General features: G+C 37.9%; 5 protein-coding genes across 5 annotated transcripts; 3 read left to right on the forward strand and 2 right to left on the reverse strand.

Annotated features, from left to right (window-relative positions):
- Nucleotides 1-11,881: 11,881 nt before the first annotated feature.
- LOC134679556 (uncharacterized) lies at nucleotides 11,882-12,751 on the forward strand. Its single transcript, XM_063538513.1, has one exon. It carries the CDS (start codon nucleotides 11,882-11,884, stop codon nucleotides 12,749-12,751), a length of 870 nt encoding a protein of 289 aa, XP_063394583.1.
- Nucleotides 12,752-19,340: 6,589 nt separating this feature from the next.
- LOC134679715 (myb/SANT-like DNA-binding domain-containing protein 4) lies at nucleotides 19,341-20,890 on the forward strand. Its single transcript, XM_063538657.1, has 5 exons — nucleotides 19,341-19,855; nucleotides 19,937-20,008; nucleotides 20,103-20,171; nucleotides 20,258-20,323; nucleotides 20,450-20,890. Exons 1-5 carry the CDS (start codon nucleotides 19,459-19,461, stop codon nucleotides 20,719-20,721), a joined length of 876 nt encoding a protein of 291 aa, XP_063394727.1. The 5' UTR covers nucleotides 19,341-19,458; the 3' UTR covers nucleotides 20,722-20,890.
- A 343-nt stretch (nucleotides 20,891-21,233) lies between these two features.
- LOC134679716 (putative nuclease HARBI1) lies at nucleotides 21,234-22,931 on the reverse strand. Its single transcript, XM_063538658.1, has 2 exons — nucleotides 22,484-22,931; nucleotides 21,234-22,388 (listed from the first exon to the last, which is right to left on the reverse strand). The coding sequence occupies exon 2, from the start codon at nucleotides 22,367-22,369 to the stop codon at nucleotides 21,518-21,520; it is 852 nt and encodes a 283-aa protein (XP_063394728.1). The 5' UTR covers nucleotides 22,370-22,388; nucleotides 22,484-22,931; the 3' UTR covers nucleotides 21,234-21,517.
- A 12,131-nt stretch (nucleotides 22,932-35,062) lies between these two features.
- On the forward strand, nucleotides 35,063-88,742 carry LOC134679464 (retinal homeobox protein Rx3-like). Its single transcript, XM_063538391.1, has 4 exons — nucleotides 35,063-35,647; nucleotides 49,119-49,348; nucleotides 85,687-85,852; nucleotides 86,400-88,742. Exons 1-4 carry the CDS (start codon nucleotides 35,155-35,157, stop codon nucleotides 86,558-86,560), a joined length of 1,050 nt encoding a protein of 349 aa, XP_063394461.1. The 5' UTR covers nucleotides 35,063-35,154; the 3' UTR covers nucleotides 86,561-88,742.
- A 31,079-nt stretch (nucleotides 88,743-119,821) lies between these two features.
- On the reverse strand, nucleotides 119,822-121,243 carry LOC134679549 (actin, muscle). Its single transcript, XM_063538505.1, has one exon. The coding sequence runs from the start codon at nucleotides 121,168-121,170 to the stop codon at nucleotides 120,040-120,042; it is 1,131 nt and encodes a 376-aa protein (XP_063394575.1). The 5' UTR covers nucleotides 121,171-121,243; the 3' UTR covers nucleotides 119,822-120,039.
- Nucleotides 121,244-144,179: the final 22,936 nt, after the last annotated feature.

Genomic DNA, 144,179 nt, shown 5'->3' on the forward strand with positions numbered 1-144,179 from the left:
AATATAGTACAATACTATATAATATAGTACGGTTGGCAACCCTACCTGTTAGGAATATAAAAAATATATACACGGTGTAACATGAGGGGGCCGAATAGTTTTAGCAGCGTATTCCTGATTATATTTAGAGACAAAGTCCTTTAAACCTTTTTGAAATTCGCCTAGTTTCAGAGTTCATTTAATACAAATACAGAAAAGAAAAAAAAAAATTAAAAAAAAAACTAGTTTTTATTGTTACGTAGTGCAAAACGCCTTAACTTTTTGATGACGATGTTACTACTATGGGACGTAGTCTAAATATCCTTAAAGTAACACTTTGCAACAACTATGATTTACAAAAAAAAAAAAGTTTTTAAAAATGTATTTTAGTGACATGTTTACCAATAACATATACTTTTTTATGTACAAGTACATTAAAAAAAAATTTTTTTTTTTTTGGGCGAAATTGACATATACACATATTACATTATTTTCTCTCTTTTGACCTCAGAAATGCGTGGTTAAGGTCTTTCGCATTCCTTGTGAACACCATGTATATACGATATTTTAAACTGTTATATACTTTACCAGTTCTCGTAGTAAACTCGCATAAGCCCTTGGGTATATGTACCACCATTTACCTGGTCTGGCGGTAATTAAATATGCTGCGGTAATAAAATGCCTATAACAATGGCAATTTTGTACCTATGATCTTCTGGTTCATTTTAATGTTTGTTTTAATTTTGGTACATACAAGAAAACATAAGACCACCGGAATACTGATAAAGCCAAGTGGAAGGTAGATAGGTGAATTAACCTTTTGGTGCCACTTGTTGCTATGAGTGAGCTGTTCAGGAATAAAACGAATCGTATAATCCTGATTCTATAGTATTTAGCAAACATCAATTTTTTATTTATTTATACCTAACCTATTGCCATAATGAAGCATGACTGATATAAATAATATGTCTTCGAATTAATTGTGTCCTACCCAGAAGCCCAAAACATCGTAGACCCATCCTAGAGAACGACTTTTGTAAGATGAATCCGCCTTTGTACGATAAGTTAAGATTCAACTAGAAGAATATCGCGTTATCTCCTGCGGTTTAAGGACAGTTACGATGGAAGCTCCAAAATACCATTTCATAAAAAGAAATACGTTGCCTATTATTTGTAACCACATTTTTATTTTGCCACCGAAGCTTCAGCTAAATAAAAGATAGATCTATACATATTGAATACATTATAGATAATACTGATCACTGACTTTTAAAATAGTTGTTTTGTGGGATGGCCGAACGGAGTTTAAAATTCTGTTACATTAGGTTTATATAATTCCTGGGAGTGACCAACGTAGGAAGTTCTAATGGAAAAAAAAAAAAAAACGAAAAAATAAATGAAAAATGTTTATTTCTGTTAAACGATTCAGGTTAATTTATAAAAGTTAAGAACTCCTAGTAGGTATAGACATTACCTGTGGCAGGAGAATAGTTTAGAAACATTCATTATTGTAAATTAATTTGAGACATAGGGTTCCCAGATTTATTTTCCATTTGTCGCGATCTTAAGCGGTTACTTCCAGCTATCAGTCGAGTCCAGTTGAGCCAGCCTCCTTCTTAACTGACCACCTCCATGATGCCTTCCCGACCGTCTACTGCCAGCTGAATGCCAAATTAATTTTGTATTAAACAGAAACGTTTGCGAATGATACTATAAAATTTAGCTTTTTTTTTTCTCTCTCTTTAAAATTCATTATTTATTGTGGCTGTAAACCTATAGTGCACAAGAACTTAGTAAGTTTACGAAGATTGGAGGTCTTGGATTAGTAAACTTCATGTGTTGGCGTTTTTATTTGTCAAAAAAAAAGAGAAATCTCTGCATACCAAACTGGAGGTCCCGGGTTCGATATCCAGTGGGTACATCTGTGTGTTCATCGGAAGGATTTGTTCCTTAACCGTGAATGATTTTTATGTATGTAAGTATGAATATGTAACATATTATTATGTACATATGCATAAATATATTTATACATGTCTATCATCTTCTAGTGTTCAAAACATAAGCTAGTTGGACTATGGGATTAAGAAGTTTTATATACTTAAGGTAATTTATGTATTAAAGAAAAAAAAAGAAAAAAAGAAAAGTTTATAAAGTTTACTTATGTGAATGAGACATGAGTTGATTATCGATCGATTGAGAACTTCCAGTGTACATCTTTCCAGTGTAGTTAAAAAGCTAATTTGACAAAATAATAACCGATTAATAATTGCTGCCGAGCCTGTGAGCTCTCACTTGATGTAAGTGAAAAAGTAGCAATATAGGGACCTGCTGCAGAGCCTGTGTGCCCCACTTGATGTTATAGGTGGACCAGTAGCCAACTCAGGGCGATACATGCTACCGAGGCTGACTTGATGTGATAAGTGCCCGTAGCATGGTGATTGTAAGTAGGATAATTGCTGCCGAGCCTGCGAGCTCTCGCTTGATGTAAGTGAAAAAGTAGCAATATAGGGACCTGCTGCAGAGCCTGTGTGCCCCACTTGATGTTATAGGTGGACCAGTAGCCAACTCAGGGCGATACATGCTACCGAGGCTGACTTGATGTGATAAGTGCCCGTAGCATGGTGATTGTAAGTAGGATAATTGCTGCCGAGCCTGCGAGCTCTCGCTTGATGTAAGTGAAAAAGTAGCAATATAGGGACCTGCTGCAGAGCCTGTGTGCCCCACTTGATGTTATAAGTGGACCAGTAGCCAACCTAGGGTGATATATGCTACTGAGGCTCACTTGATGTGATAAGTGAAACAGTAGTATGGTGATTGTAAGTAGGATAATTGCTGCCGAGCCTTCGAGCTCTCACTTGATTAATGTGATATGTGATATAGTATCTGACTAATAAAAAATAGTCATTGCATATACTAAGTTTAATATAATAAATAAATAATAATAAATATAGAAATAAGGTACTTCGAGAACGAAGCACCTGTCAGTATGGCCGTGTGAGATACGTAGTATAAAAACAAAGATCACACTTACATTTTTACGAGATGGTTCACTTTTGCTAAGCTAATACGTACTTATATCGAAATAATAAGTTAGAACTGCTGTTCAATAACACAACTACCCTCCATGTATATTTCTTGACCATAACTGTCAGAACATAAGTAAGGTAAATAAAGTATTTTATAATAATAAGCCATGATATTAAATTTGTATTAGTTTGCGTTAATTATTCTATAATAAATTAAACTAAATGCAGCAAATACATTTGTTGAATTGAATTATTATAATAACCGGATGTGCAGGAAACATCTTATTTGTTATTCCCACCAAGAAGTGGTAGAAGGGGTGAAGTCTAATCGAATATAAGCGGGTGTCTGACAGTTGTGGGTCACTTCTCAGTTGGAGAGCTACGACGACGAACGAAGTTAAGTGTCAATTTTATTTAATTGTGATTTTATGACTTGTTATAAATTTCTGTATGTTTTTTTTGTGTTATAGTCTGATGGTATGTACGTTACAATCTTTAATGTGAATATAACCCTTTGATGAGTTTTTAATAGTTACTATGTAACGTATATTCCAACTGATTACGGTGTAATACATCATGTGGCTTATTGCTCGATCTTTATTACTATTTTAAACTATGCCAAGTGTGTACGTTAAGGTAGCCAGTACTAACTATTAAGCCACCAATATTTATTACGCATAAAATAATATTTTTGTGAATGATGTGATAATAAAGCCGATTAATTGTTCCGTAAATCTACAATATACTTTTACTTACAATCTGCTTATATAAATATATTACTTAAATAATGTCTACCATTTTTCATATTCTAAACCTTGTAGTTGTCGCTATAATAAATACATTACTTTGAGCAATAATTAACTAGTCTTAATTAAATACTGCCTTACATCCTTATTTCCTATTTTATCAACTTAATACTAAAGTAAATCTGACACACTAAACGGTCGATTCTTTCAGAGATCGCTCGGATCTTTGATCCTTTAGGATTCCTTTCACCAGTGGTCTTTCTTGCGAAATATTTGATGCAGCTCTTGTGGTCTTCCGGGCTCCACTGGGATGAGGATGTTCCAGCACCTATCGCTGAGGAGTGGCTCAAATTAAAATCTCAGTTGTCGTGTTTGAGTTCACTCTCCATCCCTCGTCGAATGGTTTTGTCCCATGACATTCAAATTCATGGCTTTTGTGACGCCTCGGAGCGAGGATATTGCGCAATAGTTTTTTGTCGCATGGTTACTGATGACGAAGAAATTATTGTTCGTTTCTGTTGTGCAAAAAGTAAAGTCTCCCCCCTCCGTCGGCTGTCCATTCCTCGATTGGAGCTGTTGGCGGCAGTGTTGTTGGCGGATCTCGTAGCGTCCGTTCGTCATGCGTTAAAGGACTTCCATTATGATGCTAAAACATATGCCTGGTCAGACTCGACCGTGGTCTTGACATGGATTCGATCATGTCCGTCTCGTTGGAAAACATTCGTTGCTAACAGGACTGCAGCGATTCAAGAGCAAATTGCTCCTGATTGTTGGCACCATGTCTCCACTGGTGATAACCCAGCGGATCACGGATCCCGTGGATTACTTCCCGCTGATTTAGTGCAGTGTAAGTCATGGTGGGCGGGACCTGCATGGTTGTCGCGTCCTGAAAAGGATTGGCCAAGGCACCTCACCCAAAGTGACGGATCCGCATTCGAAGAGGAAAAGGTTTTGACACTGTTTAGTGCCATAAATTCAGATTTTGTCGATCAACTTTTGTTGAAATATTCATCATTTCGTCGTATCGTTAATATATTAGCATACTGTTTTCGTTATCTTCATAATTTGAAGAATCCCGCAGCGAGAACCTCGACACAGACCTTGTCGACGTGTGAAACCAATTCGGTGATACGATTTCTCGTAAGGCATGTCCAGGAGCATGTCTTTTCGACTGAAATTCGTCTCATCAAAAAGGGTTCAACTAACTCACTTCACAAGCCTCTTCGGAAATTGAACCCGTTCATTGACGAAGAGGGTTTGTTGAGGGTGGGCGGACGGTTAACTCATAACCACACGCTCGACTATGAAAGGAAGCACCCCATGTTGTTGCCTCGTGAACATCGGCTCACGGCGTTGGTGATCGAGGAATATCACCGCAGGTTTTCCCATCCAGGGTTACAAACCCTGCACAACCTCATTGCTCAGGATTTCTGGATTCTTTCGCCCAAGCGCGCAATTCATTCTGTTGTCTCGTCATGCCTCAGATGCTTTCGGGTGCGCCCGCAAATGGCCCCACCGCCTCTCATGGGAGACCTACCGTCATTTCGTATAAGCCAGTTGAAACCCTTTTCGTCTACCGCAGTAGATTATGCTGGACCTTTCACTATTTCGTTAGGTAGGGCAAGAGGCAGCAAATCGTACAAGGCATATATTTGTGTTTTCGTGTGTACTGCCACTAAGGCAGTTCATTTTGAACTCGTCTCTGAGCTCACATCAGAGGCCTACTTGGCAGCTCTGCGCCGGTTTATCTCGCGACGCGGTCGCTGCTCAAGAATTATATCGGACCAAGGCAGAAATTTTGTAGGTGCCTGCAACCTGCTTCAGGATTTAATGGCTGAAGCTTCCCAAAGGGAACAAATAGAATTTGTGTTCAACCCGCCTGGTAGTCCACATTTTTCTGGCTTAGCCGAAGCTGGAGTAAAATCGGTGAAAACTCATCTGTCGCGTGTAATAGGCTTACAACGTCTGACATATGAGGAATTTTACACGGTATTGACTCAACTTGAATCTATGCTGAACTCGAGGCCTCTGTCCCCAGTCAGTTCGGACCCTAATGACCTATCGGTGTTGACCCCTGGTCACTTCCTCACATTGGAGCCCCTCACGATATTGCCAGAAAACAATCTGACTGATGTTAAAATAGGTCCGCTCCAAAGGTGGAAATTACTCCAAAAAATCCATCAGGATTTTTGGCGTAAGTGGCACTTAGAATACTTACACACCTTACAACAACGCCATAAATGGTTTAATAAACAACCTGACATAAAAGTCGGGGATCTTGTCGTCATTGCTAACGAGCAATGTAGTCCACTCAATTGGGCCTTAGGCCGCATCGTACAACTGCATCCCGGTAACGACGGGATTTGTCGTGTCGCCACCATCCGCACAGCCACTGGACAGTATAAACGCCCAGTCGTGAAGCTGTGCCCTTTACCAATTTTGAACTAATCACCTAAACTAGTATCACCACTTAGCATAGTATGTTAGTTTTAAGTATTTTGTCGGATTCTAATGTTATTTACAGCGTAAATATTGCATATTTAGGTGAGCGGAATGTTCAACTTTCGTTTGAATATCGATTTAAGGTGACATCTCTATTAGCCTTTAACTTCCGGTAGGGTTAGTTACAGACAACACTAGCCGTTTCCGGCAGCCATTAACCTTCTTATCGGCCAACTAGAAGTACGTTGCTCCGAATTAAAATTGTGAAAGAATTATTGTAAAGCCAACTTTCGGTCAGATTCTGTGCTTTCGGACTAATTTAGAGAAGTGCCAATTACATTGTGCGCGTGGATGAGTGGCAGGCCTTGCAGAGAGGTATTCCAGGTTAAGGTAACGGTAAGCCGAGCTCGCACGTCCAACACCTTGGAATCCTCAGGGAGCGAGCCTGAACCTGCGCGAACCTTCACCATCATCAACGTAAAGGTATGTGATTGTGCACTGTTCTAAGTTGTTATTTCTCGTGAATTCGATATACTTAAATATTTAATAGCAAAAGAAAGTTTTCGTCTTAATGTAAAAATCATACAGTCCACTTCAAATTATTTTCGATTCATTTCGCGTTTAAACAGTTACTTTGTATGTTTTGTTGTTATTGGCAATTATTTAGATGTGAATATTAATGATCTAATTTAATTTTTGTATTATTCTTTATATTTGAATATTATAAGGATATGAGAGTGGTGAGTGGCCGATGGTCTTTTCTTATTTTTATGCAATAATTAATTAGTTAAGTAGTAGATTCGTGGCTTGAATAATATTGATATATAAATGTAAGTTAATGTAAGAATGTTATTTATTTACTTTAGGAAAAAAAAAATTACTCAGATTGGCTATACATTTTGATTGACGATAACCATGACATGTCATAGTAATAAGCTATACTGTTAATTTAAAAAAAAAATGATGTCAAATTTTTAAATTGAGTGGATAGTAATAATAATTTAAAAAGAAATAGATTATAAATCGCATTAAAGGTATTAAAATATATAAAATAAAATTATTTAAATATATGAAATTTTTATAATATATTGAAATTATTATAAGTTGAAATTATTAGTCCTAATATAATAATGATATTCTGTGTAAGCAATGTTTTTATGTATAAAATATTAATGTGTTTTGTATTTAGGAATAAATTGTTGACATGTAAAATACTTCTATTTTACCAATAAAAGTTTGTTTGGTTAATAAAATTGCAATAGTGAAATGATTTGATTAGGTTTTTTTTTTTAATTTTTTAAGAGGGCATTTGCAAAAATGTATTAAATATGTTACCTACTGAAAACCAAATGGTGTGAAAGCTAAATTTTTGAACGTTAAATTGGATAATAATTTGAATAGACCATAAGTGATGTTGTTTAATGTGTGGAATAGTAGATTCTAGTGTTTGTCAGTTAGTCAAAGTTACTGTTAGGTTTGTTTGTTAGTGGTTTTGTCTTTATGTTGGGAAATAGGTTTTGTTTTGAGATGTTAGGTTAGTTTGTTAGTGTTAGTGTTGGCTATTAGTGGGTTAGTGGGGTTTTGAAATGTTAGGTTAGTTTGTTAGGGTAAGTGGTGGGTAGTAGTGGGTTAGTAGGTTTTTGAAATGTTAGGTTAGTTTGTTAGTGTTAGTGGTGGGAGGTGGTTGGTTAGTGGGGTTAGTGGGTTGTTTTGTTTTTAACGAAGCTAAATAATGATATTATGATGTTAATGTTAGTGTTATTGTTAGTAACGGGTGTTTTTTTTTTATATTTCTTTTATAGTCTTTAAAATATATAATATACGTTAATTGCAAAGATGGGAATAATGGAATGCACCCCCGTGTTTGATATTTAATGTTGCTGATTGTGTAAAGTTTTTTGAGTTAACCATGCGACGCGTTATATGTGTATTGTTTGTTTAAATTTTTGTTTATTTGTTTTAATTAACGAATGATGCACTGGTTGAAATTATTGATGGATATCAGAAAATGTTTTGCGTTATTAATTGTTTTAGTTTAACAAGTTTTTGATATTTAATGTTATCTATACGTACATAATTATATATATTATTTTTTTTACTGGGTTTTTTTTTATGTTAAATATTGAGTAGGTATTATTTAAATTTATTATATTTCGGCAATTACTTGGACTCGTTCGGATGTACTTTAAAATTAATTACTTGTGGTCAACTGGTGAATATATATTTTTTTAACATATATTCATGTTTTGCTTTTCGTCATCAAGTAGTAATCGTAAATTAATTATAATTAATAAATTAATAGATAGTAGAATTTGAAATATCGCTCATAGACGTATCTGCAATATCTGCATGTTTAAAGAATAGTTTATACATTATTAAGATTATAGATTTGATGCATAGATTATATTTAATGATAATTTTCGAGGGAAAGAGAAAAAAAAAATGTTTAAAGAAGATTATTTAGTTTGATGTGGGTACCTTTGTCCAGTCTTCATCCTGATCTTCTATTGAAGTATTATTGGTGGTTATGGTCGCTTGGATGTGGCGTGTGGCTCGCCCTTTATTCTTCTTCCTTGACGTGTTGGCTTGGTGGTATTGCTGAGTACGCTGTACTGGCGGGGTTGGCGGTTGGGGTCGATGGCGGGTATGTGGCTGCTTCCTTGTCCATTGTGCTGTTCTTGTAGGCTGTCCATCAGTGTTTACCGTTATTGTTACTGTGATCTTATTGCCGCACTGGGCTGAAGCTGTGCTCGGTTCCATAGTTGTTCAGGGTCGTAGCTGCGTGACGCGGTCTAGTGCTGTGCTTAGTGGTGCTGGCTAGCTGGCTTGCTGGTTGACTGGGTGGCTGACTGGCTGGCTGAATGGCTGGGCGGCGCAACTTATAGTCCGTTTTTTTTAGCATTAGAAAGAACTTCGCAGAAGTAAGCTTGTGGTTCCAAATCCGGCACTTTTAGCGGTAATAATTTGAAGTAAATTGTATGTATTGACCATGCTACATTAGATAATTCAATAATTATTAACAATTGAAGAGCCTGATAAAAAATGCACGCTTCCTTCTGTGGAGTTCTTTCTAATGCTAAAAAAAACGAACTATAGACGATTCCGAAGGTGGTGATACCAGAACTGCTGAGCAGTTCCACTGACAGGGTCGCCATGTAATGTGGAGCGTTCGGGTAGCAAATAATACTATGAAAGTCTGCTGAATACTGAACTCCTTTATTGAGTAAATTGGTGCTTATATACTAGTGGCCTACGTGAGTGGCATTTAGGTGACCTTTATGAAATGTACTTAGAATTATTGTTTATTTTATTAAATATATTTTCTATTTATTAAATATCACCTAAATGTCACATGACGTGTTGACCCTAATACCCAACACGTCATGTGCCTACTCACCGTACATTATATTGACTCATCACACAAAGCAAAGGAATCAATTTACTGTTGGGCCAAATAGAGACGTAGGTATAAGTAAGTTGTTGAATAAAAAGATGTTTAATTTTATTGTAAAATCATATCTAAATTAAGTAATATTCAATTATTTATAGTTAAAAATGTATCGCAAATTTTCCATTTGGTACAAAAACCTAATTTAAATTTTTGATGGTATCAGTTCTCAGCGGGCATAACTAGTTTATTGAGAGTATAATGCGTTAGGAGTAATTTAAATTCGCAACGGCCCCCATACATTCGAGTTGAAAGTCGCGACATGGCCGGAGGACACGATCACAATAACAGTTAGGGCCGGGTTCGAACCGCCACCCGCAGCGAGCGAGACAAGGATATTACAAACTGCGTTTTTAAATATAGGTTTTAGTTTTATTCCATGTAATATATCTGATTTGGCAAATGAACTAAACCATAGATACCATTAATATGTGCGACTTGGTGAGTATTATTAATTGCATTTCACGTGGATAAAAGTACTATATTTACCTAACTGCACTTACATAACTGACCTAGTTTTGTGATTGATTGATTTCGTACATTAAAGATTCACAATTTTATGAAAATTATGAGTGTGTATGAAAATTATGAATACCTCCTTTGAAAAGTAACAATTATGTAAAGATAAACGAAACATATTACAAACCAAATAAAACATTTTTTGCGTCCAACTCATAGTGCATTAACGACCACCGTGCATAGAATTAGAAATTATTGAATATCATAAATTTGGTCTAGCTGTCAAAATTAAGAATGTAAGTAAATCTGTGTGTTGAGTACGTAATACTAGTAGTACTGTAAGACTTACCTACCTACACCCGCCATCGGTAGAAAATGGCGGCTAGTTTAAAAAATATAGGCTCCATTGTACACCCATACAACGTTTTAATTCTATTTTTCTACATAATGACAAAATTGTTTTGCTAAAGTATTATTAAATTTTGTAAAAAATTACAAATTAAAGTTTATTTTGTTAAATATATTATATTATGTAGGTATACATCAATAATATATTATGAATATAGCTCGGTTATATTAATAATTAACAACAGGATACGGTGCGCTGAAGCCCTCCCCGCCCCACCCCCCGCTGCGCGCGCGCCGCCTGCCTTGTAATCGCAGTATCGACGGCTGCGATCATTGTTGATAGGATCGAGAGTTTGCGATCAAAGCGCCAGTTTCATTCTAACTTTTATTTTATTGTTAACCTTCTAATTATGTTTTTTTTACATAGGTAAAGTAAAGTAAGTTGCAGAAGTTAATAAAATCAATGTGCTTGAAGTTTGGAAAGTCTGATTATTTTAAATACGTCAATTTATGAAATATCATCTGACTTGTATCATCAGGAAAAACATTTACCACGTTTTTGTATCAAGGGATTGGCTAAAGATTCCTACGTACAACAGGCCCCAATCAAGATTTGATTTTTTTGTACATTTACAGATTTAAATGTAAGCCAGCAAATTAAAAGTTAATTGGAAAATTAGTTATAAGTGAAATGTAGATGTAAGTAACTTAACAACTATAATTTATATCCGAAATAAAATTATTTTATTTATTTATTATTGATTACATTTCGCCCAGTCGTCAGGAGGTTATGATCATCGTATTAACAATCTGTGATAAAGGAGATTCACATTATTTCGAATTATCATTTAAATCACAACTCACTTTCAAGATCCTATATTGTTCATTTGTAAGAAGCAAACTCGAGAATGCTTCCCAGATATGGAACCCCTGTTACAACCTTTATATAGATAGTGTAGCAACACATTATATTATGTTTTAAATATTATTGTTAATATTAGTTGCCTGCGCGCCGCGTTCCCGCGGCCGAGCGATATAGTTAAAAGTAACGGTATTATCTTCGGGCGCATTCGGGCGCATTCGTGCGCGCTCGGTTTTCCTAGCCAGGTCAGTCGTATCCGCTATCCGACGCCGGAAGGCTGCGCGCAGGTCGATCGCTCTCGCTTGCATTTTTAAATACGATTTATGTTCTTTTCTGTATTTCTTCTTCTACAGTGTACTGTGCTACTTTCTTTCTTCCGTACTGTACTGACTATCTTCTGTGGACTGTGTTTAACCTATAATAAACTTTATAAATGTTAAACTGCGTATGTTATTTAATAGCTCCGTAGCTATAAATTTGGTGACTTTCCGACGTTAGAACTGAGTGCAGTGCAGTGTTATAGCGTCCGTGTGAACTTTGATCGCTATAATAAAGTGCGGAATAAATAATCATGGGAGAAACGACAGCTCCAAGTACTACTACCACTACTCCGCCGACTGTTAGTGTGCCGAGGACAATGGATTCGACCGTTAATGCAGTTGGCGTTAAAGTTCCGCCATTTTGGCCCGAGGAACCGGCTTTATGGTTTGCCCAGTTGGAGGGCCAGTTTAGTTTGGCGAATATTGTGGCCGACTCGACCAAGTTTTACCATGTCGTGAGCAATCTCGAGCATAAATATGCAGCGGAGGTTAAGGACATAATTACAAAGCCGCCGGCGACGGAAAAATACGACAAACTAAAAACTGAGCTAGTTTACCGATTGTCCGTGTCCAAGGACAAGCGAGTGGAGGAGTTGGTGTCTCAAGCCGAGCTGGGTAATCGTAAGCCCTCGCAGTTTTTGCGACATCTTCGCGACCTGGCCGGTACCGACTTATCGGACGACTTTCTGCGCAGCATATGGGCTAAACGTTTACCGCCGCATGTGCAGACCGTTATTGCCACGATGTCGGATGCCACTTTGGACAAGGTTGCTGCGTTGGCCGATCGGGTGAATGATATTGTGGTACACACACCTCACGTTGCGGAAGCTTCTGGGTCAGCTGTTCCTGTTCTCGTGCCGTCATCTGTACCTAGCACAATGGAAGAGCGTCTCAACCGCCGTATAGATGACCTTGTGCGGCAAGTAGCTGCTTTAGCGACTGGAAATTCCCGTGGGCGAGCTACCACGCGCTCGCGCTCCCGGGGACGTCACAGCTCTCGCTCAAGGAGTCGTGCGGGGAGCAGCGGACGATGCTGGTACCACGACAGATTCGGCCCCCGTGCAACCAAGTGTCGCGCGCCGTGCAGCTGGACCGAGGGAAATGCCAGCGGCGGTCACTAATGACGACGAGTGATTGCCAAGTTTCCTCAGGTTGTCTTTTTGTCACCGACAAGAACACTAAACTGACATTTTTGGTAGATAGTGGTTCCGATGTATGTGTTTTTCCTTTTACTTCTGTAAATCCTCAGAGCCGCACTAAAGATAAATATCTATTGTTTGCTGCTAATGGTACTCCTATACCTACTTATGGCTCAATTAGTCTTACGCTTGATTTTGGCTTACGCCGCGCTTTTCATTGGCGTTTTATCTTAGCCGAAGTAACAAAGCCTATCATTGGCGTAGATTTTTTAGCTTTCTATAATCTGTTAATAGATGTAAGGCATAAACAGCTTATAGATTATTGTACTATGCTTACCGCTCGTGCTTATTCAGCCTCTTCTTGCTCTGTGAGCAGCATTAAGTCGATTGCAGGTACAACGGCGTATCACGGATTACTGCAGCAGTTTCCTGAAATCACGAGGCCTGCGGGTGACCCCTCGGAGCGTACCGTGAAGCACAATACGGTGCACTACATCCGTACCACCCCTGGCCCGCCGGTGTACTGTCGTCCTAGACGGTTGGATGCAGAGCGGCTCAAAATAGCCAAGCAGGAGTTCGACGATATGGTGCGTACAGGTATAGCACGTCGCTCCGATAGCCCCTGGTCGTCGCCCCTTCACATGGTTCCCAAGAAGAGCAACGGCTGGCGACCTTGCGGCGACTATCGCGCGTTGAACGCCCGCACCATACCAGATAGGTATCCTGTTAGGCATCTTGCCGACTTCTCGCACAACCTACACGGCTGTCAGATTTTTAGCACATTGGACCTAGTTCGTGCCTACAACCAGATTCCAGTGTTTAAGGATGACATTGCTAAAACAGCCATCACGACGCCGTTTGGGTTGTTCGAGTTTAGCTTTATGGGGTTCGGGTTGCGCAATGCCGCGCAGACATTCCAGAGATTCATTGACGAAATCCTCGGTGACCTGGAATTCTGCTTCCCGTACTTAGACGACATTCTGGTAGCATCTACTTGCGCGACCGAGCATGAGAAGCACCTTCGGCAAGTGTTCGAACGACTGCGTGAGCATGGTGTCCTGATTAACACCGCGAAGTGCGTATTCGGTGAGGCTGAGGTTACATTCCTTGGCCATCGCATCTCCAGCTCAGGTACGTCACCCTTGCCTGAGAAAGTGAAGGCCGTCATGGACTTCCCTCGCCCCACCAACATCAAGGCACTCCGTCGTTTCTTGGGCATGCTGAATTTTTATCGGCGTTTCCTGCCACACGCAGCCCAGAAACAAGCACCGCTAAACGGTTTGTTAGTTGGTCATCATTGCAAGAGCTCTGCTAAGATCGAGTGGAATGCAGACCTCAACGCAGCTTTCGAAGCTTGCAAGGCGAGTCTAGGTGAGGCTACACTTCTTGTCCATCCACGTCCGAGTGCTGATTTGGCTCTGGTCAGTGATGCCTCGGATACAGCGATCGGTGGCGTGATACAGCAGTTGGTAGGTAACACGTGGGAACCACTGGGTTTTTTCTCACGTAAGCTGAACCCAGCCCATCGCAAGTACAGCCCGTACGACCGCGAGTTACTCGCAATTTACGAGTCGGTCAAGTACTTTCGGCATATGCTGGAGCTCAAGCCGTTCAGAATTTACACCGACCACAAACCCATCGTGTATGCCTTTACTAAACCCCTGGACAAATGCTCGCCTCGTCAGTTTCGGTACTTGGATTTCCTTGCTCAGTTTTCCACCGACATCCGCCACATAGCGGGTGAGGAAAACGTGGTCGCCGACGCACTCTCTCGTCCTATCGATGCAATCAGCGGCAAGGCCATTGACTACAACGCGTTAGCTTCGGCTCAGGAACGTGATGCTGAGTTCCAGCAGTTACTAAAGACCGGATCGTCATTGCAGTTCAAAAGGTTGGTTGTTCCTGGTACTGCCGGTGATGCTGCAGTTTATTGTGACACATCTGGACCAACGGCTCGTCCGTACCTGACTCCCGAGTTCCGTCGACAAGCTTTCGACTCGGTACATGGACTTAGTCATCCCAGCGCTAAGGCTACGACAAAGCTTGTAACTCAGCGGTATGTCTGGCCTGGGGTAAATAGAGACTGTCGCAATTGGTCTAAAGCTTGTCAACACTGCCAGCGATGTAAAGTGTCAAGGCATGTGCACTCGCCTGTAATGTCATTTGCGACAGACACAGAGCGTTTTGCACACGTACACGTTGATCTGGTCGGTCCGCTGCCGTTTTCACAGGGTTTCCAGTACTGCCTGACGGCATTGGATCGCTTTACAAGGTGGCCTGAAGTGATGCCAATTTCTGACATTAAAGCAGAAACCGTCACTCAAGCATTTTTCTCCGGGTGGGTGTCGCGATTCGGATGCCCCAAGCGTATAACAACAGATAGGGGGAGGCAGTTTATTTCCGAGACTTTCCGGCGCTTGGCGAAGTCCATCGGAGCTGAGCACATACAGACGACTGCCTACCACCCGGCAGCAAACGGCATGGTGGAGCGTTTTCACAGGCAGATGAAGGCTGCCATTAAATGCCATGCGAGCGAGGATTGGGTTGAAGTCCTGCCTCTGGTTCTTTTAGGAATCAGGACGGCATGGAAAGACGACTTGTCCGCTTCCACCGCGGAATACGTGTACGGTCAGCAACTGCGCTTGCCAGGGGATTTCTTTGAATCCTCGGGTCAAGATGCGCCAGCTGACTACACGGACTTCCTCACTCGCTTGCAGCTTATAATGCGCAAGTTACAGCCTTCGCCAGTGGCTCGCCATGGTACGCATAAAGTGTTTGTGCATAAAGACCTGGCTACATTAACGCATGTGTTCCTACGCAACGATGCCGTGCGGAAGCCCCTGCAACCTACGTATACTGGGCCTTATAAGGTGGTTGAACGGGGAGACAAGTTTTTCAAGATCCTTATTAAAGGTAAGCCAAATAATGTCTCCATCGATCGGCTCAAGCCCGCGTACATGCTTGGCGAACCCGACCTTAGTCCAGTTTCTGATAAGCAGATCGCAACAGCGCCTCAACCAGCAAAGGCTGCACGCAGAACTCGCTCAGGACGTGTTGTACGTTTTCCTAGCTACTTGTAATCGACCTAAAGGTCTCCGAAGGGGCTGATGTAGCAACACATTATATTATGTTTTAAATATTATTGTTAATATTAGTTGCCTGCGCGCCGCGTTCCCGCGGCCGAGCGATATAGTTAAAAGTAACGGTATTATCTTCGGGCGCATTCGGGCGCATTCGTGCGCGCTCGGTTTTCCTAGCCAGGTCAGTCGTATCCGCTATCCGACGCCGGAAGGCTGCGCGCAGGTCGATCGCTCTCGCTTGCATTTTTAAATACGATTTATGTTCTTTTCTGTATTTCTTCTTCTACAGTGTACTGTGCTACTTTCTTTCTTCCGTACTGTACTGACTATCTTCTGTGGACTGTGTTTAACCTATAATAAACTTTATAAATGTTAAACTGCGTATGTTATTTAATAGCTCCGTAGCTATAATAGGATCGAGCGGATTCAGCGAAAATTCATAGTTTCTCTGCTATAAATTACGTACCCCATATAACTCATCTAATTATATTAGCGTGTGCAAAAAACACCATTTGTTACCTTTGTCACAGCGACGTGAAATTGCTGACATTATATATTTCTTGAAAATTACGAATGGCACCATTGACTGTCCTGATCTTCTAGGTAGTATTCTGTTCAACACTCCTAATAGAGTTAAAAGGTATTATCCCCCTATTTCTGTTCCCTTTGCATCCTCGAATTACAGACGTAACAGTTTCCTTATTCGTGCGGGTAGAACACTTAACAGTCTGTGAAGAGAGCATGATATTGATGTGTTTAATATAAATACGCAGTCTATACGACGTATTTTAACGCTTAAATTCTTTGAGTGAGCTTGACCTTTCTATCTTGTCTGTAATGATTTTTGTCCTCAATAGTTTTTATTTTTAAATTATGTATGTACTTGCTTAGTCTACGCAGAATTGTAAACTATATATACTTACTTAGCGAAGTTATCTTCTATGTAATTTCTATCTGTGAAAACCTATAATTGGCCTCCGATTTTTATACATAGTGCTAATATGTTTCATGTGCTGTTGGTTTTCCAATAAATAAATAATAAATAAATAAATAATAATAATAAATTTACAAGAGCAGCGTAGTGCCTTTATTTAACTTACCTATTTGTATGTCAAAAATACATGTCACATTTGTGTCGCCACGTCACGTCAACGTTGGTAACACAGCACTCTAATGGCCCGCTAACTGATGTAAAACGGAAAAATTGCGCGCCAAATCACCGCCGTTTTTTAATAATTGTTTTATGCTCTAACAAATGAGTTTGAAATTGGATCTGGCTCGGAGCGCTTACAAAAATGGATGCTTAATGCATTTAGGGGGAACGGGACGGAGATATGGGGCAGAGCGGGATGGGGGGCGGATGTTGTTTTTGTTTCTTTTCGGCTGTGAGCGCAATTGTTGTTGTATTGACTTGTCAAGGGTTGTTACCATGACGTTTGGAATTGATTGTAGCATCAACTTTGACTCACATGATATCTATGTCAAATGGCTACATTTTTGATAAAAAATGTTTTGTTTTCTAGTTATAATTAAAACCGGTAACGATTAACGGCTGACTTCGTTCCATTAGTTTATAATAACGAAGAAAGTAAATATAATGATGATAACGTTAACGTTATTTATTTAGCGCCGCGATAATGAGCGCCGAGATGAACCAAGAGGCGAACTTAACGCAATTTGCGTGGCGCTGGACACTGCACACTGGGGTGAATAGCTACAGAATCGGACAAAATTATTTTTTATGGTTATATTGGTCATATGGCCACAATGGGAAACGGTTTCGAAAAGCTTTGAAAATTTAAGGACAATTTGCGTGTTGCTAGATCCTGTATGGTGTTTTAAATATGACAACGATTGGACAGAAATATTTTAAAGATAAGTAGGTATTTCAGTCCTTTAGTCAGATTGGCTAATCGTTTTTCAGACCCGTCTATGTAACGTAATTTGTACGTCCTGCTGTTGATTTGGTGCACAATGCAATTCAAAATCTTTAATGTCTAAATCAATCAACACGTGTCAAACATTATAATAAAAAACAAAATTTAAATAAACTACTAACAAGTAACAACACAATATAATAAAACAAATAGTTTAATTTAGATTTTTGTTCACTTATATTGTTGCAATAGACTCACTGTGTGGAAGGCCAAAGGAGAAAAGGGGGTTTTCGCGACACCTGCGCACCTAATAACGACTCGGACTTCTAATTAATAGAGAAAAGCGAAAATTATACGGTGTTTTATTAAGGCTTTGCAGCATACAAAAAAACGTAAGAATTTACACAATTTCAATACTAACTATCCAAATCCAGCAACAGCGACCATTATTTACAAATAAGATTGTGTGTTCAATACATGTATTACCATAATTATTATGATATACATATTATAATATACCTTATAACACCTACTGAAATTAAGTGTACTGCATTGACCTCTTACTTTTATGACCAGAAATGGGCATAGAGAACCAAAGTGAATTTAATTTCAGTATCATTTCGATCGTATCTTGTCACAGAGACAATAGTATGGGGTCCCTCGCGACTTTCATATTGACTGTCACTGTGACAAGATACGAAATAGTACTGAAATTAAATTCCTTGACTGTATTTTACATGTTAATGTGTCTATTTTATACGAAACTAAAATACCCACCGTGAAAAATAAACTAAATTTATATAATAGAGTCGTTAGCGAGTGCAGTGTATTTTTTCCTAAAGTATTTTTTTCGGAACACAGCCTCATCTGTATCAACATAATAAACGTGAAATGGCCAAACTTGTCAGATGTAATCCTTTTTGAAATCGGTTCATAACCTAGCCGTATAAGATATTAGAAGAAGCTTTATTGTATGGAAAGTGAATGAATGAAGAATAATCCTTTCGTTCCACGAATAGTCATTCAGTGAATGTTTAAATGGTAATAGCGATATTATTTGGTATTATAACGTGGTTTATTACAATAGAATAGAGTTGCTTTCTATCATAAAGCACGCCTAGTTTTTTTATACAATAATTAATAACTATTTTTTTTATTGCAATAATGTTGGTGTCAATTTTACAACTTTAATTTACTATTTGGTTATCTAAACATCTTTCGTATTTGACAATATTTTATTTAGAAGAATTTTAATATAAGAAATATAAATCAGTTTTATTCTGAAACTGATAGCCAAGAGACTGATTGAAACAAGATTTCCTAATATTATTTCTACTCGGGGTCACATTCACATTATAACACACATTTTCAACTAACGTCGGAACGGTCAACTTACTAACCCTTTAGGGCCGATTTTTCAGTTACCATTTAACTTGTCCGATAACTATCCAACGAATTAAGTTATCTGATTGTTTAACTGTGGTATATGGAATTGTCAATTTTTCAGTAGCATTTTATCCGGTGGATAGTTATCTGTGGTATACGTCATTTGAAGCGGGTGCAACGGGTGCAAACGAGATGCACAGATACAAAATTCGGTATGTTAGACTGAAATAGGAATAATGCAACTTTTGCATTTGACGTCTGTCAACAAATAAAATATAACCTATTACCTTGTTGTTTGTTGGCTTGGCTTGTGGTTCGTGTTTAGTGTTATTTCAATTTAATTAAAATGTGTGATAAGAAACGTGAACGTAGTTCCAACTTTGCTATTTCCGAAATTTCATTACTAACGGAATTAGTGTCCAAGTATAAGTTAATCATAGAAAATAAAAAAACCGACGCCGTCACTAACAAAGACAAAGAAGCGGCATGGAATTCTATTGCGCAGACTTTTAATGCTGCCTCTAGTGCTTCGACGGTTAGGACCGCAAAAACCTTGAAGCTAAAGTATGAGGGAATTAAAAAATCCGCCAAGAAAAAAATGACCGCACACAGGCAGGAGTTGTACCGAACAGGCGGCGGGCCTTCTACAGCTCCAAAGATTGGTGTGATAGAGGACAAAGTCCTGTCAATATGTGCCAATATATCTGGGTTAGATGCTCGGAATGACAGCGATAACTTTACAGGTAACATACCGTTATTATTTGTTGCAAGCCCTGTTGCATTATTTCAACCCTATAAATTATAAATTAGTATTGTCTTTTCAGATAAACCTGATGAAACTGTTGAGGAGATATTAAATGCAAATGGTGTGGCTGATTTGACATTTGAAACAACAGGTATTTATTCTTACCATTGCAGTAAAAGATATATAATGATGCTGTTCTTAATCTATGTATGTACACTTTCTTAACCATTGTTCTTATATTTTAGCTACTCTACCAGATCATGAAGCAGTTGAGACACCCATCATGATGGAGTTAGAGTTTACCGATGGGGATGGTATGTTTTAATATATTTTATACAAAGTTAAATTTCTTTTTGGTAGCTTTTTCTGGTCTTAATATTTATTTTATTGTTACTTGCAGATAACCATGACAAAGAAAACATCACAGATGATTTAAACAGCACTTTTAAAAGTGAAACTTTAAAAGGTATTTATTTTAACGTATATGGTGTGCATATCTAGAATTCTAGATAGTTTTCAGTGTATCATAACTGAGTACATCTATGGCTTTCATAGGCAAGTTTAATTTATGGGTGTTAATTTTTTTTTGTAGATTCACAAAACAAATGGGCATCGTGGAACCCTAAGGCGCTGAAAACAAAAGTTTCACAGGCCCTGAAACCGTCTAAAGGCAGTGTCACAACTAAATTGGACCAACTAAGTGCAGAACGGCTAGAGCTGGTGCAATTACAAAAGGAGGTTGTGAGAAACCAACTCCGTTATGAATTAGAGGAACATCAATTAAAGATGCAAAATCTAAGAGCCGAAGAAGAAAGAAAGCTAGAATTGCATCAACTAATGGTTGATACTATGAAAAGGAAATAAATATATAAGTTAATAATGTCAATTGCAGTCAATTGCTTTAATTTAGTTTAGGTCTAGTTCTACTTATAGTTAATGTCTTAGTTCTTAGGATTTTTAGTTATTGTATTTTTTTTTTATCTTTTACGTGGAAACTTGCTAGGTACTAAATAAATAAATATGTTTTGAGGATTTACATTTTTATTTACCCTGTTGTTTAAAAAAATAATAAAATAAATATAATAGACATTATTACACAAATTGACTAAAGACCCTCAGTAAGCTCAATAAGGATTGTGTTGTGGGTACAGACGGCATGTGTAATACATATATAAATGATTTTGAATACTTTAATATGTAGAAAACATCTACAACTCATCAAAGAACAAATGCCCTTACCAGGATTTGAACCCGGGACCATGGGCTTCATAGGCAGGGTTACTATGACAGACAGGTAATCAAATTAAATTAAATGCATATGTACCTATATATATATATATATTTATTTTGTCCTGTCAATTGTACCTATATTTCAATTCCATAATACATGTCAAATATTAAAACAAACTAAATTAAAAGATAAATTATACACCTTAAAATTAAATTAGAATTAAAAACTTTTACAATTAAAAATGCTAATAATCTTTATATAAAACAATAACATCACCTGCCTTTTTCCAATCCGACTTATTTTAAATGTCCTATGTATGGTACCATAATAGCTAAGAATATTAAACTATTTAAAATAACGCATTTTTACAGAGAAAATTATACAAAAACCCAACAATTGATTGTGAGGTTCTTTGGCAAGCACTGTATCTCAATTGCCTGCTAGAGATCCAAAATATGTAATCATGGCATCCCTAGTCCTGGAGTTTCTGCCTCTTTCATCTCCGGCAAGTTCAGACACTGGAATCACTAACTGCGGTGGAACTTGAACCTCAAGGTCTGTCGGTGGTTCTCCTTCATTTTGTGTGCGAGCTAAATTGTGCAATATTGCAGTAGCAACAATGATGTCTTGGGCTAAAGGTATTTTGCACCTTAATCCAATACTCAAAACTGGGAATCTTCTTTTCCATATGCCAAATGTTCTCTCAATCACATTTCTCGTTCTGATGTGAGATTCATTGTATAACTGTTCGGCTCGAGTCAAAGGATTGCTAAGTGGAGTTAATAAATAGTTATTTAAAAAATATCCACTATCACCCAAGACAATGCCATTGCCAAAAGTATGATTGTCACACTGATATTTAGCAGCAGAATTTGCGAATATCAAACTGTCATGAGTTGACCCTGGCCATCGTGTAACAATGTCCAAAAATTGCAAATTGGCATTGCACATTGCTTGCACATTTAAAGAAAAGTAGCCTTTTCTGTTCCTGTAAATTTCTGCATTATCGCCACCTGGTGAAATTGTTTTTACCTGCGAACAATCCAGAGCGGCAATAACTCTTGGAAACCTAGCTATTTTATAAAAATCTTGTTGTACGGCAAGTATTTCCTCGCGGGACTTTGGTAGTGAAATGAAGTCTGGTCTCAGTGCAGCAATGGCTTCAGTCACTCTTTTTATAATTTTGCACATTGTTGAGTTGTGAATACCGCCAAAATCTCCAACCGTTATATAAAAACTCCCTGTTGCATAAAACCTTAAGGTCAGGAGCAGTTGTTGCATCGGAGAAACACATTGATTCCTGAAAATAAGAAACATTTTGCATTTAAGTATTGTTTTTTAAATCACAAATGTTCTTCTAACTATAAGTAGGCTATATAATTACACAATACTAACCAGTTCGTTTTGTGTTTGATTTTTTCTTCAATTAGAGAATGTATAAGCGAAACTGTTTCTTTCTTCAGTCGAAATCTTTTCCAAAATTCATTATCATCCCATACATTTAAATTGTCAGGCCTGGCTTTTACTTCTCTGGGCTTCCTGTGTTCTGGATGTATATAATCCAATATTTCTAAATCTTGTGCAATATCTAAATCGTCGACAATATCAAATACTTAGATCCATCTTGGTTATGAACAATATCAAAATAATCACTAGTAACCACACTATTACTTGATAAAACGACGAAGTATAAAATAATGCCACTTTAAAATAACCTAAAAACGTCAAAGTTATCAGACTGACAGCTCTTAACTGGCCCTTGAAGGGACAGATAACTTTATCCCTCAGTTAGGGGTTTTATTCGGCCGTTAACTCCTTTCTGACCACTGAAAAATTGAGAATTGTGCTATCAATGGAATAAATCCTATCTGTCTGTTTAACTGGAGACTGAAAAATCGGCCCTTAGAGGCACAGTGGCTCAAACAATATTTACCTATATCCATATCATCTACATCTATTTGGTTCTAAAACTCTTTAAAAGCATTCCAACAAGACGCCATTTTAAAAACAGCAGCAAATCGCCGACATCCCGCCAAATTACAATAATTACACCTCCTTACTAAAACCAAGAGTTTGCCCGTAAATATATCGATACCACAGCACTCTAAATACCATTTGTACTTATTTTTTTCCAAAATAACTTAAAAATTAACATTGGTAATAAGTCCATATTAAAACCCTCCAGAATATCTTGACCTCCCAACTCTTATATTAGTCAGTAAGACAAAAGTCTTTAAAAACTGGTTGTGTTTCTTTCAAATCGGTCATATGGAGGCAGGTATTAATTTGGAGTTGAGTTATAATGATCCCTGTGATGGATTGGGTGAGTCGGCAGTATTGACGCTTTTAGACCGTCCCGTCGTGAGGTTTGGCGATTACGCTGATAGCCGCTAATTTGGTGGAGTGGTAAATTGATGCACTTTAACGCGGCTACTGAGCACGGGTTTGATTCCTTGGAGAGTTCTTGGATGTCAATGTTTATTGTTATGGAAAGTCGTACCAATAAGTAGCATGGCGCTTAATAAAATGACTCGATGAAACTTCCTGCCTTGCCCAGCTAGCTAAACAGTCGTTATCGACGTTATTATTACGACATTAACATTTTTACAGATAATAAATTTGCTCCAACAAAACAGTATCTTTATGACCTACTCGACGTAAAGTCCTATGTCCCTTAGGTGGAACAGAGGGCGTCCACAGAGCGCCAATCATCTTTAAGCTGGTTGTAATTTGCGGTTTTTCAACGCATCATAGAGGCTTTATGATATGTGTGTAGATAAAATAAATTATATGTTCGTTACTGATGGAATGTTATCTTGCCCAATTCGCGGTGTTGTCAAATTAGAGGTTTTCATTGTTTTTTGTCATTTTAAGGCACGAGCCCTTTTAAGAGCCATTTAGTGACTTTGCTAAAATATCGATGTTATCTGCAAATTAACAATGAAACTAGTTTAAACTTAAAGTAGTTTTTATGTTTGTCAAACATAGATTTTAAAGTAACTTCTTAGGTATTTTAGTTTTCATCAGTTTTGTCATAGGTACATAAAATACGCGTATTAATTAAATATTGTAGATATAAATTGAAACGGTGTATTTGGATTCAACTCAACTGTTTATATTCAAGTAGCTACTATAAAAAAGTTGATAGCTGTTGAGTATAGCATAACTGTAGGTAGCACAAATCGAAAACTATGCTGGCGACACAGTTTTCTGTTGCGGTACTTATAGGATTTGGCAAAAATACCTCACCCTTCGGACCAATAAGCACCGCAATGTCGCAGCGACAAGTCGCCGTAACGACGCCGTAATGACTGGCGAGCCCACGACGAGTCCACGACACAATGGCGCAATTACACCGTTCCGAAATATAGTTACCACTGGTCACTTTCACAGAGTAATGGAAGAACCAGACACAGACGGTACAAATATATTACAGCCAAGGATCTTTGTATTAGGTTTTTGCTCCTATGCTATTGGACCTATCGATTTACGAGTAGCAAACTATCGCCACAATGTCACAGCAGTGTCGCCGACAAGCTGCGCCGCCGTAATGAGTGGCTAGTCTACGACAATTACACCAGTCCGGAATAAAGTTACCACTGGTCACTTCCATAAAAAAAAAATAGATGATAAATAAAATTAAATCGCTAATTTTAGATCATTGATCCATAACGTTGTCAGTAGAAAAATCTTAAAAAGGCGAGAAGAAAAATCTTAAGACCGGAAAGTCCAGGCACAGAGGGAATAAATAAAATATAACGTATCGCTCGCGCTACTACAATACATCTACCGACGACGCGAATGATAACTAACTGACATCATGAAGATATCGTTGTCGTATTTTTGTAAAAAAAAAACAAAAGATTTATCACGTCACGTATGAAATAAATGCAGGGACGGACTAAGCGGCTCGTCATGAGCGAAAATCATATCCATACAATGTGCCATCATGTGATAAATGATTGTCGTGGCCACTGAAGATGCATCTGTGTCCATCGCGTACTCTGTGAACCAAGCAAGTCTTAACTTGGTACAGGTAAGTGATCGCAGTACAGATAAAACGGTACAGCATCTAAAATATTCAAACTGAGTAAAAAAATAACAAAGGCGCTTATTAGTTGTTATGTTGAGTGGACTCAATAGAAAGCTTGATTAGCCGATCTGATGAAGTACTATATTTTCAACATTGCATACGGCTAAGCATTGTCTAAGGACACCATTATATTCCAATCGATTCGATTTAGACAGCTGCTTGGTAGATATTCATAATTTTTTGAAGACCGGTAATATGTATTTGGCTCCACAAGCAATTTAGGGCTTCCAAGGTAGGCTCTGAGGGAGCATATACCTCGGTTTTGTCGGTCCCTCATTAATTACTAAAGATTGTGACCACTTGGTTTTGCAGTTCGTTTGGTTTGTCTCCATCGGTCTCGATTTCCCGTAGCTCTCACCTCTCACCGCTTGATAAAGTTTGCCCGAGGTGGCCTTCTTAACTTGGTCAGGTCTAGTATCTGAGGTATTTCGCCTGTATATGTGTTGAAGATTCAGGGTTCAAGGAAGTGAGTGTGCGCTAAGTACATCACGGGAATTGTGTACAAACTGAGTATTTATTTAGCTTCCAAGGTGCACGAAGTCTGCCTTACTGCGTCGCTAGTGTTGTGTGGTCATCACAAGACACCACAAGCGCTCTAACTACTGTAACTACTGGCCGTCCGTAGGATTGGTTATTATGTGTCCTATCTGTGTTTACTCTACAGTGATTAAATATCAAAGCATCTATCCTTGTCTCAGGTCCGTAAAGAAGATGCAGAGTGATTTCCTAATGTATGTTGTATTTGTTTTTTTTTTAACTAGTATTCAAGTACCCTATCTAAAACATCAGAAAAGTAATCGCTTCGCGTATCAATTAGAAATAATTGACGCTCGTATTCAACTTACTTAATTAAAAAACTCAATCCAGTTGATCGAATAACCAACCGGTTAAGCCCGAATTAACGGCCCGTTAATTACCCATTGATCAGCAAATGAACGTTAACGAGGTCCCGATTGGGATTAGGGAGCCATTCAAACTTACGTTGTGACACCAAAACGATATCTAAATAAAATCAGTCGTCCGTGTTATGCTTGCGCCAATACTTGTAACGACAAGACAAGTAGGTACGAGGACAATTTCTACATAATAATATAATATGGTACCCTAACTTGTATTTTAAATGTTTACTTATGTTTTTTTTTCCACCCAGAATCATTTACACTTTCGATGCTAATAATACGAGAATAAAAGTGTTCCCCAATTTCACATTTTTCCATTTCCGTTTCGTTACGATCTTACGGTCATAGAAGGTTGTATTGAAAATGAAACAGAATGGACCAAAAACTTGGGAACATTTTTATTCTCAGTAAAAATGGAAAAACTTTCGTGAAACATTTTAGTGTACATGTACCTATAAAAAGAAATGCCCATATAAAATACATACAAATACCTACTAAAATATGTACATAAACATCTCCCATGACTCACAAGGAAGGGTACCCAACTGTCCGACTCCGATTTGATTTATTTTGATATATGTTATAGAGCAGTCTAAAATAACGGACACGTATTTTTTTTAGCTGCCCAAACTCAACCTGTTAGGAGAAAATGGCCTTCAAAGTACTGAAAATTGACCAAACCTTCTAATTTCTATTACGGCCCCGACACTATCATTAGCAATGACATGAAATTTCATGACGCTCCAGCGTTTGGTCCAGTCAGGTCATGACATTCCTAAATCTCCCCACACACTTATCAGTATTTCTATCAGTATTTTCATCATTACCTTTCACGGGGAATTTTAAGTTATTATTTTCATAACCGTTCTTAGTTAGGTATGTTGTAGTGTACGTTTTGAAGAACACAAAACCAAGACATTATTCAATCATCGATTCAAATATTTCTAACCTGTCGTAATTATACTATGTACTGTGGCAACTCTATGCCCGATGAGCCAGAAAAATGCAGAAAAAGAAATAGTTAATTAAAAAGAATATTTATTTGTTTCAACCTTTTCGTGCGTGCGTGCGCCACGACTGTGTGAAAGATTGGTAGTTAAAAATGTATCCAAATATATTTTTTTATTCTTACCACGAACCGGGAATCAAACTATTCTTAAAGTACAATCAGCATCATATAGTAGGTAGCATCCAAAGTACCTATTCAAATAGATTGGTACGCCATATGTCGAGGACTAATTTGAGGTTTTTTATATTATTTATACTTTTTATAAATTGTCTATGTTTTTGTGCTCTTTTGTTTTACCTTTTGTTTTAGATCTAGTTGTCATTAAATGCTCATGTCTGAAAGCCCAGCTTTTTGGTTTTCTCCCAATTTAGCTATCGAAGTAGTAATTGTCCTGGATTCCGGGACACCATACATACCTATTATATGGTGTACCGAACTATTTGAATACTTTGGATGCTACCTACTATACGACGCTGACTGTACCTACTGGATTCTTATGTTATGTAAGAATGTATACGTATTTGGTTAAGAAAAAAGGTACCTGATATGTAGGGATTGCAATCCGGTCCGGCGGATCCGGTAATCCGGCCGGATCCGGCACATTTTTCAAGATACCGGATCCGGCAAAATTCACCGGATCCGGTCTCGGATCCGGTAAAGTAAATCAAAGCGATAAAATATAAAATAACAGCTTAAAACACTGCTAAAATTTAAAAGTTCTCGCCAATATTCGAATTTTCTCGCTCGCAAACAGCAACACAACAACTTGTTTGTTAGTTGACGCCAGTCTTCTAGCCGACGAAATATGTGTAGTCGTAGCGTTGAGATTTCCGTGCACCGTAAGTACTGGATTGGTTTATATTCAATTTATTGTGTTATTTCATTGTAATTTAATGTACATGTTCTTTAGTTTCATTTTGTACAAACCATTATAGCCCACTTTAAGACACAGGTTTTTGGGGTATCCGAAATACTAATAAAAAAATAAAATAAAAATAAAAATAAAAATAATTTATTTCAGACTTTAGGTCCATTGGGGTTAGTATCATTATTACTAAACTTAAAATTAGGGTTAATATCATATAAAACTAAACAATACTTGTACATAATTATGTTATATATTAAAAAAGTGGTTAGGATTTTGCTGATTAAAACTAGTCGGGGTTTCTGCGGTTGACCTGACGTTTAGTAAAAACAATATCTGTGGAGGTTCGAAGAAAGGAGGTATAAAAAAAGAGTCCGTCATAAGGCAAGTTCGAACGGGATAGTCTGGAACATTCAACCATAAACACTAACTATTCATTCTCAATTAGTCATAAAACTTTTTAAGCTTTACATGCCTGATTTAGTTAATATGTTTTATCCTTCTTACAAATACATAAGTCAAAATGAGAGATAAAGACCAAAACGAGAAGATCAAAACTATTCATAGCTAATTCAGGCCAGTAACGCGTTTATAAATAATGCCATAAACCAGAGAGTTTACTTATAGGATAGATGCATACTTACAACATATTATTATATAAGGCCATATACAGAATATACAAAATAGGGATGTTGACCATATTTTAAAAAATATATTGAACTCCATGCACGAAATAAAACGCAAAAGGGAATATTACGCAGTGTCTACTTCGAAATGCGAAAATCGAAATTTCGTTATCAGTCTCTAACGCTCGAATACGCAAGAGTGATAAAGAGGCAGAAAACGAAATTACGCGTTAAGCCCTCAGTATGTGCTAGAGGCGCCCCCTACGCAGAGTATTGCGTAATATTATTCTATTTCCCTGAATAGGGAATATTAGTCGAAACTCTGCGTAGGGGGCGCCAGCACTACCACAATCCATCACAATCGGGGGGTCTACCGCGAAACACGAAATTTCGTTATCTAACCTCTCTATCACTTTTCATCATCATCATCCTCACTTTTGCATATTCGAACGATAAAGAGGCAGATAACTAAATTTAGATTTTCGCGTTTCCCGTTAAAAATATAATTAAATTGTTGTAAACAACATAAAATAAAAGGTATTTAATTTTTATTTCATGTATGGAAACTTTTAGAAAGGGACAGAGATTTTCTTTGTGCAACGTATTCTGCATGTTTTCCTTTTTTCTTAAGAGTCAAGTGAAAATAAACTTTAGAGCAATGATAATAGAGTAGGTATACTTCACTTATTGATTTAAATGCCAGTAATGACTCTTGTTAGTATAAAACCTTCTTCTAAAGTACTTTAAATGACGGAATGAGGGATTAGAGTGATGCGCTCCACTCACTGTCAATATAATGTCATTATTTTGACATTTCTTCAAAAATATTAAAAATGTTTAATAACTTCATTATCGTCCATCATTCTTTCTGTCATTTCTGATTCCATCATTCTAACCAATTCACTGTCAGTATAATGTCATTTCTAGTATCATTACTTTGACATAACTCCAATACTGACGGAAATTATTAAAATAAACTTCATTACTTGCCTTCATTCCTTCATGACACTCCCTACACTATCACTAAAAACGTCATTCCGTCAAAGTAATGTCAGTATCCATGATAGTGTCGGGGCCGTATTATGAAAAACTTTTTTCAAAAAAATTGATAATTAATTACTGGTTTCGTTATATGTTGGAGAACATGAATAAAGAATGGGGACGTGTTTTGTCATTTCACCACAAACTCATAATAACGGAACCAGTAAGTAATTAATTATTAAATACGTGTCCGTTATTTTAGACTACTCTATAAGATATATCAAAATAAATCAAATCGGAGTCGGACAGTTGGGTACCCTTCCTTGTCAGGAACAAATATCTGTCCTCATGCCCTTACCGAGATTCGGACCCAGTACTGTCGATTCGGCTGTATAGTCAGGGTTAAGTACTACCAACTAGGCCAGACCGGTCATCAATATATGTCCGTACATTTATTGGTGACCGGTCTGACCTAGGTTGCCCGGGCAAGTACGAGCGAGATGCACGCGCGACTGACATCATTTAGGTATCATTTTGATGTAAGTAAGTTTGAATTGTCCTCGCGCTCGGGTGCGGCGCGCGGCGCGGCGCGGCGCGGAGCGCGCGCTCTAATACGCGCCGACCAACAATTTGCGGGTAGTGGTGGGACGTGGCGTGTCGATGCAGATTTGTTTTGGTTTTTGATTCTAACTGGGTTTAAGCCAATAAGTATTACCAAATCCAGATAATTCGGAATTCAATTAAAAAGAATATGTAGAAAGAAGATAGTAGTTACTTGTTACTTAAACCATCACACAGGTTCACTGTTAAAATTTGCATGAAATCCTAGGCCTGGTCATTTTAATTATTGGCCATGGGTATTTTTCCTTTGTGACAATGTATTAAGACTGATTTTTTTATTAAACAAAGTAATCCTTAGTTCAAAAGACGATTTAATTCTCTACACGTGGATTTTAAAACAAAGCAGAGAAATTGTGGGCATTACTATCGATATCTCTCTAATCTTTCATTCTCACCTAAGTTATTGTACTAAATTGTCATAAATATAAATTTTAATTAGTTATATCGATCTGGGCCCGCTCACCGCCGGCAGTTGACGTCCCATAATTGCTGAATAGGCGCATTAAAGCCCGTACTTGATTGGACTGGTCCACGTGGCAGCCAAAGTGGCCAAATATGTATATCGGAATTTGCCATCCTTAGCTCACTGTAGAACCGACAAAGAGCGATGGGTATGCTTTCTTTGCAAGTGACAGAGACGGGTCAGTGTAAATTGGTTTTAGAAATGTAGTTAATAACTCGACAATCATCATGGATAGGTTGCCGAAATGTATTACTTTAAATTAAGTGTTTTTATTTGAACTGTATGGTAAGTACAATTTAAGATTCGTTCAAGCGGGCAGATGTTAAGTTAAGACGCCGCACGGTCTCTGCACGCAAATTGCGCAAAATGTAACAATTCTGGACAAACATTATGGCTATTAAAAAAAGTTTCCACGTATTCTTGGTCGCACAATTGTTTTACGGGCACCAGATGTGTAATCTTTCTAACATAGAATGCCCTTTAAAATGCAACTGATAACGATGGTCAACACATGTTTGGGTTGGTCAGGTAAGAACCCAAAAACAATATCGATGCAATATACTTAAGGCACGACTGTGATTGGTTGTAATACTTGTAATATAAGAAGGCGTGACGTTTTAAAGTTTTGGGTGCAAGCGATTTTCGTTGAGAAATGCTCAACCGTCGCTGCACCCGATAGTACGTATGAGCGAGACTCGGACTGCCACTTTACTAAGTCGGCTATGAACGGAGATGAGAGATGAAAGGAGACGTGCGGGAATCAATCAAATCGCATTGATTGTAATCCAGCGGAGAGGAGAAGAGATGTGGATGTGGACCAATGCTCATTGCTCAACTGCTCAATACTATTGGTTGATTCCCGCACGGCTCATCTATTCTCCTCCTCAACGGAAAGGCAAATCAGGAGTTTTGACTTCCATTAAAGTATCAGGGCCTACTTTTTAGTAGGTACTTGAAACTCAAATAAAAAAAAACGCGGTAAGTATAAATGTGCCTATTTATTGTACTGTCTACAGAACAGAGCTTTTTCTGAAGTACGTTTTTCTGACCTATTATGGAATTGAATGGACGGTTCCAAGCAAATATCTCTGTAATACTTTCAGCGACAGAAATAAATCGGTAATTTATCAATTGTCTTTATAGTGGTCGCCAATGTCTATTATGTGCATTATGTGCATTTGGTACCATAAATACTTATTTTTAAAAAATCCGAATGTCCCACCATGGACGAATTTTATACTAAAGTACTACGTGGGAAAAATCTGCGAGTATGAGATATTTAATAGAAGAATCAGGGAATTTGTCAGAAGTTTATCAGGTAACCCTCCTGGGCCAATTATGAGCATGTCTGACCTTGTCAGCTTTGATCATTCGCCGCAGCGGGCCGCTAATTATGATTGCCGGCAAAAGAGTTGCTTTGAACGTTATTGTCGCCAGATTGGGGCTGCTGGTGGCACACCGTAATTGATTTAGGGGTTTTTTTGTGATGGGACTAATATACAAGATATAAAACTGTTAATACCTTATCTTTTGGAAAGGAACAAAGTTTTTTAAGGAATTTAGTGAGTTTTAAATATAAGATATAAACATTTACGTACTTTGGTAAGAAATAACTTAAAATCCGCAGATATCCTGATTTGCAATCAATTTCAAACAATTCTCATGATCAATAAATAAAAAAACATGTATTATTTTTTATAATCTCTGTTCAATAACCCTACCTATATGAAATAAGTAAATTTAAAAATATTAGCGCAATCAATCAACATGCAAAATAATCTTTAATGACTAGCAAATCGCCGTGATACAAAACGTCAATTAGTTTTAATGGAATTGTTGAGCAACGAAGCTATCTGCACACAATTAAATTAAAAGTGCCACACATAGAGCTTGTATTCATAAATATGTACATACATGCTATGGATGACCAGAATAACTAGAACCGGTCAAAATATCTTACTTCCCGTGTGCTTCTAATACTTCAAATAGGGTCTTTTCCGAACGCAGCTCGCTGATTATTATTTATAGCACTAGCGGACGGCCGCGGCCGTGCGTGCACGGGTTGGCGGTTATCATTGTTATTTCTATTTACGTATCTTACAAAAAAAAAATCGATGAGTTCGATCAAAAATAGTATTACACATTTTTAGAAGAAATTATCATGTATATCCTACTTACCATAATAATTTTATCTATTAACTAAATGAATGTTAACCTAATGCCTATGGTGTAGTAAATGTGAAAAAGTGTCACAGTGGGTCATGAATCAAGTTGTTCGATAGTGATTGTAGTCTCAAGTTATACTAGCTCAAATAAAAAAATGTATACGAATTCACATGCGGCACACACACTGACAGCCACTGATAGGATCTGCTCGTAACGCCTGTATGGCGCAGTAATTAAATGACCGCCAATAATGAACGATGCAGTGGTATTAGCTCACTGTCGCGATGTAGGGTTCCGCGGGTACGGAACTTTTTGTCTGAAAACTGAATTTAAATATGTATGAGGTGTATAGGATAGAGCCTAGCCACTAAAACTATTAAGAGGGAGGGAGCTAACGCTAAATCGTAGATAGTCTTTATATTGAATTTTACAAGTTTTAATGAAAAATGACAAATTGGCATGTAAAAAATCATACGGAAACTAGATTATCTGATCAAATTTTTGTATGTGATTTACCTTTTAGTAGTCGGCAATATGTATACCGTAAATAACATGCAAGTTCTTGCTAATTTTAATTTTTAACAAGCAGAAACGTCTGCTAACGATGCTACTAAGCTTAGAATAAATTTAAAAGTGGAAAAAATTACTGTCTTGGGTGAGGCTTGAACTCACGGCCTCTGGATCTGAAGTTCTTGCTAGTTTACGCCTTGCTTAGTAGGTACTTGCTTACGAGTACCTAGATCAAAAGTAGGTCCAATAGAAAAATAATATTTGTCTAAGGACCACTTGCACCATCCCACTAACCACAGGTTAACCGGTTAAACTGTTAACCTGTCTCAAACTGTACTGGTAACCATGGTAACTCCGGGTTTGGCCGGTTAACCCTGGTTTAGTGAATGGTGCAGGTGGCCCTAAGTAGACTGAACCCTTAGCTAAAAGCTCGCGTCGCACCGTGCGCGTCGCGAGCGCATGAAATATGCAGACCAATCACCGAAGTGCCCATCAAGGTCGCTAATCTTTACGGGCCTATCACGTATGGTGATGCATCACTAAATTGCCCAAAAAAGTTATTATGGGTATCTATGATTTTGGTGGGAAATTAATTCCCACCAAATCATAACAATGCATAACAGTGCACAAAACTAATTACGTTAACACAAAATTATGTTGCCAAATATTAACCTAATAGGTATGAAAATAATATACATAGGTACTCTAGGATCTAGGTAGTAGTAGCAAAATATATTAGGTACATTACGACACACACGAAAGGGTTAGAATTAATTAATAAAATTGCTTATAACTTTACTTGAATATTTGTATAGCCTAGATTCAAAATCCATGTAAATAACTACATAAAGAACAAATCACAACACGACAGCAACCAATCGTATAAAAGTTATCAAAAAGTTTAACTTCGTCAACTCCCAACTTCCAGTGAAGTCAACTAGTTAACTAACAAACAGACAAACATGGCGGCAACAATAGTGCGTCGATAAGTCATTAGCGCGTAATCCGCTTACGGCTGTTACGGCTACCGGCACAAAAGAAACGCACGAAGATCGCGCAAAAAACGCGCGCGCGCCATTGGCCCGCGCCCGTGACGTCAGCGCCCCGCCCCTAGCAACCGTCTCCACACCTGAGATGAGAGCGAGACGACGTTGCCTACATGTGACAGGGATGGGTAGATATTGATGCGAGACATTCCAAATTCAAACGGTATATATTACTGTTACGGTTAATTGAAAGTAGACTCTTTTGAGTGGTAATAGGATAAATTTTGGATTGACTTGAGGTTGGCTTTAAGTTGCAAGCAGTAGTGGATGTGGTCAGTTGGAAAAGCTGTTATTGTTTGGTTACGGGTTAACCGATTTGGTTAAATTTGTGTGTTAACAGCAGATGTCCGGTGCTGCGTCTCGCTCTCCCGAGAGCGGTACGAGCGAGACGGAGCAAACTAATTAGTGGAGTATTGATTAGTATGATTGTTTGAATTGAGTTAATTAACATTATGCCCGACTAATTACATTCAAAAACAGTTACTGCGAACGATTGCTTGATGAATTAAGGCTTCGATTTTGTAATTAATTTAAATTATTGCCTATTTCAATTACTTATGTAACGTACTTGTAAATTATTAGGTATAGGTACTTATCTACTTACAACATCATACAAAGTGATGGTCGAAGTTAGTTTCAAGTTTTGAATTTTTACATGTAATTCCCAAGGTACCAAACAATTACCTTACCTACTGTAAAAACTTCAAAATAAAATTTATTTTACATCATATTGACAATAAAAGTAATATTTAACTCTATAAGCAAGAATGTAAGTTAACAAACCGCTATGAAAGGCTGCACCGCGACACCTCGCACAATCAACCCAATCAGAGGAAAAAACTATTCAGGCGAGGGGGCTAATGCCAAACAAATCTCGACCCCAAAATTCGCACTTTCCCCCACCCGAGGCCACGCCCCGAGCCTCCGCGCCTCAGTGCTCGCTGCGCCGCGCGCGAAGATGGACGCGCCCCGCTATGGGAGCGAGGAACGCGACACGAGCAGTCCCGCGTCCCGCGTCAGCACACCATGTTCCAACTCCTCCATAAACGTGACAGAGCCCATGAGCTTAACGCAGCACCAACAGAACTTAGAGACTTTAAACAGGATGGGGATGTTTTTCCACGCGCAGCAGATGCAGCTGAGTCAGTTGGACGCGGTGAAGAGCAGGCTGCTGTCGCCGCCGGGGCCGCGGCACACCATCGACGCCATCCTGGGGCTGAGCGGGCGGCCGCTGCACGAGGAGCCGGTGCCGGTGTCGCCGGACCCGGACCAGAGTGCCGGTGAGTGATCTGTGGCTCGTGTCGTGTGTGTAGTCAGGACAGATAGGTAGGTTTGAGACAGCTGGAGGTGAAGAGCTGGCTGCTGCCGCCGCCGCGGCACACCATACACGCTGTCTTGGGGCTCAGTGGACGGACGGGCGCTGCATGGGGAAGAGTGCCGGTGTGTCCGGATGATCAAAGCACTGGTGGTGAGTGCATTGTGTTGTGATGAGCAATCAGGGGGACAAATAGGTAGGTCTTTTTTGGTGGTTGTTCAGTAGGAGCTTATGGACCTTCGATTTGCAGTATACGGCTATACGCGTGAAGTGCGATCAGTTAAAGCATAAATAAATAAGTAAGTAAGCTTAGATTGCTCACTCTATGTATACAATGTAGATTAAAAATAAATTATAAACTTTAAAAAGTTCACCAAACGAAAACTTTTTTAAGGAGAGGTATAAAATTAAGAATTCCATAAACTTCATCGTTTTTGTTTAGCGTACCACCATTATAAACAAGAAGATAAAGTGGGAAATTATTTCCCAGTTTACTAAATTAGGGTTAAAATCGTTTTTCAATCAAGATACTTAGATATCTAACCAAGAATGCGCTGTCACCAAATAATTAAGTAAGTATGAAGATATTGTTTTACAACATTTACCAGATAAAAATAATCCGCTAATTTTATTTATTGGTGTAAGTGCAAGGCGCGTCGATGTCTTTCGCGAGATGCGACGCCGCGCCGCGCCGACGGCGCGCGCTTATCTAAAACGGTGTCATTTTATATGTATAATAATATTTCCTGTAAAATATAATACATTGATTATCTTATTACGTTAATAAGACATTATATTTAATGTTTGTTTGTATAGGTAATATATTGGTTAAAACTTTATTAATACTTAATACTTCCCAATTACCGCAACTGTTTGGTGAATTACCAAATGTCATTCATACGTATACGTAGGTAAGTACCAAATTACCAATGTTTCGAATATGTATCGTAATTTAATATTTTAATTTTAAAATTATTAGTAACTAACTAACTAGCCTATCCTAACATACGACAAATTTTCATTTACTGTAATTGTTGTTTATTGTTTATTTTACAAATTTATTTCAAAGGTCAGCTAACAGCTAAAGCCAACACACTAACAAGGAATTTTAAAATATTATATCACAATTAAATCATACCGGCTAATTGGAACTTACACTGATATCAGACTGATGTCTATAGGTAACTGATGTCATTCAAATATCGTGCATTTCGCTCGTAACTGTCCGGACATGTATGTTTAGGCGCGGGCAAGACACACGATAACTAAATAATATTTTTGATTCAAATATCATTCTAATTTCAGTGTATGGGGGTACACTTATTTATGGAGAAATTTAGAGGAACGCAAAAAAGTATAATTACTGCTTTTGAAATTACATAGGTGTTACAAAGTAATTAAACCCTATTTTTGAAATTACTTAGGTGATACACAGTAATCAAACCCTATTTTTGAAATTACTTAGGTGTTACACAGTAATTAAACCCTATTTTTGAAATTACATAGGTGTTACACAGTAATTAAACCCTATTTTTGAAATTACTTAGGTGTTACACAGTAATTAAACCCTATTTTTGAAATTACTTAGGTGTTACACAATAAATAAACCCTATTTTTGAAATTACTTAGGTGTTACACAATAAACAAACCCTATTTTTGAAATTACTTAAGTGTTACACAGTAACTAAACCCTATTTTTTGCGTTCCTCTAAATTTGTCCATGAGTATTACATATTATTGTGGGTTTTTAAATGTTGGTTTTTTAACTATAAGTTCTGAAATTAATCATCATCATTTTAGCCTCCTGTCGCGTACAGCTAAGCATAGGACTCTCTCCTCACGTGTGGGTACGCCACATAACGACTGTCCCAAAAAGAATGCAAGGTTTTTATTTGCCGCCATTTTTGCATATTCGTGCTGGCAACCCTAAAAAAAACTACTTGAAAAGTGAATGTTTGAAATGAAACAACTCTTAAATAAAATTTACTGCATGAGAAATTACCAGAGATGTGACTTATTTGAAATACTTGTATTTAAAATGCAAATACAAAATGCAAAATACCTATTTTGTATTTTGTATTTAAATACCTTTTGAAGAAAACTATTTTGTATTTTATTTGAAATAGTTTTTGGGACCTATTTTCTATTTTCAAAATACAAAATACTTTATAGTAGGTAGGAGTTACAATCTCTTCTCATGTTACAATCCTGGCAACTCTCTCATTCTTTTAACATGGACCTGTTGAATCTGTTTAGTATAGTAACGTCGCACATGACCACAAGCGTAGCGAGTGGTTAAAAAAGTGGAATATTGAGTGTTGCGAGGGTTTCAAAGCACGAGAGGAGAACAAACTTTTCTGCCCTGGTGAAACACAAACGAGACGTTTTCATCACACTAACGAAAGGCATTATACTAGCTGGAAAACATTACAAATTAATGCTTTTAAAGTTGGCCGTTAAAAACCATCATCCATACCTACATCCTACCGGTTAATATGAGCAAACAACTAGAAATTTGCACTCTAGATAGAGGATTGATTTCAAAGAATAAAGAGTAAGTCTTTTCAACTCGGAAATTTCGAGTAATACTTTTTAATTCAGACTAGGTATTCACTACTCAGAGTACCTCTTATCGCAAAGTATTTGTATTTTTAAAAAGTATTTTGAAAATACCTATTTCGTATTTTGTATTTAAATACAAATTCAAAAACTATTTTGTATTTTGCATTTGAAATAGTATTATCAAGGAAGTATTTGTATTTTGTATTTAAATACTTTTTATAAAGTATTTTTCGCATCTCTGGAAATTACGGTCGTGTACTGTCTCGTTTTGGTTATCAGAATTGGCCCCCTAGATTTTGCGATTTAACACCTTTACGGCACGATTCGGAAATGATTTAGAGACTCACTAGATATGAAATAGTAAAGATATGTAACGTTCCACGGCAAAAGGTACCTTATGGCGGCGGGCGCTTACGCTATTATTGACGCCGCTCTAATATTCAGCCAGGGCAATGGTACCTTTTGCCGTGGAACGTCACATATCTTTACTATTTCATATCTGGTAAATCTCTAATTCATTTCCCGAATCGCGCCCTTAGGTAGACTTCTTTTTATGGGTTTATTCAAAGTCAAAAGTGTACAAACCAACAAGCCCACAACCACCCTTGCTTTGAGGAGGTCATTCGACGCTGCATCGGTGAAATGTAGCCGAATTTATGCAAAATCACGGAATTTTATGGCAAAACATTGCGTATGTGTTGCGTATTTGACCGATGTGTTATTGCACACATAACCCTATTTAGTGTATTTTATGATTTTATAAACAAATAATATTACATATAACGAAAAAAAAACGTGTTTTCAATTAAATTCAAATCTTACGTTATTTTTGGGACACGCTTTATCTCAGCTAAGTTGAAGCTAGGTGCAAGAACGCTGTCAAAATGATATAATAACATCATTTTTTTTTGTTTGTGTAGAAAGTGTAGCAACGGCTACGCTACTTGGTTACGCCGTAGCAAGTGCTACGCGTAATACGCGAGTATTGGGTGGATAGGTATATTTAGCCTAATATTAGTAATATTAGCTTCCGCGACGTAGGTCGCGTAAAAGTGGTAAAAAACTTTCAACTCTTTTTCACGCCTTTTGCACAACTTGTTTTGACTTTTTATTAATTATTGCATTTTATTTGAACCGTTTTTATATGTTTGCGCGCTTCCACTAGGTATGTGCAAGATATTATTAGTCTGATTTTCTATTATTCTCTTTATTTATTTTTCTTCTTAAGTTAGGTTAATTATATTCTATTATTCTTTATTCATCATTTTTCTTAGGCTAGGTTTTTATAATATGTATATAAAAGTAAAATATAAAAATCTATTATTTATTATTAGTGTATTTATTAATATCCATATTTTTATAGGTGATAATTCATATCTAAATATAAAGAATAAAATTGTATGTTTCATTCGAATCTCGTTCGTTTTTTTGGCATTTATATAAAACCGCAAAATATGTTATAACGTCAAATTAAAACATAATCAAATTAATAATATATCTATTCATTTATGTTCTGATGATCCGTCACTTGATTTACCAAAATTAAAGCGGGTATTAAGTACCTAAAGTGTCATTCTATGGAACTTCCTAACTAAATATGTAAGGTGTACTCGGGTAATTTCATATGTCGGATAATTCCGAAAATCAGATGAAAATTACCCAAAATCCTATCATAATAAGAGTCCGTTTTCGAAATTTTACAACGGTTTTCGACATTCGTAATAACCCGAATATACCTTAAACAAAAGTCACTAGTAAATTCATCATTCTTTGCCAATTTCAACATGGCGGTTTGTTTACATAGTTAGCAAGTTCCATAGACTGACACAATCTTGTTTAAAGTCAAGGATGTCGCCATTTTCAGAAAACACCAAAAGAGTAGCGTTTTCAAATAACATTTCCCTGAAACACTCCAAGATTAGGCTGTAAATATGGCACTTCCTGTACGGGCTGGTAATGTCTATCCTTACGGCGGTGATCGGCCGCTTCCCGCCGGCAATCACTTTGCCTGCCTGCTCGGAGAACGGGAAACCGCCATGGAAATATACCTCATTTCCTGTCACACTTGCTGTAATATAATGTATTTACAGTCTGTGGGTTGTTTCAATGACCTTCGGAGGTTTCAAAGGCCTTCAGGCAGAATCAATAGCGGATAAGAATACCAGTCAAAAATAAACGGCGTAAACGGCCTATCACATTGACGGACCTTGATTGGAAACATGATCTTCAAATGCTGTAGAGCTCTACTAAAAAAATTATTGAAATTCAACCCCTAAGGAGGTGGGAAAGGATAAAGTTCTTGTTGAAAACCTCGTGCTCCACTCATTCAAGAAATTAGTCACGCTTACCTACATGGGTCTCATGTCATGTTATATGTAACTATACTTTTGATTCACTTCATTCGGTTCTTGTCTGTTGTCTTTGAATTACTTGTCTTAATTATTTAAGGATAATTTGATGATCGTCGATGATGATTTTATCATTAATAATCATCATTTAAAATCAATTCTACCAGTCTTAAAGAAAAAACTCAGACATCAATTTACTTAGCCGCTCTTGTGGATACAATGCAAATTTTTCATCAGATTTGAAGAACTGGTCAGGTGAAAAAGTACACAATGATTCCTACACAGACAAAATCACGGGCAGAGGCTAAAGCTATACAGTGGTACACTCGTATTAGACTCTGAAGCCGCCGTCTGTCGCAACACCGGATCCGAGATCGATAATGTTGCAACTGCGCTATTACGGCCGGCGCCGGCGCTGACAGCCGTTTCCTGCGCACACGCATGTTTGGATACTTTGGCTACATTAGGTTGCGAAGTATAATTTATTGTTTTAAATTGCGTTTTAAAGCTGTTATCGTAATGAGGCGGTCTTGAAATAGAAAGGAATGCGTTTTGTTTCAAGTTAATTGAGATACATTCGATTTGATTAGCCTTTTCTTCTTTCTTTTGCTTAATTGTGTGTAAATTTATGGAATGAACCAATACCTTTCTTCAAATAAGTTTTTACTTTTTGCAATAGATTTCATTCTAAATTTAGTTTGAGAGTAGCATTTCATTAATGTAATATTTTATAAGGCTTCAAAAATAATGTAATCTTGTCAGGATTAAGACATAACAGCCAGAGAAAAAAAAGTCAAATTGTAGATAACTATAATGTATTTGTGAAACATACGACAAAACTTTGTCATCTTTTTTATAATTGATAAATTCTTCACAAATCAAAAGTCATGTTTGTGTAGCTGTAGCCTGTTGTAAGTACAAAATGTACATTTATTTGATTTTTGTTCTCTTTTGACTACACATTGAACAAAGATGTTTTTGAACAAAGGAAACTGGTAGCCGCGGGAGTCGTGCGTCGTATCAAGATCGGGCCCATCGACGCCATCTTGTAATTAATACACAGCCATCGGTATCCTCTCAAGATACCTATTTTGACCAATATCGAATAGAATCAATATTATATAGAAGGTTCTCTATTCGTTGGAGCTTTTTTGAATCATGTTTCCCGGTTTCCCAGACTCTATTACTAACAGCAACTTGAATTATTTTTTGGCTGAAATGGTATTACAATAACTATAGCCTATATCAATGACTTATAATAGGATTAGGGTCGATTTGAGTTTCATTTCTTAAAAATTAAATACCAATAAGAAAATTAACCTTCAAACCATTGATCGCCCAAGCGGGGTCACTCTCGGTATAATTTGTGTGAAATTATTAATTAGCCCATTAATTCAATATTATCGCCGATCTACAACCAGCATGCAGTTGACTGAGCGAATGTAGACCCTATGTCATGGGAATAGGAGTTGTGAGTGGTCAGGTGAAGGTGACACGCGATCTGGTCGCGGCTAATTCTGGTTGTTATTCTTTTATTTCCGACCCAGATTACCTATTTACTAGATGGCGCACTCGCCACACACATTAAAAAATTTTGCCTAACACATTGAGTAATAAATAAATTTAGATCAATATCAATGTTGTTACAAACCGACACCTGTTAACCGGTGGTGTACTTAACACGTTAAGTAGTCCGCATGTCCCAATTTAAAATCACAATATCCCAAATCAACAGTTAAAAATATTTTATGCAATTTAAATGATGTATATTTTAACTACGGTTATGCCCCTCCGATTTTTTCCAAACTTGTATTTATTATAAGAGTTGGAAGCTTTTCAAAATCAATATTATAGGGACACTCTTACCCACATTGACTAGGACCCCACGGTAAGCTCAAGAAGGCATGTGTTGTGGGTACTCAGACAACGATATGTATAATATACAAATACTTAAATAAGTACCTACATAGAAAACATCCATGACTCAGGAACAAATATTGGTGTTCATCACACAAATAAATGCCCTTACCGGGATTCGAACCCAGGATCATCGGCTTCATAGGCAGGGTCACTACCCATTAGGCCACACCGGTCGTCAAAAATATATAGAGAATTAGTTTTTCGCTCCTAACCCTTATAATTATTGTATATTTGTAGCTTTAAGTATTTAGTGAGTAAGTTCTATTTTGTAACTGGAGTGGTGCTGTATGTAGAAGGTATTAACAATAAATGTCTTCCATTCTTTCCTAATTATTAAAAAATTTACAATAAATTGTGTAGAAATATTTTCCATAATGTCAATATCCAGGGAGAAAATTGGGGCCTACGTTTGAATGGAGGCGCGGTCGTCTACTATCATCTTAAAAACGTAGTGTCTATGGGAGGCAGTCTTTGAGTTCCCCGTTCCTGATTACGAAGCTTATTTGTTTGTAACAAAGTTAATTGGGGAAACTTTAACCTGAAAAGGTTATGCTTATAACGGAATAAGTGTAGGTAGACGTGTGTTACGAATGTGTACGTATAATTGGGTAACCATTATAATTCGTTCCACTTAAATTATAAATTGCTTTATTCAGCATCACATAATTTAAAAAAATTAATACACAATATCGAATTAGATCGAGAATTAGAATGCCCAATCCGCATTGGGCTAGCGTGGGGACTATAGCCCAAGCCCTCTCGCGCATGACAGGAGGCCTGTGCTCAGCAGTGGGACGTATATAGGCTGAAATGATGATGATGATGATCGAATTAGCTGTTGTGATTTAATAGGATGATTAAATTGATTAAACACTGCATGGTGCGTAGGTTTAAGTGGCGACTTAAACATCTACTTTTACATCGTGTATTTTAATGTCAGTTACTCGTATATTATAAAATGTAATGTGTAAAGGCGAAGTAATTTTAAGTAGGTTAGAGTTAGACTACCAAATTTGTTTTACCGACGTACTTTGAAGAAGTTTATTTAAATACATATTATTTGTTCCTGTTACACGCCGTCCTGTATACTATACAGGGTGGCTTGATCTATTGGGTCTTATACAGTGCAGTGGCTGCTGTCCCATAGAAATAATCAGCGTCATCACATAAGCCGGAATGTATGAATAAATCAAAACTTTTTTCCCGATTTGAGCAATGGTCCCATAGTAAAAGTGGTCCAGTATGGCCTATAAAGTCACTGCGCAGAATAGGCCTGGTGGTTAAAATTTCAACCTGTATACCAAAGATATTGCTTTTGTTACGGATATATACCTATATTAGTTTATACAGTGAACAGTATATAATATATGCAACTTGTTTACCCAAGACATACACGAGAGCACTCACAAGTAGTATTTGTCCAGTACTTGACCCCAACCCCACCAATCCATCCCCAATCAAATTAGGTTAGGTTAGGTATTAGGCACAGACCATAGATTGAATAGATGTAGCAAGCACAGTACCTACTCACCACGCATTTTTTATAGTTCCATATTATTACAATGTCGTATTATTGTTTTTACGTGTTTTAACGTCCTGTCAAATGTTGTGTGATATACTTTTTCAACTTACTGTTGTAAAACATATCAATATTCGTTTAAGATTGCTTTTCTTTCTACGCTTGTACCGCATATATGTATCTAATTCAGAACTGGTAAACATAACAAAAACTTCAATGCAAGTTTTAATTTAAAAAAAAATACAAATGTAACATCTTTCAGGATTTGTTTAATGAATTATGTTATGTCATGGCGCACTGAGCGTGTTCTATTTTAGTGACAAAAAGTTCCGTGACTAAGCGGTTTTTGTGCCAATGCACTTTTTGCAATTACCAGACCTGTAAGAATGACACACACGATCATACTTCAGAGTACAAGCATTATTAGCTCCGTCTAGTTCAGTACATATTAGATAAGATTTGTTTTCATAATATAGTATTACATTATAAATTGTTAAAGTTTGCCAATTTACAATACATGTCTATGGTCTGTGATACTTACCTCCGGCTTACAGCCTATGGGCATCGGTTGTCAATGTTGTGACATGTAAGACGTATTCATGTATGCGTAATTCACGTGTGTGTGTGTTGATTAAGGCTGCGTCGCTGACTCGATTGCAGCGTATTACCACGTCCGATAAGGCTTCGGCCAGGGTAAGGGATCTGGTGAGCGCGGGAGCGGTAAGCGGAATTAAGCACTGGTATTGGTACTGGTTTGACATTATAAATTGACGCCCTTGCAAGCAGAAAAATCGCCATTGGAGTTAGGTAAGTAATATGTAAGGATTTTTTTGTGTATTTACAATTTGTCATATTGTACTGTGAAATGTCTACCTATGTCGGTAACTCTACATTTATATCTATATCATACGTATCATATTTATCTCTATAACACAGCCTTGACATATAAATATTTATTTGCAATAATAAATACAAACATAATAAAAAGGCAAAAACCCTCTCTTCAGGTATTGTCAATTGCCAAGGCAAGTCTCAATCAGATACGAAACAAAAATTTTAATGTAAAAGAAACAATGTTTCAGCTTTTTAAACGAAACTCAAGTTCTTTATCAGATTTATCAATATAAACCATAAACATCCGATGACTTGCAAGCAATATTATTGCCTGGAATAAATGAAGTCACGTAATAGTTACCGATGCAATAATGGCCATGGTATCTCTATAACACGTTTAATATATACAATATGCTATCAGCAACTACCTTAACAATGTGTGCAATTACATTTCCAAGTTCCCTGAAGCTACATGAAGACCATCAAAGTTGTGCGATCAAAGTTCCCGCCGCCCGACGCCGCTACACCGGCCGCAGCCTTATCCCATTCTATTATAGTCCGAGCGCCTCCATTATAGTCCGGCAGCCGATGATTCCTCATTCGCCTCGGTTTTCGATCATGATTGGCTGCCATCATTCGAATCAAGTCTGTAATGAAGTCAATCCCAATTCGGTTTGATGGAATCGAATGGTTACCCAGTGGTTTCAATTATGGGGACAGGCAGACAAACAATATCAAAGTCTGTTTACATGTTACTGTATAATCTCTGAACCTTACTTGTAAACGACTGAGGTCATCTATATAGAAGTACTCTAGAATTTTCAACTACATATGTTTAAAAAAAAAGAGTTGGCTCTTAAGTACTTCTTTTCAAGTAGTACGAGTATTTTTTTTGTTAATCAGTGATAGTTGAAAAACATATTAAGTATATAATTATTATTTAAGTGCTGTGTTACGCCCTGTCAATAGAAAATTAAGTATTTAATACTTAAACAACAAAAACTAGTTTTAATATGACTTACGAAATTATTTGATTGTCAATTTCTTAACGCTGTCACTTGTTCGCCAAATCATTACCCAACTGAAACTAATTAAAATTATATTCAGTACTCTCAATTAGCCGACGGACAGACAATCAAATTACGATTAACATGTCCAGTCATTAATCTGTCAATAAGCATAAGCTAAGATACACTTTAAGACGATGTGATATGGTTTAAATTAGAATGGGAAGATTGATGTGAATAATCATTAAAGCCGAAGAGCTTTAATATGTAGCAAAACGACAAATCTGACACGTGATTAGGGTTGGCCGTAAAAACGGCCATTATGCCGAGTGTTGCCAGATTACCGATAATTATTACAAAAAATAGATCCTATCATGATAATGCACGTCTTAATGCGTTGCCCATAATATTTTTATTTGTTTTGTCGGCCGAACAGTTGTAATCGGGACGATCTTAATGCGTGAGGCTGTCTTGCTCGCACAGTGGGTTTGATTATACGAGCGAGTGGGACAAAATATAATCAAGTTTGATCGCTCAATTTGTTAGTAGTTGTCGCTTTTTCTTAATCGGGCTCGTAAGTGACAGTTGACATATAAATACATGTGTTTGTGAAACACGGTTTTGTTGTTGGTTTGTTGTAATTGCCGACGCGATGCTGCGGCCACTCAAGTGTGGGAGTGAGATTTGATTAGCGATAATAAATGAAATTATAGTTACAGGTGCTCAAGATACAATTAAACTACCGCGCACTTTGTGGTTATATGTTTAAAAAACTCATTACGACATATTTGGTATTGGCTTTCTATCATAAAATTAGCCAAGAGTAATTTTGTATCAGTCTGAATTGTTACTTTCTAAAATAATACTGATATTCGGTATACAATCTCTATCTTATTTTGTTCGCCATATGAGAATTTTCACTTTCGTAATTTTTTCTGTTTTAATTATAGTACAGTCAAATAATTTCCGACCCATTTCATACCTTTTCGTACCTTGTCACAGTGACAGTCAATATGAAAGTCGCTACTACCTCATTAAGTACTTACAAAATGAGAAGGAAATTAAATTCTTCGACTGTTCTGAGAAATAGGAATAGAATATATAAACATGTAGGTACTCGTGTCTGCTCACTGGATGTGTCTGTGTAATATAACTGTGGGCAGTACGAGCGTAGACAAAATGATTGAATCAATGATCAAATGATTGATTGTTTCATTCTAATTTAAGATCACATCAATGTACATATTCTGACAAATAAATACATTTCATTCATTCATTCAATGATAAATGCACCATTTCCGCTTACCACCCACGTCAACAACTAACTGATTTACACATAAACTTTGCGTGATTAGGTGCTGCTTAATATTTATTTTATTTCTACTAAAATTTTTGAAAGATGATTATTCATCTGATCATTACAAGAACGAAAACTCGCAAAAATATCTAATTCAACCCTATTTATCAAAGTCTTAGTTGCAAAGTTTAAATTTGTGTGATCTTTTGTGAGTAGGTTCGTTTAGATTTAGAATCAGTAGGGGAATCACCTACCTATATAGTTATTTATACTTGGTTAACGTAGTGTGCTCATAAGATGATTGCAGGAATTTCAATGGCAGGAACTGTCAATGTATGTAATCTGTATTAAATATGTTTCCGTATTAAATAATACATAGTTACCTACTCAGACGTAGACAATTGAATAAACGTTCTAAACAACAAGCTAGGTTATCATTTGGAAAGATAACTACAGTCATGAATCCACAGGAAATCATGCGTATTTTACTTCACAACCAGCTTACCATAATTTCATACAAACTAGTTAAATTTTCACCGAATACATTCATAACAATTAAAGTTGGGCACGGAAGGCGATGGCGCGATACGCGATGACGAATGATACTCCGCGCGATGGTATCACTGTTTGTTTAAGTTTTGTGATGATAGCGCGGCGCGGCGCGGGGAACCACTGTGCAGTGTGCGTAGTGTAGTGGAAGTGCTCGATTGATTTGCATAATTGGCTGTTTATTCTAGTACAGAAAACTGTCTCATTTATTTTAAAAATAATTTATTGAATATTTGATTCTATACTGCTTGCTGTCAAGTCACTAAAACTAAATTCTTAGTTTTCTTATTTTGCACAAATAGAACCAGGAATGACAAAGTAAGGACCAGTTGCATAAAACCGTCTGTCACTCTCATAGTAGTTCTTTGAAGTTTACTTATTATACATAATATGAAACGTTTGATAGTCATTTGACAGTTGATACAAGTCAAGGGTCAAATATGTAGTAAGATAATTTTAAGAAGCAATGAAAATTTATATTTTTAAGTCACCTCGAGCGCGAAAATAGCTTTTAGATCCTACTCCACTGCATACTTAGCACAAAGCGAATAATCATCAAAGCATATACTGAGATTTGTTAACTGTATTATAGTCAAATAACTATGGTTTTACTACTTGTTCACCTAAATACAATCTCGTTCTGAATCATGAATCACCCAGGCCAGGATACACATCCATTTGCTCGAACACGTGTGTTGATTTACCGCGCACCGCACGTTGCTAACTTATAGTTAGTAACTCGTACATGCATGTACCTACTTACTCGCAACTCGCACATGTGCTTGTACTGCAAGTGTAATGCAGGCGGGTGATGTACGAGCATGGTATGGTAATTATAAAGTATGCAAGCTTTTACTAGTTGTTTACGACTGTTATTGCGCTTTTCCATGAAAACAAATTATTAATAGTTATAGTCATGTATTGTAAAGTGGACTAGTTTTAAATCATAGGTTTAACTGCTATATTACTTACAGAATTACCTAATTTAGTCTAGTACTTTATTCAATATTAAATAAATATAAATGTTGTATAAAAACTTATAAACTAAAATTATACTAAATTAATAAAAATAAGACCTAAACTACAATAAAAAATCGCAGTCTAGTACTTTAAGTCATAATTTGCTTTAATTTCTATAGAGAGAGGCCAATTCAAACGTAGAGTTGACATCAAAACGCTAGCAGTTATCATTCAATCGCGTTCATTCCGCTCGGACTTGTCTAATTCATGTAAATGTACTTACATATTAGTGATAGCGAGAAATGAAACTAATTAATTGTCATTATTTAGATGTCCATTTTATGTCAAGTGTACGTTTAAATTGGCCTCAACGTTTCTCTGTTAACATTTGTCAAATGTTTAAGCAAAACTCCCTCTTACCCTTCTCTTCCGTATTCCAGGGGAAGGTTCCTGCAACAGCAACGACGGCTTCCACCCCGACAAGTCCCCCGCGGCCTCTGACGACGACCCGGCGGCCGACGGCAAGAAGAAGCACCGCCGGAACCGGACCACCTTCACCACCTACCAGCTCCACGAGCTTGAACGGGCCTTCGAGAAGAGCCACTACCCTGATGTGTATTCGAGAGAAGAACTGGCGATGAAGGTCAACTTGCCTGAAGTCAGAGTACAGGTATGTATATGTATTTGCTATCCCACCATAAGTAGGAAACGCAGTGGCAAGAGCATCGCGCACCGGACAACCTACACAACACATCAGATCCATGAGATAGAATGGGCCTTCGAGAAAAGTTCTGATGTGTATTCGAGGGGGGTTAACGTGCAGGTATAACTAAACCTACCCCCTTATTCATAAAACTTTACGGGCCTGATTTAGTTAAACTATGTTTTATCCCTTTCTTACAAATACATAAGTCAAAATGATAGATAAGGACAAACGATTATTAGCTAATTGTAGCACGTTTATCAATAAGGGGGCTACAAATAGCCTTTCTGAAGCGCTCTAAGTTATTGTGTAACGTGTGACAATATTTTCCAAGTTGCGCCCCCGTCCCCGTCCGTGACGAACGAGCGTGAATGAGCTCCCAAACTCAGTATAAAGGTAATTCATCCGGCCCACAATGCTAATCCAACAATTTCTATAAAACTTGGAGCTTACTCTATCCGCGACCCTTTGCACGAGATTACTGACAACCGCATTATTTAACAAACGCCGCCGCCACGGTGGGGCTTCGCAACTTTTGTGTTTTATGTTTTATGGAATAAAAACGAAATTAGCTTGCACGCACGCACTTTTATCTTGGCGTAAGAAAGCAATTACTTGGTGGCCAATTTAGGAAGGTCTTTCGGTTTAGTTCGGGAGCCCCCGCTTTCCCTTTTTCAAGTCTTATCAAAGAGGGGAAGGACGGGTCTCTATTGGCTGGCTCTCGGAGTACGCTTGACATATGTTAGTCTCGAAGGGTACGAGCCCCCGTTATTGCCCTCGATGTTTGCCGAGTGTCGTTTAGCTTAATACACTCAGTTTTCAATTTGATATTAAATGGGGTTTAATTTGATAGTTGGCGGGGGTTGCGGATTCTGCTTGTCTTTTGTTTGATGTTTGATTGGGTAAGTTTGGGGATAATACGCGAAATTTAATGGTAATCATGTGAGAAATATGGTTCAGTTATGTAAATACAGTAGTTTATATTATTATCGAGCTCATATGATCTAAAAAATTGGTTCAAATCATCCACCACGGCAACCTAGAAAATGACGACATTTAAAAAATCTGATACGATCGTTTCCAGACCGATACGACCTTCAACCCTTAAGGCGATATGATTCGACTCATCAACGAATCTGAGGGGGTGAGGTGCGCGGCAAACCGTGAAGCCCCGCCCGCGCGTCCCGACCCGTTTGACGAGCTCGTGAGCGCGCGCTGTGCGCGGCGGCGATAGCAAACGGGTCACAGTATAAGGATCTTATGATGGCAGTATTTTAACCATACCGTGCAAGGGTCACGTTTTTATAGTTTTTATTGTATATGTATATATTTTTTGCATTACGTGTTTCTGATCATTATATTTAGAATTATTATTTTTACAGAGCCATGTGTACTTATTATTTAGTGATCGGTAACAACGTTTTAATTTAATGGCAGCGTAGTAGAATTAAAGTACCGAAAGGAAATAAACATTTTAAGGTGACGGTCAATTAAGGTAAGGTATTGTTCATATAAAGGTAAGGTATAGGTAGGTAGGTAGGTAGGTAGGTAAGGTAGGTAGGTAAGGTAGGTAGGTAAGGTAGGTAGGTAGGTAGGTAGGTAGTTAGGTAGGTAGGTAGGTAGGTAGGTAGGTAGGTAGGTAGGTAGGTAGGTAGGTAGGTAAGGTAGGTAGGTAGGTAGGTAGGTAGGTAGGTAGGTAAGTAGGTAGGTAGGTAGGTAGGTAGGTAGGTAAGGTAGGTAGGTAAGTAGGTAGGTAGGTAGGTAGATAGGTAGGTAGGTAGGTAGGTAGGTAGGTAGGTAAGGTAGGTAGGTAGGTAGAACCTTAATCAATCGGGGTGAGAGATTAGCATTTTACTCTTAAATACGACAACCTGATAAGAAAACGCAAACATAATCGAAGAGTTTGTATACTACATTGTAAAACACCGGTTGAGTAGAGAGTAATTTTTTTTTATATGACAAATGGTATTCGGTTTTTGAGTATCAAGGCATACCTAAATAAAGAACACTATTCAATAAATTTCAGCAAATCGCTTGAATACATTCCGAAAAACAATACATTAAAGAAAAATAATAATAAAATCATAAGTCAAAAACTGTCACTAGTAGGATGTTGATACTCAGCAAAAATATCCTTCATTATAAGAGGTACTCACAAAAAAAAATTTTTTTTTTTATCGGGTTTAGGGAAAACTCAGTTAAAGGTCAGATGGAGGAGCGGATGATGGAATTGAATTGATTGGCAGAGCTAGACAAAGATAAGTCTGCAACGATTTTGATTTGGTCTAACTTTTAACTTTTTTCATATTATGAGAAAGCCACATAGTGCTTTCGGTGGGTGGTGTTTAGTATTAATCCTTAATACCTACTGCTATACTGATTTACTTGAGGTAGCGAGGCTACTGGCCGGCGACACACAAGCAATGGTCTAAAAAGTAATAACTAACGGTGTCAGTGTCACCAAAACATCGCGACAGAAAGGATATCTGAATTCGCAAAATATACCATAAAACAGTGCCTTGAAATAACGAGGAAGCCAGCAGCGAGCAATCCACCCGCCGAGGCCTCTGCCAGCTGCAGACCACAAAATCCCGGTAAGCCCTTCTACAATCTGGTAAAGCAGTATAGTGTAGCGAAGGAACTAACTTAAAAAACTACAGTCCACTGGCTTTACGCCACACGTACATACCGTAATGTAACAAATTATTTTCAATATTATGTTTTGTTTCTTCCAAATATCTATTAAATAATTAACTGATTGTTGTTGAAAACCTGTTCAAGGACGCCGAATTAATATCTACTATTCCACGTCCTTGAACAGGTTTAAAACATCAATCATTTTCTTTTTCTACCAGATATGGTTCAGTCAAATTAATTTCTTCTACCTTTCTTAGCTAAACTCTAGTTCTACCTAAATTAGCCAGACTCTAAAACCAGTACAGGCAGCAGCAGATATAGATAAGCAGAATAACATGTTCAAAATGATCGACACAGACCTTATTATCTTGACATTTCCGTGTCATCATTTTGATTACTAGGCCCCGTAGCTATTTCTGCTGCTGACTGTACAATCCAGTAAATTTTAGTGAAACGTTTATATTTTTATTCAGTCTAGCGTATGCTTTATGTTTATTTATTACTATCGACCCGCCCCGGCCTCGCGCGGGTTAACAAATCGCTTAATAATCCTATAAACTTTTGTATAGTATTTTGCTTTGTTCGTCATTCCCGCAGCTCGACTTTCGGCCTCGCCCAAAATTACTGGGGGTGGAGCATGCTTGGACATTCGAGATAAAGCTCCGGGCCTGACGACCCTCCGCGGGGTCGGCCTTCAGCCTCCTTCGGGCTCGCCTAACCTACTTGGAAATTTGAATTTGGCCTGTGTCCGCCGCCATTTTGGATTTTTCCAATTTTTTTTTCACATAGTAATCTTGGGCCTCCAAGCTCGCCGCATGCCAAATCTCAGCGCACTCGGACCAACATGAAAAAAATTAAAAAAAAAAGTCGCCCTGTGTGAATTTTTTTAAATGCAGTTTGTTTTGTCTTGGGGCCCTCTACGACATTTGGTCGAGCACCCCCCACCCATCTCGCACCGTTTAAAAGTTGCCATACAAAATTAAAATGACCATTATTTCCGCCATCTTGGATTTTTTCCAAAAAATTTTTTTCATAGGAATTTAGGGGCCTCTATCTTCCGCCATGCCAAATCTCAGCGCGCTCGGACCAACTTGAAAAAAAATAAAAAAAGTCGGCCATTTTGAAAAAATTTAAATGTATTTTGTTTTGTCTTGGGACCCTCTATGACATTTGGTCGAGCACCCCCCACACATCTCGCACCGTAATATGAATACTTTTTGAGATATTGGGGAAATTAAAGATCTCTACTTTTCCCCCTTTTTTTGCTTATAACTTTTGATATTTTGTGTGTGCTACTACACGCTTCGAATACATTTTTCTAGGCATTATGACGAATCTAATGAGGTATCACATGTATTTTTAGGAGTATTATCTCTATTTTTCACCGTGTTCAGTTTCTCGAACAAGACTAATACAACCAAGCACAAGATGAACTGCCTGTAGGCACTTGGAACTCTCAATTATATTTAATTCATGTCGACCGTGGTCAAATATTAAAATTAGTGATATGTATTTAGTTCTTAAATAATTGTATTGCGATATGCTTATTATGGTAATTTTTTCAATTAATTCAATTTGACATTTTATATTTATATAAATTTATGATTATGATGATGAATTTGCACGCTTGACGGGCCTGGCACGTTGCATGCGATCCAAAGCCGGGCGCCTTCAGCATCCTCATACTAAAAGCGTAACACTATACATATATTGTAACATCCCCATACTGTGTCAATCCAAATAAATAATTTCTGATTTTCAAAGGAGTCAAAGAGCACGAAGGAATATAATCATTTTGCAGATCGGACGTAGGTATATCAGTAAAGGTGAAATACTGTAAATATATCATACTTACATACTCACAATTATATTATCTAGGAATATAATATTATTTACCTACATTGAAATTGGTTGCTGACCTAGTGAAAATACTGAAATATTTTAACTGTTGATGTAGTATAGCTAGGCGCTTTCAACCACCTCGTAAAGTATTAGATGCTTCTGTTATCAGAAAGTGTGTTTTTATAGCACTTAGTGACTTTTTCTTACGTTTCATATGCTTTGTTTCCCATTGTTTGTAAATAGTAAAATCACGTGACCGCGCGGAACACACTGACACAGGTCCGTCCTCTACAAGCGCTGCCGCGCGACTGAAGAGGGTGTAAGTGCGTTCGCGAGTGATTGCGCTTGCGGATTTAGTAGGTATTGAAACAGAAATTATTTTAATGATGTTACCGAGACAAAGTGATCCAAAACGTCTAGATTATCTTATTACCTATACATTTGTGTAAAAAACAAGTCAAAAAAGTTTGTATTGTAGATATGGTTTGGATTTATTGTTAAAAAAAGGCGTAACTTTGGAATTTTTTTCTATCGAGCAAAGTTTATCTAATCATGTTTTTGAGATCCAAAACGTATCTGCCAGATCCTTAAGTATAAGATATATTTTTTTCACAATTTTAAAACATTGTTTCTTATATTTCTAATGGATTCAAAAAACTGGTTCGCTTAGCTCCTACGGAAAAAGCACGCCTTAAAGAAAAGAGCGCACTCCCATCTTAAATTCCAGAACTCACCTCTAGTGTTACACAGGTATCCATGGCGATGGTAATTGCTTGCAATCAGACCAACGAGCACATGCGTTTTCCTCCTATATCCATAAGGATATGTAAATATTTCCTTTTTAATAACTAATTACTGTCAAAAATAGTGCCACCACGTGGACATGAGAATAAGAGCAAACATTCGAGCCAAGACGAATGTAGTTTAATTGCATTGTGTTTGCCGACTGCCGCCACTGCCGACTGCCGGAACCCTTTGTAATTAACTGAGGGGTTCAATGTTTCTCGAAGCTAGGACTTTTCAAAACAATTAGTTAGATATATCTCCTTAGCCAAAAGAACGATTGGTCCGGTGTTCCAAAAGATCACTAATTATATATAATCGGGTCTTGCCCGAAGTGATGAATCCTTCTTAGCCACTGTGAAAGTCTAAGGTAATATATTAAACACGACTGAATGATTTATGCTCGTAGAAACTAATCGTAGCAACATTCTTTGTTATATTATAATTAGCTATGCAGGTACCTAAGGATTAACGCCGTTGTTTAGAAACATGATTCACAAATGTCACTGCGCGATAAAATTCTTGGGGCTCGTTGAAAACAAGCTTCGGTTTCGGTATCGGCAGGATTCAGCATAAAAATCATATTTTGTACTTAAATCAAAAGTTTCGGCAACTAACCCGGTTTCGGTCAGACACTAGTGGGGATCCGTCTCGCACGTGTAGTGGCGGAAACGAACGTAACAGGGTAACGGCGCCGGTAACTGACACCGCGCCGGTACCGACACATCATAACGAGCTCACCTGATCTAGAAAGTTATGTAACTTATAGCTTTTATACAACACACAACTTATGATTTCGCTTTGGACACTGTATCTGTAACTCATATCATTTTTAACTAATGTATAAAGAGACAATTGCCAAAGAGACAATTTTACAATGTATGTATTTTTGTATATTTTTATGAGTGTGTTTTTCAGTCCATTACGTTTTAGTATATTACATTCCAGCGGCCTTTACTGGCCGGCATGTATATAGCTCAAAAGTGGTCACATTTTCTCTTTTGCAGTTTGCCCCTTTCGCACACATGAAATGGTCATTTACATGAATTACATGATGGCTTCCCTTTTGAACACTTCAATTTTATCTTTAAGCATAAGCGTCATTGTAGATTTGTATTAGGCTCGGTAGTTGTTTCTCGAAGTAAAAAGTAAATTAACTTTGCACATTTTTAGCGACTTTAATGAAAACAGTTTAATCAGTGATACCCGCACGAAACTAGTACCGCTGCGGGGCGATCCTTATCACTCATACAGTGATACTTATCAGGCTATCTGCAATCTCCACCTATTAGCGGGCATTCGGCCGAGAAACTATTGTGATGCTAGCGATACCGTTCTTTAAATGGACCCTTGATATGTAATTGAGTCACTCGAGTCATTTTACTCATGAGAAATATGTGTCGAGATTAAAAAAAAATCTTAAATAATTTATTATTAGGTAACATAGGCTCATATTTAAGCCCTTATAGACTAACATACCTACTACATACAATATCGGGGGAGTACAGATTGAGGTGAGGAGTGAGGCAGGGTGGGTTATCAACTCCTCGACTCTTCAATGTATGTGAACGCCTTGATAGGGGATCTCAGCAGCACCAGGGTTGGCTGTTGTGTGGCAGGAAAATGGTGAACAATATTAGCTATGCTGACGAAGTTAAAATTACTTTGTTATAGGCGTTTTGCCAGTCTTTTTATTCGTGCTACCTGTGGGTGAACTATACTCAGCGGGCAGTCAGTGCCTTAAGGGTGCAATATAATAACACGCTCAGGATGCTGTTGGGACTGCCCAGGTACTGCAGCCGGCTTCCATGCCATTGTTCGGAAGCGGGTCGCCTCCATCATGCGCCGTGTGCGTGGGAGTAACAACGGCATTCTGAGTGTGATCGCTAGCAGTCTGGACTCTCCCATAGCGAGACACTGGAATAGTTTGCATGTAAATAGTTGACTGAATTTTAACTAATTATTATTAGTTATGTTGTGTTTGTAATTCTAAAATATACCTTTTTTAGGGTTCCGTACCCAAAAGGTAAAACGGGATCCTATTACTAAGACTCTGCTGTCTGTCCGTCCGTCCGTCCGTCTGTCACCAGGCTGTATCTCACGAACCGTGATAGCTAGACAGTTGAAATGTTCACAGGTGATGTGATGTATTTCTGTTGCCGCTATAACAACAAATACTAAAAACAGAATAAAATAAAGATTTAAGTGGGGCTCCCATACAACAAACGTGATTTTTGACCGAAGTTAAACAACACCGGGCGGGGTCAGTACTTAGATGGGTGACCGTTTTTTTTTTGCCTTTTTTTGCATTATGGTACGGAACCCTTCATGCGCGAGTCCAACTCGCACTTGCCCGGTTTTTTTTATTATTTTGTGTAAGACTGAATATTTTAATTTTTAATTTTTTTATTTTAATCTTTTTTAAGTGTTCCTATTTATTGTTTTTTTTTTTAATTTATTGTGTACCTACGTATTTTTAATTATTTTAATTTAATATGGATCATTTGTTATCTGCAATAAAGAATTGAATTGAATTGAATAATTAAAATCTTACAAAACTAAAAATCATTTAGGTTACAATTGTTAAATTCGGTTCTGCGCATTTGTTATATTATGTTATATAGGTACCTAACTTATAAATTTTAATTGTATAAATGCACTCGTAACGTGACGCAGACGAAGTCGCGGGCAGAAGCCAGTAACTATATAATTCGAACACAGCTTCAAATAAACTGCTACATTTCATTTAACCGTTATTCGATGTAACAGTGTAATTGCACCAGACAAAACAACGAAAACACCATTTTATTCGCAACAGAAACTCCATCGACAACAAAATACACTCAATAGGGTTGATGGTTATCCCGCACGCTCGACTTGCACCCAACGCGCTAATAAACGTTTCTACCCTTTGCGACAACCCTAGTCTCACCCTCTGCGATCTAAAAACAACCTTATATCTATACAGTTAAGGTTGAGTTTAGTTTGTTAATTGTGGGAAGTGCTCTCGAGAAGTGAGTAAGTGTCCAAAATGCTTTTAAGTGACAATGATGTGTTGTGCTGTAAAAAGGATAATGTTTTTTGTCCTTTTAGGCAACAATTATGTTCGCACATTGTTGCAACGGCTTTTGTGACAGTTCGATTAAAGGTTAAGTGTGTCTCGGTATAATTCCCATTAGTAAAATGTAGCACATATTAGTTTTTTTAACATGTTGCAAAGAGTTGTAAGGATTACAGTAAATGACTGTAAGTAATAATGTCAAGTAAAATTGACGTTTAAACTCATTTAATCCCTATACCTACATAATATTATAAATCCGAAAGAAACTCTGTCTGTCTGTCTATTACTATTACATCATCATCATTCAACAAAGTTGCGGGCAGAAGCTTATTGTAAGATAAATCCAGTCAAAGTGTTAAAATACAGTCACGCGCAATAACAACATACATTACTAGTAGGTTCCTAGAGGTTATATTAATTTATGTATTTACTCGCGTACAAGTACATAGATGGTGCTGCGGCTATTTTTGTAATCTTTTTAAATTAATTAGATAAAATCTTAAAAAAAATAGCCGTATAAAAATCGTTTATAAACAACGTATAAAAATCGAATAGGTATCCCAGAAAAACGGTAGTTTACATGCGCAACTACAGAATCAAGAGCTATCAATAAAATGATATCTACTTAGGTTACTTGCAATACTGTTCCTACGTCTAGTCTACTCGCAGTTGTAAATACTGACTCTTTTAACAATTACACTTGTTAACTTCGACTTGTTCGACAGACAAGACTAAATTCCTTCCACTGTTGTTCCTGTGGCACACTGATGTGCCACAGGAACAACACACACACACACACACACACACACATCACACATCACACATCACACATGTGAATGTGCAGACGTTTCCAACAGGGATCTGTGGTCCGTGGTCTATTAGTAACAGTTTGTGTTGTGAAACTCCCTCGAGCTCTTTTTACAAGCTTTTAGAGTTAAACCAAGGTAAGTCTGCATTATTCAACGCATTTAATCATCAAAATGTAAAATTATAAAAGAGTAAGCAACAACAAAATAAGCAACAACAAAGACGTGGCGCTAGTGCAGAGTGGAGGTAGACAGGTTAGTCAGGGCTGCAACAATTTTGATAGCACACGCAGTGATAGTCTTAATTATTCGTCATAAATTCATTCTAGACGTTTGAAGTTTAAAGTTCAATGCATGCAGAGAGCAGAGATGCATCCATGCAGAGAGCTTGATCCGACTCTATCAAGAACAGTTTTCCTACTAGTTTCTCGTTCCGACACCATTGGTCCATTAAATAGAGGTCTGGTAATTAGCCGCGCTACTGTTGGTTTAGTTTGTTTGTGGCCACAGTTAACTGAGAACTGAAACACTTCCGTGACTCGCGGAATGTAAGCTGCCAGTTACGATGGACCATTATTTTTTCACCACGCCAGCTCTGAAAAACTCTATAATTATATTGTGAACTGATGAGAAAGTTGGGTTTTATCCACAAGAGATGCAAAAATTTGTGTTGTTCCCTCATGTTGGCTGGTATTAGAATTTACTTTTATGTAATGATTTTGAATTATAAATTTAATAGCGTTTATTTGGATTTCATTTGTTGTTTTGCAGTTAGCAGTTCAATTTTGGAATGTTTTGCTGCTCGAGTACCTGTCAATTTTAGTACGAAGAGTTAAACAATAACTTTGAAGGTGTCCACGGACGACGGTTATTGCTTACAATCATCAGGTAATCCGTCTGCTCGTTTGGCTCCTATATCATAAAAATGCATGCGAATATACCTAGTCCCAGCTGCAACGTCCCACGCCGTAACATTCGCCACGGGCCGTGCAGGGCGTGATGACAGCAGGCCGCGGGACCAACAACGCCGTATGGCACAGTGCTCACTGTAGGCACATAGGCCCTCGTTCTACCTACGTGGAGTTGATCCCCGAAAATTGCGATATTATAGCTAATTATGATCTTATTGTGCGTGTAATGGCTCTATTTATTGTTAAGAGGTACAGTTATTATTATAATCATAAACTTATATTTAGTTTTCCATCGAAAATAATTATATTGAAAAAAGTGAATTGATTGTTGTAATTCGGAAAATCGCGGGGCACTTTTAGATGAGACTAGCCCAGGACCGGGATAAGTGGCGTATACGACGCAGTGGGCGATTGAAGGCCAGAATGATGAATGATGATGATGATTCTTACGTCCTAAAACAGTGTTACGCCTTGCTTGGAGTGTAGATGATACATAACACAGAGGTGGTAAGTGCATTAGCGTGCGTCGGCACTTACCGCGCAATCACAAACTACTCTAACTCGATCATTTGCACACTGTTGTAAACCACTGGAATCGCCAGGTCGGCTGCCTTTCCGCACTGAGGCGGAGGGCGGAGATGAGCGAAGATGATGGGAGATGTGCGGGGATAACCAAAAGCATTGGTAGTATAGTAATCTACATCTCTTCTACACTCTGCTTACAACCGATGCTATGATTGGTTCCGATCACTTGGAGCAGCGTTTGGCAAACTTTTGAGATTGTGCAATTACAAAAATCGTAAAGAGCCACATACAAATTGGTGTTGGTAATTTCAGTGACTTAAAGACGACTCACGCAAAAACGGCGCGGGCCCGAGCCGAGGCAAACGACATTTCGTTTTCTATTACAGGTGACCGGTGATCACGTGATGGTTTCTATAGAAAACGAGTGTCGGATCGATGTGTGTCATTCGTTATAATATAGAAGTATACCTAATTCTGGCTATTGCATTAAATATATCTAGCTGCACAGTTCGTTTGGAAATGCGTGATGCGTGCGTGCTTGGAATCCTTATATTATATCCTTGCATATCTCTGATTCCATCCATGCATAGGTACTGTACATGTTGGCACAATACGTCTCAAAATAAAACTTTATTGTACAAAATAACGCCGTAGAGACATATTTTTACACAAAACATTCGTACAAAGATGAATTTATGTAAGGGATCTCTTCCAATCATATCTAAGTCAAAGTCTCCCTTATTCATAAAATTTAACAAGCTTCAATCGGTTAATTTATGTTTTATCCCTTTATTTTCAATCTGTTTTCAATACACAATCACAGATCAAAACAACCGATTAATGTCTGATTAAGGCTTGTACATATCGCTTTTTTGAATACCTAATGCCTTAAGTCGCGAGGATCCAGAGTGCTTATGAATTCAATACTTACTATATATTTAATTCGTTAATAATAATCAACTTTAGTCGGTAGTCTCTTCCAGTGAACTAACGTAGTTTGGGCGGCGCTAACTCGGTTAGCCGCCCACTGGCGGTGTCAGCTTAACTTGTTACTACATGTGTGAGTGTGTGTGTATGTGTGTGTGCATGTGTGTGTCTCGGTCAGCTAGGTAACCATGCGGAGAAGTGGATAAGATCGTGTCAAGATGTCGAGCCTAGTTTTCGCGTTAACTTAATAATTTTGATAAGTAGGTAGTTTACTTAGATATACTCAATAATATTTCTATTTCTCATTCAAAATTCAAGCATTTATTTTGTGAATACGGTATTATGAATAAAGACATTATTGCGGCGTCGTTGATAAAAGCAGTGACGGATTCGTCATTAATCGTGGCAGTAATGTAGCGGCAAACGTCACTCATTTTATCAAGGAAATTGACAGATACAGCGGCGGCAACTGCGTATAGTAGGATTAGTACTATTAGTAGGTACACAGAACAGTAATGCACCCAAACGTCACCTTATGATGGGGGGGGGGGGTGCGTGGGATTGGACGGCTGCAACTATTATAGTCTCGGAAAATAGCCGCCATTCCGATGTCCCCCTCACGGGATATTATTCGCTTATTTCTGGGATGATGGCATCGTCCATGCCAAATTGCGATATAAACCGTGAAAATGCATCAGAAATACTTTACATCAACTTTTGCCCATTCAATAAAATTTAGGGGCCTAGATAAAATGACAATCGTACATTGACAACCGCCAAAAGAAAAGAAAAAATGTATCGGAACCAGATCGGGATGACAGATGTTACGAAAAGTCACGAAAATAGGTAGATTTTCACATTATCTAAGTTTCGATTGGCATCTTCCATAAAAGATTGTTACTTTGGCTAGGCCACTTGGTCCAGTAAGCAAGTAGTACTTACCATCGCCCACACTTTTAACAGTTATTGACAGTGCATAAACCTTATTACAAAAGGCATAAGGTCCACCGATGGACAGTTAAGAGTGTTGCCGTTTGTACCTACTCATCCAGAACAAAATTAGGTTATACGGTCTACCACTAGTCTACGGTATTGACCTATTTAAAAATCCTATAACGTACTTACTCATTTTACACGTTTTGTACAAGCATTTGATTAAAAAGAAAAGATTAAAAAATAAAAATATTTTTTTTCCTCCCTTTTGTCAGCTAATCAATAGCCTGATTTCAAACGAACCTAATCATAATTCGCTTTGTGCTATAATTTGATTAAAATTTGACGGCTCCTTCCTGTCTAAAAAACAGGAAACTATATGTAAGGGTAATTCAATTACTCATACTAACATGTCCAGTATATCCTGAGCTCTGATCAGCCTGGAGATTGATAAAGGTAATCGTTCAAGATAAGCTGGTAAATAACAATGGTTTATAATAATGATGATTGTGAGTATAATGACGGGTTCCGTGGCTACCGTCGGAACTGTGAACTCGATATTTCCGGCGTCTTTGAAGGGCGTTCGCGAAATCGACACCGAAAACATCTCGGGGTAGTTTGAGATGGACATGGGCGTTGTGCAACTTTATACCTGCGTAAGGGCAATGTGGCAAAGACCGGCATATGAAATTTATTGCAGGGAACACTGTCACAGAGCAAGAACTCTCGTATATACCAACGTCACTCAGACATATTCAGAAAGAAAGAGCCTGATTTCTTCTGCTGCACTGACCTTCCATAAGTGGAGTAGGTACCTATGTCGACAAATGCAATAGTTTAAAGTGACGAAAGAGCTTAGTAGATCCTATTTATAGAAGGTACTTCCCACATTGACCTTACTATTGCTTGCTAATTCGACTCAACAATTACATCTAACGTGCCGTCACAGCGAAAGTGCTGTTTCGTTGGTTCATATTTACTTATCTCATGAAAATTAAGCTATTCTCTATATTTATTCGCATAAGCACATCTTTGAATAACTTCTTAAATATACAGATACTAACTTCACTCTGATGATAAGCCAAATAATATTACATCTTTCTGTACCAATATCCGCTAGCACACAGAATAACTTAAGAAGTTGTGTCCACTTCTAAGTAAAAAGTATTCATCAAAGTTTGTCCAAATCCGGCCAAACTCTACACAGTCGGTTAATCTTTTACTCGCCTGAATCCCAGCGTATCACACACTTCCCAGAACTTTCGGCCGCTTTGAAAGACATCCCTCTCATGACCGTCTCAAATATCACCATCACAACCAGACCTGCACCAACCGAATACATAACCTTATCATCAAAGGTACAAAGTTTAATTTTGTTTGTTGTGAGACCAAGATACGATGGATGTTCAGTCATGCCGATTTGTAAGAGCTGAATGGATTGTGCTCAAATTGGTCGGATAAGCTGCGCTTGCGCTATTGTTGTTCCAAAATGGCGGCGCTAAATGCCTGTTACTCGATAGCCGATGAATAGGTGGAACACTAATCATTGTTCAATTAGCTTGCCTAATCTCTATTGAGGAGATCTTCTTAGTAATGAACCAAAGAGAAGTGTCCGCCGATGCTAAATTTTGTACTATGAGGGATAGATGAAGGATATTAATATTTATAATGAATTTTTCTATGAAAAGCGTCCCTTATATTATTAGAACGTAAGTATCCAAATAAAGTCAAGATTTCATTTTATCTGAATTTTTGCAAATGTTCTACAATTTGTGTTTATTGTATTCAACTATTCATACGTACTACGTAACTTTAGTAGAATAACTAGACAAGGTGGGTGTAAAAAATAGATAAAGAAGTGCCTGGCATCGCGTGACGAAATATCATTTTTAATACAGTTGCTCAAAAAGTGCTACTTTACGTAGCTGTTTAGCGTGCGGAAAGTTGGTTATCTCGAACTAGTGCTTTTTACTTTTCCAATTTTTTTAAATTTATATTTGTTCCAATTCACGACTACTTATTGATGAGTGTTAATATTATTTTCCTTTAAACGTCGTAATCAGCATAAAAACCTACCGTTAATGTAAGAATACGAAAAATATTACATATTTCATATTTAATTACTTACCTCTTCGTCATTATAACACGTTTATTTTTTAATATTCAATATTGAAAATTCCGTTCTTAACCCTTATCTTGGCAAGGCTCAAAATATCTTAAATATAAACATTTTTTTAGTTTTTTGTCACCTATTGAGCATACTAGACTATTAAAAAATAAGAAAAAAAATCCAGGATTTTCCAGTTTCGGAAAATCATATGTATCATATTTGATACAATGCCAATAACTCGACAAAATAGTTACCTACTTTTTAGAAGAAAAATGAAGATTTTAATAAAAATAAAACATGTAATGCAACAGAAATTAGCATTTACGGCTAATTAAACGCAATCTAAAGCATCAGATGACTATTAAACCTGTAAAAATAAATTATATCTACGAATACCTGATCACATGGGCGGAAAATTAGATCCCGTAAAGTTTCAAAAAAGTCGTCAGCAAAAAGTTGAGTAAAATATGAAAGTAAACAAATAATTAAAATTAAAAAAAATACATTTTTTTTTACTTTTGGGCCATTTTTTGCCATACACATATTTTTCCGTGCTACGGGCTACGGCGTAGCAATAATGCTACAGCCTACGAATATATAGTTAAATAACATCTAGTACTTAAAAAATCTAAGTATAATAACTAAATAATACGACAACTAATATTAAATAATTGAAGCATGTTTTGTAACCCCACAAAAATTAAAAAATCATGTAAAAATATTTTGACGATGACTTGGCAATGTATTAAATGTAATACAATCCTTTCGATATGTACATTTCTGAGTTCTTGGCAGTGTATCAAATATAATACATAACAGTTTCATGTAAAGTTCTGTGTATTAAATGTTTTTAAATTCGAAGGTATTGTAAATATGTATGCACTAAGAGACAGTTAAGATATCAATATGTAGATTATGGAAAAATATATACTAACATAAGAAATAAATGCAAAACTTCCAGTACGAACCGAAATCTATTGTTTCCGCGGCGCCATGTTGATTATTACTAATTAATTTACAATGACACTCGTGTCAATTATTTTTTTCTATAAGTAAGGAGGGTAGCTCGACATATTGATGGCAGAATTATTGTGTTAGGTAATAAAGTGAACCTGCTAGATTTTTTTAAGTTCCATGTATCACGGGTGTTACGATGCCAAGATAAGGGTTAATAAGTTGACTGAATGGAACGGAATAGCTGTCAAACGCCCATAGATATAATATACTTAAAGACGACGTCTAACCGAGCTGTCACTGTTACCACTTTTGTTTAGTGTACGATTAACAATGTTTTTCTTATTTTTTCGCAACTGTATTAAAAAACGTCGTTCGATACACGTGCGGAAATGTCATTCTTCACTCGTCCCGAGTCTTGCCACTCGCCTGCGGCTCGTGGCAAGATATCTCGGTACTCGTGAAGTAATGACATACCTTCCGCACTAGCATCGAAATGTACTATTTCGTAAACGTATTCCTTGGAAAAGTGTAACTAAGTCGTTTTACGCACACCATTGTCATAACTTTAGGGTGCTCACCTTACACGGCCGCTCTACCTTACTGGCTATAAATCACAAAAAAAATGTTTATTCCGTAAACTTAATGTACTTAGTATTTAATTCTCTGGAGATTTTAATAACAATAAATTAAATTGGCAGCCATTTTGATCAAAAACAAAAGAAATGCTGCGTTGCGGTAATAACGAATTAACAGCAAAGCAAATCGCTTAATTACATAATTGCCTAATTAGTCTCGAGCGCCCTCTCGCGCTTTATTAAAGACTTAATCATACTCAAGTAAATGAAAGATTCTGCACAGCTTGACACTTAGAATCACATCTTCATATTTCTCCACTCAAAAAGCAACTTTACACCATTCCTATAGAGACTGTTTTAAGATAGGTGAAGGTGTGAGTTGTGTCGTTTTGGGTGGCGTGTCACCGAGCTGACAAATACTAATTAAGCTCTTAGCTCGGCAAGTATGGCGGCGGCTTCAGATTGAATTAGTGGAGGCAGACTTTTGCGACTTTAGGTATTCGGTGTAGACATAACACAAACATTCTGGTAGAAACTGGGGGTTAGGTTAGCTTAAGATAATATTATCTGTTTCAACAAAGGCAGACGAAGAGAAGTCTACTATTACTAGATGTTAGTTTCAATTAACTTATTTAGTTGCTGCTTTATGTAAATTGCATTATGCCAGTGAATAAAATAATGATATACTTATAAGTGGTAAGGGCCATGAACGCCTTGACCACCTCGCCACATCCTGGCTCGCCTTGCTTCGAGTGGCGAAGTGGCCTGGGGGTTCATGGCGTTAGCCGCGATAGTAAAGGGGCCCACTGATTCACAGTCCGCCGCACGGTATCGGCCTGTTAGTTAGAACAAAATTTTGACAGTTCCGAGCAACTGACATGCCGATACCGTCCGGCGGACTGTTAATCGATGGGCCCCATAAAAGACGCCGGTGCGATTATATTAGCCTCCATCACTCTCCAGTGCCCTGGTATGGATTTTGGTAAATGCCCAATAAACTTAAAATATCGCTTATTGTTTTAGGTGCAAATAGAAAACAAGAGTTTATAAAAGGAAATACACACTTAGAAGCTGTCTCCACGTTATCCAACTGAATTAATTAGAGCGTCCGCCTGTCTGTGCGTTCGTAGTTATGTATACGAGTGTATATATACAGTTATATACTGCCACGTCTATGTATTGCTCCGGAAATTTTATATTGAACACCCCTTTAATTCTGAAGATTGGAAAGATTACAGTTCGGTTGAGCTCATGTCTGTTCTAGAATTGTAAGAATGTGTCATTTTAAGAAGTAACGTATCTGTTTTATTTTTATTAAACACAAGTTGACAATTAATGCTGCATACTAACAACTTAATTATTGAGATTTTTATTCAAAGTGGCCCGTTTTAATTGTTCGTACTTGTATGAAAGTATTCACATTTTTTTTAACATAATATTGAAGAGAGAGTATATAATAACTTGATGTGCCCTGTAATTATTAGATCTACGAAGATTATCGGCCGGAAAGTGAAAGTAGTCGAAATTTTAACAGCCTGAATGTTATGTTACCAACGTTGGTAAAAAACTTTTTTTGTGACAATTGTAAATGTGCAGATTTTTTTTTATTTTTAAACATTTATGAGTAAAATATGTGAGTATCGCGAATAACATTAATAAGAATGAATTAAGTGAAATAACCAAACAATTACTCTTGATCTTTAACCGAATATTTTAGATGTCTTACCCGATTCAAACCATTATGACCCTTAACCCCACACAATTAAGCATCAAAACATGATCAAAACAGCAGCAACTGTAAGTAAAGTTAATAAGCCCTCTCATTAGTAACCGGAGACGCAACGCCGACGCAAGCCTCATCAGGGCCACGCGCCGACACGTGCCCGCGACCAGCCTGGCTGGACCGTGGGGTGCTGGCGCGCTCACACCAAATAACTTTTAAACTGATATTTTGTTAAAAAAACACATGCTAGCATATTGATTTTTATATCAATGTAAAGCTAATAAAATTTTCCATAACGTGTATAATTTATTTTTAAAATCGGTCAAAATTTACTCAAGCAAAATGAAATTTAAAGTTTCGTGTAGATGGATCGCGGAACATCGAGGTTCAATTTAAGTTGGCAACTGTAATAAGCTATTTGTTTTTGACTGTTGAATGTTGGGCTTAGCTGCGATTGATCCGACTGTACCTTGTTTATCCGCCTTTTAGTTTCTTTGTGTAAACGTAATATAAAGTTAATGACTTTTTTCGTTGTGCAATATTTTAAAAGGTCGCAAATTGAAATTCACTAGTATAGCTTAATTTCAAATATAACATGGTCGGTTTTCACTGATTACGATATTTTTGATTAAGTTAATTAAGTTTCTGATACTAAGTAAGTATAGTACAAGTGTTTTCTTGGAAAAGGCATAATAAAATTAATAAATGGGACTCCTAACCTAACCTACTTAAATACTTATTTGAGATCTACGTGTGCATAGAACGGACAGTGTATATTGTATATTCTCAATTTCATAGTCTCAAACCTCATCCTCAATATGGATACATCGACAAGCCCTCCCTCCGAGCTCCGTCTTGTGACGTACAGACCGACAGCGTGCCCTAATTGCGTGTAACAGTAAGCTAAACGCGTGTCACGCTGCATTCGGCATCTCTCCCACGCTGCGCTGGGGATCATTAGTTAATAATTTAGAGCTCCCATTTTGTGGTAACATACTAATGGCAATATTTCTCTGGTACATTATCCAACTTAAATTCTAATATAAAGTATGTGTCCGACCATGGGGCTTTAATTCCAGGGCTTGATTTTACTCGCTAAATTGAGCTACGTTTACTATGCGACCAACCCTAAAATCGGTAAAAAAATTTTGGCTTTTCCATAGAAAACGTTGACATCAGACAAATTGTATGAAAACGTAAAAAAAAAATTCGGGATTTCGGGGTTGGTGCCATAATAAAAGTAGCTCAGTTTAGCGAGTAGAATCGAGCCCTGGATTTAAAACCCGATGGTCTGTAACACCCTGTATTAACAGCTTTTTTTTCTTAATTTCATTTAATCGCCAAAATTAAAAATACATACTTTAATGTCGCTAAAAGCAGCCATCAAAAATTCATCATCATCATCATCATTCTAGCCTTCAGTCGCCCACTGCTGAGCATAGGCCTCTCTTCAAAAATTACTACACTTTTAAGTAGACCGTTAGTCTTGAGCGTATCTCCGACAAAATATCTTAAAAAAAAGTCTGATATCGAAATCTGATATCCTATTATGATTCGAATATTAGTGAAATCCATTCTAGCTATTATATCTTATAAAAGAGGTAAGTATTAAAAATTTAATTTTGACATAAAGCTTATTTCTTTTCAGCCTTTGGATATCGTGTTATCCGTAGGTACCTAAGTATTATCTAACTAAGTAGTTATATACGCGAAAAAGATGTTCGAAAATTTGACGGGAACATTGGTGTGTTTCTACATTTAACGTTCATATATTTCTAAACACCTTTACCTGTTACGTTCGATGAGTTCATTAGGGATTTGGATTGTACTCACATTTTAAAAAGCCTACGCGCAACAAAGTCGCTAAGTAATTTGTTTTCGTTCGTAAGCCTTTGTACCGCGACGACTCTATTAGGGGGCTTCTAAATTGATTCGAATGCGTTTGAATGCCGACTTAGCCGACTCGACTGTCCTCTACATTGTATTGTTTGGAAATCGCCATGTCACGATGTAATTGATATTACACGGAATTGGTTTATTTGGGTTATTTAAAGTTTTGCTCTAATTATGATGTTACGTTAACGGGTTGATTTGATGATTTAACATTCGATTTGCTTTTAAAGTGTATTAGTTTTGTTAATCACCTGATTGAGTAATCATTCCATTTATATTAGGCATGTTCCATTTGAGTCGTCCGATACAAAAAGGGATGTACATTTCTATAGACACAGAGTTACGAAACATTTATTATCATAATTGATTGATTGATTTAAAAATCCCCTAGATATGTAGTTCATCAAAAACAAAACAACGTCTTGAAGTATAAAATATTAGTACCTACAGGGGAACTTTTTGATTCGGTGCCATCTTCGCGCTCCTTTAAGAATAAACTAGTGATGAGATCATTTTGAACCATCCAGCCGCTTAGCGAATTCTACAGCCTGTACTGGTGGGGCATTCTTCAATAAGAGTATGTTTGCGATCGCGCATGAGCGGCGCAATTACGACCCAGCAAATAAACACTCCATTAGGGGTCGCGCCGCTAGGGATGGGACACAAGATTCAAGTTTGAGTACGAGTATGCAAGTATGCTCGTATTCGTACTTAAACTGAAGTCGCACTCAAGATACCAATCTTTTATTGACAAACAAAAATTAAATAGTTCAAAGTTCGCGTCTGAATGAAAAGTCAAGTGATTATTTCGATAAATTTCGTTTGGCGTTTTTCTTTAAACTATTATCACTTTGCTATGCTATGAGAAGAAATACGAATCTTGTAATTAAGAGTGATAGAAGTACCTAACTAAAATGCTTGGTGTGCATATTGACGTACTTTTAAACTGGAAAGAAGATTCGAATTAAGTGAAATCGAAAGTTCACTCGGCTCAGCTTGTTACGCTCTTCGCTGCTTAAGGGATGAACATTGGAGCAACTGAAGATGGTTTACCTATACTTTGCCCTTGTCGAATCTAAGTTAATATAACATTCAACGTGCTTTTATCTCACAGAAAAGAACAATACGAACTATGGTTCGAATTCCATTATGGGATAGCTGTAGAGAGCATTTTAAAACTTGGAGATATTAACAGTACCCACTCTTTATATTTTAGTCCTGTTAACGGATGCAATCAAGCATAGATATCGCTTCGAATCTGATGAGCAAATGACTTTAAGATTAAAATCCAGGACTAAAAACATTACTCCTATTATTACACCTCATCTTGTGGTGCAGCAGCTTGTGGTGTAGAGCATACTAGCAGACTTCAAGCCGTGCGAGTCGTGCGACTATTTAACAAAATGCCAATCGAGCTAAATGGACTCGTTAATCATAACATTTTTAGTCATAGGTTAAAAAAATACTTGCTCGACAAATGTTTATATGCTATTGACGATTTTTGAAATTACAAATTCTTTCCTTTTATTTTTATTAGTTTAATTTAAATTGTACTCTTGACTTGATCTATTTATACCTATACTTTTATGTTTTTATCATCCATATATAATGGATAATTCTCTTCTTCATTTAGTTGATGTTTTATTTTTAGTTTTACCTAATTTTAATTTTTCTCTTAACTCTTAACTAACTCTTTTAACTCGTAGTTAAATGGACATTGTATTTCATGAATTTATTTTAGTGTTATAATTCAAATAATTTATTTCAGAATAATATTTATGCTTCTACTCTATGTATTCAAACACAATTGACATTGTTTATGAATAAATATATATGAAAAAAAAGCAAATACGAGTAAACACAGCATTAGGGTCGCGCAACGAGGGATACCTATGGGATGTGACACGACATATTAGATACTGGGTATGTGTAGCCTTATTCATTTGATTTCGACTTTGTAATTTAGAAATACATTGGTTACTCATCATTAATGCAATTTTAGTTTGCTTGTGACGCCTTGTAAGGTAGTACAGACTGTACAGACCTTGCGACGGTGATGAGTAAAAGTACTTACCTATTAAATAAAACATTACAAGCCCAAATTAGTTAATTTATGCTTTATCTATTTCTTACAAATACATAACTCAAAGTTACAGATTAGTAAATATATTGTAATAGCTAATTGAAGCATAAATCAAGTTTATGAAAAGCGCCATTAGATACGAGTACTTACGAGTAAGAATACGCGGTGTCCCTTCCCTTAACGCCTTGCAATAACGTGAAGACATATTATTTGCTTGAGTTTTTATTGAATATTGCGCCGTTTGATCGCTTATTGAGTTTCTTCCAAACCTAATAACGGTTACTAATAATAACTGCTTCGACGGTTTCGCAAATTACGCGAGAAAACTTTATTAAAGTTAACTTTTTCATCTTACAAAGGCAGTCAAGTTAACCTTTGTCAGTTAATTAATCAACAGCTAAGAGCTCATATTGAGGTAAGAAAACTGTCATTATTATTAATTGTGTTCGTGACAAAGAAATGACAAACTATAAGCTGCGATTTCATGGTAGGTACCTGTTTTTTATCACAGGTAATATGGCATTATATGTATTTCCCTTACATTTTTAAATATAAAATAGAAACAAATCAAATGCAATTCCGTCGTCTGTATTAAGCAGGTACCTACTATTCTTTAAAAAATGTGATATATTTTTTCGTCCGTAGATAATATCAGTAATATACAATTTAGAATATCGTGTAACTTTTTTAGTAAAATAAATCCATCACATCACAAGCGTTGTGAATTTTCTAATATTAATTTTCATACATTTTAGTAGCAAAACTTGACAGATTCTAGGTCATGTCATTTGTTGTCACTAAAACATGTCAAATCTGGCTCCCGTTAAATATACTGCCATTTGAATACGAGAGCGTCGCTAAAGCCAGCGTTAAACACCTCCAGCGCCGGGCGCTCATAAAAAGCGCTTACTTACGCCTAATCGCGCTTAAATATCGCCCTAATGAATGGAATAAAAGCGTCCGACCTCTGCCCGCAAGCTCCCTCTTACCAACCACCAATGGTTTTCAACCTTAAAGTAAGCTCTATAAGGTTGAATCTTAAGCGTCGTGTAAGTGGTGCTTATGATGTTTTCGAATTAATCACCGCTAAATGATGGGAAGATAGAATGAAATCAAGAGATGAACGGGCGCGCTGCACCGAAAATTGAACCTTACTGTGCCGTAACTAAGTTGATTCCAGATTAAACCCGCCGGCTTATAGTTTATTCGAAATTAAACTCTGCTGAGTGGTAACAAAGTCAATTATTGCGCGAGTCGGCGCAGTTAAGGGGGCGCTCTGTTTGTCGAGAGTTAATTTAGTTGTGGATGAACTCGGTTTGAGTGATTGATGTTTTTGGGCGATAGTGAGGGTGCGCTTAAACGGGTTTGGTGCCTTAATAACTAAATCTATTAGCTAATTTGGAGACAAATTGTTTACAAATGCTTAGTTTTTGGATAATATCACTAATTATACCTACTCGTTAAATACAGGACACCCTTACATGTTGTTTTTTATAGCCCTTGCTGTCTATAGGCTTATTTCAGGTCCACTATCAGATATATTAGGGCGGCTAAGGTGCTCAAAAATATCTTAACATGCACTGTAACGGCTTGATAATAGAGGCTTTATTCAGATGTTTGTGAATAGTAAGATATAAAAATCGACCGTCTCTTAAAGTCTTAAGTACCTATATGAGTAAAGATTCGAAGCTAAGTTTGTTTTTAAATTCGAATTAGGACTGTAAACTTTCAGTACTTGCCTACAACTAAGGCCTATACCTAGTAGTATTGATATATATTGTTGGGATAAGCTATGACCGATTGAAAATCATACATTTTTGTAAAAAATGCACATAAGTACACAAAGGTACATATAAGTAATATGTAAAGCTCCCTAATAACTGTAAGAAAGTCAGTCATAGTTTGATTTTCATAAAATTGCTTGTCAGTAAATCAAACTTAAAAATTAATATTCTGTTACGCTTAATTACGATAATTTATAACATGTACGAACCAATATCATTCGCGCCATTTTCACAGTAAAGTAATAAACCTTCCATTCCCCTCTATGTACGTAAGAAACAGTTACCTAATCTCCAAGGAGTCAGGCCTCCTCCATCGATCGCCGATACCCCTCCCAAACACAAACAAAAGAAAGACAACACTTATACAAGAAAAACGGGTGCGAGCGAGAAAGGTACTTTAGATGCAGCCAGCGGACCCAATAACCTGCCTTGCGGGGCACCAATACCGCGCTAAACTAAATTAGACTTTGTTGTGAAGAGTCAAGGTTGTTTTTTGTTTGAGGGGAAGTAATAATGTTTTGTCAGAGGGCTCTGATGAGGCGGGCCGCTTATTATATTGTCAGCGACAAGCCGTAGTTAGTTCTTAAATCAAAAGGAGTTCAGAGTCGATTACAAGTTTGGTGCGCGTGGCGGGGACGGGACGGGGCGTTCATTGTTGCTTATTTGTAACCTTTACACGTTTACATCACAAAGCAGAAGGTAATTTAGTTGACATAAGTGAAAAATCACGAAGCTTCCCTTTTGTGTTTGTACCATCTCCACACCTTATGCCTTTTGTAATATGGTCCACCGATGTACAGTTACGAGTGTTGCTGTTTGTTAGAAAACTGATGTGAAATTAAAGTCAAAGAACAAAATAATTTGAATAACTTTACTATGTTTTGAATAGCTTAATAGTATCTAACACTTTTAAGGCGTAACTTTATAGTAAAATTTAGGTATATACGAGTATCCCAAAGTAGGTTTTAAACTCTTCTAACTCTTTTTTTCTCTGTGTACAATGCACAATTGCACATGCAGTATTGCGTTTGAGATTATTTCATTAATTACCAAATAAGGTTTTTTCTTTTATTCTTTGCACGTTACTGTGTGCATGTTTCCAAGTGACTTTTACATAAACACTCTTCGCTGGTTATCACTAGACCTTATATCTTTCGAGTAAGGTTTTACGAAACGTTAGTTAACAGTGAGTTTCACGTCAATTAAGGGGGGTCTACTACAGACGGCAATCAATCGGCTGCGGCCAACAACGTCCGCCCGACAGCTCGCGGCCGCAGCTGCCAGGAAAAAGGAGGAGAGATACCGTTGTTGGCGGGCCACGCGGACAAATGGCTGGACCTACTACAAATACTTCCTATATTTTGTATTTGCAATCTACGTAATGTTTCCTATTGTCTAGGTAAAAAGTAACAAAACAGAAATTTGATAATACTTTATCAGATACTTAGATCGTCAAAAAATATCAATGTTGTTCAGTCTACATTGTAAGTGATTGTTGCAACGCGTGGATAGACCACACAGTACAATACTGATTAAAATGTTCTTTGTGAATATGTAAGCTTCAAATTTAAAATATTATACTAAAACTTCCTGACTTCTGTAAAACACAATAACTTGGATACATTACTACATTATTCCCTTTATTGCCTTTATATATTCCAATCATTGTCTTGATCCTATCAGATAATATTTATATTCAAATCAGTCTGAACACTGGCGCCTGTTTATTTCTCAGCTAAAAGAACCCGTCCACGAGGAAAACGTGTGGCTATTTCCGTCGAGTTTTAAAATACCAGTCGTCACCTGTCAGACACAGGGCAATAAGGCGAGTGGCGGAATACAAGTTATTCCTTTTGTAAACTCGGGGCATTGTCAGGCCGGACCATTTGAGAGACAACATTGTACGCCGAAAATGCGTTATGGCTGTCTGTAACGTAGGGCACCATCTACTGGGACTACTGTTGATAAAAGCACATTTATTATTAGCCCGGATTTTTTTTTAATTTCTTCGTTGCAGTAGTATCGATATAATGGTCGCTCTTGTCTACTCGACAGCGTGATAATAACAGTGTATGTCTCTTTCCATCGTACGGTATTAGAAAATGACGGTTATTTTATCACGCGGATAACGCCACCCATCATGGGGTACGCCTTCGTCTTCCGGCCGCGCTGTATCGCTACAAAACGAGGAGATTCCATTTATTCCTCACACTAATCTCATCGGCAACAAGAGGGGGGTTTGTGTTAGTTGATATTTGATATTTATGAGTCAAGTATTATACTTACATAAAAGCAGAACAGTATATTAAAAGTTGACGTAGGTACAAATTAAAATTAACGTTAAAATATTAAACTTCTAAATAAAGTTTGGGAATATTCAATATTCCAATACTTACATGTATTAGAATAGACTTTGACCAATATACGGTAGTTTGCTATTTTATATGTAATTGTTCGTCTATTGACAAAATTTATACCACAATTTATAAGTTAAAAATCAAAGGCATATTACATTTTCTCTTTGTTCGTATACTTATGTATGTAGACATTTATTGACTGTAACAATACATCGTGTATACGTGAAATTGTCAGCGATATTTAAAATCCTCTTTTGCCTGAACGTGAATTATTCATTCCTTTTGTCTCTTTTAAAAATTCAAGACAGATCAGTCAATAGTTTGATATTTTTTCAAGTAACGAAAATATAATTAAGTGGCGCGGTCGGTAGGATACAACTGAATCAAGTGTTAGAATTGTTTGAAGTTGACCGATGTCATTTGAATTATACAAGAAAGATAAATGTGTATTCTTGGTACCAAAACATTTCAGAGCTTCATATGATTTTGTAATTTACTTTGATGATGATGATGATGATGCTCTCCTGACCGATTTCGGCCCCAGCGACTGTGTGCTCTGGTCTAGGCAATTTTTAGCTCGTGTTATTATAGTGTAGCTGATCCACTCTCTGATGCGCTCTTAGGTGGCTCACGTACCCTATTTTCTTGCTAAATACTCGAGCACATTTTGGGCACGTCAGCACACCACCTACATAGTTGTAGGAAATTGAGGTTGGCGGCTGAGCCTTAAGCTCATCACGTTTTTTGCCGAGCTCACTGCGGCGTTCCGTCTCAAAAATGTTAACTCTATCATTAATGAGGCGCCGCCATTCGGGCCGCTGCGCTGCCTTCCGCTCCCAGTCAGAGGGCTCTAGTTGGCATCTCTTCATATGTCTTTTCAGAACATCCTTATATCGTAAGTACTTTAACTTTAACTTTTTCGTAATTTACTTTACTTGTTCCTTAAAAAAGGGCTTTTACTTAACTATATTCCATTTCATTATTTTGGTAACAGGCATTCGTAATTTTTCTTATATTTTTCGCAAAGTATTTGAATTAGTTAAATAATTGTATTGCCAAAACCTGTAGATAATACTTAGACGGCGCGCAAACTCGCCTGCGAATTTAGTTACACTATTGAGGTTACATTCAATTCAGCCGACCCATCTAATACCGCAATGTAATGCAACTCTAAATGTGCCTTAGTTCTAATTCAGATGAAAAGGTTTAAATAATCCTCTCGATGCTGTGACCCTCACGTGGCTCACGTTCACGTATACAGTCACACTTTTAATAAAACAGTAAAGTTGTGTGTGTGTGTGTGTGTCGCCGCAACTCAAACACTGCGAGCTATGTGACACCCTTCTGTCATGAAATGTAATAAAACTCTTTACCGACGTTTGTGTGTGGGTATTTACTCAGTACTGTACAATATAATTGTTCTGAGTTTTTTCATGATGTCGTTTGAGCTGGTATTTAGGATCTAACAAATACGATTAGAAAAGTCGTATGTTCACAAAAACTCGTTTTTAAATAGGTTTATTTTTAAACTGTCTATTCATGTTTCACTAACCCTACTAATTGGGTACTATTCATTACTAGTAATTAAAGCGGGTAGTAAGCACACAATTTAGTTTATTACAGCAAACTGAAGTAAGTACGAATTAGTTTATCTTGGACGTAACAGATACTCATCCTAGAAGTAGCCATCAGTCGCCAAATACCATTCATAATATATTTGAAATTCTTCTTCCTCTTTGTCCCGGCATTCTACCACGGCTCATGGGAGCCTGGGATTCGCTTGACAACTAATCCCATGATTTGACGTAGGCACTAGTTTTTACAAAAGCGACTGCCTTCTGACCTTCTAACCCAGAGGGGAAACTAGGCCTTATTGGGATTAGTCCGGTTTCCTCACGATGTTTTCCTTCACCGAAAAGCGACTGGCAAATATCGAATGATAATAAAATTCTAACATAAGTTCATAGTAGGGTCAGTAAGGAACACAAATGTATGGAAGTGCATGCACTTTAGTCTCAGGCGATGCCGCTTGGCACGATTGTTCCTTAGGTCAAACAAAGTTGATCTGGCCCGGTAGCCAGGAGATCGTACCATGCAGACCCCCCAAGAAGGGGAGGGGGGGAGGGTCGGCTCCCCAGGTCCAATCTATGCTATATTCCTTCCTAGTCTTAGCAACTAGGGCAAGTTATATATCATTTTCGTATAAATTAGGGACGAGGGATTCATTTCTGAAATAATTATTATGCCTTTCCATACAAAAAAAAAACGATTTTTGTACAAAACATGAAAATGTTATGTCATTTTTTGTGACAATTTTGGATGTTACAATCACAGTGTGGCGATTTGCACTAAATAAAAAATTGGACGATGTAGCCCATGTATTCTTTATTCTGGAAAATATCACTTTATAGTAGGCATTCATACATTATTTTGTAATAAAAAAATACTTTATAGCGCGTGGCGGTAACAATTTCCATACAAATGGAACTATGCCCAAAATCAAAGATTAAAAATATTTACTAAAACACTGAATTTGACATTTTAAAAGTTTAAATATAATGTTTAAATAATTTTACCATGCGTTTTTGCCCTTTTTTGGTACAAATTTGTTGTTTTTATTTTTCTTCCACACAAACTTTCTCCCCCCCCCCCCCATTTCCCCCCCTTAAGCGTTGATTATATAAAATTTTATTTTATTATAAACTTAAACCTGTCGCATTTAATTGATGTTGAAAATTTCAGCTTTATATCTTCAGGGGTTTAGATTGTATGATGTCTGGAAGTAAGCAGAGTTTTGTTAGATATTATAATGTATGGGATATTATGAAATAAAATGTCTTTAGCTCAAACACATGTAGATCCTAAACTACCGAACATTTTAACCTGAACGTTTGAACATCGATTAATTACAAAAGGAATAAGTTAGTTATAAAAACAAATTTAAAAATATCTACCCTTAAGGGGGGAAATGGGGGGGGGGGAAAGTTTGTATGGAGAAAAATAAAAACAACAAATTTGTACCAAAAAAGGGCAAAAACGCATGGAAAAATTATTAAAACATAATATTTAAACTTTTAAAATGTCAAATTCAGTGTTTTAGTAAACATTTTTAATCTTTGACTTTGGGCATAGTTCCATTTGTATGGAAATCGTTACCGCCACGCGCTATAAATTATTATTTTTATTACAAAAAAATGTATGAATGCCTACTATAAAGTGATATTTTCCAGAATAAAGAATACATGGGCTACATCGTCCAATTTTTTATTTAGTGCAAATCGCCACACTGTGATTGTAACATCCAAAATTGTCACAAAAAATGACATAACATTTTCATGTTTTGTACAAAAATCGTTTTTTTTTTGTATGGAAAGGCATAATAATTATTTCAGAAATGAATCCCTCGTCCCTAATTTATACGAAAATGATATATAACTTGCCCTAGTTGCTAAGACTAGGAAGGAATATAGCATAGATTGGACCTGGGGAGCCGAGTCTTTCACCCCCCCTTTTTGGGGGGTCTGCACGGTACGATCTCCTGTCTACCGGGCCAGATCAACTTTGTTTGACCTAAGGAACAATCATGCCAAGCGGCATCGCCTGAGACTAAAGTGCATGCTAAATGACCTTACTGACCCTACTATCAGAAAAACTCATTGGTACGAGCCAGGGTTTGAACCCGCGACCTCTGGATAGAAAGTCGCAGGCTCTTACCGCTAGGCCACCAGCGCTTTTTTCTTATAATTTATTCTAGTAATTTATTTGATAGGTATTTACGAAACAATAAAGCAATTAGTGAAATCCGTTTAATAGTCTATAAGCGCTGGATAATTGATTTGCGGCGGCGCTGCCCGCGCGGGCGGCGATAAAAATTAAATTAGTGTGACGCTTATCCATACGATACGATACGACACGCGTGCGACACGGCAACTACGTTTATAGTTGTGAGCATCCTAATAGACTTAATAAAACATTTGGACGTTTCGAACCCTTTACCTAGAGCGTTTGTAGTCAATTGATTATATTACGCGATATAATCTAATAAATATAATCAAAGACAATACATATGCGTAGGTATGTATTTAGTTTATTTTGCACAACAACCTTTTATTGGTAAACGGATTTTATAATTATTTTTAGTATTTGTTTAGCAGAATACCAAATAATAGTTGTAGCCAATCCTGCAACGCAGTGTCATATTGTCTCGACGTCAAGAGCCCGTGTCGTGTGTCGTATCGTGTAATGTAAAGTGCAGGGGCGCCGCTAAAGGGGCGACTTGTACTGGTTATTGGTCCCTCGACACAAGTTATCGCGTCCGTTGGGCTTGTGTAGGTCTTACTTTGGTATTTAAGCGTATACCTAAGTTCTATCTTCAATATACTGATTTTCATTATCCAATATACTATACTACAATACAATACAATAATCTTAGTCATAGAAGTGCTGACTGTACGTACACTTGCTCAGAACGAATATATTAATTATGCGTTATCTTTTATTTAAGAAAATTTACCCCAAGCCCTTAAATAGACTCATATCACAGCTCATATTATGTGAAATGACGAAGTGTAGGGTAGGTACTTAAAAATAAACTCATATCACCGATCATTTGTAAACCTAGTTACCATTTTGCATTTATTCATCCATCAAAACTGCATCAAATAACATCAACATTCATCAAGCACAAAGTCAAGTGTGTAAAAAATAATGAAAAGAATCAATTGCTCTTTGTCCTCTCCCTCTCAAACCCATATGTCCGTTCCACAAGTCAATTTACTGGTCGATTACAGCTAAAACACAACACAAGCACGACTAATCCAATTGCAAACGCAATCATATTCAAATTCCACCAATCAGCGCGCGGCGTTTTGGCGCGCAAATCTGACAGCTGTCATGCCGCCATCACTGTTTTTTGAGCGACAGATGCGCGGGCGGGAATGTTGTTTTATTTCAATTATTGTCGTTTTATTCAATCAGAACGTGTAACAAATGTATTTGAGAGTTGTTTGTATTAATTTGTTTAGTTGAGTGTCAAGTTACTGGCACTCCTTGCGACTATTAGCTACAGACACAAGAGGGAACATTTTTTACGTGAAGTTAGTGAAGATTACTAATATGATAAAAGTAAAATTATTTTAACACCCACGCGTCACAACTGTAAATGATTTAACTATCGTAAACAGTATTAAAAAATACTTTTAAATCTTCGATGAAAAGAATTAGACGTGTCTTACCTATAATGATCGACGCCAATTAAGAACCAAATTTCAAACAACCTAAACTTACCATAAATTAAAGCAGATAAGCAATTTTTAAAACCTATTGTAGGAGCTCTAGTTATCTTTAACGTAATAATACTTTATGGGTACAATCTCTCAAAAATAAACAAATAGGTCATAATATACCATAAAACCCCAATATCATATGACTTTATGGAAGAATAGATAAATGAATAATTTAGTTGCGTTACCTACGCTACGCAAATAGTGAGATAGCGATATATGAAAATAGCGAAGTTTTCCTGTTTATAACTCGACAATCGTCTCACGCGTCCCTATAATACGAATAAAACGACCTAAAATTAAGGCCAACTAAAAACAGTGACTCACAACAATAAAACACTAATTTATAAATGCCATTTGACTAACTTTTAAACTCGCTACGAGAAAATTAAAATTACAGCGCCATTCATTCTGAAAGTTCCAGCACTAAGTGTTAATATCACGCAGAACGCCGCTTAGACGCGCTGCCACGCCGATACAGCCCTTAATACAAGCAAACAAGGTTTTAATGACACATTATCATAATAAGAAATTTGTTGACGTATGTATAATGTCGAAACCTCACTTCTTATTGAGTTTCGCCGTTCAAAACTAGACTTAACTATAACTGTTGAAAGTTTATTTTTGGTTTGGCACGCGTGGGTTTTGAAGACGTGGTGGAGGTTGCAGGTGGAAATCGCGTGAGTGGCACTTATTAATAGCCATAACTGGTTGCGACAAATGTCCACGTTAATTCTTGTTAATTTTGTTCATTGGCGAGTCGGGGGAATTAATGTTCGGACTTAATGCTATAATTGTTGGGTCCAAAGCGGATTTGTTAATTCACGTGTATTTTTAATTAAGAATTTGGTTAATCTTAGTCGATTTAGATGCATTTATTTCTTATACCTTTACATAATACCTTAAATTGCGAGTTATCTTTTTTATAAATACTTAATTCATTCAAACAAGATAGAAAAAAATAATATTTAAACATATTAACTGAAGCTGGAGCAAAATTTCTTTGAGGATGTGTTAAAAACAATTCTACGTTATAAATTGCCTTAATACCACCACTTAATGCGTCAACGGAGAAAATTCTTTAGCGAGTCTATTCAAATAATCTCAAATAGACATTCTCGTTTAGCAAATCAGCTACGAAAACAGCCACTTTACTTATTCTTACCTCATATAATGGTAGTTAAAATAAAAAGCATCGCGTGACAAACAGACAAAAGCTCGCGTTACACCGTGCCGTCGTCGATCGTCGCCAGTCGAGAGCGTTTACGATCTAACGATCACACGATCACACGATCAAACCTCGGTAATTGATGCGCCATGCATTAAACGGCTTTACGGGCTATAACTCGGCGACACTACCCGAAAACTAACTTGTTTATTCCCATTGGTAAGAGTGGCACATTTCTCTATAGTGCCAGCGAAACTTGACCTCTTTGCACAGAACATCAAATTCTCACTGTCCAACAAAACCGATGATTGACACAGCGAATCATGTTCTCTCTAACATAGTTAGGTGACATATCATGCGTTCCTTCTCAATAGATTGCCTTATTACTGATTGGAGTAGTCATGAGTAATGTGCAACCAAACAATTGAATAATATACCTACCTACACTCAAGATCCAAATAACTACGCTTACCTACAAAAAATATTCTACTAAGCAATTTAAAATGCTATTAAAATAACATCTTAGATCCCTCTATATACTCGTAGGTATACCATTTTGTAAATATTTGCTGTATGCAAGATTTCATAATCAAATTCTCACTCGATGACATTGGCCTTATTGGCTTATTAGATTGTCAAATAAATAATTTACTCGGAAGACGGATGTCTTCAAGAAATCAAGGAACGTACAGAATGAGAATCGTGATCCCTTTTTGAAGTCGGCTAAAAGTGTATTTATACCGGGTCACCTGAGTTTTCGACTTGCCGATCATTTGTAACAAACTAATAAGTTATAAGAACCAGTACGAGCTCAATCACGACTATTCCAGGCAACTAACATCGCGTTAGCAGGACCGATTCCTCCAAGCGACATACTGTTCTATACAGCACTATCTAAAGGACATTTTTGAACATTACCATACATTCGTGGTGTCAAGTTGTAGTGTGAAATGATTCAGGGGTGGCATCGCGTGCCGGGTTCGATTCCGAACGACATGCACGGCTGTCAAATGTATTAAATTCGGGTAATATACGGCGAGTTGGGAAAGTTGGAGCGTCGTTTGGAACACGTTAACAAGTTCCAAGAGCTCCATCGAGGCAATGACTTCTGGCGAGACCTTCACTCGTGTTTTATTGTAACTATCGTATTGGATACATTAACAACCTGTCTGTCTCTCCTGAAACGTATGTCAGCTACACATGCAATACATATCTACTATTGAAGACTCGGTTATTATTACACCTTATAGAACCGAAAATTGTTGCATAGATCCGAATATCTATAATCCATCTATTGGGAATATTAAAAAGGAGAAACTGTTTAAAATAGGATAAAATAAACTCAGGAAGTCAAAAACGAATAGGCACGACTAAAACTATTTAATTAGAGTTTTCTTATAATTACAATATAAGAAACTCAGTAGTTATCAGTACAACGATATAAGTACGATACAATCAGCAATAACATTCGCTTAGCACCTTTGCATACAAACGTTTATGTAGAGGGCGAGGGGGTACCTTCTCTGCAGCTGACTGTATATAACCTAGTAATTACTAATCAAATTTATGTACTTTATCGCAAAATAAAAGTATAAAAGAGAAGGAAAATACGCTTCTTATTAAAGTTCCTATCCTTTCAAAAAGCTAAATAATCAAATCAAATCAACTCTAAACATTCAAGATAAGTGTCATCAACAAAAGTTCGCAATCTCAATGGCCATTAACCACTTAGAGGCGATGAAGTCAAAGCCGTACAGCAATAAAACGGCGCGGGTCGTGTGCGTCGCGCGACGCTGTCGTGTCTGTGTCGTGTCGTGTCGTGTCGTGTCACCATAATATTTACGACGCTCGCAAGGTTGTCACGCGGGAGAAATTATTGTGTTTGTTTTAGGATATTATTTCATAGTAATTTTAAATGTATGTGACATTTGTTGACATTTTAAGCAAGTTTGTATGTAGGCTGGTGTAATAAATGAAAGCGAATTTTAATTTAATTGTCAACGTCACGCAGAATAATTAATTTGATATATCTACGCCTGACCTGACCCCTTGTGTTAAATATATTATGATAAGAAATTTTACCTACATGTAAACGTGTGTAAAATAATGTTCCAAGTTCCAATAACCATTACAATAGTAAATATTTCTCATAACATACAGCATAATTAATTATTATTAATTTAGCAGCATTATTTTTGTTTTGTTTTGTCCGTTTTATGTACTTAAACCTGTTATGTGCAATAAAGTAACATACATACATACATATATAATAAACCTAAGTACATACTTGTAAGTATAGGTATGTCCAGCGCTTGTCGACTTGTTGTATGTAATATATATGTTTGTGTACCTATCCCAGTAACTAGCAAGCTAAACTTCCTCAGACTCGTGTTAGTTAAAATCGCAAGTGTTGGACTCGGAACCGAAAGGCCAATTAGGAACTAATTGGGTTAAAAAGTTGAACGGCATAAATCTGAGGCAAGTTGGTAACCCTGCGGGTGAGCGATGGTGTCGGCCCGTGCCACCGTGCCATGTGGGGTTCAGCCAACGTTGGGACATGGCACAGTGTTACTAAAGACAGTAACATATGTATATGCGAACATGTTCGATAGGTACCCAGTGTTTATGAGTTATTACGAGCCATAAGAGTCCACTATAGGTAGTAACATTTGCCCGGACTTGAATTTCATTTCATTTCATTTATTCAGTCACAATTTACATTGTATAAGAATATAAATTATAATTAAAATTAAAAATAGAACTTAAATTATATCATGCAACTATAGCAATTATTTACAAGACTTAATAATATTATTATATAATATTTACAAATGTGGTATGTCAGAATAATTATTGAAATGTTAAGTATTGTAGGTTTAGTCAATAAAGATTATTATCATTAATAAAGTCCTGGACAGAATAATAGGACTTCCTTAAAAGAAACGCTTTAAGCCTTGCATTGAAAATACGATGACCTACTATAGATTTCAACTCGATTGATAATTTATTAAATCAATATAATGAAGTGAGGGAGTTATTTCATAAACGTCACGTTTTCATAAAAAAACTACATTATCACACTTTGTTATTGCAAAAGCCATGCAGAATAATCCGTCCGACCCTGGGTACTGAACAAGTGAACATAAGTAGATCGATCGCCACAATAATCCAGTGCTCACCTTATCCATCGGTTCCCAGCGACACCGACCGATCCAACCTTAATGTGTACCATCACCATTTTAAACTGAAGATGTGCTACTTTAGATTAGGTACATTGCGTCTATATGTACCAACGTTGGAGCCAATAAGCAAACGTGGAAACATGATATCTGTTACGATGAGTACGAGACTTGACAAGAATGTGCACGCTTTCATAAAAATAACAAATGTATCCGTTCAGTTTATTTGTTATGACTGTTTGTGTTCGTTTCTTTTGTACAATAAAACACATTCTTGGTACTTTATGTTCCAAGTTTAACTAAGTATGATATTGTTTGCATACACATATACGGTGAGAGTTACAAAACATATAAAAATAAGACTTAAAATTATCACGTTTGGTAAAAGGTACGGGCTAACATAAGCTGCACCAGCCATTTCATTACAGGCCTGTGCACACCGTGCACGTGCGCGTGCGGCGTTGTAGTACACAGATCCTTATGAGAGATGGCACACCGCTTGCGTGACGTGTGTGTGTGCGGCTCCAACATTTTAGCGCACACACACGCGCACGTCACGCACACGCAAGCCGGTATGGCTCGGCCTTACAACTATATATGTTCGCATAATGCTGACCCTTTTTTGGATTGTTGGTTCCATAGAAAAGTAGTTTGGTTTCATACCGGTTTGATTTCAGTAATCACTCGGAGGAATTCCAGCTACTTATAGAATAAACGTTATATAATATAATATGTATCGTTATATAGCGTTATTTTCAATTACTTCCAGGTGTGGTTCCAGAACCGGCGCGCAAAATGGCGACGACAAGAGAAGATGGAAGCGGCTCGACTCGGCCTGTCAGAGTATGGCTGCGGCGGCGGAGTCCCCAGGCTAGGTGGACTGGGACTGCCTGTGGACCCCTGGCTAGCACCTCCCCTACTCACGGCACTACCTGGTGAGCATTTCATTCTTTATCCATGTTTTCTCATGACAGGGTCACGGGTGCATTAGGACTTCTTCAATGAGGGTTCTTCCGAGGGTAGGGGAGGGGAGGAGAGGGTACATACACATCCCATTATTTGATTGAGCTGAATCTTCACATACATATGAAAATTGGATGACAATATAATATTATAGTATCACCAAGCTGATCTGATTATGGACACAGGAGGGGACCATCATCATCATCTCCTAGCCGTTTTCGGCTACAACGACTTCTTTGCTCCAGCTGAGAGCGTCGCTGGTGCGCTCTCAGGTGACTGACGTAGCCAATTTTTGCAGCAAATACCACATTCGCTACAGGTCAGCACCCCTCCGACATAATTATACGTGATGATATCTGTGATAAATCAACGCGATCTAAATACATGAGTTTGGGCTTGTTACAATTTTCTCAATATTGCCTATACAGCTATAATAAAAGCTAGGAAAAATGATTTTTTAAAATAAAAAACTCTTTTTTTAAATTTAGAACAGGATACCTGACACGTTTATTCCTGCAGGTTTCCTGAGCCACCCGCCCTCCGGCTACCCGAGCTACCTGACGCCGCCGGCGCCGGCGCCCGCGCCGCCGCCCGACCCGCGCTCCTCCTCCATCGCGGCGCTGCGCATGAAGGCCAAGGAGCACGTCGAGTCCCTCAGCAAGGGCCTGCAGATGGTCTAATCCTACCACTAGTTACGTAACACATGGACGGTGCGAGAACTCGAATCCAAGTTTAGGTTACGCTCCGCATGAATACCGAGGAGTATTATGGACATCCCTTAGCAAAGGCCTGCAGATGGTCTAATCCTACCACTAGTTACGTAACACAGGTGGACGGTGGGAGAACTCGAATCCAAGTTTAGTTTGCGCTCCGTATGAATACCGAGGAGTGTTATGGACATCCCTTGGCAAAGGCCTGTAGACGGTCTAATCTTCTTCTAGCTACGTAACTCAGATGGTGGCATCTACTTAGTTAGATTGCTGGTCCCTGAGGTATATTGCAACATCAAACGATCATAAATGTTCAGACGAAATGTAACGAAACCTGCATGCGAGTTCTTGCATCGTCTAAATGAGCTGTAACTCAAATAATAGATGTGGGAAGTCAAAAAATCCAACGAAACGGAAGAACCGATTTGAGTCGCTATTTCCTTGATAATTTACGTTCCTGTTGTTACCACATTCGTTTTGCGATTAGAGCGCTTAATCTGTCACTCGGTGTAACAATGTGATCAACCAAAATAATCGCTAGTTTTCCGCTGCTCCAAGTGCTGCAAACTTGTAGCAGTAACGCTGCATTCAGATTGTAGCCTTTATGGCAATTATGTAATACGGAATTTCTTGTTCGACTCTGCACATCTATTAATTTGAGTGTTTGTGTAATTAAGACTCAAATCCCTTGAAGAATTTATATTGTTGGATTACATTAAGGCTGGTCTTGACATCTATAATTATGTAGACTTCAATACTGTAATATTGAATGGCTAAATTGGTTAATTATTAAGTTATTTCATAATGAGGTCAAGAGTTCCTTTTTCATGACTCTAACTAAACGGAATTAGGTACAGAGTGATATGTTCCAGTGGACTCAATTTATGTTTCTAAAACAAGTTGTGATGGCAATATCACAACTTGAATATATTGTATAGATATATATAACATTTTTTACACAATTATAGATTTTCCAGAAATTTAATATTTTGCTTGAAGAGTTTTTTTGATCTATTAATGTGTTTAATGAAATACTCCACAGCCTACCAAAACCTAAAAGAGTTTGTCGCACCTTAAATAACCTATTGTTATCTTTTTTGTAGTAATTTTGAATGTGTCCTTATTGTTTCCACACTTTCTTTAGATCTCTTCATCAGTATTCGTTAATGTAATAAAGACTTGCGTGATGAAAGCAATACTATTATATGTTTAAGACTCCGAAACTGTACATAATAGAAGAGTCTACCTAATAGGCTGCCTTTCCACAATGACTGCGGTGGAGATGAGGGGAGAGGAGAGGAGTGTGGGAATTAACCAAAGCATTGGTTGTAATGAACATATTTACTTCGCTCCACTGGTATACAACATACAACCAATGCTATTTATGATTCCCCCATAGCACGCGTCCTCTTATCTCCGCTTCAGTGTAAAGGCAGTCATATATTACGCATTCCCTTAGTTAATGTATATTTCATGTTTATGTAAAACCTTCACAACCCTAGAAGTACTAAATACTGTTCTTTTTTTTTTCAAACTTTTTGTAACACATACACCATATTTTTCTAATAACCGACGTTAAGGCACACATTGATTAGCTACAATATGCTACGTTTCATAGATCGGCTGTGTCGGAACGTGTCGCATTTCGAGTATTTTTATTAAGAAATCGAAGAAGTTTTTGTTCCATTTATCAGTCCGATCGGCACAGCACGCGGCAGTGCGCTATCAATTGGTGAATTGCCGAGACTACTCGTATGCTCGAATGACATTTTGTAATTTTTATTTCTCATTTGAAACTGAGTAAATTTTTCTAATAATATTACAAGCTAGAATATTTTGTACGGGTTGTGGCCGGTTTTAGGTTAGTATGGTCAGTTCATAGAATGTATTGTAAATAATGTTTGTATTAAATTGTACATTTATTGTAAGAGTAGGCACCTATTTAAATTGCATATAAATATTATTTAAGATATACTGAGCTAGAAGTTTAATTGATTATTTTTGATTATGATTAACATAAAATCTTTTTAGAGTAAGATGTATTCGAATAATTATAAATTATATTGCAGAATGTCATGTGATTCCGAATAAACGTAATTACAACATACAACATAATAGAATAATGGGTGAATTTTTAGGCATAGGGAAGCGTCACGTGTATGAACATTTCATGAATACGAAATACTGTCCGATTTGAACTTTAAGATACGTCAATTAATAGATCTAGAAACGATATGGATTAGATGTCTCCGTGTCAAATGTGACGATTTCGTTTGCAGAAACATCACATTTGACACTGACATATATAATCCATATCGTTTCTAGATCTATTAATTGACGTATCTTACAGTTCGAATCGGGCCGGTAGGCACACTAGAAATGTAAAAAAAACGTGACCGTTTTTGAACCTCATAACGGCCGTTTGGATACACTAATACAGCTTTTCGTATTTAAAGCTAACGTTTTGAGCTTTAAATACGAAAAGCTGTATTCAGGAGATCCGGTGCTTGTTTACACCATTTAAGCAAATATGGATGCTATCATAATTTCTGTATTCAATACTTGCACTGACATCATTCCAATTTTGGCCGCAGTTTTGATATATTTCGACAGGCAATCTTATATTAGAGAAGCTTGCCTTGTATGTTTTTGGAATTACCCGACGTTCTAAAGTACATATTTCGGAATAATTCGAATACACCTTAAATTTGAGTGTTCTTTGTCGCCGAATTTAAAGGCAATTTCCAACGGGTTTATTGCAGTTGTAAAGGTCGATTCTAATTGAAGACTCTGTTATCTGAAACTACACGAAGATGGTGATGGCGCATCTCACGCACCACTCTCACTTCATTCGCACGCACCAACCAGCGTGAGCGATCTTCAAGGTCGTATCAAAATAAGATCAAAACCGTAACAAGTTGTTAAATCAGAATCAAGCTCATGGTCTGGGACTTATTTAGAAGTGTGATTTATGTGGAAGTTTTTACAAATGCAAGTTTTCTTACTATAAACGAGTTTTTCTTTTACTACTTTTCAGTCTTTAATGTAAGGTAGTTTTTTTCTATCCTGTATACATTTAATTACCTATATTTACTAAGAACTGTTTGCTCACTTCACTTCACAGCTACTTGTAAATATCGAAGGCTAAGTAATTTAATATTAGATTATTATTTATGTGTATATATTGGTGTATGTAGGAATAAATACAATAATAATAACGTAAGAAAAATATCAAATATAGTACGAGAGATTAATAAATAAATGTGTTCTTATAACTATGACTATATTTATTTTTCCCTTTTTAGGGTTCCGTACCCAAAGGGTAAAACGGGACCCTATTACTAAGACTTCGCTGTCCGTCCGTCCGTCTGTCCGTCTGTCTGTCACCAGGCTGTATCTCACGAACCGTGATAGCTAGACAGTTGAAATTTTCACAGATAATGTATTTCTGTTGCCCCTATAACAACAAATACTAAAAACAGAATAAAATAAAGATTTAAGTGGGGCTCCCACATACAGCAAACGTGATTTTTGACCAAAGTTAAGCAACGTCGGGCGTGGTCAGTACTTGGATGGGTGACCGTTTTCTTTTTGCATTTTTTTCCGTTTTTTTTTTCTTTATGGTACGGAACCCTTCGTGCGCGAGTCCGACTCGCACTTGCCCGGTTTTTTCACTTCTTACAAGTATGTATTTAATAATTTGTTAGTTTTGAAGTTGATGAGTGCATGGGCAAGATACGATCACTCTAGATGTACATCCTGCAAGTCATATCAAGTTTATCTTCCTTTCAACAAATAACCAAATTATAATATTATGTAAATACGGCTCCAGAATTAAGCATAACACCATATCTAACAACTTCATATATAAATGTCTTCGCTGTAAATTCATCAAAATTTGTACGTTTGAGCTATAAATTAACTTTCAAATTAATTAGATTGATATCCAATGAGAGGCTTACGTAATCAAATCAAAGAAGCGTAATTAGAAATATTTAATTAAATTTGGTGGAGTTGCTACGAACCGTAGATGCGAAGATCGTAGCACGCCTACGCCGTAGCAAAAAGGCGCGTGGAGCCTATTCGAGGGTTACTATTTTTATTTGAATTTTTTTAATATGATAGGACTTGCAGTGCTTCTCACTGATGATCTGTTAAATGACTATTTAAAAGGCCTACTTGAATAAATAATATTCTGACTCACTGCCCGATTCGAACTTTAAAATACGTCACTTAATAAATCCAAAATAGAAACGATATGGATTCTTCGTTTCTTCAAACAAAAACGTGACTTTTGACACTGACACACCTAATCCATATCGGTTCTAGATTTATTAATTGACGTATCTTAAATTTCAAATCGGGCAGTCGTTATGCAGATGCTCATTTGGACAACAAACCAGTTTCACTGCAAAAACTAAAAAAAACACAACAAGTTTTGTCAAATCAAAATAAGGTTTTAAACTCGAATTACTGTTATGTAGGTATTTTTTTAACACGTTTGTTGTTAGTCAAATGAATAAGAATAAGAATTTATTAGCACAAAAAATAGCATAAAACATTGTTACTTTAGCTCAAATAAGGGTTTGTTCATCGGGTGTAGATTTGAGCAAGAGGGCCTACATTCCGTGTAGCCGAATAGTTAATAGCACGTTTAATGACAGCGTTGTTAATGAGTTTGGTGAATTAATTAGGCGCGTTAACTGCTCTAATAACGGTCCTTGACGATAAACAGAAAGGAAGGGTAAGCTTGTTGTAAGTAGGAGACCTATTAGATGTTAAAAAATATTAACTTTGTTATTGTAAACATATACATACGACATTGACATTATCCTATATTTTGCGCGCACCAATAATGTAGGTATACCTACCGTTCAGATTCAGACGACACCAGTCCAGCATTGCTGCTGCATTACTAATGAGTAAATGCGGCCGACTGTATTACCTACTGCCGGAAACGTCAAAAATATAAATGGATATGGATTGATAAAATTATCTTTTTGAGATTTCTAAATTAGTATAAAGAAGAGACAGTTATCCTCGACTACGACCAGTGAAACCTGCGCCTGCGTCGAAACGTTAGAAAGAAAGGGAGATAACAAAAAAAAATCGAGATAAACCAGGATTTAAATTATACAGGAGGATATAATACAGGAGGATCTGAACAGTATCATTAAGTGGGCGCATGATAATGGTATTATAATTAATATTGCGAAAACAAAATGTATGCACATTTACTCGCCCTACAATAAGTGTATAACAGGAGCACCAAAGATTATAGGCCATGACTATGACTGTCTGCATAGCGGTGTCCTTTCCTCTTGTCACTGTGAGGGAGTCGAGGTGGTGGAAAGTTACAAGTACCTGGGCCTGACAATAGACTCCCGGTTCACCTGGAGTGCACATGTGGAGCTGGTGTGTGAGAAGCTACGGGCGGTGCTTGTGAAGTTTCACCATCTCAAGTTTTTCACAGACAGAGCAACCTTATATACGGTCTACTATGCGCTTACTGACTCGATACTTTCTTATGGCCTGAGCACTTATGGCAGAACATTTAAAACATATCTTGATAAAATTAAACACCTACAGATTAGATTTATGAAAGCTCTAGTAGATGAAAGGACAAAACAACTTTGTAAAAAGGATTATAATAAATTATTTCTTAAATGTAATATGTTGCCGGTCTTTGAGAAAGTATCATTCCAGATTGCACTAGAACAATATGGACCATGTGAGTTTAAAGTCCCGGTAACTAACCCACTTTTGTGTAGAAAGTTGGCTAATGAAGCGTTGATTGTAACTAGAACAGTTAATTATTATGGCAAGAGGACCAGGTCCTATCTTGTTCCTAAAATCTATAACAACATACCCTTAAATATCAGGAAAAGCGCCAGCAAAAATGTATTTAAGTCTAAATTTAAAAAACTCATGTTAAAACAATATGAAGCTAGGATAAACTTAAGTTAAAGAATGTCATGTTATATTGAACTTTTTTGTAACTTATATTAGTATCTAAAAATAGTTTAAAATACCTAAATTAAGTAAAATAGCCTATAAACAGTATGTAAAAAGAGGAGCCTATTTCTGCCAACAAACTGTTATACAGTTTGGCGGAGGTTGTACCTATCATGTAAGAATATGCTGTTCCGTGAATAAATGGTTTATTTATTTTATTTTTTTATTTTAAATATGTTTTAACATGTGTTGAAAACGCGAAAGTTTTAGATGTAATAGTAATAAATAAAAAAGTGACAAAATGTGAGGGTTTGTTACGATAACTTAGGGAGCCACTTGTGCTTGGTATTTATGAAACGACGTGGTCACATTATCGGTCTTTTTTCCTTAATGCCTAAAAATTAAATTAAAAAATTAACCGCTTAATGCTTATCGGCCATCAGGCATGTAAGCTCGTTAACCGCCTGCGCAATAAGCACAACAGTTAAACATGAACAAATCGCGCCGCACACGCGACCGGATTAATCGTAATCTTATGCACTCATTACTCCCGCGGCCCCAAATATTGTAACTCGTGGTAGATGGTTGGTGTTTTACGTCGTTGTTGGTTGGAGAAAAGAATTACGGTCGCCGCAGCAATTATCATTAGTGGTTTAGCAATTAGACGGAGTTCATAAAATATTGTAATGGAACGACAGAACGGAGAGAAGCTGAAACGACGGTTTAATAGTTATTTGTATATAAGGGAGAAAATTCGAGTCTTATTAGAGAAAGGTTCTAAATTCTGAAAGTGACTTGAATAAATAATATCTTGAGCGTTACGAGGGTTTCATTCAATACCGATACGCTTGCACCAATACGAGGAAAATAATAGCTGTAAAAGATTACAAATCCAATTCCAAACGAAACAAGATAATAAATACCTTACACTCTACATGCCTCCACATGTTTTCGATATAGAACTTTTGAATTCCCAAAATAACATGGACAAAAAAAATTGAAATACTTAACTCAAAGTCTCGTAAAACTGAGCTCTTTTAATTTAGACTCGAATTGTTAAGTCTCGTAAATAACCAAAACGCAAATTACAATTTGTTCAGTAAATCAATGCGACACTGGCTGTTTCTGTTCTCCAAACAGCGAACAAACTCTCAAAACCGATGTAACATGACCTCGGAATTCGTAGTAAGTACTTATAACTGAGTCACACTATAATTCTGATCTTACGAGCTCTCGGCCGCGCTCGGTGAGTGGAACAACTTCTAAGTAAGTTCCGCTACTCGCCGCCGGGGGCGCTGTCGTCGGCGAATTTTTAATTACTCGGCGGGCGGCGTGCATTTGCAAGTCAAAGCTGAAAAAACCTAACACCGCGGCGCCGGTACCGTGGAGCGGCGAGAGCACTCTGTATTTGATTAGTTGTGTCGGCGCGAAGTGGGATTTTAGTTACCTACATGGAATAGTGCAGTACCTACGTGGAATGTTTAACTGCAAATCAGCAGGACAATAGTTGTCAACATCGCTATACCCTAACAAGCCAACTTTGTCCGTAGGAAACGCGACGAAATTTGTATGGGAGAACGAGCCTTCGCGTCTACTTTTCACATTTTTAGGGTTCCGTAACTCAAAAGGAAAAAACGGAACCCTTATAGGATTCCTCGTGCGTCTGTCTATCTGTTGGTCCGACCATTTCCCCTTCCCCCCTTTATTTCCGAAGCTACTGGGTCTAAAATTTTCAAAAAAATACAAAAATCAGTTCTTTACAGATAACAGGAAAATGTATTAGAAATATGCAGTCAAGCGTGAGTCGGACTTAATTACTTAGTTTTTGATCCGACTCTTACGGGTTTGTAAAGATATTTCATTCACGTTTCACATAGAAAAATACATTGTTAAAAATTGGGTATAGTACGGAACCCTTAGAATGCGAGTCCGATACGCACTTAACTGGTTTTTTTCTACGGATGCAAAATTATAATTCTTGAAAGCCAGCTTCCTTAGAATACAACTTTGAATTAATTTTGGTATGTACCATTCTTAAATTTTTACGAAACGGCCATGCTTAAGCGAGTGTTCCAAACTGATTTCCCCTGCGCGTCGACTCCACGCCACCCCTGCGCCGATCTCCTGAATTTCGTTAGCTCTCATTTGTTTAGAGGTAATTGCTGGAGATATGAGCCTCCCCCCTCCCCGCGCCGCCACGCCCCGCCGCCTTATTGCCACTTTTATTTAACCGGTTAACCGGTTCCGTCGAGTGGAAACCGGTTTGTACCTTTATTGCTTTAGTTACATTCGTTTTTGCGCGGAGCTGAATGTGGGGAAGATGTTTGTTTATGTCAATCAAGTCCCCTATTACATAGTCTACAATGCTGACAAAGCTTGATAATTAATTTAAAACTTAAATAGCATTTTTTTATTGATAAAGTGTAGTGCAATTATGAGCAATAAGAGGAGATTTTTAGATAATAAATAGATTTTAGATGAAAAATACGATATAAAATAAATTTCTTGTTTTTTAGGATTTAAGATTTATTTTACAGATGTAGTGCATATTTATTTTCCTTCGTAATTTCAAGCAGTCTCAGTAAAAAAAGTACGGACGTTGACTGAAGTGCCATGACAAAATACAAACGTTTCCGAGAAAATACGAAGGAAAACATGTATGCTTTATACGTCAATTTGAGGTTTTAATAAGCTAATGAAATTGACAATACACATTCATTATTTATGTGTCATTATAAATATCGCAACTTAATAGTTTTATAAGAATAAAAAATCTGATTAAATAATTAATAAATCTCGGCGTACTAGAGTGCAGATACTTGTTTATTCAGACTTAAAGCGCCACCTGGCGTTGAGTAGCAGAATCAACATGAATATTCCCTGACAGCGAAATAGTCGGTGTAGTTCCTGTGGGAGCTTGTCCTTGTTAGTGAGATCGCTCGTTAGTTTCGAATGCCGACCACAGATGGCGGTGATAATGCAAGCGATGAAATATTATAATTATATTATCGTCAGGTGACAATCAAAAGTCACTAACACCATTGAAATTATCGGACAATAAACCGTGTTACAAGTGTAATAAAGTGCATTGTTACTTTAATTTTTTGATAGTTACCACAGAATAAATAATAGTACTAGGGTACAGAAGACTCACTCTCTAACAAAACGCGTCTGTTACGATCAGCACATATTATATAGCCGCTAGGTGGCGACAGCGCCACGCGCGGCTTATGGCTTTCCCCAAAATTGGGGTGGAACGGATGTACTTTTAGCTACCTGTAGCAAAGCGACGAAATCGCGGAGTGAGCCACGCTTGATAGTACTTAGTGACTTTTGCTTGTCACCCGACGTTAGGTACAAGATATATATTTGTATTTAATGACTCTTTCATATTTTACTTGAAGTGAGTTTCAAGACCAAGCGTCATTCTTCTTCCTTGTCTTTTCACTCTAGACGGAGTGTTCGTGGTCACTCTAGCGGTTGGTGACGAGCTTTACAAAACGTCCTTTCTGTGGGCCTTCCTGGCACGTTCGTGGCCTGGTACCACCCACTCTACTCTGGACCACTCTTCGCATACCACAACTATTACAAGCTTGTAGCCCGACACAGAAGTTGTTTAGAGAAATGACATGCTCTTAATTAAGAATATTTTTTAAGTATATTTCAGACTTTTCTAGTAGAGTTGTTAGTACGGAGTCGATTCTCGTCAATGCCGTTAATCGTTCGTCGCTATGGTGCGGATGACGTTTAAACTATATTTTTTTCCGATTTCTAGGATTATAGGATCACTTTGAACCAAAGAGCAAAGAGATAGTAGATAATTGGGTTTAGTGTTTGAAACGATTTAGGACAGGCTTAACTAGGTTTTAAAACATCATTCACACACCGCAGACACGTAAGTAACGTACTAGGTAAATACACACTACATATCTACTACGTATCTACCTCAAAAACCCTGATAATTACAAAATCCTTCCCCCAACTAATCTTGAATACCGCGACCGAATGCCAAATGACTTTTTATATCTCCTGATTGTAAGCGGCATGTTTGAGTTGGCAGTGGAAGGAGTGCACCGCAATTGCCACCGCATTAAAAACAGCCTCGCGTTACACATGCTTACATAACCCTGGCGAATAAAATGTTCAACGTCTAGTATAAAAAGTACGGTCTTGAATCACGTATAATGAGTGTAAGTTAGTATTAATTTCGATCGATCCGGTTTTGTGTGAAGATCAATAGTTCATATGTGACCAAGAGTCAGAAATTAGAGTCAAAGGCTGACAGACGTACCTACTTGCAGGGCTCGGAACCGGTTTTTTTTAAATCCCAAAATAGCCCAATATTTTTAATAATTTTATGCTCTTTCCGTAGGACTGAATCATATTTAGGTAACGACTTCGTAATATTAGATTGGCTCATCAAAAATTAAATAATAAACCAAAGAACGAAAAAGAACATAATAATACCGGTATTTTTTGTATGAAGAAATAACCGGTACCGAGCCTTGCCTACTTGACAAACGAGACCTAGACTTAATAAACGGTTGCTGTAACAATATCTGTCAAGATGCTATGGCCAATGAATGATGAATGTATTATTCGATAATATGTAAGAAATCGAATAGCATTAATTTGGTTCATTTTGAAAAGCATTAAAAGGTGAGTATATATATGTTTTCAAATTTCTACTTTACCGGACATAGACTTACAGCTCATTTTTTATCCATTGAACCAGATTATTTGATTAAAACTAAACATGACATGTTTCAACTGCCTATTGCTAGAGATCTTGGGGTCGAGCTATACTGGTCCGTCTGAGATCTCGACTTGCGTGTGAGTTACAACCAGCGTGGGCCGCGGGCCGTTTACTGGCAACTTATTAAATTCAGCGGCTTTTCGAGACTAGGGAGGGGCTTAGCTCAGTTTTGAGGGGAGCTTATCGAGTCATTTATGAGGTTCCCGATCACTTGGTAGGCTAATAACAATACAATACTCTTCGATGCATATTTTGAGGTTAACTGGCAATTTGAAATTATAGTTCCTGCTGAGTACCTACTTGACATCGCAGGAAAATATTCAAAAATATAATCGAGCATAATACACCTTAGCTAGGTTCACTGAGATTGTTACTTATTGCGTACCTACCTCACATATTTAATTGACCTTAAGCTTTTGAACCAGCTAATATATACTAGAAATGATCAACGATAACGTATCACGTCCGATCTATCATCGAGATACCTTTTTACTTCTCGACTGTCTTTTGTCAAAAAGCGATTGTCATCTTCAAAGCTCGGAAAAACGCTCCTCATTTTGAAAACAACTATGATAAAATTTAGAACGCATTTACGAGGAAAATTTTCGTCCATACGGACCGATTTAAGTTTTAGTTATTAGATCATTTCCCAATATGATACTAATCTGTCAGTGTCAAAAGTGACAATTCTTCAACCAAAAACGTCACTTTTGACTCTGACAGGTCACAGTACCATTCCTTTATCATTCATTTTGGAAACAGATCGAATAACTAAAACTCGAATTAACCTGACAGTCTAATAGACATCATTGGGGCATATTTGTGAGAAGCGACATATGAGAAGGGACCTTTATTAACGAAGCTCTGATACAAATATAACGCCGCGCGACGCAGTGCTGCATAAACGTTTTTCCGAGCCTTGGACATCGTGACTACATATGTAGTCAATAATAATGATAATATTAAATGAATGATAATATTAAATGAATGATAATATTGAATGTGATAATATTATCACCTAACGTTGACCTCGAAGTGGACCCTGAAGTCTTATCAATCATACAGGTCAATCATTATGTAATATTTTTTGCGTGCATATGCGAGAACGTCCTACTGTATTGTGGTAATTCATGAGGTTAAAACTCGACAAAACCCTGGGATTTTGTAATGGGGTAATAAGTCTGGACTTATCAGCCGCTCTCTGCAATGTTTAGCGAATTTGTGAGAACATGCTTTCGTATAGTAACTATTGAGGTCATTTATGAGGTAAGACTTTTCAGCTCCCCAGCCCTATTAACCGCGGTCTGCGACGTCTTTTTGCGCGCATATGCGCGGGTGAGAGCCTTCTGTTTGTTTATCCGTTTGTTAACCCCCCCCCCACGGCGCAGCCAAATCTTTCATTACGGCTCTGCAAATAAATCAGGGCAAGAAAAACCTTTGCTTTCGTCTAATAAATTTGGCATTTCTGCGGGTAAACAGTTTCCCGAGCTGGTGTTTGGTGACTTCTCATTTCTGCTGAATTCAATTAGGGTAGGGTAAAATATACTGTCGCCCCTCCCAGCGATTTTTGACCTTAATCCTTGTCTTTGTAAGTAAATATCCGTTATTGCACCATAAAGTTAAAAAAAATATATAAAAAATGATATACAAGCTTAAGACTAGGTAACAACAGGCGGTCTTATATCTTATATGTTCTGTTCAAGTCGATGCAAAGTGAGCTTAGACGAACTCTATTTCGGTAATAAAAGTGGTATCTAATCTAGAGGACCCAATTAAATTCAAGAACCGTGAATCATTCAAAACTGTAAAGAAATCATGTTCATATGTAGCAACAATAATGTAATAGTAAAATAGTACGAGTAGGTATAGTAGTAGTAGCTGTAACGCAAAGTAGAAACGCATCAGTACCTATTTATTCTCAGAAAAGCCGAAGCAAATGTAGCTTCCAGTTTTCTGCTGCTCCATGCATCAAATAATAACGGTATTCTCCCGCCCGCCTTTAATCTGTATTAAAATATCAGATAAGAGCTGGATCAGAAGGTCTCTATATATCACATTGTAACCTCAACCTCAAACACCATACCATATGGAGCTCGCTGTGCCCCCTTGTGCCCCCCTTGCCCCGCCAGACACTAATAACGTTTGTAAAAATATCCGCAGACACATGCTTAAGGCGAAGTCTTACCTACGAATATTTACTGTGTGTTGTGAAGGAAGGAAAGTTGAACTTTATTCGATTGAAGGTATGGTTTAGGTAGGTAAGTAACTTATATTGGTAATCGAAAACACTTATAGCATAAACTTGCGGCCTTGGTGTCTAACTATCTTGCTGTCTGTTACGTGCATTTTTACTGTCACAAAATGTCTGGGTGCTTAAAATATTTAAGAGTAATGTAGCTCACTCAAAATATTCCACAATAAATAATGGAAGGCAGCACTTATACAACGCACAGGCACTAGCACAGGCGCTGACGCTAGGTTCAACCCGAGACAAACATTTTGACGCTGCACCTGACGTTACGCTGTACGCCGCCTTCAGAAGCCATGGTGGATTGCCCATGTGCGACGACGAGGCACGATTGCGCGTCGTGGAAGAAATGTAAACTTTCATAAATCTTTGTAATAGAGTTGATAACACCAAAGTTGGTGCAGGTGCGGCCGCATCCTCGGCCGAAAGCTGAAAGTATGTCACGCTTGGTAGTAGCTACATTATTTGCGGTTAGGGTTGCAACCGTGCGTTGCGGGGCCGTGGCCGTGGGGACCTAAGAGGGGCTTCTGTAAGGAGTTGGCAGAGCGCCTTATAGAGGCTTATAAATTTTATTATGTTTTTATCCGCTTGCGTTTCGTTGACAGCTGTTAATAAATATCAACTGTCAGAGAAGTAACGTGTCCCATACGCGCCAGGGTAGTGCCATATTCATGCACAGGGCAAATAGGATTCGAAACCGAATAAAATAACACGAATTTAATAATAAGTTTTGCGCAGTGCTTCCTCAGAGCTAAAAGCACAATAAGCGACCGACATAATTCCCAAATCAGCAACACTCAGTCAATCGAATCGTGGACAATAACCTTCCCCTTGCCGCTGTTTGCCGTCGCCTTAACCCGCGCTATATTAAATCTGCCCGCTAGTGCGAGCGCCCGCCAACACACAAGATACTCCTACAATATTCATTTATTGCGACCATTTAATACAAAGAGTACTTACAGTCAAAAAAAATTATTTCTGCGCAGGTTCGTACATTGTGTTACACACAGTGACAAAATGTCATTGATGATATAAAATATCAATACAGTAGCTAGTACAGTAGCCTGTCATAACAATATTACGTTATAACTAATAACAAAATATGAAAAGTTATTTTTAATAATATAAAAGTAAGATGAACCAACTATAATTATTAAGTATATACTTGGCCAGAAGCGCTGGTGGCCTAGCGGTAAGAGCGTGCGACTTGCAATCTGGAGGTCGCGGGTTCAAACCCCGGCTCGTACCAATGAGTTTTTCGGAACTTATGTACGAAATATCATTTGATATTTGCCAGTCGCTTTTCGGTGAAGGAAAACATCTCAATAAGGCCTAGTTTACCCTCTGGGTTGGAAGGTCAGATGGCAGTCGCTTTCGTAAAACTAGTGCCTACGTCCAATCATGGGATTAGTTGTCAAGCGGACCCCAGGCTCCCATGAGCCGTGGCAGAATGCCGGGATAACGCGAGGAAGAAAAAAAAAAAATACTTGGCCAGGATTGTAAGCAAACATGTCCAACAAAAAGTGTCTGTTGCTTGAAAAAAAAATTAAACGAGAGCTCCTCTGAGAGAGTTTTGTTTTTCAAGCTTCAGATACCTGAAAATTTAAGCTGCAATAGTTTGTTTTGAGTATTTTTTTGTACACACGAAAAACCATTTAGGAACTTTAATAGCTAATTTAACATGAAGTTTCGGGACTTGAATATTCTTTTCTGTAAAATATTTGATACACTACGTATCTTATTAGCGCCCCTGTGCATCATCATGGTGACAACTATAAGATAGTCATTCGACTGGACTAGTAAAATGATAGTTTTCCTATACTATATCCTAGTTCGATGAAGCTGGTGATCCCCGTTTGCCTCCCGGCCTGTACCTGCGCAGAATCAATTACGGGGTGTTTGCGCCGACAGTTTGCGCTTATGACTAGCGGCTGATATCGGGTATTAGTTCAGAATTGCCCGCGTCCCCGCACCCCAGCACCGCACGCCCCCGCACCCCGCACGCCGCACCCGGGGCGCATTCATAACAAATACAAGTATTAGTCCAGAATGCCCCCTCCCCTCCCCCTGTGGCATTCATAGCAAGGGTTAACTGCCGATTTTATTGGAAGTTAATTTGGTTGGCTGTTTGTCCACGTGGAAAGATCTATTCCATAAGCCTGCTTAAGGCCATGTGGGCTTTTTGATTTGATTTCTTATCAAGAGGATTTCAAGTGTTTTTAATATTTAAACAATAAATGTTTCATATAGGTAATTATGCAATTTCCCAAAAAAATAAACAAATATCATAGCGTTATTGAAATCTTAATGACACTCGAACAGAAAAATCGGCTTATAAGATGGAAGTGATGGCAGGAAGGTATTGTCGCCTGTTGGCGACGGCATTCGACAGCGAGATCAAGAGTCGCGTAATTGGCACCACCTTCAGCCGAAGGTAAAAGATTCTGTCAGCGAAACCAATCTCAATAATTCGTTAAAGGTTACAGTTACAGGCCTTCTAGTTCTATTCATGATTGTTATGTGCTCAAATGTAAATAATTTAGACCTTCTTAAGATTAATCACTTAATTCAATTTTCCATTAAATAGGCAATTATTGTTACGTTTTCTTTTAATGTAGTAATAAATAAGTGAAAAGAAAAGTCCTGTGGCGATGGGTTGAGGTAGAAAGGTCTGGCTTTGCAAGTCGGGCTTTGTCCAAGACCTGCACACAGGCGGCACGGGGAGAGTGGTCGTTTTTGCGCTGCACTGGAACAACAGCGCGAATTGGGCAGCACCCCGCGCGACAAAGCAGCCCTATTTAGGGAGGCACTGCTTTCCTCGCTCAGCCGAGGAGGGAGCTAGAAAAGGTGCTCCAAAAAACTGCTTGTTCCATCTTAACTTAGGGAGGTAGTAACCACGGCTGCCTGTGCATCCCTATTGACGTGGTCGAAATACGAAAAATAAGTTTACCAATAAACCTAAATCAACCAACCTTATCTTCGGTGCCTGGAATGTGCGCACTCTTCTCGATCGTGATTGTAATTCCTGTCCGGAGCGGAAAACAGCTATAGTGGCACGAGAGCTGCGCCGCTACAATGTTGACATAGCTGCGATCAGCGAAACACATCTTGCTGATGAAGGAGAGATAGTGGAGAAGGGCGGCGCCTACACATTCTTTTGGAAAGGTACCGCTGCGCATGACCCCAGACGCTCAGGCGTCGGATTTGCCATAAAAAATGAAATAGCTAAGCGTTTAGAAGAATGTCCCGTTTACATCTCGGACCGTGTGATTTCACTGCGAGTACACCTGCAGCATAATAACTTTCTAAATGTCATTAGCATATACGCGCCAACTCTAGATAAATCCGATGACATTAAGGATCAATTCTACGAAGAACTTACGCAAGCTCTTTCTAAAGTCAAATCTCGCGAACAAATATTGCTACTGGGTGACTTCAATGCTAGAGTTGGCCGTGATTACGAGGCTTGGCCTAACGTACTCGGTAGACATGGCATCGGGAATATGAATAATAATGGTCAACTTCTACTCAGCCTCTGTGCCCAATTTGACCTGTCCATAACTAACACCTTTTTCCGACTGCCATCTAAGCACAAGGCTACTTGGATGCATCCTCGTTCAAAGCACTGGCACCTCATTGACTATGCCATTGTGCGACATCGAGATATTGGTCAAGTCAATATTACACGCGTCATGAGAGGCGCCAATTGCTGGACTGATCACCGACTTGTGCTAACTAAAATTAACATAAGTCTTCGTCGGCCTTCTAGGCGCAATGTTGTAAAAACTGTGCGCACGAATATAGAAAACCTTCAATGCATTCCGACAAGAGAGGTATACATTGAAGCCGTAAATGAAGTTTTGTCTTCAGTTGATGTTCAAAGTGAAGCTCTTGAAATATCCTGGCAGACTCTGTCTACAAATCTCATGGAAGTTAGTTCTAAGGTATTGGGCCTCAAACCCTATAAACAGGAGGACTGGTTTGATGAGTATGACGAGACGTTCACTGAGGCCTTTAACAAACACAGAGACCTTCTCAAAAGGCAAAGTTTTGGTATCGGACAAGTAGGAGAGTTAGTAAGCATTAAAGAGAGCAGCGCTAGAATTAGAAAACTTACCAGGGATGCCAAAGATAAATGGTGGCAAGAAAAGTCTCAACAACTGCAATGGCTGTCGGATACCAACCAGCTGGGAGCTTTTTATGGCGAAGTCCGAAAGCTGATACGGCCAGCAAGCCACTGCTCTGTTCCCATAAAATCGAGTGATGGCGTTTCACTAACCAACAAGGCGGGCATAATGAATCGTTGGGTACAGCATTATAGTCACTTGCTTAACGTTGATCGACAAGCAGATCTTGAATTTATTAACTCACTACCGCAGTCGCCGCCACAAACAGAGCTTGCCGATCCACCGACGCTTGAGGAGACTATAGTAGCTATAAAGCAATTGAAAAACAAAAGGGCGGTAGGTGTTGACAATATCTGCGGAGAGTTGCTTAAGTACGGAGGTGACAATCTGCATAACACCTTATGGAAATATTTTGTGCGTATGTGGGATGAGGAGCATGTACCAGAAAGTTTTAAGATCTCCCGAATATGTTCCCTGTACAAAGGCAAAGGAGACCGTTCCGACTGTAATTCCTATAGGGGCATATCGTTACTTTCAACCCCGGGAAAAGTGTTCGCTAGAATACTCCTCAACCGCCTACTGCCATTGTCGGAAACTATACTACCCGAAACCCAATTTGGGTTCAGGCCGGATAGGGGGACATGTGAAGCCATCTTCTCCGTTCGCCAACTGCTTGAAAAAAGCAGAGAGCAACTTCAACCTATGTTCCTATGTTTTGTAGATCTTGAAAAAGCCTTCGACAGTGTCCCCCGCGAAGCACTCTGGACAATTTTGACAAAGCTTGGATGCCCTGACAAGTTTGTAAAACTACTACGACTCCTACATGATAAAATGAAGTGCTGCATTACTATCAACGGCGAACAGTCTGAGCTTTTCTCCGTTTCATGCGGAGTCAAGCAGGGCTGCGTTCTTGCACCGACTCTGTTTGCACTTTATTTCGCATTTGTTGTTCGGGAGTCTATGAAAAACTTGTCAGAAGGCATAGGCATTCGGTTCCGCATGGATGGAGGACTTTTCAACATTTCAAGATTTAGATCCCGTACCAAAGTATCCTATGCTGTAATGACAGAAATTATGTACGCGGATGATTTATGCTTTGTATCAAATTCAGCGGAAGGTCTACAAAGATTAATGTCAAGTCTTCATGATGCTTGCACTACATTTGGTCTTAAAATAAATGTCAAAAAGACGGAAGTCATGGCCAACGTCCCTGACAACGAACCAAATGCGAGTGTATGTATCGGTGACGAGATGTTGAAGCGGGTGGAGAGGTTCAGGTATCTTGGTAGCACGATAACAGCAAAGTACGACCTAGATGCTGAAATAAATGCTAGAATTGGTGCTGCAGCTGTGGCGTTCGGGAAACTCCGGCCAAAGGTATTTCGCTCCCATGACCTGAAGCTCTCCACTAAAATTAGTGTATACATGGCAGCGGTGCTGCCGAACCTGCTGTACGCATCTGAGACATGGGTCCTTTACCGTAAGCATATACGTACACTTGACAGATTCCACCTTAAATGCCTCCGAGATATTATGAATATCAAATGGACGGACCGGGTCAGAAACACAAACGTCCTGAGGCGCGCAAATGTCGGAGGCATTGAGGTGTATCTGATGAGGCGGCAGCTGCGGTGGTGTGGGCACGTGTCTCGGATGTCAGAAGACAGAGTGGCGAAGCGTATCTTCTTTTCAGAACTCCAGAATGGTAAGCGTAAAAGCGGTGGCCAGTACTTACGATATAAGGATGTTCTGAAAAGACATATGAAGAGATGCCAACTAGAGCCCTCTGACTGGGAGAGGAAGGCAGCGCAGCGGCCCGAATGGCGGCGCCTCATTAATGATAGAGTTAACATTTTTGAGACGGAACGCCGCAGTGAGCTCGACAAAAAACGTGATGAGCTTAAGACTCGGCCGACAACCTCAATTTCCTACAACTATGTAGGTGGTGTGCTGACGTGCCCAAAATGCGCTCGAGTATTTAGCAAGAAGATAGGGTACGTGAGCCACCTAAGAGCGCATCAGAGAGTGGATCAGCTACACTCTAATAACACGAGCTAAAAATTGCCTAGTCCAGAGCACACAGTCGCTGGGGCCGAAATCGGTCAGGAGAGCATCATCATCATCAAATAAGTGAAACGTTCTTTTAAAATAAGAGAAAACAAAAAGTTGCACTACGAACTTTTCGTCGAATACAATATAGCAGCCAAAGTATAATACTATAATACTATAGTTAGGTAGGTAGTCATAGGTAAGTAGTTTTGGTAGTGTTATTTTTATTAGCTTAATTCAATCTTTGTGAAAAAGATCGTGTGTGAAACAACCTCCTAATGCAATGTTTTAACTTAAAATGAGAATTCAACAACATTCTATAAAAACAAAGTAAAAGATAAAAAAAATAGTAAGAACATAACTATTTCTCTTCTTTTTAACCGACTTCCAAATCTCAAAAAAGGAGGTTATCAATTCGGTTGTATGTTTTTTTTTTTTTTTATTAAAATATCTTTAGAGTATCTTATAGTGTCTGAGGTCCTTGAGGTTTTGAGATCAAGTTTGAGGCTTAGCACTACGCCGCGTAGCACGGAGTAGCGCGTAGCAGCATTTTTCCTTTGTAGCGAAATCGAAGCGTAGCAGCATAGAATATTTTTCCTACTCGTCGACTATAATTCTTGAATTAAGATTTCTTATACCAAACTTCAATTGGGTATTTTTAATGTATGGGCTCCCAACTCAACTATAATATTCATTACGATACAGTTTAGTCAACTATAATGAAATTGACAAATCACAGCTCTCCGCGATCAACAGGACGAAACAAAACCAAAGCTCAAATTAATTATTTATTTTAGGTTGTATAGTAGAAACAATTGGTTCATAAATCAGGAACGCGCATGTGACACCCTTAAAATAGCAACATCCATAGACTACGAAAACCACTTAGTGTTGCTTGTTAGTCTCCATAGGCTACGGTGGCCAAAATCGAGAAAACAACTGTCTAAAAATTTAACTTAGCGCGGAGCAAGTACCAGGGCCTCATGAGTTACGAGAAGATGTCGTTGACCAACGCGCCGGGCGCGGCGGCGGGGGCGCGTATCAGTATGAAGGTATCGCGGGGACTTGCGTATTTTAGCTGTGTATACTTTTGGTTTGGTTTGTTTGTATGATTCTACTAGTTTAAAGTATTATTTATGTTGGCTCGTAGAAAAAGTATTGTATACAATAGTGATATAATCAAGCTTTTCAATCTCGTACCTGACTTAGGCAACTCAGCAAGCTTCGTTGCCTAAACACGGTACTCGACTGAAAAGCTCTCTATTATATCACGATTGTATAAAATACTATTAGAATCATATTTGCTTTTATTTAAACTGTCGTGAGCTATATTAAAGATCTCTGCCCACTACACCGTATCATACCATGACCGTGCTATGAACGTGTCAGGCAAAAAAATATTCTTTGTATAATGTGTAACGTGTCTAGGACAGCCCACATAGATGGCGAGCGACTCAAAATACGCGGGTTGAACTGTAAGATAATTTTAATATCACATTCGCTGTTTTCCCGAATAACCCCGATTGAGAAAGAACGTAATCATACTACGTAATATCAACCCCGAGGTATGCCTAAATCCAATGGTATTTATAAGACTTTTATGAATCCAATGTGTCCAATCATCTACTGTTTTATTTTCGTTTACTGCTCTCAACTCACCAAAAGCCTCTCCTAATAATCCCTGTACAAAGAACTAATAAAATAAATAAACTAAAACAATAAATATTAGGAAAATAATATTTTTGGTAATAATTTATATGGAACTCCGCAAAGTAACGCCTGTTTCTCTTAATAAAAATTAACACATTTATTATTATTTTATTTGGCCGTAATTGCGCGTCAAACGTGACCGAAGCTAAATTGAAATCACGATGATATTAATGATATTGAATTCCGTCAGCAAATACCATTCGTTAGAGTTAATTAATATGATTTAGCAATTTATCGAGGGCACGGGGAGAGCAACTATTTACTGAAGCGGGGAGGCCGAGACACGCGGTGTATGGACTCTCAATTGGGATACAAAAATATATGCTTCTTCAGAAACTTCATGCCGCGCACAGCTAAACTGTGGAATGAACTGTCGCACTTCCGGACCGATACGACTTTCAAACCTTCAAGGAAAAAGCGTACCTACCCCCATCTCAAAGACGGTAAAAAGTTATCGCCGAGAAACAGAAAATTCTCATGTCCATTGAACATTGTTATTCGCGGCAGTGGCTACTGGTTGTATGTATTGAAACTGAGTCCATATTGGTGAGGTCGGTGGTGGATCGGCGGCGGTGGCGCCTCCCGGCCCCGGCCCGGGGGTAATGATTATTAATATAGTTTGGCGGTCGCAACTTGTCTAATATCGCCGGCACTCTTCCCTTAATGACATACTTGTTACAATACCGAGCCATTTACCATATTACGCTTATTAACACTAGTACAGTTCGTAACGGCAAATCTAGGCAAAATAATTTAAATTGTTATTTGTTTACCGGTTTGCTGTAATATTATACTTTGACGTATTTACACAGATCGACCTACCTCCAACCAAACTAAGCAAAATGTATTGTGTACAAACAGAATTAAATATATACTCGTAGTTACAGCCAAATATATGGTAGGTAACATATTATAATATACATTTGGCACTTTGGCCGTCAACATCAATTTGATGCTGAATGTATTACGGGAACTAAACTATGCATTATTTAATGCACACTACATCGATACCAATTTATCAATTCAATATTTTCTATGCCCATCAATCCATAACCCAAGCACACATACGAGTATGTGTTAAGGTGGCCACTGACGAGCCTTCCGACAGTCCAAATAGTGTGGCTGCAATCTAAAATCGGTCCGTGAATGTCAAAAACGTAGAATGTCCAAAATCGGTCCGTGAATGTCAAAAACGTACAATGTTTATGCCGTCCATTTGGATGAATCCATTGTAACGGCATCCATTTGGAAGGCTCGTCAGTGGCCTGCTTTACAAGCACACTTAATAAATGTCTTGTACATAATGTTACAAGATTATTATATTCGACTGTAATTTATTAAAAAAGTCGTCGACATCACTCGCACGAGTAAGCCTTAAGGGGCCCACTGATTACCAGTCCGCCTGCAGTCTCTGGCCTTATCGGGCGGCCTGCCGTCCTAGACCAATAACGTCCACAAACATAAGCGATTATTGCCGGCCGGCAATGGTCTGCTGCCACCTCTGCGACTACATACGAGTCGTCACTTTCCCACCGTACGGCCGCCCGCCGGCAATAGTCTGATATAATTTTGACAGGTCCCTACAAATTGACAGTTCGCCGGACGATAACAGCCTGTCAGTTGGCCGTAAAAGGCCACACATTAACAGTTCTATTTCAGATTTTGGACTGACGGCTATTCAAAATACGGCTCGTCGATTCCGGTCAGCGTCGACAGATATCTGCCGGACAGTCCGTGGCCTGCAGGCCAATTTACACACACATTATCAGATAGCCGGCCGGTGGCCTGTCGGCCGTCATCTGCTGTCAGTCGACGGCCTTCAGTTTCACGTTTTTCAACTAGTTTAATTTTTTCAGGAAAACGGACAGTCGACGTCAAAGATAATGTTTACACTTGTGGACCTTATTCCGTTGTAATAAGGCAAAAAATGTAAACATTTTTGACTACTACAGTGAAACCTGGTTAATTGGTTACTTGGATAAATGGAAAACCTCAATAGTTACAACCAAAGCTCTGGTTCTGGTCCTTTGGAACCAAAGGTCCTCTATAATTGAAATAATGAAACTTTTTTAGTCATTATTATTAGTTACATGAAATTTGATTTTAATGTTTTTTTAGGGTTCCGTACCCAAAGGGTAAAACGGGACCCTATTCCGTCCGTCCGTCCGTCCGTCCGTCCGTCTGTCACCAGGCTGTATCTCACGAACCGTGATAGCTAGACAGTTGAAATTTACACAGATGATGTGTCTGTTGCCGCTATAACAACAAATACTAAAAACAATAAAATAAAGATTTAAGTGGGGCTCCCATACAGCAAACGTGAATTTTGACCAAAGTTAAGCAACGTCGGGCGTGGTCAGTACTTGGATGGGTGACCGTTTTCTTTTTGCATTTTTTTCCGTTTTTTTTTGCATTATGGTATGGAACCCTTCGTGCGCGAGTCCGACTCGCACTTGCCCGGTTTTTTTATGTTTGCCTCCGTAATTAAACAGATTGCATAAAGTAGACCTACTCTATAATTGTAACAGTTTCAAATAGTTCCACTGTTTGGTCCTATTTATTATTTCTACTAGTAAGATAGGATATACTTTATATATTTATTTATTTTATTATTTTAAACTTTATTGCACAAAACAAGTTAAAGGTACAAAAGGTGGACTTAATGTTTTAAGTTATAATTCTTTACCAGTCAACTACTGGCCCAACCAGAAACTATTTTACAAGCTTTTATTACCTAACTGGCTTTCAAATCTGAAAAGGCCGGACGGAGGTTATCAATAGGGAATATTACGCGAAACTCTGCGTAGGGGGCGCCAGACCGTTACAGAAACGAAATACTACCAGAAAAAGGTGACGAAGTGGATTACTATATCTGGTGATTTACGTAATTTTTTTGTTTGATTTCTTGTAAATTATAAAAATCTTTTATTACAAGGTATCAAACAAAAAAATCACCCGTAAACCGCCCAAGTAGACCTAATAGTATGTAGAAAAGTTTATAAAGAGTAGAATGAATAAAACAAATACATAATAGTAAAAGTATTTTTATTTCTTTCAATTTTATTTACAAAGATAGCACCTAAATAAGAGCCGGTGTAATTAAAAGTAGGTTGAATCCACCGCTTGCAGCTTTTGACTTCATATCCTTTTTTTGTAATAATTGTCCCATAGTAGGAGAATTTCGGGTAGGTAATATCGCCTCGCCACGCTCTGTAACTCCGAATACAGTTTGCTCCAGATATTCTCTTAAGTAAAAACGGAATGAATTAATGTTGTCATAATTCGGATCCAACTTGTAGCTGAAGAATTTCAGGCATAGATCTTATCTCTTGTCTAAGCAGGTACCTCCATACTTGCGCTAATGTTCCTACCTCGTGTCTTTATAGCGGAATCAAATCGCACAATTTTTGCAGAATGTCAGTCGTGAAAAATAATTAAAATTGTGATATTATATTTTCGATTTACTTATAAAGGTATTTTTCATAGCTAGTCTTTTCATTGCTAGCTGCCGTGAACGCCAACGATGGTGTACCTCCCGCCGTTGTCTTGAGAACTATTAAAATTTTAACCAGTGTTGTAGGTAATATTGGGAGGCTAATTTACTTATTTGAATCTTTGAATGCATGCTCCTTTTTTACTCGGTTACACTTTCAGCAATCAATAATCATGCCTGTATTTTCGAATATATAAGCCACGCAAATACAATATGTCACATTTAAAATTAATAGAGAAAAAATAAGGTTTATGTTATAATTTTCTTTACGACATTTATTTTTGACTGACAGTAAACAACAGTTGCGAGGTAACAACATGATAAATAAAGAAAAGTCTTGACAAACTAGATACATGCAACCTTCGCATTGTTGTATTCAGGCCTTAAAATTGTATAAATTTTATACTGACATCTGGTGACGTAGTTTGCACATTCGGAATAATTTTATTTCAATTTGACAGAAGCCCTACCGTATTTAAGATTAATAAGGTCTACTGGCCGTAAATTGTGTATGAAATTACAAGCAAATATCAGCCTCAAAGAATTAAGTATTGGATCCGTGATGTTCGAAGACAAAAAGTCGTATGCTTATATTGCTTATTAGGGACTATGAACTCTTAAGTATTAGGAATAAAATAGAATTTACTAATTCTGTAACGTGTGTCGATCGCCGGCCGGCTACCTCATGATGTGTGTTTGACTGGACTCGAGGCCACGGACTGTCCGGCGGATATCTGTCGGCGCTGACTGGAATCGTCAGGCGGCCACACACGATCAGTTCGTGTAAGTCGTCAGGCCGAAAACTGACAGAAAACTGTTAGTGTGTGGCCTTTTGCGGTCAACTGACAGGCTGATATCGTCCGGCGGACTGGTAATCAGTGGGCCCCTTTACTCGATAATAATATAGGTAATAAATTAAATAATTTCCATCGTTCTCAAAAGCTTCACAAATTCAATGACTTTTGTATTGAAATCGTGTCATTTCATGTTTCGTTGGAATCCCCGTGAAAGGACCCACACACGCGGAAGGGCCTCTGCTCTGACACGCATAAAAACCATAACAACAAATGAAAACTCATTTTATTGTCAACCGTATTCTCAGGTTTTAAAGTGTAATTTCAAACTAGTTTTCTAGTGGTTCCTATAACTGTTAGGTATGCGTGAAGAGCGCTGTAGAGAGTTGATCATTTTGTAACGTTATCAATTAACTCACGGGGAGCATTCAAATTATAACTCTGTTATTGATTTGATATTCAATATATGATAGGTGCTACTCTCGCATCGCGCACGTATACATTGGGTGGATCATTTTTTTTTTGTTATTCTGTCCCATCAGCCAGTAGTTCCTAAGATATATTTAAGAAGTGAAGCCATCCAGATTTTTGATGGGAGGTTTGTTTCAGGTTTGGTGACGCCTGAGTTTATTAAATAATAACTGTTTAAGTTTAATTGTAGATTCTATGTCACGTTTGGTATAATTTTTAACTGAATCAAAGATGCAGACCGTACCAAATTTCATCTAAATCAGTTCAACTAGTATATTTTATTCCCCATACAAACCTCTACCCACCTTTTGATCCAGATGATCCATTATGAAAAGGGCTTATAGCTGCCATTAAAATGTATGTTTGGTTATTTTAAATACTTACCATAAGACCGGGGTTTTAAGAGTGACCCAGGTGACTATAATCAGGGCAACGAGTCACAAGAAACAGTTGATTTACCCAAGTCCGAGTACGATCGAGTAAGTACTCGTGAGTGTAAGCGCGAGTAAAATGCGCTGGGAGTAATTATCAAATCAATAAGAATTTTAAATTTTGGATTGGCTCCTGCCACCCTCCGACATTCAAAGTATTGTTAAGGGCGAAATTAATAAAAAGTTCAGCCTTTGGTTCGAAAGCCTTTTAGGCGAGTTCACTGGAATGGGTTATTTATTAATGATACCTACCTAAAAGATCGAATATAATGGAAGAAATTGGAAAGTTACTTTGAGATGGAGGGTGATTTAAATAGGCGTAGGTTTTGAACGCTATTTTAGTTATTTAAGATGAATAATTTACCGTGGTCATTAGTTTCTATGAAAGATTAATTTTATTTTTAGAGGTAGAATTAAGGCTCAACAGCCTCTGAAAAATTATAATTTAACAAAAATGTGTAAATTAATACTTGTATTGTACTAGGTACTAAAGGACTACATAATAATAGATAAATACTTTTTAACTACACACCTCACACAGTTTACAATACCTACTCGTCCTACAAGTAATATAATATCATATATAAGGCGTCCTCTGTGTCTCTCTGTGCTTTTACAGCCTTATGTCTTCGTGTTCCGAACGTAATTATTGTGTGTTCTAGATGATAACCTCGATACCTGCTAATAATACAGTTTGTATTTGTAACGGCCTTCGCATGCCTGTCGTCACGGCAAATGTGTGTCAATACTACATATACATACACCTACGCTTACAAGTCATCGTCGTTGCCGTTAAGTTACAAGTTAATCAGTTAAATCAGTCAGGAGTATCATCATCATAACCATCGTCGTCAATAGTAGATAGCTAATCGCTACTAACAGTATAGATTTGGAAACAACTCTGTCTGTTCTTACCTCTTCTCGCTTTAACCACTGAATTTTGTCCAATTTGTGGAGGGGCGTGCTTATTAATGGTTTTATTTTAATCTAAGTCTCTTGCCGGGGTTCTACTTACCGGTTATTAAACTTTAATTTAGCTAAATTACTACAAAACAATTAAAACGTTACTAATATTTTGTGTTTGTGAGAAAAATATATTATTATAATTACAGTTATAGTGACTTTTGGAAGTAAATATAACAGGAGCCATCTTTTAACGGTATAAAAGAATAAAGTGGGTAATATTATTCGTGTGTGGCAACCCTAATAATTTGTCAGTTCAAGGAATAATATTAGGCACCACCATTAAATAACATTAAAAAAATAGTCCTTTAAAGCAAAACATAATATAAAGATTACAGGACTCCTGTAATACAACCCAGCAGCCAAACGATCGAAATTGAGTGCTCAGAGCGCGTTGATCGCTTTGACAAACTCACTTTACTCGCAGCGACATCATGTGGATCTAATAAACCCCCAACATCTCTCGCCCAACCTTTATTACTGCGTGTTTTTATACACCGCCATTCCAAATACGCCACTCAACTAGAAATCAAGCTAATCACAACCTTTTCCCATTGAAATAAAGACTCAAAAGCTTTTTGAGAACGGTAAACATAACGCTGTAAATTCAGCGCCTATTATACCATTCCGCGGCACGTGCTATGGGATTTTAACTCTCAATCCTTGGGAATAAGAGGAGCAGTGGATGTTGATTCAGAAATAGAAGCGGCGGGAGTTGTTCGACACTTAATTACTTTTCGAGGATCCACTGATTCTGTATATTTGATTGTGGACTATCGACTCCGTTTAACACAAGCTCGAGGAATGTAAATTCATTTCATTACGTTTCGATTTCCTGGTTTAGGAGCGTTTAAAGTATCTGTATTTTGCTTTGAAAGTACCTAGCTTAAGTAACTTAATATTAAATTGACATTCACCGTACATTCCCGGTCCAAAGAGTTATAATTGATTCTATAATGTACCGTCGATAACGAGTTTAGAGATCAAGAAATGTACAGGAATTGTCAGTGTCACGTGTCAATTGTGAAGTCGGTGAAGACTCCAGGCTCCAGTGAAACAGTTTGACCATTATCACCTAACGATGACAATTTCCTGTACACATCTGCATCCGTATGTAACAACGGTACCTGGCCCCTGTTTCAGCACGCTGAAAATTGTAGCCTGACATTGATAACCGCTATACATTGCTGGTCCTACGAGTAAATATTGATGCTACAAGAATATATTGTCGTTACACTTTACTACCTTACCTACTGGACAGAAATAATCAGTCAGGTGTCACATGTCCAGTTGATGAAATAGCGTCTGACATCAATGATTAGTTACCTACTAGTTGAATTAACCGTAAAAAAGGTAACTCAACACGAAAAGAAGAAGTTGAATAAACAATTAACGGAGTAACAACTATTGTAATTGTCAGCGTGGTGAAAGTGGCGGTTAGACTGTTGATATGATTAAATAGCAGATTATGGATTTACATTCAGACAACCTTGCATCGAGTAACAACCCTAGTGCACCGAACGTTGATAAACAAGACAAAGTGCGGGTAGTTCTAACATCTCGCTCGGCTAGGAGATATAGATGCCAACTTTAGTCAGTCTTCTCCGAGACAACGGGGACAACGCCGTCCTCGAAAATATATAAATTTAAACACTTAATTATACGCGAGTAGCGCCCCGCCCCGGCTTCGCACGGGTTGACAAATTATACACCAAAACGTCCAAAACCTTTGTCAAGAATAACGGTATCGATAAATGAAAACCGCATGAAAATCCGTTCGGTAGTTTTTGAGTTTATCGCGAACATACAAACAGTCAGACAGACGCGGCGGGGGACTTTATTTTATAAGGTGTAGTGATTAAGTCCCGTTTTGCTAAATAATAATGAGTAATAATCGTAAAGTTTAAATCAGTGCATTGTACACTTGCATCTTGTTATAATAAAAAGAAACAAGAAAGCTCTTTAAAATGAGTGATGGTAACATTGGTAACATTTAGCCCAGGCGTCGGTACCAAGAATCCGTCCCGGTTGGCGCGCGCACAACCCGTTATGATATTATGATCGCTGTCACATTGTTTTGTGTCTGGCTGTCTGCTGTGGCAGTTGTCATTACTGAGTGTATGACCTTTTGTAAATCTAATTACAAAGAGGTAAGGTCTACTAATGGGCAGTGAAGTGGGCTGTTATATAAGTGTTACCATTTCACCAGTTGATTGGGTACTAAGTCTGCTAAATGACGTAGTTATTAAACGATGAGCTTTCATCTACGCCATTTATCTAGATGATGATGTCGTAATACATGTATATATTATTTTGACAGCGATAAAGTAGATAGATGAATTAAAATAACCATAAGAAATCAAACTATTTGATTTTTTGCTGTTTTATAACAAAAAAAAATAACAACTAGATGTCTTATAACAGCGCAGGCTTCATCAAAGAATACATACAAACTTTTTATTGTTATATGTCTTTAAAAGAGAAGGTAAGTTTTCCACCTGTTTTTGTTATTTTACAACCACATAATCATCAACATCATATCAGTGCTTTCATTTCGACAACTAAGCATAGGCCTCTTGTAGCGTACACTTGTCCCGGTCCTGAGCTAAACTCATCCAGAAGTGAACCGCAATCTGCCGAATGCCGTCCACCAACAAGTCAACGGACACGCTAGATGTTTCTTTCATCCGGAAGCGCTCACCATTTTACAACAACTATTACCTATTTGAATGAATGAATGAATGATTGTTTATTTGCGGAATATGGGTTACAATAAGTTGTTACAATATTAGTTATATAGGCCACCATACTCTACTTAAATTAAGCATGCAAATATAAAATCTAGATTTCGTGGCTGGAAATCACACAAAATAAAGATGCCTTATAACTAAAATAAATGTAAATTCTTACATTAAACTATAACTAGCTCCTATTACTAAACTTAGCATTTAAAAACTCGCTTATAGAGTAAATACATAATTCACATAGCCACATAGTGATAAAAGCTTGTAGCGCTTAAAGACCGGTTTACACGAGTCAAGAGGCTTTAGTGAAAATATTGCTCTTACACATTTCTTCTGTTTGACGAATGCTTTTGTCATATCAGTGGAGTTTCCCCATATGATCAACCCATAACGAAGAATAGACATGATGTACCCATGGTATGCTACAAGTGCCGCTTCTCGCGATACAGTTTCACGTAGTCTTCGTAGTGGGAAAATGAATTTATTTAATTTCTTACAAACCTGTTCTACATGAGTTTTAAAATCGCCTAATTCATCTAAATGGATTCTCAAGAATTTAACACATTTTTCTTGATCAACAGGGTCCCCCTTAAAATTAATGTCTAGTATTTTAGCCTTCCCTCTACGAGAAAGAAATTGTATGTGTTTAGTTTTACTTATATTTATTGATAAGTTGTTACTTTCTAACCACTGTATCGTCCTGTGTAATGTTTGATTAATTTCTTGCTCGTAGTTATTTTCATCTGTGCATGGTATGATAATAGACGTATCGTCTGCAAATAATACAGCTGGATGAGACGTTACTTTAGGTAGATCATTAATATATTACTTTGATTACTTTGTAAACTCCTCCCTCCATCACACGACGACCCTGCCACTGCACATGCCATGATTTGTGTATTTCTAGACATAACGTTCATGTCCAACCATTTTTCACTAAAAATGTATTAACCTTATTTAACCAAAGATGTAAGATCTACCTATAGTTCAAAGTGTTGCTGTTAGTAAACGGTTAATACCGTCGTATCGTGTGGCTACAGTAACCTATACAATGTTAACCGATATTTCCTAAACCTTATTACAGGGACGTTAGATCCAACGTTGGTCAATTGAGAGTTTAAAAAAGTGTCTCCTGCATTGATGCCATAATAACCTCCCAGCTGATCGCGATATTGGCAGACGGCAGAAATCTATTTCTACATTTTTGTAAGTAAGGCACGCGACCACACCACCGCAGCTGCGCCTACCGCATGCTAATTATATTTTAACATACTTCTGGTCATTGGCTCGGATATTTTAAATTTGTCAGAAACCTAATGTACTTAAACATTCTAGTCCTCGACATACGCTAATGCCCAATATGTGACGCCCTGCTGTCACCTCTAATATTGATAATGACTAATGACTTATCTAAGTTTAAAGATGACATTTACTGGGACAGTGATGAACACGTGGAGGTCTACCTTACTCATATTATTTTTTGGTATCGCAGAAGACACACAGAAATCTGATGAAATAAGTATATGTAGTAAAGACGTGTTTTCTTTGGGTTACCTTGACAAAATACATTTGTCTAATATTTAATCTCCAATTGCCAAGTGGTTACTACCTTTTACCTTTATGTAAATCTGCTATTGATTTTTCTTTTGTGGTGCAATATAGTGTATTTACTTACTTACTTTTCTGAGAAACAACTTTCGGGTTAGGTCTCTTTCTGATAGATTACTTTCTTAGGACGTCACTTTTGAGATACCTATCTTTCGTAACGCCACATACTGAGTTTCTTTTATGTTTTCACTTCCTGAGGACGTCACTTAAGTAGTATAGTGAGTACCTCTAGATAATTTTCTCCGAACTTCTCATTCTGATGTTTTTTCATCCAAATACTATTTCATTGTATCCATAAAATTGAGAAATTATAGTTATTCTATCCACAATTTAATAACATGAATGATTTTTAAAGGAAATTCGATTTTATTTGTAGGATATGAAAATCGAAATAGTAACCTATCTAGAAAGTGACGTCTTCGAAATCCCGAACCGCATGAACCGCATCAGGTCCAACGCCAAGGACGTGTTAATCCGTGTTAATAATAATAACAATTTCGCTAAACTAGCTGGCTTTATATACCTACAAAACAAAACAGGCGCTGTTACGTGCAAAAACTAATTTGGGCTTCCCCTAATGTAAGTATACCTAAATTGAGAAAGAACAGTCATAATCTAAAACTATTAACCTAACCTAAACAATCGCAAACCTACCTACCTATTAAAAGTTTGTGAATAGGCTTACCTAAATATTGACATGACCCGACTATAAACATGACAACCAATTAAACAAAAGGATAGATAAATTAACAATGTCCCTAATGGGACAATTTGAGCATGGCTTTGACCCGAAGTGTAAATGCTAATCATTAGATCATAAAAACGAACCAGCATGAGTCTGAAGCAATAAAGTACCTGACGACTAAATAAAGCTTACTATGAACATCGGAAACTGAAATTTGTTTATCCCTGTTACTCATGCAAACAAGAGCGATACAAGCGATAGAGATGGATATAGACAAAGTTTCGCTTCCCAAAGTTCGCGGTAGGCCAGATTCGAGGTGGCGCCTCGCACCAAACATGACGATGCATCGGGCAGATGCCTGGCGTGACCGAAGTAATTCAACAAGCTATTTATATTGTTATCATGAACCAGTATATCCCCAGCCAACCGTAACCACAGCTGTCATGCACCGAGGTGCCAAATTAGCACGGACGAGAGCGGTTCAAGAATAGGGCCGGGTACGTGCCCGTTGCAGTGAACCTGCCATCACCTTTTTAGAACACGCGCTAAATATAGACCACTCCGTGGTTATTGGTCACTGGACGCTCCAGGCCGAGCTTGTAAGCTAGCGCTCTAAATTCTGTTTCAAAGTTCCGAATGTCGATTATCTTACGTCACACTTTCAGTTTTTACCGGTCAGTCTATTAGCGGCGCGACTCCCGCCGCTCCAGCGCTCTATTAATAGTCGAACGGAGCGATTTTTTCTTAATGTATTTACAGAACGGCTTCAGGTTCCCTGCGCCGCGGGATTCCGATAAAATTAGAGAATGCTCGTCTTTACTATTTATGGTAGTGCCGGAGGGGCTATATCGGGACGCGGCGGGAGGCGCGGCGTGGGGTGTTGGCTGCTGGCAGTGCCAGCGCGGGGGGGATGACGATGACAACACCTGCAGCGGCCACTGGACCGTCAAATAATGTAATCGAGCATCGAAGAAACTGACACCGCTGACGAGGTGACGCCTTGTCAACGATATCGGTTCTGAGATAACGATGCGAAGGGAAAGGGGGAGAGGAGTATGTACTTATGAAAACCAAAATAGATCGGTGTATAAAAAGAAATGATTGTAATTAAAATAAATAAATTAACCGTTTATTTATTAATTACATTTTGGCGTGAGATCCATAACGATCCCGAGTATAATAAAAATAAAAAAGAAATTAAATTTATATAAATTTTACAATAAATTACATTAATATAAGATGGCGTTATATTTAGATGTTCAGTTCTGTCAGGTATCACTACGTACAACGTACAAAATGCTGGTGTCCCCACTGGGGACCGATAGCACAAACACCACGAACACTGCACGGCCGCGGGGCGGGGCGCGGGCGGGGCGCGCGCGCCGCTCCGCTGCCGGCTGACCGCTGCTGGACGCTTAGAAGCACTTGCGGTGGACGATGCCAGGGCCGGACTCGTCGTACTCCTCCTTGGAGATCCACATCTGCTGGAAGGTGGACAGGGAAGCCAGGATGGATCCACCGATCCATACGGAGTACTTCCTCTCGGGGGGAGCGATGATCTTGATCTTGATGGTGGAGGGAGCCAGGGCGGTGATCTCCTTCTGCATCCTGTCGGCGATACCGGGGTACATGGTGGTACCACCGGACATGACGGTGTTGGCGTACAGGTCCTTACGGATGTCGACGTCGCACTTCATGATGGAGTTGTACACGGTCTCGTGGATACCGCAGGATTCCATACCCAAGAAGGAAGGCTGGAACAGGGCTTCGGGGCAACGGAACCTCTCGTTACCGATGGTGATGACCTGACCGTCGGGAAGCTCGTAGGACTTCTCGAGGGAGGTGGAGGCGGCGGCGGTGGCCATTTCCTGCTCGAAGTCGAGGGCGACATAGCAGAGCTTCTCCTTGATGTCACGCACGATTTCCCTCTCAGCGGTGGTAGTGAAAGAGTAACCACGCTCGGTGAGGATCTTCATGAGGTAGTCGGTCAAGTCGCGACCGGCCAAGTCCAGACGGAGGATGGCGTGGGGAAGAGCATAACCTTCGTAGATGGGGACGGTGTGGGACACACCATCTCCGGAGTCCAGCACGATACCGGTGGTACGACCGGAGGCGTACAGGGAGAGCACGGCCTGGATGGCGACGTACATGGCCGGGGAGTTGAAGGTCTCAAACATGATCTGGGTCATCTTTTCCCTGTTGGCCTTAGGGTTGAGGGGAGCCTCAGTCAGGAGGACGGGGTGCTCCTCAGGCGCGACGCGCAGCTCGTTGTAGAAGGTGTGGTGCCAGATCTTCTCCATATCGTCCCAGTTGGTGATGATACCGTGCTCGATGGGGTACTTCAGGGTGAGGATACCTCTCTTGCTCTGGGCCTCGTCTCCTACGTAGGAGTCCTTCTGACCCATGCCCACCATGACGCCCTGATGACGGGGGCGACCCACGATGGACGGGAACACGGCGCGCGGCGCGTCGTCGCCGGCGAAACCGGCCTTGCACATGCCGGAGCCATTGTCTACTACGAGCGCGGCAACATCGTCGTCACACATGTTGGCGGTTGTGTTGGGTGTCGGGACGCGGGATGTTGACTCTACGGCAGCGAGACTGCGAGTGCGGAGAGGACGGCGCGGGAGGCTTATATATGCGCAGCCGAGCGCTGCGCTCGCGCCCATACAAGGCGTGCGCTCCGCCGCCCGCGGCTGCTACTTCGCGCCGCCGACCCCTGACCCTGGCGGCTCGGGGTGGCCTCCTACCCCAAAGATCACCCTCTAAGATCAATCCTATATCGATTCAAGGTCCTGAGCTCCTAGGTTCACGCTGCCACCTTATCGGGCGCTCACCGCGCGTCGGAACGAAAGTACTACGGGCGGTGGCGAGCCCTATTTAGGATTTCTTTCGCTTTTAACATAAATTTTATAGAATTTTTTAAATCTAACCCTTTATAATTAATATTTTAGCACATCAAATTAATAACAGATAACACATAAGTTACTGATAATTCGGTTCTTTTATTTAAGAATTGATCAAAGCCTATCATAAAACTTGATTTAAACACTTATCTTATCATCCTTTTATCTTAATAAAAAGTTTAGAAAAGACCAGTTAGAAAATTATGAAATCTGAAGTTGTATGTAGTTATTAGGAACTTTTTGTATTTTTAAATCTCACTAATTTTACTATTTAAATTAGTGAGATTTAAACCCCTAAAACTTAACGGTAACTACATAAAATAGCAACAGATTATTTTTATCAGCTGTTACCTCTCGAGTCGCATACAAATCGGAAGCGCTCGATCAAGTGCAGGGCGATTGGCAAGGGCCGATGCATCCTATTGATCTATTACCTATTGTTTACAAAGTATTAATACAATCGGTTCAACAGCGAAGTTCAGTGCGACAGATATATTTAGCTACCATTCATTGATCACCCTCAATCAGATACCAATAACATTACAACAATATTCCTGATTGACTTTCCTCTTCGTCTAGCTTTATATACATAGCTGGTTCTGTTTTGTAACGCTTGTTATATTTTCAGTTTGAGCGCGCATTGGGACGCGTGTACAGCGAGATGGCCGGGTGTAAGCGGCAGCGGGGTGGGAGGCTGCAGCGGGTGCATTGGCCGGCTATTCGCGGCAGGTGCGCGCGCGCTGCACTAATAACATGCGTAGCTGAAGTATGTGAGATGAGATGCGCGTAGATCGAAACTATTTTACGGTTTTACAGGTGAGGAAACAACGTCACAGTATAGGATGGTTGGTGAAGGGATTCTCAGTGATATTTTGGCCATTTTACGCATTACTCGCCTACATAAGTACTTACCTAATCAAAATTTCGCTATTGAAAAACTTTCTTTATATCTTTCGCAAGAGGAAATCATGATTTGTATGCGTATACGAATATAATAAATTATGAAATGTTGTGAAAAAAAAACAAGTATTAGTATATCTACAGTATCGTAAAAAGTAGATTTTCTTTCGTAATTGGTTACAAACCTTCGGTTGCCTACGCGGCGGAAAGGATTTAATAAATCCTAGAAGAATACTTAATATTCTTTCTCACATGAAACTTAAGGTGACAGTCCATTTCCAACGACAGCAGCACTACCATTCATTTTTACTATGGAAATTGACAATAACAACGACGCGTTCCTAGTAGTACAGCTGCGATCAGAAATGGAATGTTACCCTTAAGGTGACGTTCGGATGTCAACTGCAGCTGCATCACTGTTGTAGGTGACGCTCCGTTTCCAGCGACAGCTGCACTGCCGTGGCGGCTCGTTGGTGTTAGCGTCAATTTGCATATGTAGTAAAATGAATGACAATCCCAATTGACAGTAACGTCGCGACGGTAGTTGGAGCTGTCGTTGGAAATTGAACGTCACCCTTAGTCGTCGTTTTTGCCGCCGTTGTATCTGTCAATTTCCTTAATAAAATTAATGATATTTTCCGCCGCATTACTGCCGCGATTGTGACGTCCAATCTGTCACTCATTTTATTTATTTATTTTAATCTTTGTTGTACATCAAATTTTCAAATCAAAATGTCGATCAGTCTCTCTGTCTGTTTGCGGCTTATTGTTTTTAGTTTGTGAGAAAGTTTTATCCACTTGGCTGTAAACTAATTAAGAGGGTCAATTTATTTTCGTGGTCTTGTTTTTTGTCCCCAAAAATGTATCGGAGTGGGGCTTTCATATGAGAGGTAATCAGAAGCTAGATAGACGTAATTATTAATTACATCAGTTGGTATTTGATAGAAGACACAAAACACAAATAGGTACAAGCGTGACAGATTGATCGGAAACAAGACAACGAAAATGATTTTGACCCAAGAACAAGAAAACCCAAAAATAAAATTTATATTGGATGTTTGTGTAAGTAATATGGCTCCATCGATACCGTCGATAACTTCCGTACAAGGCGGCGGCGGGAAGAAGTTGATATTCTTCTTCTTCTTCAATTTCTTGCCGCTGTGTTAAACCAACGTAAAGTAGAACCTACGTGAAATCGAAACGAATCGATGTACAATATGAACAATAGTTATTGTTTCGATCCTACATTATAAATATACAGCCAGCTATTACGGTATAATACCTACTATAAATAAAAAAACCCTATCACTACCCTAATCTATAACTATCTAACGAGTAAAAGTGATATTCCATTTCCAACTGCAGCTGCAATACTGTTCATTTTACTATGGAAACGCGTCGCTGTCATTGTCAATTTCCATAGTAAAATAAACAGTATTGCAGCTGCAGTTGGAAATGGAATGTCACTCTAAGTCTAGCTGCAGCAGGTTGCTATGATCTAAGTAGACCTCAGTAGTTAGGGGCGGCGCGACTAATCGTGTAGCCTTGTAAATAGTTGGGGACGCCCGGGCGTGTTTGTACGACCACTAATATAACGAGCGCATGAGCGGAGCGGCGAGCGGGCACGTGAGGTCGGCGCGATACGTCATGTACCTAGCCTTTTTGGCCAACAATTTGGGGAGAGCCCATATATGTTGGTATTAGGGAATGTTCCCGGTAGTTTGTATGGCGAGAACCGGGAAATAGTTGGGGGTTTTGAATGGACACACCTTGTAGTGAATAAAAAAATATAATTTAAAGTTGTGTGACATTGTAGTGTATAAAAAATAATAGGATTTTAAATGTTTAAATAAGTAATGGGAAAATGCCTCGGATAAGATCCGCAGTAAAACATTGGACTATTGGAGTACAAGGGTCCTCTTGTTATTCTAACATGGTTAATGGGAACCTGGTAGGATATTGAAAAGATAAAACCAAATATCTGACATGCAATTTAATATACCCCACTAAATAAATACAAGGCACTCCGCTTCGGGGCGGGCGCTACCCAAAATACAATTTGTTTCTATAAGCCGTTGGCGGCTGTGGGGTGACACTAGCGTATTCCCATTCCAAGTCTAAGTGACAGTCTGAAATCTTCCCCTACCCGTCACGTTGCGTTTCGATTCACATCAACACATTAAACGTCAAACCAACTTAGACCTTTTCCAAATCAAATAATTCTCGAAAAATATCAATGCTCATTAATACTTGTAATATTTTAAGTGGCTAATAATAATTACTAATAATTACATTTTTATCGTACGTTTTCTACCTTGTTTCATTCAGAATACCTTCCTTCCGATGCGGTAACTAAACGCATAATTTATTTTCTGACAGTTCACCTGTCAAAAATCTCAACTCATTGACACCGTCAAAATCGTCATTTATGTTTCATGAAAATTCCGAAAATGATTCTAAAATACAAATTAAATTAGGATGTGACCTACTTGGGCAGTTAGGATGGATCACGAGGATCATTTTGATATACGTGAAGCCAGGTTTGGTTCAACAACCTCTGCACAATCTGGGTGACAAGTTCCGTTCGAGTGGCATGCTCTTTGGACTTGTTTCTTCGAAACCAGTTAGCCAGGAGGCAGTATATGCTAATCAACCTACAGCTGAGAAGGTACATTACAGTTTTACATAAGTGTCATACTCTGGTGTATGTTATTCTGTCGAAAATGCGACACTAATGTTGTATAGGTCACGTTGTATGAGAAAGTATATGTTTGGTATAGTAAATTATGTAGCATCGCTACAACCTTTATGCGGATACTTCCTTCGCGGGCGAAGATGAAGATGATTGACTGAATAATTTAGGAACGCAATGTCATACAGGCGCGATTAGCCATTTTCATTAATATCTTCAGCTTCTTAAGCTTAAACAGTACGTATAAGAATCATGGGGTTCTTCAGGAAGAAATATTCTGTACTCACTAGGTTTTAGGGTACCTAGACAACACGCAGTCGGAGTTGTTAGCAACCTCAGCTAAAAGTAACCGCTTACCAGCAGACGGGCTTATTTTATCTGCCATAGCCCTTTACGGCCGGGAAAAATATTTTGCAAAAACTAATGAAAAATGCATGTGAACCGTTTTCATTTCTTATGAAATACACGTAAAAAATGATAAAAAAAATCCAACGACCCTTCATCATAAAAAAAATCGCATGCACGAAAGTGCCGTTCAGGATTTATCTGTAAATGCACGAACGTGCAAATTCATTTGGATTTGTAAAATGATATGAAAAAAACGCAACATTTTACACAACAATACACTAGTATAATAATAAGTCTTTAACTTTACATAATCATCACAGTTCTCTTTAAGAATCAACACCGAAACAATTATAGAATGACTTAAAACAATAATCAACAATTATAAAGTAATTTCAATTCAACTACCTACACCATATGGAAATCCTTCAAAAAGTTCTCATAAAATGAATATTGATTTATTCACCAGTAAAAAGAAAGTATTGACATGTGTTTAATATAGTTTATAAGTAATTCTGGAGCTGTTACATCAACAATTTGATCGAATCTTTTTCTCTCATCTCTTTATAACCCTAATATTGATTGTGCCTGAAAACTTGAACAGTTAGAAGTCGAGGAACATAATTTACTGTCTTTCCACTTAACTAGAATTTTACTAAATCTGTCACCATCAGCTGACTCTCTCTAAGTCACATATCATTGTCGTCTTTGAATGTCAAACTTGATCTGTCAGGAATTCGATTCACCATTACTTTACCCGTGCTCTGTCATCTGCTATTATTGAGTTTTACAGCAAATAATATAGTTGTAAAGAATCTATGACGATATAAACTAACTACCTTGGCATATACTTCGAGAAAAGATCGAGTTTAGACCAACAGCTAGACCTAACTCCAGTGACATAATATCACAGCCAAACTCCTTTAGTCCTCCTTCCTTTTGGATGTACCGAAATCAAGCATAAATCTGGCAGAATTATAATCACCATGCTTTTAATCCTACTGGACGGGTTTTATACACCACGACCTGAGGCAGCGAAGTTAGTACATCGTCGGATTCTTGGTTTTCATAGTGAATCCATTCCAAAAGCGAATAAGAGGAATAAGGTCGTCGTGAAATTCTTCAATATTTGATACCTATTATCACCATAACACAAAATTCAAAGAATTTGTCTAGCTCCTAATGAACGTCTTAAGAAATACAAACATAAGAAACGGAATATATTATAAATTTATCAACCATATGCTATCTATTGTGATTTAAATTTTTGCGCAAAAGCCGGATACTCACAAACTTGCAAATAGTTATGACAATTGATTCACGGGCTACGGCCGAACCCACAAATTCGTGCACTTATTTTTTACGAGCATGTAGTTTTCCCTAAATAACATATTTTTGCTCTAATTTGTGCTAAATAAACTCATTTAACTCTTTTACTGTAATAATTAAGTATTAAATAGCAACTTCGATACCAAAATTATACGAAATTATGAACTTACTAATCACACCATAATACACCACCATCTTCAACACTGTCTTGCGACCGACTGATCTAGACACGCGGCAGCGTGTCAAGCCAAGTTCAAGCAAAGGAACTGGCTAGCCAGCGCCGAGTGTAATATTACACGAACCACTTGGTGCCACTTTTGACCCTTCTATAACTCAAAACATCTTTGACGTAAACACATAAAACTACATGTGTTTAATTATATCCATAAGGATATCTAGAAGCCCAAATTTCATGAAGCTAGCTCAAACGGTTATAAAGGTATGAAGGTCAAAAAGTCGTAAATTTTAAGACTGACTTATGACTTATAGTACCTAAACCTAACCTACTTCCAGATGACCTAGAAGGATGAAATTTGGAATCCAGCTTGGTTATTGTGTGTAACCGTAGGAAAAAATCTAAAAATAAAAAAAAGTTAAAAAATAGGGGGGGTCCCCATACAAAAAAAAATTTTTTTATTGTAGCGTTGGAACCGTTACAAGCAGATATTTGAAACTACCCCAATATATGTATTATTATATTTGCTATATTAAAATAAAGTTTAGTCAAAAAATAAGTGGTGTCCCCATACAAAAAACTTTTAATACGCTCTAAACAACCGGTCCAACAAGTCAAATCTAACCTACTTTAAGATCTCATATTTTTTTAAATAACAGCAATTGTTATAGGTATCCAATAAAGCAAAGAAATAGAGTTTAATACTTGTTTATAATGTTATTTTGTTCCTATAAATACATATTTGGATTTTGCATAGAACTTGGCAGTGGCACTCATTTAGATCTCCATTCTTTTTGCGGCGAGCCCCACAGCCAAGCATAATTTTTGTATTGAACTTGGCTCTCCTTTTTTACATTTATGTTTTTGGTGGGATACCATTGACCTGCTGTATTTAGTACTCAAACGTGTCACTAATATCTGCAGTTTAGATCGGAATAGGTTTGAGCTCGAAAAGACGATTTGCTCGCGGACAGGATTTTTTAAAAGTAGTTTGCAGGATTATATCGAACCGGTCGGAAAGGGATAGAATATGAAATATTAATATTCATCGCTTGTTTCGGGGCCGTCGGGGCGTGCCTCTCCAAACTAGCGGAACCCTTCATTTTGTACACGACGGTGAAGGAACCTCGAATTATGCGCAGTCGTGTAAAGGACACAAGGCTACTTACACTTTCTGGTGAACGATAAGTACCTAGTTTTATTTTAGTTCTACGTATCAGTGTGGAAACTGGGAATAATCGTCGATAAACTTGGTAGCATAGCTGTAAAAGTTTTATCGGATGTTGCATAGATTTAGGGCGAACGGCGTAAACCCTTTGAAGCGTCCGACTTTTAAACCGAAGGTCGCGAGTTCGAACCCCGGCTCGTATAATCTAGAGATGTGGGACTATAACAGTGATATGATAAAAGGTCTAAACAGTGTAAACCAATTTACCTATACTGTGACCTGAAAAACCAATGAAGAATATATTCATATTTTTATTTTCTTTAGGGCTTTCGTATAAACTAGTGCCTACGCCAATTCTTGGGATTAGTTGCCAGGCGGACCCCAGGCTCCCATGAGCCGTGGCAAAATGCCGGCATAACGCGAGGAAGATGATGATGGATCTTCCATGGGATTGACAACTTATGATTTATACTGCAAAACGTAATTCAAGACCAAAAAAAGTAAGAAATGTTGCCACTTTTTTACTAGCGCGTCTTGTATTTATGTACAAATAAATAAATAAAAGTACTTTATTAAATAGTAGGAGTAAAATTACTAATGAATAAATTCATAATAAAAAAAATAAAAAAAATCTTAGCGTGATTATTTATCAAAAGGAATTTACAATTTTACAAACAAATTATTGCAATGGCAACATTGTCTCACTTTTTTTGGTCTTGAATTACGTTTTACAGTATAGTTGATAGTAATACACTAAAATTATACATTTTCCGTTTGCGTCAAATCCGGTAGTTCTGATTTTTTGCAGACGTATTTATGATGTTGGACCAATGAATAATCCAAGTTTGTGACTTCAAACGCTGAACGCAACTTTGTCAAATATCGAAAAATCCGCGAAAATTTCAGTTTTCTTTTAGATTTGGGCGATTATAACCCTAAAGGACTAGTTATTGATAGTACCTTCCTTAAAAGTTTTTAAAGAAGACTAAATTTGCTACAATACTAGATTAGAACTGTCTCTGTAGATTGAATAGTTTCCGAGATAAAGGCTTTAAAATATTTGATATTTTTGATATTGAGCTCGTAAGCTAGGTGAGTGCAGCGAGTATGCACTTTTGACTCAGGCGATGCCGCTTGGCACGATTGTTCCTAAGGTCAAACAAAGCTGATTTGGCCCAGTAGCTACGACATACATTGTACTATACATTGTTTACTTTCCGATTAGTGTTTACAATACACGATTGTCACCTTGGCTATGCCCCAGTCGTTACGACAGTCAAATGGCTATTTGCTAATGTTATCATACCTGTACCAGCCGGGACCCTAGTTTAGTCGGCGCCGACAAATGGTCCGCGCTAATTGTCGGCGGCATTGTCGACGGCACGCGGCGCGCGTAATTGGCCGTCGGTCACAGATTTAGTCGGTCGTAGATAATAATGATTTGATTAGCATCGATCAATTAAATTGGCAGGGTGGCTAATCGTTTGCAATAATAGCTTGCACAATCTGACGACTGTTATACCAGATTCAAAATTTTGAATACTATGGTATTTTTAGTTTTTTTATTGATGAAGTTAGCACCAATTACTGAATCGGAGACTGATTTATTGAGGTCCTAATCTTAATTAATTCTTTAGGTGCAATAGTGCCATTGCCATTGCCAACAATAAAAGGCAATTACCTACCAAAAAAATGAAAAATTTCTATTGGTAACATAATTATGACCTAGACCATTCAGAGGAGTTATTTTGCGTATTATTTTATGTGTTGTTACAGTGAGTTTTCATTTAAAAAATTGGCATTAGGCACACAGAATACGCCCCAAACAGAACCTTGGTCTTTAAGTAACTAGAAGTTAAAATTTCCTTTGTAAATTAATGCTCTGTACATCCTATGTAAAAAATTATTATTATTTTAAAAATCTCAGTACCATCGCCCACACTTTTAATTGTACATCGGTGGACCTTATGCCTTTTGTAATAAGGTCCACCGATGTACAGTCAAGGGTGTTGCTGTTTTAGAGCCAAAAATATTTTAGATGAAACTTATTCCCTAACTCACAAAGATTTCAACTTTCAAGTTCAAGACTGATATATTATATTGGTAGGCCACTGCATTTTGTTTTATAATATTTATTTAATGTCAATAGGCTAAACCAGCTGAATTCTTGCATACCTCAAGATGAGACATACAGGTATGTATATAAAGTTTTGGTAAACATGTCGCAGAATCATGAAAACAATTCCATCGCCAAAAATTAAACGAGTTCTGCTAATCACGACTTCCACATGTCTCCCCTCGATAAAATATTTTCATTAAGTCTGGTTTAATAATGTCCCCGACAAATCCCTTTTAATAACAATTACCCGTGGGAACCCGCGCGGGCCCGGGCGGACGAGACGAGGCTGCGAGGACTGATACAAACACGAGGGACACGTGACGTCCGCTAATTTTATTTTATTTAATTGTTGCTATTATGAGACTGCAGTGATCCGGGATTGATTTGAATGATTCATATTTTAAATTTGGTACAAACCTATGAGTAAAGTAAACTACGCTAATGTGCGATTGTGCGTGTTATTAAGACAACATTCGGTAATTATTCGGCATTCCACATTCGGCAGGTTTTCCAATGTACATATATACGTATACGGTCGAATTTTTTCGCAAACATTTTTTCATCACACCAACTGGTAAAGGCTTTCTGATAGTTCAAAAAGCGGCCAAGCGCGAGTCGGACTCGCCCATGAAGGGTTCCGTAGCAGCAAGTAACATAATAAAATTGCGGTTTACGATTTATGACGATTAAAAAAAAACTACATACTTACTAGATCTTGTTCAAACCAATTTTCGGTGGAAGTTTGCATGGTAATGTACATCATATGTTTTTTTTAGTTTTATCATTCTCTTATTTTAGAAGTTGCAGGGGGGGGGGCACATATTTTAACACTTTGGAAGTGTCTCTCGCGCAAACTATTCAGTTTAGAAAAAAAAGATATTAGAAACCTCATTATCATTTTTGAAGACCTATCCATAGATACCCCACACGTAATGGGTTTGATGAAAAAAAAATAAGTTTTAGTTCTAAGTATGGGGGACCCCTGAAATTTATTGCTTTTTTATTTTTGTGTGAAAATCTTAATGCGGTTTACAGAATAAAAGATAAAAAGATAAAAGATAAAAAATAGTTTATTCAAGTAGGCATATTACAATGCGCTTATGAACGTCAAATAAACCTTTACCGGCTCCAACCGGCTACACCTCTGCCCCGAGAAGATTTAAATCCCCCCTCAATTGGAGGAGGGTATCCCAATATGGGACCGGCAACAAACTCGGCGGGACACATCTTTTCAAAACATTATTACATCTTATAATTAACATGCATTACGAGTAATTAAGAAAAATACAATTTAAATTACTATAGAATTCATGCAATTATACTCAGTGAGTACATAACTTTATAGAATTTGATATAAAAAATAAACATATATGTACATGAAATCACAAATACGTAGCTCTTTCAGAAAACATATCAAATCTTACAAAAGGAAAAGAAATTAAAATCAATAAAAGAAATGAGAATACATATTATATGAATCTGACTGATTGTTATGAGATGCTTTCATACAATTTGATGTGCTTTCTTACCTGAGCTGAGTCACCTTTAACTCTACACATAATACAATATTTTTAATTGCTACTTGTCGTTATTACAGTTTCTGGTTTGGACCATGCATGTTTGTCTGTCAAGTAGTCCTCGACTCTGTAATAAGCCTTCAACATCAATGACTTTTTTAAGTAATTCTTAAGAGCTGGAAAGGGTAATCTTAAAGCATCCTCAGGTAACTTGTTATAAAAATGAATGCATTGCCCAACGAATGACTTCTGTACTTTACGAACACGAAACTTTCTGATAGCAAGCTTATTTTTATTTCTAGTATTATAGTTATGGACATCAGAATTCTTAGTGAAGGAGTCTAGATTCTTAACAACATAAATAATACTATCATATATGTATTGGGAAGCTACAGTTAAAATATTAATTTCTTTAAAAAGTTCTCTTAATGATTCACGCACCCTTAAATTATATATAGAACGAATGGCTCTCTTTTATAAGACAAATATAGTCTGTATGTCAGCTGCTTTACCCCAAACCAGAATACCATATGACATTACACTATGAAAATAACTATAATAAACAAGGCGAGCTGTCTCAACATTAGTCAATTGTCTAATTCTCCTCACAGCGTAAGCGGCCGAACTTAATTTGTTTGCTAGTGTTCTTATATGAGGACTCCATTGTAGATTTTTGTCCAATGTTAAACCAAGAAACAGTGCTTTATCTACCATATCTAAGCATTCATTATTCAAAAGTATCTTAGTATCGACTGGTTTAACATTCGGCAAAGAAAATCGAATGCATTTAGTTTTCTTAGCATTAAGAAGCAAATTGTTCATAGTAAACCAGTTTAGTACATTAACGAGTGTGCTGTTAATTACACTGTAATCGGTAGATTTACGATCAACCCTAAAAAGTAATGATGTGTCATCAGCAAAAAGAACAATTTCACAAAGATTTTCTACTACACATGGCAAATCATTTATATAAACCAAAAACAGGAATGGACCCAAAATAGAACCTTGTGGCACTCCTAATTGGACTACAGTACCGCTAGACCGGGTTTTGTTTACAACAACTGTTTGTGTTCTGTTGCTAAGGTAAGAAGACATAAAGTTTAGGGCATTTACTGACAGACCATAGTGTTCTAATTTCAAAATGAGCGTTCCATGATCCACACAATCAAATGCTTTAGAAAGATCACAAAATATGCCAATTGCATCACAAGAATTTTCCCAAATATCATAAATATGTTTAATAAGTACCGAAGCAGCATCGGTCGTGGAACGGCCCTTTGTGAAACCAAACTGATTGCTTGTAAGTAAATTATGTCTGTTGAAGTGACCCAGTAGATCATTTAACATTAACTTTTCAAAAACTTTACTTAGTACAGGAAGTATTGATATTGGACGGTAATTAGCCATATCACATACAATACATCTACTTACCAAGTTTCAACAGTATAGTTCTTATAGTTTCGGAAAATAGTGGCTGTGACATACGGACGGACAGATAGACAGACAGACAGACAGACAGACAGACAGACAGACAGACAGACAGACAGACAGACAGACAGACAGACAGACAGACAGACAGACAGACAGACAGACAGACAGACAGACAGACAGACAGACAGACAGACAGACAGACAGACAGACAGACAGACAGACAGACAGACAGACAGACAGACAGACAGACAGACAGACAGACAGACAGACAGACAGACAGACAGACAGACAGACAGACAGACAGACAGACAGACAGACAGACAGACAGACAGACAGACAGACAGACAGACAGACAGACAGACAGACAGACAGACAGACAGACAGACAGACAGACAGACAGACAGACAGACAGACAGACAGACAGACAGACAGACAGACAGACAGACAGACAGACAGACAGACAGACAGACAGACAGACAGACAGACAGACAGACAGACAGACAGACAGACAGACAGACAGACAGACAGACAGACAGACAGACAGACAGACAGACAGACAGACAGACAGACAGACAGACAGACAGACAGACAGACAGACAGACAGACAGACAGACAGACAGACAGACAGACAGACAGACAGACAGACAGACAGACAGACAGACAGACAGACAGACAGACAGACAGACAGACAGACAGACAGACAGACAGACAGACAGACAGACAGACAGACAGACAGACAGACAGACAGACAGACAGACAGACAGACAGACAGACAGACAGACAGACAGACAGACAGACAGACAGACAGACAGACAGACAGACAGACAGACAGACAGACAGACAGACAGACAGACAGACAGACAGACAGACAGACAGACAGACAGACAGACAGACAGACAGACAGACAGACAGACAGACAGACAGACAGACAGACAGACAGACAGACAGACAGACAGACAGACAGACAGACAGACAGACAGACAGACAGACAGACAGACAGACAGACAGACAGACAGACAGACAGACAGACAGACAGACAGACAGACAGACAGACAGACAGACAGACAGACAGACAGACAGACAGACAGACAGACAGACAGACAGACAGACAGACAGACAGACAGACAGACAGACAGACAGACAGACAGACAGACAGACAGACAGACAGACAGACAGACAGACAGACAGACAGACAGACAGACAGACAGACAGACAGACAGACAGACAGACAGACAGACAGACAGACAGACAGACAGACAGACAGACAGACAGACAGACAGACAGACAGACAGACAGACAGACAGACAGACAGACAGACAGACAGACAGACAGACAGACAGACAGACAGACAGACAGACAGACAGACAGACAGACAGACAGACAGACAGACAGACAGACAGACAGACAGACAGACAGACAGACAGACAGACAGACAGACAGACAGACAGACAGACAGACAGACAGACAGACAGACAGACAGACAGACAGACAGACAGACAGACAGACAGACAGACAGACAGACAGACAGACAGACAGACAGACAGACAGACAGACAGACAGACAGACAGACAGACAGACAGACAGACAGACAGACAGACAGACAGACAGACAGACAGACAGACAGACAGACAGACAGACAGACAGACAGACAGACAGACAGACAGACAGACAGACAGACAGACAGACAGACAGACAGACAGACAGACAGACAGACAGACAGACAGACAGACAGACAGACAGACAGACAGACAGACAGACAGACAGACAGACAGACAGACAGACAGACAGACAGACAGACAGACAGACAGACAGACAGACAGACAGACAGACAGACAGACAGACAGACAGACAGACAGACAGACAGACAGACAGACAGACAGACAGACAGACAGACAGACAGACAGACAGACAGACAGACAGACAGACAGACAGACAGACAGACAGACAGACAGACAGACAGACAGACAGACAGACAGACAGACAGACAGACAGACAGACAGACAGACAGACAGACAGACAGACAGACAGACAGACAGACAGACAGACAGACAGACAGACAGACAGACAGACAGACAGACAGACAGACAGACAGACAGACAGACAGACAGACAGACAGACAGACAGACAGACAGACAGACAGACAGACAGACAGACAGACAGAAAGACAGACATGACGAATCTATAAAGGTTCCGTTTTATGCCATTTGGCTACGGAACCCTAAAAACTGATAGCAAAGTTCCATTTTAATCAAATAATCATTAACATGTGAGGCAAAGTAATCAAATGCAAATTTTGAGTTGTTTTCTTATGTTTGCAGATAGAATTGACTTTTAAATGATGATTTTGAATGATTAATATTTAATAACATTCAGTTGGATTTAATTTGAATTGATTTTGTTTGATAGCTTACAGTTAATATTTTCTTAGAGTTGGTGTGGTGAAAAATGTTGTGTTTCACTCGGGGGCAAATTTTGTTTAACCCTCGTGCTTTGAAACCCTCGCAACGCTCAAGATTCTGTTTTTCGAACCCGAAAAAATGTTGTAATCGTTCGCTTGCTCGGGTATCAATATTAGCATGAGCGGTTAAACGTCAACTTTGCCCCCTTGTAAAATAAATAACTAATTTTTAAGACTGAAATTTCGTAAACTTTATTGCAATGGTATAAAGTGTAAAGATCCATCCAGATAAAGGCCATCTGATGGTAATATCAGACTCGGCCCTCTCTTGACTTACTGCCGCCTGGTGGGCCGTGCGCGCATTAGCCGCCTCGCTGGCGTAATTAGCAGCGGCGCGTGCGCCGGCTTAGTTGCTCAGTTAGTTAGCCAGGTTTGGGGCTTTATTGACAAGGATTGATTTAGTGACGTGTGGGCAGGAAAAAGCAAGGCGTAATGCAAATACAGATTTTAAAACGAAATATGTTACTCCTGTGAAAAACAACAGCTTGTGTGCATATTATAAGTAAAATGATTCTATCATCCAAGTTAATAGAACATGAATACGCCTATGTCCTATGTTATGTGGATAAAGGAAAAGGTAATACTTATTGAGATTCAGACTGCACAAACTTTACTGCATTGCTACAAGAAACGTCAAAAAGGTCATTCACACAATTATTTTGGACATTAAATTTGTGGGCTTGATACATAGGTATTAAATTTAAAGCCCCTGTAAGTAATAAGGAACAATCTTATAGGAACTCCCCTATAAGAATTATTTTGATTCCACTTAGTGACATTTCCCTAGGAAGTATCTCCAAATATATATATAGCCTCGGGAGCCAATAGCAACGGATTACAGTGTTGTTACTGCTTATTTAATAACTCTCCTGTTTGCTTAACCGCCTTTCAATGCGCTGTTGACTCACGTCTGGGGAATAGTTTCATTAAGATTCCACCAGAAGGGATTTATACTTAAATTACTAACTAGGATTTCGTCCGTGTCGTTTAACTACGGGCGCTTCTGATTGGATTTTTCTGATAATGTTAGGAAAGCGAGTTTTGGATTGACACAAACATTTTGGGCTACGTATAAGTATGTTAGACCACATTTCCAATTTCCTAGCATATTCTGAAGTAAGACGGGTAACGTTCGTAAGTGGCATGGCGTAATCCTTCATTTTGTTCATAAATGGTTTGCACTGACTTTTGTAATTTACCTCATCGTTTATCATTTCCTGAATCGTTACAAAGTTGAAAAAGCGAATTGGGATTTAATTGCTGTACATAACAACAACAATGCTTTACATTTAAACTAGATGCCACCTGCGACTTCATCCTCGTAGAAGACCTAAAAATGTTCACTCTCTTTGGGGCGAACTTATCATAATATATCATAAATTTGTAGAGCTTCACAATATTTGAAAAATATATGTTTATAATATTCCAAGACCCTATCTTCAATCATTACGTGCAATGTCTGTCAGCATCGACATATTCAACTGCTTTATTTGTTGGTATTCGTAATCGGTCTGATCACACGAAAGTCACTCCGAAGCGCGAAGTCCAGCTAGTAATAGTTATTTGTTTTACAAGGGGGCAAAGTTGTTGTTTAACCGCTCGTGCTAATATTGATACCCGAGCAAGCGAAAGATTCCAAAATTGAACCACGAGCGTAGCGAGTGGTTCGAAATTGGAATCTTGAGCGTTGCGAGGGTTTCAAAAGCACGAGGGTTAAACAAAATTTGCCCCCGAGTGAAACACAAAATTTTTCACCACACCAACCCGAAGAAAATATTAACTGTAAGATATCAAACAAAAACAAACCAAATCAAATCCAAATTTATGTCATTAAATATTTATCATTCAAAATCATCATTTAAAAGTCAATTCAACCAGCAAACCTATGAAAACAACTCAAAATTAGCATTTGATTACTTTGCCTCACATGTGAATAAAACGCAACTTTGCTATCGGTTTTTGAAGCGCAAAGTAAGCCTTTCCGAGCTGGTGTGGTGAAAAAGCTGTTAAGTACTTGTACTCCAACGGCGGTGGTGTATATGTATATATATATAGTATATACCTAGTGGTCTTAATATAAAGTGGTCTCTGAGACGGTTATACTAACTACGTACAACACCGCCGCTGGAGTACTTATTATTGGAGTAGGTATTTAATAACTGTGAGCTGAGGCTCTAAATTCTAATGTAAATCAATTAATTAGGTACTTAACCAATCATCGGTCTGACCGTCCGAAGGCCGCTCCAAGCTAGTAACAGTTGGTAAATACTCGTACTCCGTGTGTGTGTGTGTTGTGTGTTGTGAAAGCGAACACCGGCTATTCCTGGCCCGCCCACGCGCGACATACTGACACACACCCCGTACGGTTTACAACGTAACTACTCGCTAATTTTTGATATTAAGGTACTTACTAGTGGCTCTGTGGGATGTAGACCTCGTAAGTTTCACGAGAGTTGGTTGAGAAATGCGACAAGTATGATGTATAGTAGGTACCTACAGCAGGACAGTTGGATATACGAAAGCATTTTTGACCAAACTAAAACGAGTTGGCGAGTGCGAGCGAAGCTTCACTATTTAGTTTATCAGTTGGAATATGGAAATATGAAAATTGATTTCCATTCATCTCTTTATCTTTAAAATATCTTAAAGATTTATCGCTGGTTTTACATTAAACAGAGTACAAAGATGAGTAGGTATAGGTACTCGCCTGCACCAAAACAAACATTATCAAATCTCCTGAAATACTACGTAATTCCAAATCAAGCCAAATGAGTCAGTACCTAGAGGCCAACTCGGAATATTGGCATTCCCCGTGTCGACGCCATATAAAGCTTACCCGAGTCATTGACTCACATGGACGTAATGCGCGCACGCTTACACAACTCCCGAAATACCACGTGCCTACTCAATCAGCCCGACAGAGACGGCTGCACACACACCCACGGGAGAGAGAGGGACGGAGGCCTGCAGGCGATACCATTTCAGGAGATTTCAAATATAAACAACCTATGTGACTGAAATTGATAACCAAGCTGATTTGAACTCTAGGTTGATGAGGTTTGGGTTGAAAATCGCTTGGGAGTGGGAAGTTATTCCTGTGTTTACTGAAAACGCGGCAACAAATTTCATTTCAACCGCTGAAAGTTTAGAGTGCAATTTAAATACGGGGCGATCCCACGATTCAATGAAAGGCCTTTTTACTCGACTGCTGAAGGCTGATGTTTTTGACCTTTGCAATTTGCTCGGATCGGAAGGAGTTGGGATTTGCTTGAGATATGACGCGTTGAGATTGGTTTTGAGATGCCACTTGAGTTATGATTCATTTGTTTTGGAGAATTGGTGGGTGTTTGCTGTTTTGTATTTAGACGTTCTAGTCATCTTAAAAGTATGTAGGTGGACTTTCAGTACGACCTACCAGCGTTATCTTGTTTGTGTATGTACTGGGGCCATAAAAGGTTATTTATTGACAATTAATTTAGTTAAACGATAATTATTATCCAATACAGGTAATTAGGTACATATATACATATTTGTTTGTACAAATCGCTGTCTATAATCAAGATTTGCTGGACTCGTTTCGAGATCTAGCGTAATATATGAGATTGTTAGACAAACGTTTTAGAGATGACTCATGTTAGACCGGGCCAAAGTTTTCAGCGCATCGTTTTCTATGGAAAGCATCACGTCTTCGCCTGTCATGTCATCTTAGAAAAGTAAGCGCCGGAAGCTCCGGCCCGGGCACGGCTCGGTCTAACGTGAGTCATCCTTTAACGTCGTTAACCTATATGCCTTGTTTAGAGATTGAGGTAGAAGGATTTAATTATGGTAACTTTACTGGTGTACCAATTTAAGAAGTGGCTTCATTTAGTAATGCTATTTCTTCATATTCAATGTTCATGTTTAATTGAGTAATTATTAATTACTATCTATTAAATATGAATTACATATATTATGTTCTTGACCCTTCCATATTCTTTAGTAGCATAGCGTAGTGTTAGGTTAGATATATGTTTCAAAATATGTAAGTAAGTAGAAAACCGTCAACCGGGGAAACTTTTCAAGGGTTGTGTCACGCCAGCGGAAGCGAGAAGGAATCTTTGGTGTATAAACTTAACCGTAAGTAAGTAGTGCTACTTAATTAATAGTATGTAAGTAGTGTTTGCTTCCCCATACAGTAAACATAAAATGACTGAGTAGTTAGCACTTAGTTTAGAAATGACTAACTTAAACTTATTAAATAAAACCATTTTTCTAGTTATATCCAGTGATACTGAAAACAGTGTATTTAGAGAGCACACAGACGCCGCGGACCGCGGAATACAATTTATAACACCGCAGGTAAAGAGAAAATTAAAACTACACCCGCGAGCTATTTCCAATTTTATTTACTCCTGATTAAGTCCATTTCGTATTACCACATGTCTCTTGGAGTAGACGGAAATGACGCGAGCTGAAATGAACCGTATTTAATAAGGATAGGGTAGAGAATCGGTTGGCAGCGGACGAGGGAAGATATTAATAGAATGTTGCAAAATGCGCACGAGAGGGCTTATTTGGTGAGAGTCTGAGGCAACTCGCGGTGTAGTAGGGGAGTAAATTAGTTAATAATTATAGATAATTAGTTTTGAGTAGTAAAACGTTTTTACGTGAACTATAAATTCAATAAAAGAAATAAGTAGGTACCTATGTAATAAATATTGCATAATGCAGCAATTTCTCAAAATGAGAATTTAATAATTTAATTTAATCGCGTGCATTTTATGATTTGACGTTTTGAACGTGATGGTAGGGGACCCCAAGAGGGGATTTTGGGACCTACTCGAGCGTGTCGGATTATGATAATTCTTGTTAGTAATACCTAATATAGCTATAGAGACGGAATTTAATATTGACGACCCAATGGTTAAGTTAGTTTTATTTTATTTTTAAATTTTAATGTATTATTTCGTTTTATATGATGTTAACCCTAATTTTAAGTTTATTAATAATGATACTAACCCCAATGGACCTAAAGTCTGAAATATGTTTTTTTATTTTTATTTTTTTTATTTAATGGATCTAGTTGATGTGCATACTTCCTCGGACGATGATTACAAAATAGGTAATCGACCCTGCAGGCCATTTCTGAAACTTCCACTATTTTCGATGATTTCTCTTGCGTCGTTCGATTTTGGTCTAGTTTAAGTACGACATTTGACGCAGTTTGTATGCAGAAAAAAAGTATAAATAAAGAAAATCGAAAACGAAATAATGGGAATTGTCTTAAATAATGGAAAAACAGATTTCAAATTAATTAAGATAAAGTAAACGTACTGGTGCTCGACATGCTAATGCCCAGTAGAGGACACCTTGCTGTCACCTCTATTGACAATTACTTAAGATTCAAGATGATATGTACTGGCACTGCGTCGAGCACCAGTACGTTTACCTTACTGCTCCTGATTGTCGTTAGATATAGGTCCAACTCAACTGGAATATCAATCTTTACCTTCTGTATAAAAATCTGACATACTCGAGATTCATGACAGCAGTTTATTTTTCATTTTCTAAAATTCACTACAAGCTTGCGTCACTTCCGAATCGTCATTCAAATGGGAGGATTTGTAGGATCCACTTAACAATGAACATCCTCTGTGAATATCTGAAACGCTCCAGTATTTATTTTTTTCCTATGTTTCTACCCTTCCATATGACCGCGATTAACACGTTAAATCTAGAGTATACATAGGCCAAGAAAAATCTGCAACGATTTCGTTAGGGGTCCCTTTGTTTCCCAAAAGCAAACTCAAAAGTAATACTGATTGATTTGTTTTGTTGTTGTGCTTGTTTTGTCACTGTTTGTTTATTGTTAGTTTTAACGAGGATTGTTCCAGATATTATAAGTACTAGTTTGTATTAATTTTTATATAGATTAGAATCTTGTTTACATTAATTGTCCAATTACCTTTGTGTTTAATTAATTGAACTTGTTTTTTGTTTTTATATAAAGAGATTATATTTCTTTAGATTACTTCTGTATTGTAATAAATCAAATGTTTGTTAAGCTTACAAAAAATTAGTTACTAAAATACAAATGGGTTCTTTTTAAACAATGATTGTTCATCATTTAGGGCGAGTTGCACCAGCCACAGTATACAGACTGATCAAGTGATCACCGTTCCGCACCAGAATTGTATGAAATTTCCCAACAAAATTTTGCAAACGCTTTAATGGTGACAGACGGTTTGGTATAACCGACCCTTAGTCAGAAATAGTACATTACTACAGAGGCCGGGACGAAAGGGGTTGCCGGCCGAAGACATATTGAAGGATAGGTCTGAGCGCGGGCAACCCCATTTCCCGCCGAGGTATGTATAGTGCTTTTCTCAAACATGCAATGAAATAAATAAAATAAAAAATCCACGAAACCCAAGTTTTATTTATAGAAAAAACTAAAATTAAACTACACCCAAAATATAACCAACACGTACCTATATCATTATCACGCGTATGTTTTACACGAGTCGTGTATTTTTACTACCCGTATATTTTCATGTAGTATCTTTGATTTTTTCGCCTTCTATCCGTCTGACTGTCGTTTTCGTCACATAAGTTTACATAGTCTTTCATGTTGATATCATGTTTCACATACATCATTGCTTTATGCATGGAGTAAATAAGTATAATTTACACACTGTTGACGAATTTGTAGTTACATTCATTTAAAATATGCCACAAAACTGTTTCTAATAAACTGTAAGCCATTTTCCTTAGTTTCTCAAATAAAAAAATTGCCATAAGCAACCATATACATACTTCGTCTTTGACTTGGCGGTTATTTATTTAAAATCAATTCTGCTTAAGCTGCCAATTCCAACACCTACGATTACAATTAATATTAATTTCATTATTTCGTCGGAACTCATATTAAAGTCAAAAAATCAACAACGCACCATAAATCCAATAAAACAGAATGAATATTTTTCAACTTTACCTCCATAACAATTTAAAAAATATAACTACGCGTGTTTGAGTAGACCTTTTTACCGCTAACGTTTAGATGAAATATTTTAAATGTTTTTATTTGTGTAGTTAAATTTGTAATTTAAAATTATAGAATGTATTATTTATTAAGTTCATGTTGATTTTATACAAATAAAACTGCATATTATAGCAAACATTGTTTTTTTTTATTTATAGGCGTAGTGGCAGAGTGTCATTACGAACCATAAAGCAAATACTGCCTCTAGTTTTTTTTAATGGATGAATGCCACGATGCTGTGTCACAAATATCTGTGAAATGAAAATTAAAAAAGAGGACTTTGCCGGCCTAGGCCTGCAAGATGTGTATGAAATTCCATTAACGACCTTTTGTCCTAGCCGCACCTGAAACGTCATACTTCGCAGCCTATTATAAGGAACATAACATCAATATTTCATTGCATGTTTGAGAAAAATTAATTACCTAATTAATTATCAGAAATCCCCAATAGTTCTAAATAACTAATCTGCTCCCACACCAGACGGCGAGCCGCTGAAACTCAGGACTCTAAATAAGGCGCCGCAAGACGTTAACTACAGCTGAACACAACCAGAATACCGAGACCTCTTCATCCTTGCTACCTCTGTACAACCACTGGTCTGATTCAAATGAAACAGGTACCAGTTACAGAAGACCCATGGATAGGCAAAGTGTGTATGGTTTGAGGAGTCTAGTTCGGTGGCCACACTGTGTAGGGTAAGTGTCTGTGGATTTCTACGTTTGCCAATTATAGTTGAGCCGTGGGGTGGAGTAGGGTGTATAGTGTGAGGAGTCTAGCTTGATGGTCGAGCTGTGTACGGTAAGCATCCGTGGCTAATTACGTCGCCATTTATATTTGACCCGTGGGAAGGAGCAGTGTGTACAGTGTGGAGAGCGTCTGATTGGCTGGACGCGCTGTGTAGAGTAATGCGCGTGCGCATGTCTGGCATGTGCATGTGGGTGCCGGTTCGGTGATGTCGCGAATGGTTAAAGTGGTTAAACTGTAGTTGGAACTTTAGCTAAAAAAGTTGTGTGTTTTCATATTAGTATCAGTCAAGTTGTGGAAGATTGTTTCATAATATTTCGATATTTTTTGACCGAGCGCTAGCGAAGGTATTCAGCTTGGGCAAAAATGGTTTCGTATGTCCGGTTATTCTCTTCTACGTGCCGCAATTCTCAATATTTTGTCAATTCAGTTTTTCGTTTTTTTGTTCAAAATGGCGGCCATATATTTATTCAGTTTTAAGTTATAGTATAGCATAATAGCGAAGTCTACAACTCACAGAGCCACTATATGAAAACCTACCCCAGTAATACCTTGTCAATAGTGTCCAATAACTATCGACATGGATTGGGCTAGCTCCTGGTACTCTTCTACTCTGTACTTAGTACTTTTCTTTTCTGTAGTCTTAGTATTTACTACCTAGAGGTTTTTATTAGAAGAGGTTTAAATATATTAAACAAAACGAAGTAAGGAGAATATTAAGTTGGTATGGTAAAAACACTTGAGCTTTT

This window comes from Cydia fagiglandana, chromosome 2, assembly GCF_963556715.1.
Source record: "Cydia fagiglandana chromosome 2, ilCydFagi1.1, whole genome shotgun sequence".
Taxonomy (NCBI): Eukaryota; Metazoa; Arthropoda; class Insecta; order Lepidoptera; family Tortricidae; genus Cydia; species Cydia fagiglandana.

What these genes read in the sequence shown, in the direction of transcription:
- LOC134679715 (XM_063538657.1), top strand. Translation starts at nt 19,459, where the DNA reads ATGTGTGATAAGAAACGTGAACGTAGTTCCAACTTTGCTATTTCCGAA. An exon ending in TGACAGCGATAACTTTACAG is followed by an intron (nt 19,856 to 19,936) that starts GTAACATACCGT and finishes TTGTCTTTTCAG; the next exon opens with ATAAACCTGATGAAACTGTT. An exon ending in TAAAAGTGAAACTTTAAAAG is followed by an intron (nt 20,324 to 20,449) that starts GTATTTATTTTA and finishes TTTTTTTTGTAG; the next exon opens with ATTCACAAAACAAATGGGCA.
- LOC134679716 (XM_063538658.1), bottom strand. Translation starts at nt 22,369, where the DNA reads ATGCAACAACTGCTCCTGACCTTAAGGTTTTATGCAACAGGGAGTTTT.
- LOC134679556 (XM_063538513.1), top strand. Translation starts at nt 11,882, where the DNA reads ATGGGAGAAACGACAGCTCCAAGTACTACTACCACTACTCCGCCGACT.
- LOC134679464 (XM_063538391.1), top strand. Translation starts at nt 35,155, where the DNA reads ATGAAAGGCTGCACCGCGACACCTCGCACAATCAACCCAATCAGAGGA. An exon ending in TGCCTGAAGTCAGAGTACAG is followed by an intron (nt 49,349 to 85,686) that starts GTATGTATATGT and finishes AATTACTTCCAG; the next exon opens with GTGTGGTTCCAGAACCGGCG. An exon ending in CCTACTCACGGCACTACCTG is followed by an intron (nt 85,853 to 86,399) that starts GTGAGCATTTCA and finishes TTATTCCTGCAG; the next exon opens with GTTTCCTGAGCCACCCGCCC.
- LOC134679549 (XM_063538505.1), bottom strand. Translation starts at nt 121,170, where the DNA reads ATGTGTGACGACGATGTTGCCGCGCTCGTAGTAGACAATGGCTCCGGC.